Genomic DNA, 144,179 nt, shown 5'->3' on the forward strand with positions numbered 1-144,179 from the left:
TTAGTGTACAGGCACAATAATGATATGTATTAATTTTGATAAGATTTACGAGCTAAGTCATGGGCTTTACATAGCCTAGGTTTTACAGAGCGTGTGTACGGTGCCGCGGTAACACGACGCACTCTATACGCATGTCAGTTCATAGGTTATCACTTCCAAGAGGCTCGCTATGTAAAGTTCCAAACGCACTCTCGATTGTCATATTGAAAATTCACCGTCCGACGAATAATACACAATATTTCACAGTTATTATGGGATTATGGCGACTTGATATGCTTTACTGGTGAACAGCGTTTGTAAACAACCACTTAAAATGATTTTAAGCTTGGAAATTATAACACGGGAGTTGTTGAGAGTCTGTCAGCTTGCCGCCTAATACTCGAAGCTGTTTTCTTGTATTCTGCTTGTGTAAATTGCTTTAGTTTCTGGGTGTATTACTTCACAGTGATTTTCTAAGCGTGCCTGAAAATGTCAGAGCTGTCAAAGGAGACGCACATGCGCACATGCGCAGTAGGAGCGTCAGTGACAGGTTGTGAACACGGCAGCGTCGATAAAACAGAACCTTCGCAATATTCTTATAATAATAATTCACAAAAGTCGGGATAAATGTTTAATATAAACGTAAAATAATGTTATTTAACATATCGAGATTATTTTATTATATTGCGTTGTTGGTACAAATATTATTTTTAGTATACATCGCATGGTGGCACGTTAAAATAATTCACCGTAACTCCGAAGGAGTAGGCGTGGGATATTTCGCAATGTTAGGGTATTTTTGTCTTGTAATGTTATTTCATTTATAGATAATATTGAAACCGTATTAGGCATATACCGCACAAATTGCTTATGATAGAGCCTCTGTAGCCAATACTGCCTAGAGCGGGGAAGGTTAGGCCATTTCGTCATTTGCCGAATAAACCATTATAATTATACAAATGATATTTTTTCAAAAAGACTCAACAAAAAGTATTTTTGATCAGGAAATTAGAACATCAACCTGGTATTAGACAAGTAAAGACTTTATTTACGCATTGGGCCTCATCTCTAGGCGGTGGGCGGCTGTGATTCCAGAGCCAGCAATCCGCTCCCAGAACTGAAACAAATATGTGTAAAACAATCCCCATTCATGTACAATATATTTATTTTGTAGTTTAGTTATTCAACTGTGTAAACTTCATATTTCTAAAAACAGAACAATATAATTAGATTATAATAGCAGTTTATTAAAGTAAGTATTAAATCTAATTTACGGAAGATTCCTAAGGGTTTTTAATTTCCGGGTGTTTATAAGTTATATAACCAAAAGACCTCATAAAATTCTCCCATTTTTTTACAATTCTCTCCGTAATGCTTTCAAATATGCTGGTATTTGTAATTTGCATAAAAACAGTATCGAGGTTAATTTTATTTTTCCCAATTAAATACTAAGCACCAACATTATATTCATCAAAATAAACATTATACATATTATATTATTCTTCTCTCTATACTGTTTATCACGCAATTTTTATAAAAATGATTGAACACTTTTTATAATATAATATTACCTGATAACAACTTTTCTATTTCATAGTTTGCTATAAATTCCACTTGACCCATTTAAAAAAAGAATATTTATGTATACATAGCGTGCCAATTAATAACATTTCTTATATTTTAAATCGTTCTTTATTGGAACTAAGGAAAACGTAATAAAACAAATGCGACCGTTTCTAGTGAACGTCCTTACTTCACGCGACAAATATATTAATTTAAAAAATGTGTAATTTCATCGGATTGAAGTGGTTAACTATAATTATAATTATAAATACACGATAGTAATTCAACACGGTTTTTCGGCGCTACTAGGGCTGTTCAGGGCTTTTTTGAACAATATTACCATATATCAAATATATGTATCACTAAGTAAAATGTTAATATTTTATTTTATGTAGTATTAAAAGGTATTACATTACGTTACATAGTGGTGGCTATTGAGGTAACAAGTGAGAGCTTCAAGTGAGCTAGTTTCTTAGGAGTCCTCCTTCTCACTGTGCAAATAAGTAAGTGCTAATGTAGATGTTAGTTCACATTGGATTTGTATACGTAAATGTACCGGCCAAGCTGAGCCGCTCCATTCCTATGAACAAAGACACACACACACACACACATATAGCAGCTATTCAGCGCTGCTCTACCACTTTGGAAAAACAACAAACATGGTTATCACTATAGAAACGTTCTCTACAATCATTTGGCCAAACAGATTTTGCCAATGGGAACAGAACAATATACATAGCTAAATATGTTCTTGTTTACTTAGATTAAGGTACCGGGGAGACGTGGTCAATTTGTTACGAAGAAACACTTCACAACTATGAAACTGCTAGATGGTTCAGTAAATTCGGCAGCCATCAATTAAGAGTATTGTAGTATTATTCGATAACAACATGAAAACTTATATTTGACGCCTTAAATGAAACGCGTACACTTTTTAATATAAAAAAAATTAGCATCAAAATCATTGCTTTAACGAATATTCAACAATATTACCTCCCTAACTAGTAACTTTACATTGTCTCATACCTCATCCAAAAGTCGAACCTAAACCGGCACACATTGTAACCAACAATTTACGAGTTACCAACAAAACTTACCCATTACTCAGTAGTCACATGTTTCGATAAGTATTTAATGCTCGACGCAGTACCATGCATTGTTCGATGAACGCTATAAACTGTCTTCAAATTAATGGTTTATTGTTCTTTGTTAAAGGCCAATGGATCGGAACCTACAACGTTTTGTTACGATACACAGTTATCATAATGATCCGCGTTGCTTTATCGGGATTGGGAATTAGGTTACTTTAGTTTTACGACCTGCCTTATATGTAATAATGATGCATTACTTGTGCAGGAACGGTACAGATTTGACAGAGTTGAACGGTGTAAAGAAATGTAAGTTGAAGTGATCGTCTTCGTTTTGCTCATGTATATATTTATTCATGACCAGACAATTTTCCAAGATTAAATCAAGGAATTGAATTGAAGTTATGGTAGAACGTAGTATCTAATTGTATTGAAACCAAACTTAGTAGGTGAAAAATACATAATTCGAAAAAAATGCAACCCCTTACATTTTAAAACGGAAAATATAAAAGGCATTAAGCAAATAGAATTTGCAAGCTTATTATGAAAGCGAAGTAGAATACTTTAACATCAATACGTCTATTCTCTACGGGGTGAGCTATTTTCATATATAAAAATGCTCTAATGTTAATGCGAGGCATATAAAAACATCCCAGTATCCCTAAACAATTTACATTTTGTATAAATATTGAACGAGCTACGTACGTTCGACACAAATATGGATTTCTGTGAACCGCGCTCCGTGACCATTTTACAGTCGTGGAAAAATAAACTAGATTTTTGATAAGCCTATAGGAGGAGAATTTATTTAAAAAAATTGAAATCAATGCAAATAATACGATGTTTGTATATATGAACTGGGTAATTAAGCTAAGGTAAAAATAGTTTAAATACTATTTTTTTATTTTATTAAAATTAAGACGCAAAACAGATTAAAGCTACACACAATATTAAAGCTAATTATAAAATATACAAGCATAAAAACTAGATTGTATTCCTAAACATTGCGCCCTTATACTAGCTAATTACTTAAAGTGCGGACTAAAATAAATTAAGACTATTGACTACTGTGTATAGTTAAGAAAAAATTGAAACAAGGAAGTAGTATAAGTGTAACTTAAAAATGTATGACTAACTATTGCAAATATTAATTGTTTTAGACTTCTTGAGAATGATCCAAATCTGCCATTCATTAACGTCAAGGTGTTTGATATATACCACGTCCAGTTCGCGAAAATGAACATGTAACGCTGTATTGCTATCGATCTATTTTCACAGGACTATTGCTGCTAATAAGCTTGATATTGTCTAAGATCGATTGTCGCGCCAGGCAATTCTTGTTGACGTCGCCATTCTGCATGACAATAAACTTGTTAAGGTCGATAACGACAAAATGTTTAATATTTAGACTTGGCACACGAAGTTACTAACATGTGGGATGGAAACTCTATAATTCTAATGCCGATTTTCGTTTCTGTACATGAGTTGTTGCCAAAGAGCCAACATCTTCAGAAGATCTTAATTGGCCGTTGGGTCAGAGGTCACATGAGGAAGACAGTATTGGCGAACTCGGCTCACATTGTGAGAAGATTCCTCGCTCTCAATCCCTAAACGCCGCGCCGCGCCGGTGGCTTGGACTTTGAGGTTCACCATCAGCGGGTAATTATTTTTTTATACACATTATTATTTCTAAGATATGTATTAAAAGTAAAAAGAAAAAAATACTTTAAAAATAAAAGATACAAATTATTTAATTCTATGTATTAAAATAATCATTATGGTGGGTTCATTATTATTTCCTTATCATCTATAAAACTTTTAAAGCGACTCCAAGTATACTTAAACCCGTTAATAAGTGTTCAAAATAGTCCATTGAATGCACATTTGTGAATGTATTTAATATTTGTCGCATGCACATTAGAAACATATTTCTCATAAATATTGAATCGGCACGTTTTTGCTAGAATTGCAACTGTCGTACGTAATGATAGCAGAATCGATAGCAAATTACACAGCTCGGGTTTAATGGCACACCGCGGCGAATTACGGATAATACTATATCGCCAATATACATGAAATACTAAATAAATAAACCATAAGCAAACAAAGCTTTATGTTCATCGGATCTATTTTGTACATACTATGTGATACCTACTGAAATAAAGTTAAATACTTTATTTTATAGATAATAAAATAAAAGCTATTAACTTTTATTAAAAAAATAAGTCAATATTGCATAGTTAAAGATAACACAAGCAATTATTTCAAACAACACTTTAAAGCTTAATGGCATGTATTAACTGCAACCTTAGCTTTCAATCTAAAAGAGATAACAGATCCACTCTTCACACGAAGATAATCAGAACGATTAATATAATAAAATGTATACAGCGGCGGTTAAACGTTCTATTCAAATTAGAACAATAGCCGAAATATCTGATTCCAATGAAGGCCAATGCAATATTAATATCAATCTGTTGTTATTATCCATTGTTTATTGTGAATTACAAGAGCCTTGAGTTAGCGAAGCCGCTAAGAGAAACAATTAGAAACTGACTCAAACGCGTTTGCGTGATGCCGAAAACAATTAGAACTGCTAATATCTAGGCTGCTAGGCCGGGGGCCAATTAGCTGTATTATCGTTTCACTGCGATGCTTCATGGGAAATAAAAGATTCCGTTGCAATACTAGTGACAACACAACGGCTGGCTTCATTTGTGATTTTATATCGAAACAAAATTCATGATGAAATCGAAATAAAATTAACGTCGTTTTTGGCGATATCCGCGAGTAGGTTAAATAAAGTCTTGTGTGTCATTTGTTATACAGCAATAATCAATAAATAACCCATTAACTATTGTAGGCAAAGTGCCTGTAGCGAGTCGCGTATGCACGCTACGATCCACTATGTATTTTTTATAGATAGGGCAAATAAGCAAGTAGTTTAACTAGTTTTAATGGTCATTATGTCCATAAATATCGACGATACCAAAGTATCGATGCATGGTAGGTCTTTGCAAAAGAAATAAACTCTTCATTTTCTAATGAAATATAATTACAGTTTCTTAATATTCTCATTATTATTTTTATATCAAGCTTTACTATCACTTAATATTCAGGACTTAAGACACATATACAAATTTAAATATAGAGTTGATAATACGGTAGAAACAAGAATTGAAATAGACTTATTGTCTTTTGATAATATCTGATCTTGGAATCCCGTGCTGAGCATCTGCCACGGTGCCGTTTGCTCGAACACGCGAAATGCACCTGCTATCAACTGCCGTTAGAATTGTGTACGCTGCCTCGAACAACTGGCTCATAATTTATAGTACTTAGCTGAAACTTTTAATATTGATGTACAAAATAATCGGTTTCACTTAAAATTTGTAAGTAATTACTTACTATATATTTTTGATTGGAGATCTATGCAGGGTTAAGATTTCGAAATAGGTTGTATTTTTTAAACATTACATATTTTTTTCGTTTTCAAGGCTTTAGCTTCATGTCATTGGCTTTAGAATGAATCACGAGTCGTCGACATCATGTTAAACATTCTGATTGTAGACGAGATAGGTACCAAATGTATGGCTGTGTCAAACTACATTAATTAATTATTTTTGTTTTCATTTGTAAACTATGGTACAATCACTAATTATTAAGACTGATGAATTTAATTAAAAATGAAAGAGATTCACCCACGCTCCTTGGTTACCTTTAGTTATTCACGCATTCATTTTAAATTATTATGCAATTATTTTTTCTACCCCCAGTTTAAAGTGTTATGTAAATCATTTAAACATCCAACTTTTAACTTATATTCTTATTTAAATAAAACTGGTAAACATCCAGAATAATAGTTGTACGTTATTTTACCGTATCACGCTCTAATATTCTCGGCGTTTAACTGGCTTACAACAATGGCCGCAGTCACGCCCGTCGATTTCTCTACTGCGAACAATGTTTATGTAGAAAAAAATGTTCGCGCTCTACCGGCCAACCGCGACGGACATGGCGTGTGCGCTGTGCTCTATGCGCCATCTTGGATGTGCGGATTGTGTTGCGCACGCGCTGCCAACACATTATTTAGTTTTATATTGCCTGTGAAGTAATTTCCTTTAAAAGCATGGGGAAGAGAAGTTTTAACATACTCAGCTGCGTTGGCATAAGCCGTGTTAGTCTAGGTTGTCTTGCAATCAATGCAAGTGTCCCGGTACTGCGTATAGTGCGGTTAGGTAGATGAGCCGGTTTTCAGTTGACATGGCGCCGTAGCTAGGCCTGAAGCGATAGATAGTAGATAGCCTCAGTTCCATAAAAAAACGCTGTTCCATCGAGAAATACACGATAGAGTGTAGGACAGACGAGTTCATTTTATTTTTCACTAGCTTTTGCCCGCGGCTCCGCCCGCGTTATAAAGTTTTTCAGGCTAAAATTTTCCGTTATAAAAGTAGAAGTTTCTCGGGAGCCTATGTTCTTCCCAAACAAACTGTCTCCATACCAAATTTCATCTTAATACGTTGGGTAGTTTTTGAGTTTAACACGTTCAGATAGACAGATGCAGCGTGGGACTTTGTTTTATAATATATTTTTTAGAACTTTTTAAGTGGAACAATCCCGTCATACATCATTGTTGCATAACTTTGACCGTTTACGCAGCGCAGGCAACGGAAGCTCTCAAAACTAATAATTTTCCCCATTTTTGCAACATGTTTCATTACTGCTTTGCTCCTATTGGTCGTAGCGTGACGATATATAACCTATAGCACTCCAGGAACAAAGGGCTATCCAACACAAAAAGATTTTTTCAGTTCAAACCGGTAGTTCCTGAGATTAGCCATTACTGCTTCGCTCCTATTGGTCGTAGCGTGATGATATATAACCTATAGCACTCCAGGAACAAAGGGCTATCCAACACAAAAAGATTTTTTCAGTTCAAACCGGTAGTTCCTGAGATTAGCCATTACTGCTCCGCTCCTATTGGTCATAGCGTGATGATATATGACTTTGAGCACTCCACAAACAAAGGACCATTCAACACAAAAAGAATTTTTCAGTTCGAATCGGTAGTTCCTGAGATTAGCCATTACTGCTCCGCTCCTATTGAATATAGCGTGATGATATATAGCCTATAGCACTCCACGAACAAAGGGCTATCCAACGCAAAAAGATTTTTTCAGTTTGGATCGGTATTTCCTGAGATGAACCATTACTGCTCTGCTCCTATTGGGTATAGCGTGATGATATATAGCCTATAGCACTCCACGAACAAAGGGCTATCCAACGCAAAAAGATTTTTTCAGTTTGGACCGGTAGTTCCTGAGATTAGCTATTACTGCTCCGCTCCTATTGGGTATAGCGTGATGATATATAGCCTATAGCACTCCACGAACAAAGAGCTATCCAACGCAAAAATAATTTTTCAGTTTGAATCGGTAGTTCCTGAGATTAGCCATTACTGCTCCGCTCCTATTGGGTATAGCGTGATGATATATAGCCTATAGCACTCCACGAACAAAGGGCTATCCAACGCAAAAAGAATTTTTCGGTTTGGACCGGTAGTTCCTGAGATTAGCGCGTTCAAACAAACAAACAAACAAACAAACAAACAAACAAACAAACAAACAAACTCTTCAGCTTTATATAATAGTATAGATTTATTTCCGTATGTCATTTTACGTGTAACTAAATCTGACTGACAAATACCCATTTCAATTTTGTATTAAGGCAATGAAAAAGTCTCTACTTATAAGCTCTATCTAACATATAGGATAAGTACATTAGATTTGTCTTTATTTTTCTATTTTACTCTATTGTATTTCCCGGGGAAAACACGCGTTTCGCTCCCTTTATCTGGGGTTGAGTGGAACGGTTATGTTGTTTTCACCGGCTTACAAGCCAATGTCGACGTTCAGGAGCATAGCATCACCCGTGCGAGCATTGGACCGAGGCCCTAACAACAGTGTACATAGGTACCCTTAACCTGCATATTGACTAAACCCGCGCTGGCCTTCTTCAGCGCATACGAAACATCCCGGGATATCCGATTGCATTAAGCTAGCTGCACGGAGCTGACCCGTCTCACTAAGCAGAAGCTAAAGAAGCCCCCGAATTCCGAAAATCGCTCTTAACGTGTACAACAACGGGAGACTAACCAACTAGCATCTTTTCGTTGAAAATGGACTGATTTAGCATTAATAGTGTCACACTTTTACATAGGTAATCATTTATTTAACTTTATTTCATATCGAGGTTTTACAACAATAATTTAGTAAAGTGTTTTATCAAAAATCAATTTTAAATTATGAATCTGGATTTTAGACCATTTTAACAGGATTTGAATATTACAATGTTACATGTTCACATAACCAGTACATTTGAGAAATAGGTTAGCGGATGGCAGCAAACTGTTCAAGACTACGATGGTTGGCAGTTACATAGGATGGCTACGTTCACCAGTTAACAGTAATAGGCAAATTGATAAAAAAGGTAAATAGGAACTAAATAATAGGCCATAAGCTGGTAATAATAGTCTCTATAGACCTGATTTCTTGCATAACCCATAGAAATCCAAACATTAGGGTTCCTCACATGAGCACTTCCCAATCGATCACCTGTCTCTACGTAATATCGATAGTTACTAAGTATTTGATGGCTTCAAATTAAGTCCTACAACGAAAACTTCAAGGCTTTAGTATAGTTGTGATGTAGGTGGGGGTTCAATTTATTTATACATAATAGAAGGACGAATACTAGAAATTCAGACGGGTGTAGGCAAAACCAATAAGACTCATAATAACATCCTCTTTATGTAGTCTGGGGTCCTGTGTACAGCTGACAGAGTTACGAAATTATTACTGAACATCGACAATATGCTTAAGGGGTTTCTAATTATTTAATAAATTTAGTGTATCTACCTTTTTATAAATAATTATAATTATAGCTATTTTACTTTCCAATCCGAACGTTCACGTATAGATTGTAGATCTGTCTAAACTGAAAAATGATATACTTAAATGACTTCCAATACAAATTTATCAGAGCATATGAATTTATGCAACAATAGTACACGGTTACATTGGATGTGATGGCGTTTCCTTCAAAACTGGTTCGTTTATCGCTTCCTGTTGATTATCCTTTGTTCGGGACTGTTCAGGCGCATCTATTCAAATTAGCCGATAGTGATGCGCATACGCAATGAGCCCGCATAGCGTGCCGCGGCTCATTAACGACTGAAGACTAAGAAAAAGGGTTATTTGAAAGAAATACGCATGTTTAGAGCTCATTGACTTACACTATAATTGGTCTAGTGGCAATAAACTGTCACCCGTGTAGTCTTGTAGTGCAGCCACGCTGCAGTTACTGTATTTAGAAGTGTTTTAAAATGAAGTCACTTATAATCATTAATTTTGATTTGTTATAATCAAAGACATTAAACTGTATAGTTATCATGTTGCTCAGTAAATCTATGTAGCCGACAACCTAAATAATAACAAACCAAAATTTCCAAATGATATTGAAATTTCGTAACAAGTATTCCTATCGAGCTTCATAATTTAAGCTATCTTCTGAAGGTTCAATGTCAACAAAAGGTATTATAAGTTATGCAATATTTATATAACAGGTAGGACACAGAATTTAATAACACAATGTTTTATGTTTGAAAGACTTGAAAAGATTGCTCTGTAGAAAGTGAATTGAACGTAGAAAATTTACACATCAACAATCGTAGAAAATAATTTTAAAGAGGATAAAAATTGCAAATATGTATTTAATTACCTAAGATTTACTAAGTTACTTCATCACCTGCCGTTAGTACTCCTTCTATAATGAATTATAAAAACCACGCAAAAAAGATAATAACCTAAAAATGCCTAGTTTCTAGTTAACCATTTTATCTTGACGTCAGAACTACGAGTTATTCACGATCGATAGGCAACGAACAACTTTTATAGGCTCATATGTTCGACTTCCCACCATCGACAATCAATTGTTCATTAACAATTCAACTACCAAGTAAGTGTATCCTTGGACGTTTCTTTGAATACCTTTATAAAACATAGAAAAGAATTTTATTTCTCAAAGAAGTTATGGCTTGCCTGTTTCATTGTTTAGCCGTGTGAAATGTGTTTTAAATCCTTTTGTGCTAATAAACGCTGCGAAGTATATTATTTATTTTAAAAGATAAACATTATTACTTGTAACCAATTTGTCGGCAATATGAATCTGTAGCTTTATCTAGAATAGTGTGATAAGGTTACCAAAAAACAACATAAAATGGAAGCTTTCAAAACTGGCCCTAAGATAAACAATGCATCCCCGAATGCTCTAGTTTGCGAGTATTCATAGCCCATAGGAACCATCAAGTGACCCACGCAAGCTTACGTACATAGCTTTGATCACCCCACCTATACATATGATATGATTAAGTAAATAAATCCCTAGTGATCGAGAAGTACTACAAGTCTTATAAGTATGGGGCACATCATTTTCTCACTAAAGCAATATTTTGTCTTGTTTTATTCCATTCCATTATTATTTTCTGTAATATCGTCAGTCAGATCAAGCACACAGGGGATGTAAACTGAGTGGCTCTGAGTTCAATTCGTATGTCGAAAAATTAAAATTTGTGTGCGTTATATTTTTTGCTTAGCAAAAACACTTTTAAATTAAACATACTTAATTGGATTATGTATTCCAATTGTAAATTGAATAGGCCCTCGTCCGATATGGCAATAGACTCACCCCGATTACATCACAGGATAAAAATAAACTCAGCGAATTAGGGCTACACTATTGCGACTCTACTCATTTGGATGTAAAATACTTAGTTTATGTGTGCATATAATTCCAACATTAATTTACGCATTAAAAACTTCTAACTTATAACAATAATCTATGCAAATGTCGTCCTTTGCCACCTGCTTGTTCTAAATATAACAACGTTAGTCACGCTCACACCACAGAGTATGTAGATTTTTTTATTTAAATAATAATTAACAACGAACACGTATCACAATTACGCTCAGGTAAAAGGTGACTGTACCGACATTAAGCGCAAACGTTCGTTCTACTTTGATAACGCCTCTAACAATACTTTTCACTCGGTTGTTGTACTTTTTATTCCAGCTATGAACATTGAACACGCAAGAATATTTCTGTCACGAACGCGTACGGCCCGTCCAGTTTGAAAAAACTTACCGTTAAAAATTTACTTCTTTGGTAATGCAAAAACCAAAAACAGTTTTGCTTCCACACGTGTACCGTTCGCTATTGCCTTTATTTCTATGAATCGATAAGCTTTATCGGACAGGTAATTCGCCTATAAAATGATTAAAGTCAAGTTTAGCATAGACGAATCTGAGGTAAGTAAAAAGTTAACTTTATTAATAATCTACATTAGTTCAGTGCTAGGGTATTTGGCTAGTATGAAATGTGAATAATGTGACCGTAAGGATCTGAGTTTGTTTTCTTAGGGCAACTACAGTATAATTATGTACTTTACGATAAGAATAACACACGCAAAATGATCGGGGTTGGATCTATTTTCACTCCACTCCTGTCTACTTTTTTCTGTCTACACAATCGAGGAAAATACCTATGATTATTGTACATATTAATGGGATTACTATATATAAAGATATAAAACTTGTCAGAGACGTAGTTCGCCACGCTAACGCTTAAAGGAAAATTCATCGATGCCTATTACATGGACCTTCTGTACAAAGCATTTGTCTTGTTAAGTATATTTCTCACATGCACCTGCGGCTAAGTTTTGGCTTTAAACTTCCCTTCATATTGTTCTCTTGATGCTACGAGGAAAATATGACATTCTCGTTAAATGTAGGTACATTCAATGTATCCATGGTAGCAACTGCTTCGCTGTGGAGAAACAAGTCTATGCTCCTAATATAGCCGATGCCCACAACCACAATTATCATACACGGTAAGGTAGGCACTCATAACGTCTGCTTCAATAGCATATCACGTATCATAGTACGTAAATTATCTTTGCTGGTGGTATGAAATATAATATTATATCCGACCGGGTACCATCGTACACTAGATGTTAAGACCCACCATAATAGCCCACATAAGTGTGTCGCATTCCAAAATCAGCCTCTGTATTTGGTATCTGGTTCCAACAGGCTGGTATATTTGGGTCGACTGCCGAGGGGTTCATCTCTCGTCAGTCGACATTCTGTTGGACCCCACTCCACTTACCATGGTTATATAGTCATAGAGACGAGCCACTTTCCCGTGCTCGTATAAAAAAAATCTTTCAAGTGTTTTCTAAAAACTCACAGAGTTTAAAAACTTAACACACCTACGTCAAGTTTCACCACATAAATCATGTGGAGTGTACATTTCCCGCATACATACAATATTCAAATAATTTCACAATATATTTTTTCCCCTTCAGGAATATTATAATAAAATTAATGTACCGTTTCTCACCAACAAGTGGAGTCCGCGACAAAATGGCTGTAGAACGTCGATACCTTTGAATGTTTGATACGCTCGGCGCCGCAGTAACACGGCGCAAAGGGGCGATACGATACTACCGTCGCGTAGTACCTTCCGCGATAAATGTCTTGTAAAGGTATTTCTACGGAAGCGCATATTATTAATACTTCGCAACGGTACCTTCTGATTAATTGAGTAATAATGGCAAATTACAATCTATGTATTATATAGTGACCACTGCTGAGCATGGGCTTCCTCTACTTAGAGGGTTCTAGGTCTTACCACGCTGGTCTAGTACGAGATGGCACACTTCACATTCGCTCACAATCCTAATAAAAGACTTCTCAGTTATTACGTTAAAGCTAACGATACTTTACAAGTCTTGACTGCCTTGGTGGCGTAGTTGTAATGCGCATACGGTATGAGTACGACTATGTCGCTGTGGTACTGGGTTCGAATCCCGGGTCGAGCGAAAAATAAATGTGACTGGGATTTTCCATCTTAAAAATTACTCAGTCGCAATTCGTAGTAAATAAGTTTGCGGTGTTATGCCTCCATTCCTCGAATAAGGCCTACTTAATCGCTTTTAGTAATAGAGGAGGCCGTGCCTAGCAGTTTGATAGTATATAATACAAGGTTGATATTATTATTATTATGTATAGCATATACACAATATACATGTAAGTAAGTATATTGTGTAAATCAAAAACTTCTGATAACTTCAGAGACCACACTTAACACAATGTAACTTAATGTCTGTTTGGTTCAGTCATAGTTGCTGTCACTACCGTCTTAACTTACGTGTGGTTTAGACAAAATTGGCTTCAGCTGAAAATAATGCTTTATCTTTAAACTGTCTAAGTAGAGACTTCAGTATTATTTAAATCAATGTATAGGAATACATTGCCAAAATAGGTATTCGTATAATACTTATTTTTGTTGCTCTCATTTTTCATGGGACTCGAGTCTCGAAGGCCTTTTGGAAATGAAGCTGCCTCGAGTCCCTGGATTTTTTTGTTAAGGTTTGAAATACGATTGTTGAAATATAACGAGTTATCACGGAAAAGTAATGGTTTGCTCCATATGACCTTAAGGCTTAGCTATCTAGACAACAGGACTTACCAGTGGAAAGTAGGTACTCGCCAAGAATTACCATTCTAACCTCCATAGGGGTGAGTAAAATTTGGCCGAGCTGCTTATTACTATTGTAAGTATAGATATTTTGCCAGGCAAGAATGCTCCAGATCTAGATGTTCCAATTCCAATTCCATTTTTTTTTGTTTGGCTGGATCTAGATTTTAAGTCTTCATATTTTGAATTTCTTGCTACCTGTCCACAGACTGGTCACTTGTCAAAGTTTCTGAAGCGTAGTTCTTATTTAAGACGAAATCAATTATAGAATTGTTTAGCATTCAGGTTATAAGAAATCTGTTTAAATTTATAATATTTAATCAGTTTCCAATGATTCCTTTTTGGTATTGTTTACCACGGCGAAAGGCCTTTGAAAACTGCAATATTTAGGCAACCAAATGTCATTAAAAAAAATCTATTAAAATTTTGCTTTAGAGTTTTGAGCTATCCAAAGATCCGCCATTATAACTTTATTTGATCAAGCCATGTTAACGTATCACGAGCCACAACATTTTGTTGCAGCAAACTTTTCACCCGCTAGGCCGTGCTGGATTTTATTGCAATTGGATGATTGAAAGTGTATGTCTGATGGTAAAGCGACGCGACCGCCCATAAACAGTGACACCACACAAAAATTTTAATTACAAGGTACTGCGATCCACTCCTCTATGACTGTGATTATAATAATTAGATACTTTACGAGAGATATCACTTGAACAGATATACTCAACCAGCGCCCATTAAGCTTTTGTATACGGCCCATTGAGTATATGTAAATGACCCACATGACTTCAAATATTCCATTTAAAGTTAAAAAAAAAGTGCGCTCTAACTGTATACTAAACTTATTAGGATAAAAACATTCAGTCAATGTACAAATACTTTTATTAAAATAAATAAACCTTTATATTTTCGTTATCTACGTTTTAAAACTAAGACGTTAATGATCAAAACGTATTTTTTACCCGTAACAAAAATATTTAGTAAGGCTGCGGTAGAAAAATGAAAAGTGTCGAATATAATATCGGTAAATTCAGATTCAGCTTCACCATCATGGGCATACCCAGGTTTCATCTATCAGGCAATGTCGAATTTAAATCCAAGTGAGGCAAAGCGGAAGTTCCATATAGAAAGTCCTAACAATTCAACCCTTTACATCACCTACAAAAGTTGGCAATTACGTCGAATCAAATGAGCAATTATCCTCCCCTGCCCTCCTCCCCTTGGTACGCCAATAAGTACACCACCGAAATGACTACTTCTGCCGCTAAGCAACATAGCAGGCTCTGTTGTATTCCTGTTAGAAGTAATTATTGGACATTGATACTTTGGGTTTGTGGTGGCGGTGGACATGCTCAGTTTTAGGGTGATGAGCGCACTGCATGTGATTGATTTCGTATTTGTCATGTGTGTTATACTAAATGAATATGTGGCTTGGAAACGAGAAGATTTCATTATCTACAAAATCCGACATTTCGAGTAAGTTTTTCCAAGTTTGCCGAGGCGCACTATTATACAAAATATTGCGCTTACTAAAGAGTAGCAGACGGTTTTGTAGCAACAAAAAACACTTGCGACAATATGGAGCAAAATTTATTGAAATAGTTTTAACAACTTTATGAGATCCCCACTTCAGCACCGCTCGAACTTCGACTTAACCACACGCAAATTAAATCGACACAAAATTGATACTTCTTCAAATTTAAATAATTAAAACGCTGCGAATATCATATATTTATACATACAGATGCCTAAACACCGGTTATTATTTAATTAATTAATTTTTCTCACGTTTATTTGCATTATATTTAAAGACATTTATAAATATAAACACAGACTAGTTGACAAAAACGATACAGTCAATAACAATTATAGCTAAATGTTTATCTCCAACATAAACATAGAGAACATTTAATGTATACTTACTTATATAAATCACGGGCTTACTCTTTCTCACATATACATCATGTATGTCTGTGCTGTATGCGATAAAAACAGTGAAAACATTATTATACTTAAAATGGATAATCATGTACAATTAATGAATAGCTTATGCGGGCCTCCTAAGGGCCTGTTTCACAATTTTCAAGTATATGTTATAATATAACACATATATAACATATACTTGAACATTGTAAAATGCTAATTAACCTTTGAGGTTAATGCTGAAAGCATTTCTTTGGTTACCATTTATTTGGGAGCTTCAGTTTTGAATCACCCTATATTATAGGCGATGATTAACGTTTACTTGGATATGGTGTAACAGGCCCTTGAGTGCGTTTTCCCCAAAGATATACAAGGACTGTATAGATCCAAATCTGTGTGCTTAGAATGTTACAAAAAAACACATTACTCCGTGTCGTTTTATTGGGATTGGTTGAGAGAATACCACGTGACTGACGCATTGCTCTCTGGATTACAAAAATCTAATATAGATCGATTTACGAGTCGTGGTTTTTGAGTCATTAATAACAATAAGATATTTATTTCTCTATAGTTTATACCTCTGTGATAATTATATGGTGGCTGTTTCGCTCTCAATTGCGATGTCAACTTCAACGCTCTCAAGTTTAAGTCAACAGCTTAACATCGTCGCTTTTCTGTAAACACATTCCAATAGCTCTACTTGAGAGTCTGACCCTGGTGGCGGTTACGCCACATTTTTTAATTTAAGTTGATAAATGTATTCAACAGCGCCAATTTCACTGACCGCAGATGTTTAAATAACAGCAAATATTTTGTTTATTAAATAGATCAGTATTTTAAATCATTACTTAAGATCCTACTCAAAGGTGAGATTGGCCCTAAGATGTGCAAGATAGCTAAGATGTACAAAGTAGCTAAGTTATGCTATACATATATATATCTAATGAGGTTTTATATTATAAATTAATAATATTATAATTTATACTAGAATCCTTAATTTCCCTTGTTTTGTTATATGTAGAGTTGCAATTAGATAGCGAACCACAAATCACGTTCTAAGGGTTGATACGCATAACACAAAATAAATTTTACTTTGGGTACCATTGTTCAATACACCGACTATTACCGACTACTTACTTCTTTTTTATTTGCTATAATGCATTTTAAAACTGAAAATATTTACTGTAAGTTTGCTATCTGTAATGTAAGTTTTTGTTGAAAATAAATAAATTTATTTTAAAGAATGTGTAATGAATTATTAAACAGTGTAACGTTTTGCTTTTAGCCCTTCTTAATGAACCGCGCTACCTTCTTAATGGAGACTGGGGAAATGTAACGATACTATTGTGGACTTTAAGTACCTAGCGCGCCATTTTTGCTATCTCGCGCATCTGTAGTGGAGGCACCCTAAATGTAAATCATTGCAAATTACCGAGCCGCCAACATGTTCATGTCGCACTATTAAAATGATCTATCGGTTTTTTTTTTAAATCTATTGTATTTTATACAAATATATTAGCGTGGTGTGGGAGCAAAGAACTAGAAATGTAGCGTAAACTAACTTAATAGCAAGTTGTGAGTAAGGCAAGTTATTCCTCTCAGACCCATGCTCTCTGGCACTAAGTATTTATTTTTATTTTCACGAGGTAAGTGCAATTATCACTTCGCCCAGCCTCAGCGCTCTAACAAAATGCTAGGCTACATGTTAAACATAACTGTTTTATAACAGAAGAATCTTTTTATTTTAATTTCTATTTTGCTTTTTTATTTTTACTTCTATGTTGCTTCTGTCCCTTCTTATATTAACTGACGGTTTGGATATTTTTGCAATAATTAACATTTAAATCCATACATTATGTCTCATTATGTGTATAATTTTCCACCGCTGCGCGTCAGTGGTAACTCATTCTGCTCACGTATAAATAACAAAAGTAAATTTGTTGAGTTAAACCATATTCGTATCACTATTTATGTCGATTGTTGGTAATTAAAGTATGTTTGGACATATAAATAACTTACCCCAAAGAACATTCAATCGACGTCAATAAGTGATTGCGAATAAGGCATTAATATAAATTACAGGCATAAATAATATAACATGTATATACATTGTAAATATGTCATACATTACTAAAGTTTAATATTGCTTAATGTCATAAAAGCTACACACATTTGTACTTTTCATATCAACTATACTTTAATGGAACGTCACTATTTGGTTAAATGTACAACTGTGGTGACAGCCACATACACTTGATAAACTGTTTGTATTAAGCATCTGTTACAGTATGTTAAATATATTCGGCAATAAGAAGAAAAGCACCAGTAAACATGACAACAGCTGATGTGAAAGGTGGACATGGTGCATACCACGTTTTACAAATTTGGTGCTGTCTTGTATAAAAGACAATATGAGAGTTATAAATATAATATATTTGATTTCTGATTACGGAAATAAATATCAGATGGTCCTATTGCGTCTAAGGGGATAATTTCTGTCTTTTTGCAACTAAGGGCGTTCTAATAGGAGGTCAACTTTGAGCATTGTATAGGTAAAGACATGGATTCGCCCCTGTAACTTGAACACGGCCTCCAGAGCTTGCCTTAGGAAAAAGATTTAATTTAATACCATAATTTGGATATTCTCTTTTGGCTTCACGCCCTACGCCTTAAGCAATGATGAGTGGCAGTATAGGTGTTCCACAATACCGCACCTGACGACCGAGTTTCTGCGCGCTGTTGTAGTGTTAAAATGTACTAAATCTATATTATTTCGGTAGGATACAATCAGTACCGGCCGTAGAAGTAGCGGTAGAACGTTGACTATAAGCGCCTGGCGGTTAAAACACATCTCAGATCTTTTAGTGGCGCCACAGCTGTTTGGGTTAGATATATATATTCACTATGACAGATTAACAGAATCTAATATCAAAATAATTTCAAAGGTATTTTTAAAATTCAATATTGCGAGAAAATGCAAATACTGAAATTGTTTTCCGACCGAGGGCGCAGGGTTCCTAAGGCCAGCACTGGGTACAATATTTTGTGTTCGGATTTTTATAATTAATTTACCAAGCTACCCACGGGGGCTGATTCATTTTACTCATTGGTACATGCGTCATATTGATTGGAAAGTTGATGACTGCATGGCTTCTCTTCAAACTCTTCAAAGTACGAAGTATTGTATAACCACTCCGACCAAGTAGAAAAGCTGCTGGTATATTTACATCTAACTCCATCCTGTAAAGTATAATAAATGGTGTTTATAGCATATGGTGTTTATAGTTCTTAAGTTTATTCAGTGTTGCCATAACGAATTTAAGTTAAATGGAAACACTAAAGAAAACAAATTCATTGGAACTTTTCTATAACTTAGATTTTTTCTATACTGAAGGGTAGTATGTCGTTATTATGATTAATTCATTTGCGTCAGTTACCTGTCATCCACCATTTCTATGAGATGGTCTAAAGATTCATCCCATTTGTCAATTGATTCAGTTATAATCACAGCTCTTGCTCCAGCTTGCTGCGCTTTAGCAGTCTTAAACACAAATGAGCATTCCCTGTAATGCGAAAGGATATTAATTAATACAAAAATTCTGGAATAGTGCAAGTCGGTTTCGCTCAACAAAGCTTCTGTACCACCCAATCATCTTTATTGTTATTTATCAAGACATCTGCTACAGTTACATATTCTATATTTTCCCTTGTAAATTTCACAGCCAATGCAGAATACTATGCTGTATAAAACAAAAATAAATATACTTAAAAAAAACACATACCCTCTCTCCGAAAGTGCAATGTGCCCAAAAATTTCTTCTTGGTTTACAATATCTGAGCAACTGTGTAAAGGTATAGTTGGGACTAGGCGTGCATTTTCAAAAAACAGACTTTCATTCTGAAACAATAACAAACGCAACTTGTCTATACCAATATACAACACTGAAGAGTTTGTTTGTTTGAAAGTGATAATCTGAGGAACTACTAAACCGACTTTGACTTTTTTTCACTAATACGAAGCTACTTTACTCCTGAGTACTTCAAACTACTTTTTATCCTAGGAAAATATTTATCCTGGAAAAATCTTTTCATGCCAGCAGAGACGCAAATAGAAGCCAGTGTAATATGAGTATTATATATTCACTTTGCTTAAAGTTCTTAAGTTCTACACAGTTGTATGTCTCCACAAATGCTGCACTGCTGCACACACTGCTGACATCATAAGATATTTATACTTACTGAGGGTAGAAAATTTGACCAGGTTATTTAATAATGAGGATATTGTCACATACTACTCTGCCGTGCTAAGCACAAAAGCGGTATGTCAGGGAAACCTTATATCAAGATAATCGAAGTTTTGTGAATATAGTTTTGTATATAAACCTGAGATAGAGAAACTCTTTTAAGGTTTATTTTTACAAGTTCTAAACAAACTACAGTTATTTAGATAAGTTCATTGGAAGGGTATTTCTTTAAGGTATGTGACGACACAAAAATCAAGATTTTGATTTCTTTTGAGATACAGCTTTTGAGCTTACCGCGGCAGTATAGTCCTACAAAATAATTTTAATTATTGAATATTCATATTTGACATATTGTATGAAATGTATATCTTAAAGTGCTAGATAATTTTATAATGACAAGTGAATAGGTATGTTGTTGATTAAAGATAATAAATTTTTGTAGAAGTAGGTAGTACATGCATCGAACAATGTTATTAATACAAAATTATAATTATAAACTCAATGATGACATTTAATCAAGCAATTGTTAAAGTGTTGACTATACATTATATTATGTATGCAACTAGACTCTAAACAACTTTTTTAATTCATTTAACTAATGATTTCATTTGCATAAAAGAGAATTCCTAGAATAAAAACGAGCCTATATTAATTTAATCCAGGACATTCAAATTCAACCAAATTATTGGAATGTAGACATAAACCTTGTGGAACCAAACTTCATGCTATTGCCTGTCAAAATTTCTTCTTCCTTTGTAACTGTCTTTTTATATTATAACTAACAATTATTATTACAAATCGTATTTTATTTATTACAACAGGTTATGGGCCCAGAATGTCTCATAAAGTAATATAATAATAATAGTGATTCCGGTAGTAATCAGTTAAGTTAGTTCGCGAGTCATTTCTGATTTTTAGGTGTTACAAATAAAATTTTTGTAACAAAATGGCTACGTCTTTGTCTCATGTGCATATAGACAAACTGTTAGGAAGAGAAAAATTACAATACGTGGAAATTTGCAGTACAAACGTATTTGCAGCACGAAGACTTGTGGGATTGTATAGAACCTACCGAAAAATGCTCTGCAGTAAATCCGAAGACCGATCTTAAGGCAAAGTCGAAAATAATTTTGTTACTGGATCCAATAAATTATATCCACGTGCAAAATGCGACGACGGCTAAAGAGGTATGGCAAAATTTACAAAATGCATTTGAGGATTCAGGTTTGACACGAAAAGTTGGGTTACTTCGAGACTTGGTGAATACGACTTTAGAAAGTTGTGCAAGTATAGAAGAGTACGTAAATAAAATAGTAACCACCGCACACAAGTTACGTAATATTGGTTTTAGCGTAGATGACGAATGGCTGGGTACTTTAATGTTGGCGGGTTTGCCGGAGAAATACAAACCTATGATCATGGGGCTTGAGAGCTCGGGTGTAAAGATAAACACTGATTCTATCAAAACAAAGTTACTACAAGAAGTAAAGGATACTAACGTATCAGTTCTTTACACAAAGCAAAATAAATATATCCCCAAGACTTCGAAAAGTACCAAATCGCCTGGTCCCCGTTGCTATAACTGTAATCAATATGGTCATATCAGTAAATTCTGTAAACGAGAAAAAAGGAAAAGTAATGACGAGAAAGGTTTTGCAGCCGTATTTTCTGCAACTCAAGGTAAAATAAGCAAAACAACTTGGTTTGTGGACTCTGGTGCATCGCTGCACATGACAAATGTCTCTGTTGGAATGTATAATATCCGGGCACCTCCGATACAAAGTATAACGGTAGCCAATAATGCATCTATCACTGTACAGTATATGGGTAGTGTTGATCTGGAATTCGAGAGTAAAGATGGTAACATTAACCGTGTACAGGTCAAAGACATTTTTGTATGTCCCCCAATTAAATACTAATTTGTTGTCGGTAAGTCAGCTCGTAAATAATGGTTGTAAGGTTATATTTAACAAAACTGGCTGTGAAATATTCAGTAAACAACAGAAGTTAGTTGCTACTGCCAAGCTTGTAAACAACATGTATAAATTGAATACATATGATGGTAATGCATTTGTTGCAAGCTCTGAAGAAAATAGTTTGAATACTTGGCATAGAAGAATGGGACATTTAAATTATAATGATGTTAGGAGATTGCCATTATGTACTGAAGGGGTGAAGTTATTAGATAACAAAGACATAAATAAAAATTGTATTCCCTGTGTGAAAGGTAAGCAAACCAAATTTCCTTTCTGTAATGCCGGTTCAAGGGCAACTAAGGCACTGCAAATTGTACATTCAGATTTGTGTGGACCTATGGAAGTTCCTTCTATGGGTGGAGCTAGATATTGTATAACTTTCATTGATGATTTTTCAAGAAAGGTGAATGTTTATTTTCTGAAAAATAAAACAAATATATCAGAGGTTTTTTAAAGTATACAAAACAGAAATGGAAAATCAGTTAGATTGTAAAATAAAAGTTCTTAGAACTGATAATGGTTTAGAATACATGAATAATGAAATGTCAAAATTTTTATCAGGCTATGGTATCAAGCATCAGACTACAGCACCGTATACACCGGAACAGAATGGGCTGGCGGAACGAATGAACCGCACACTGGTCGAGCGTGCCAAATGTATGCTGGAGGATGCTGGATTATCTAAAAGTTTTGGGCAGAAGCGATGGAGACTGCTGCTCATGTAATTAACCGTTCACCGACTCGCGTCCTTAACTATGTGACACCACTGGAGAAATTGACAGGTTTGAAACCAAATATTTCTCATCTGAGATTTTTGGCTGTAAAGCCATGGTGCACGTGCCGAAGGAGAAAAGGCTGAAGTGGGATTCGAAATCCACCGAAATGATATTTCTTGGGTATTGTGAAAATACCAAAGGGTATAGATTAATGGATCCGCATACTCAGAGAGTTACCAAGAGCAGGAATGTCATATTCTTTGAAGATGGTCAGGAAGGTAACAAAGTATTATCACCTGAATTTAAGACTAATACTCCGTTACAAATACCTGTGCCATTAGATGTGACTGCTGAAATTACTGAAAACGCACTGACTCCTGGCACTCCCGCGAACTCGACTGAGGATGATTCTAATTCAATTTTGTGTGAAAGTTTTAATTCGGTGGATCATGACCCAACATATGAACCAAGCACCGATTGCTCATTTGATTCTCCAGAGAAATTTGTAAATCTAAGGCCCAGGACAGGACGCTTAAGGTATAATAATGAAGAGGATGAAGAAGACGATGAAACAAGATATGCAAGTATGGCATCGAATTCAGATCCATTGACAGTGGATGAAGCCTTATCTAGTCCAGAATCCAATCAATGGAAAAAGGCCATGGAGGAAGAATTCAAATCATTAGAGAAAAATAACACTTGGGTTTTATGTGATTTACCACCTGGAAAGAAAGCAATATCATGTAAGTGGGTTTTCAAAACAAAAAGGAATGAGATTGGTGAAATAGCAAAGTATAAAGCCAGATTGGTAATTAAAGGTTGTTCCCAAAGAAAAGGATATGATTACAATGAGGTATACTCACCGGTAATTAGATACTCATCCTTGAGATACCTGCTATCATTAGCAGTGAAATATAATTTAGATATAGATCAAATGGATGCCGTATCTGCCTTCCTACAGGGTGATATAGAAGAAAATATATACATGGTTCAACCTCCGAACTTCGAAGTAAATAATAAACAGGTATGTTTGTTGAAAAAATCACTTTACGGGCTGAAGCAAGCCAGCAGACAATGGAACCAAAAATTAGATAAAACTCTAAAAGAAATTGGTCTGAAACAATCACTACTTGATCCTTGTATTTACTACAAAATAAGAAATGAAGATATAACTTTCGTAGCAGTTTATGTAGATGATATAATTTTGTTAACAAGTCGCCTGGAGACTAAAAATTATATCAAGAATCATTTATCTTCAAAGTTTGAGATGAAAGACTTGGGTGAACTGAAGTATTGTCTTGGTTTGCATATACATAGAGATAGAACTAATGGAATTTTATGTGTAGATCAGAAAAGGTATATAGAGGATATATTGAGTAAATATGGAATGTCAAATTGTAAAACTGTTAGAACACCAATTGATCCCAAAACAAAGTTTAGCAACGATGATGAGAATGGGGATTCAATTGTGGATTCACATCTATATCAGGAGCTTATTGGGTCTCTGTTATATCTATCACAGAGTACACGACCTGACATATCCTATTCTGTAAATATACTCAGCAAATTTAATTCAAAGCCAAAGATGCAGCATTGGATGGCGTTGAAAAGAATATTGCGATATTTGAAGTTGACAGTGAATTATACATTAACCTATAAGAAAGATGATAAAGGAATACATGGTTTTGCGACGCAGACTGGTGTAGCGACGAAATACAGCGAAGATCATGTACCGGCTATATTTTTATTCATCAAGGTGCCGCAATCACATGGAACTCACGTCGTCAACCGACGGTAGCGCTGTCTACGACCGAAGCTGAATATATGTCTCTTTCAAGCTGCACTCAAGAGGCAATGTGGCTTAAACAGATGCAAGAAGAATTTTGGCCACAATTAGTCAGTGAACCTATAACTATATTGTGTGATAATCAAAGTGCCATTAATCTTGCAGGTACAGTCAACTATCGTTCCAGGACCAAGCATATAGACATACGGCATCACTTTGTTCGTGATAAAGTGCGTTTGAAGAAGATTGTTATTAAGTATGTCCAAACGAGCGAGATGGTCGCTGATGCACTGACCAAAGGCACTCCGCAGCTGAAGCTTGATTATTGTTCTTCAAAAATGGGATTATGTCTAAGGGAGGATATTGGAATGTAGACATAAACCTTGTGGAACCAAACTTCATGCTATTGCCTGTCAAAATTTCTTCTTCCTTTGTAACTGTCTTTTTATATTATAACTAACAATTATTATTACAAATCGTATTTTATTTATTACAACACAAATCCATTCAGCCATATCCATTTTCGGTTGTAAGAAACATACAAAAATGTTCAACTTTTGCATTGCTAATTGTTATGGACATATATATTAAAAATCTATTGACAACAATATTTCTTATATTAGACTTGACTTACGAAGGGAGCTCCAAAATCTTTTGCAGGTCTTATTCTATATGAATATCTGAGTTCTGGGGGATCTAATATCTCAAAAAACACATCACCAGCTATAATGTCAGCTGGGGAAGCACCATCATAAAAATGTAGATCATTAGCTGAAAATAAAAAAGGTATAAAAAATTTATAAACTGGCTACAACAATTTAATAGTTATTATAAGCAATACACATGCTTGCATATCTATTGTAATCAACATTTAATTATGTGTGGGAAACGGTTAACAAAAAAATGGCAATACAAATACAAAAGGTTTCGTTGAAAATAATTATATTCCAACATCAGTTATTAAGACATGCAACATCAAAATGTGACAAATAGTAGAAAATACATATAAAATATTCATGTATAATAATATATAAACCCTTCATATGTTATTTTGGCTTCTTACAATACAAAAAGGATCAAAATAATATTTGATTTATTAAAAGATTGGTCATTAACCCAGGTTTAGATTAGCCAGAAAACTTGCAAAACAATTCTCGCCTTTACTAATATCTTTGTTTAAATATGGTATTTTCTAAGCATTATTTTTACAAAGGTATCTACTGTCTGTACAGAGCTACACCCAGTACTATATTATCATTTAGGACGGAAACTCAAAGACAGCACCTCGGATTGCTAATTCACATTCCGCAACAATGACTGGCAAGTGGCAGAAATAAATTATTAATGTTAAACTTTGTAAACATTTTACAATTTGGGGTTCGATTTCTTTAAATTATTTCCTATAAATTACGTTAGCACTCAATTACAGTAACGAAATTGTAATCGAAAACCATACCGAACCAATTAGAATCATATCTAGTCTGACAAATGAGGTGCAACCAAATAAATGTTATAAAAAATTCATTGCAAATCCAAGGGTACTTAGAGAGATTTGGCGCAACTATAGACATAAAGCTGACTTTAGACAAATAAAATAAAACTTTAAAACGCATGTTTACACCTAACAACAGAGTTTGATAGAAAATACTTACCTCCAGGTGATACCGGAGATATCAAAACAAATATAAAGCACAAATATAATTTTATCATATTATTTTCAATACAAGCTAACCTCATGGTAAAATATTAGATAATAGTTTTAAGCTTTCATACACATTCGCGAACTCAGAGAATAGTTTTTCTAACAATTATATTTTGACAGTGTGTCATTATTCCTCAGATCCAAAGACTCAGATCAAACCTCAGATTCATTATCCGAATTCTAATTATCAACTGTCAAAATTAGTATCAGTATTACCAGATGTACAGAAAGGCAACCCTTAAATGGTGTAAACGGTCAAGTAAGAGAGAATCTATATGAAATGAAATTATTTAGTTGAACCCGCAAAATGCTAAGTATAAATTATTTTGATTCCATCAATATTGAAAATGTTTGAAACTATAGACCGATACTTTACAAATGTTGCCAATTAACTCCGCAGTTTCAGAACTATATTAGTTTATTATCGATAGCATTGGTCTATCCACATTAAAATTTGATCGACAAAAGAGAACGGTCTTACAATATTTTGTAGGGATTCTAAAATCTACTAATTAATATTACATAAAAAAACCTTGTGCCCCATTTTTAAATGCATTGTGCACTTGGGAGAAAGGGAGATTTGCCTTAAAGTTCATAATAGTCGTCTAAGAATCCTGGGGGCCTAGACAAAAACTCTTTGCCGTTGGCATTCACGCCTACGTCCAATAAAATGGATACTACAAATTTTATCGCGAGGTTTTAGAGACCACTGCTACCGACGATCCATCAACAATTAAATAATTTAATTTTTTATTTATTTATGTTTTATATAACGCTGTAAGAAAAACATAAAATATAGACAGACTTTTATCGTTACTTTTGCAATTCATAACACAACAATAATTATGATGGTTGTTCAAAAACAAAACAAATTGTACGAATATGTGAAATCATTTTGATAGACTATCATACTTATAAATTGAAACAAATATGTTGTAAATTTCTGTTAGAGCTTGCTCTGCGATCGCTTTGCGAATTTCAGCCACGGCGGCCAATCTCAACGGAGATCCGCCAGGTACGCAGGATATATTATAGTGTACAAGTGTGTGCGCAATACACAGGTGCACTCTCTGTTCCTTCACTTCCATAGTTCGGTGAGACGGCAATCCGACATGACCGGAGAGAGATCAGGCACAGGACCAACGGCTTTACGTGCTTTCCGAGGCACGGAGGTATCACACCGCCAACTTCCTGACTCCGAGCTGCGACTGAGTAATTATTAAAATGGAAAAACCCAGTCACAGTTATTTTGGCCCGAACCCGGGATTCGAACGCAGGACCTCAGCGCGGCAGTCGTACTTGTACCGTGTACACTTACAACTACGCCACCGAGTCAGTCATACTGACACATCATACACTGAAACGCCACTATGTAAGCTTAACTATACCCCTAACACGCACTTTGCACATAGCTCATAATGTCAATATTCCCAGATTGGACCATAGCGTAATCGATAGGCTTCACGCAACCGTTGTGTCCGAGGCTTAACATCGAGTCGTTATACTTCCGAACGCAACGCATGAATTCGTCCGATCGTAATCATAAAGACTGAATGAATGATAAGAAGTAGTTACTTATAAAGTATATGCGGAGACATCATAAATGTCATTTCAAAAGGAACCCATTGCGCCGTAAATAAAAAATTCTGCAATTTATTTTCGATATTAAAAAGTTTTTTATTTCAAGTATATAGCTTAATAGTCGTCCTAAAGATTCAGATACTTGCTAAATCGTGACCTAATTGCATTAATTTTGTTTATGGTCTGGATTATTTGCTATTTCGTATTGTTATTTCAAGTCACGTACAATGATCCTTATTTCTGGTCGCGGAATTTACCTTAAAAACTCATGAACGGAATGTGCATTGAGTATGAAATAAGTTAAAGAAATATCATTTTATAATTTACACATAGATTAAATTAGTGGCGCCTGCACCAATGAATAAAAAGAAATTTGTAAATCATCAGGATTAATTTTATTTTGGGCTCCGTAGCTTTAAGATTAACTTAAAAAAATATTTATTTTAAAAGTAACTGCGTACAACGAACCATAGATGTCAGGACGTTTTTTTTATAAACACAAGTGTGGTAAAGTAATAAAATTCCCCAACAATTAACGGAAATTTGGGAGATACGTATTAATAAAATATTATATTTTACATACTAATCACAACAGAATTATAAGTTAAAATCAATGATATCACATATTAAATAATATAGTCTCTAATAAGTATATAATTAAAGCTATAATTTGTACTTTCAACAGATCAAGTTTAGGGTACATTATATGTGAAAATATTTTTATTCCATGACATCCCAAAACAAGACTTCTAGTACTTGCTAGTGCTCGGAAATAGAACAGTGGTACTCAGTAGTTTATTGGTCTCTGGTGGTACTGATTGATAATTATAAGTGTATTGTTCTGTCGATTTACAGCAGTAGTGCTTGTATTGTCTTGACACATAGTTGTCACTATCGCTATTTGATGCGAAATTTGTTGAATTTGCAAAGAAACTTGTGGTAACTTGTCGAGACCGGTCGTGAATCTCGAAGTTATCAAATAATCATTTTATGTATTTTAGTGTAGTTTAGGCACTTGTTATTCAATAATAATATAGATTGATTCCAAAAAAAATTCATGGGTAAGCTATTTTCGTATTTTTCTTAACAGTATAGTGTTATTGGTATTCTATACCTACTATTTGATATAATTAAAGTATCTGTAAAATATTTTTAAAAGAACACAAGAAAATACCGATAAGTAAGTTGATGCAATAAATTGAAATTCTATAATAGTCCATATAAATGTGTATTTAGGCAAATAAGGCAGTAAATAGCATGCAAATAGCTTCAAATATTGCCTTATGTATGTTTGAAAAATAAGTCCACACATGTATTGTTAAAATAATTCAACAACTACTGGATGCAATGAATTTTCTTTCTCAGATGCTCATACACAATGAAGGCGAGACCATATCAAGTATTGTTGCACGATATTGCAACAAAGAAGAACACCATAATACATTTGCCTACAGGTTTGAATACATTTATTATTTTTTTGTGTCATGTATGTTTATAAACATTAATATGCAGACTAATAGTTCAAATCTCATACATTGCTTTGTTGTTGATAAAATTAAAAAAAATTACACATTATTTCAAATGTAGTCAACTTTAAAAACATGTATTAATTATGTGAATAATTTCTTCAAGTTAAAATCTATTTAATGTAAGACTAGAGCATCTTGAATCTGACGCATTGGTTGTGCAAGATTGATGTCTAGAGTAAGTAGAATGGTAGTCCAATATATAATAGTCATATTTCTTATTCATTAAATCTCAAGAGACAGTTGTAGAAATTATAAATGATTAAGAAAAGCTTGGAACTGTGTGTTGTTAACAACGGCGATCATTACCTAATGTTAAAAAATACACTATAAATAATCAGAATATTTTAACAAAATTATTATTTTCAGGGTCTGGGAAAACATTCATAGCATGTGAACTTATAAAGAAATTTCGAGATGATTTACAGAAGCCTTGGGGTAAGGGTGGAAAGCGGACATTTTTTATTGTCAACACAGTCCCGCTGGTCATACAACAGGTAAGACAACAAGAAAAAAAAGTTTGGCAGTATACTTTACTCTTTTTATCATGCATTTGTTTTTTCTGCCTCTGTTGGTTTAGTGTTATTAAGCTTAATTTTTAGGATAGACATATATTAGGATTTAAACTAATACTTGAAACACAAGATAAGAAAAGGTGTGGATTGTTGTTGAATAAAATCATTGTATTTATTAAAAAAAAAATTGTGTTGTTGCCCTGGTTAGCTACCTCTTAGTTAATATGGTAATTCCAGTTAATAAAAAAGTATGTATTTTATATGTAACATGGTGACAATATAAATTAATCATAAATATAATTTATTTTTGAAACAAAATATAAACAATCGCACTTTAAAAAAAAACTAAACCCTTTCCATGAAGTTAGCAATTCCTTTTTAAAATTGTGTATTGGGGTTGAGCACGTAGTAGGAATATCTCGCTATCTCGTTCTTACGCTTGCATCGTTGTCGTATAACGTCGCGCCTAAGTGGCGCATCCCTTTCTTGGTACATTACAAAATGTATTTTGGGATTACAATCAGAAATTACTCGCTAAAACTAATCCCAAAATTCGATTGACGATTACAATACAATTTGTAATTTGTAATTGGATTAAAAATTACATTTGTGATCCTAATTGGTAATCGATTACTTTTTTGATTACAATTACATTTGATGATCTAATTACAAAAGCAATCAATTACGCCACTACATTGACCGGAATAAATATCTATGTAAATGATTGTTTTTTTTTTGTTCGAAATCCGAATGGTTATTTGTATTGGAAAAGATCGTTTTGTTCTTTAGCCGGATGTTTCTAATCGTTGTATTACAAAATAGAACACCTAATTTTCTAGTGGCACACTGTAATAAATACTACAAAGTAGTATCGAATAATAGTTATCTAAAGAGTTAAGGTCCTAAATATTGATTAAAATCATCGTAGTATGCCAAAATGTGCACTTAAAGAACTCTATATGGACCTCACAATATAAATCCGTATCTTCAAAATTGTTCAAAATCCTAAAAATATGCCTTAAAACCATGCCATCTAAATATACCTAAAAACATAAATAACTAAACAAACGTATGTATACATTAAGTTCACCGTATAATGAGCGCTCCCGTGTACAATGAATCACGAAGCGATAGCGGCTACCGTTGTTATTGCATGAGAGAAAAAGACAGAGATACTTAACACTTGTTTATGATAACAAGTTTGTACTAGTGTCACTGTTACATCTACCTTCAATGTTTACGGCCGTCCTGAACGTTACTGCAAGTCTGCACGTCACTAACTGTAGGTTAGTTAAGAGTAGCACCTCACCTATTGTTTTTATTGACTAAAGGATGGACACGTGGTGTAGACTGTAATGAGGCGAGTGAGTGATGCGACTGACACTGTATTCTTTTTCGAGCATAGGTTCGGCACCATCGGCATATCGGCACTGAAACATCTCCAGTGTTAAGTAAATGTAGATATCAATTCAATACATCCAAGAATCATATTTGTACACAAACATAATATTTCGTCTCAGATTTGGAATAGAACCCACGGCTAGCCTATGCCGCCTGGCATCGCCTGCTCATTACTCCTGCGCCACGTTTAGTGAAAATGGACTCAGTGACGTTTCCCTTGAACATAATAAGTATAGGATGTTTTCTCACTAACCAAAATTCTTGGAAATAATGTTTGCGAGAATATTCACAACAATAGATAGTACAAAATTGGCGCGGAAGCCACTTAGGGAGGTCGTCCACTTCGACTTTTTGCAGCAATGGAATAGCAATTGAACAATACACATTATACAACATACAATAACAGATACTACCTTATGTACTTTCCTGTATGTACATGATGAAAATGTGATACTCCTGATAATATCGTAATAAATATCTACTGTACTCTTCTGCGTAAGGCACTAGTCATCAAATCTTTCCAATGAAAAATGCTGTAACACAAATTATTTTTGTAGAAAAAGTTTATTGAAAACTTGTGTCCCGTTGGCGAAGTTGGGTCCTATAGCAGTGAAAATAACGTCGACTATTGGAATAAAGCGAAATGGGAAGAGGAATTAATTTCACACCAGGTAATGATAGAGGACGCTGTGACATCAGTTGCGTTTACGTAAAATAATTATGTAGAAAGTACTTCATATATAAATAATGCAATTAAACTAAAATTTATTTTTGTAGGTGCTTGTTATGACGTGTCAAATCTTACTCGACATGCTCACACATGTGTATATAAAAATTGAAGATATAAACCTTTTGATTTTTGATGAATGTCACCACGCCGTTGAAGATCATCCGATGAGGCTGGTGATGAAGCATTTTGAGGATTGTCCAACGGACAAGCAACCTCGAGTTTTGGGTATTTTTTTAATTTATTTAAAATTTTGTTTGTCTTTAACTTTATGATAGGTGTTAAGTGCCGTGCTAAAACAATTAATCACTATTCATGTGTGTTCTGTCCCGCTCTCATGTCCGAATGAAGTCCGAATACCAATTCAGCTTCACTCGCCGACTGCGTCAAAATGAGCGCTACGAGCGTGCGGTTAACACGACAGGTGTTCGCGCATCGGCTATATAAAACACGTATTAAGTGTTATGCCGCACTATTCTATCGCTACTTTTAACAGAATAAGTTTTTCCAAGCCCATATCGACATTCTTTTACAACACGCTTGGATTTGGGTTGCAATCGATATATTAACATCTTAAGTACCATTTATTCATAAAATAAATCAGACTCAAAATCATCTCGTGTCTCACTTCATCTTGCCATAAACTTATGGAAAAGTGGTGATCCCGACGTGCCTTTGAGAAATTCCGCCAAAGCATTCTCGAGGCCACGACGCTTACGCACCCAATCTCGCCGAGCTGTTAATTTATCTACTCTCGCACTACAATTTACTTTGTAACAAGAAAATAGAGAACAAGGCACAGTCAACTTGCAAGTCAACCAGCAGCCAGTAAGAAACTTTGGAGATAGCAGCTAAGCACCACCATTTTATCCCGTATTCCGAAGTTTTGGAGGGATCAACCCAGATTATGGTTTACGCAACTAGAAGCTATAGTTGCACCACAGAAACAAGGGGACGACTACAAGTAATATACCGTTATAGCTAAACTAGCAAAAGAAGAAATACTGCAGGTTAGTGACCTCGTTACCTGCCCGTCGTCAACAGAGAAGTATAAGGCCATCAAAGAACCCCTAATCGATTGCTACGAGGAATCAGATCCACGTCAACTTCAAAAAATATTGTCTGAAATGGACCTCGGCGATCAAATGCCGTCACATCTTCTACGCAAATGCAAGTCTTGAGTAAAGGAAAAATCGGCAATGAAACCATCAGACTTCTGTGGTTGAGGCTTTTACCACCATCAGTGACTACAGTCCTAGCAGTGACAGAGGACATAGATACCAACAAGATGAGTCAGATCGCTGACAAGATATTGACAAATTTGAAAATTACGGAGGTGTCAGCTGTAAGCGAAAACGAAAACAAAACAGACAATGGCACAATGCAATGCATATTAGCACAGTTAGTAGAAATGCAGTTGGAACTAAGTACAATTCAACGAGATCGCAGAAACTATCGACGCAGCACTCAAAGTTGTTATAATCATCAGCATTCCCCATCGGGGTCACCACTTTGCCATAAGTTTATGGCAAGATGAAATGAGACACGAGATGATTTTTGGTCTGATGTATTTCTAATTATACGTGAAATTATGTGCGTCATGGTCGCTACATATTGATATATGTCTTTATGAATTATGATTTTTAGGGTTGACAGCAACATTATTGAATGCGAATGTATCAATAGGCAAAGTGGAGACCACACTTCGCGTACTTGAAACTACATTTCATGCTTCTATTGCAACTGTCAACGAACTCGGCGAAGTTTTAAGGTAACTAAATTATCTACATTATATGTATTATTTTATTTTCAAATTTAGTTTGCGTTAATCTACCCGCAAAGTGTAGTTTCACATCTCGAGATGTATCTGATTTGTAATTTAGATATCGCATAAGTACGGAGCGAGGTCGGTATGCGCTGCTAAATTGCCAAGGGTTAAAAATTATTATGGTGACAGAACCCTTAAGAAGCGTATTCCATACCTCCTAAATAAGTTGCCAATGCTTATTAGGACTGAGTCGAATGAAGGCAAGTTTGACAGATTATTAAAAATGTATTTTTTCAATAACTTACATAGCATTTATTAGGTACTATTATTGTACGTACATTGATTTGAAAGCATGATAATGTTAGTAATAAGTTAGAGGCCCGTTATGTTCCTGCAGAGAAACTACGCAAGTAGTTTTATAGGGCATTGTACTAGTACATAAGAACCTAAAATTGTATTTACTTATAACAATAAATAAATAATTAGTAAAAAAAATGTGCAAATCCATAATTCCATTACGTAAGAAGGATATAACATGCATTCAACGTGTAAGTTGTATGCTGTTAGTTTTATTTTGAAAGCATAAGTGATGTCACATAATATGCATATAACTGCATTCAAGTATTTACACAATAGTAGCAGATTTCTATTTTAAGATAATTTTAATATGTTACTCATAATAATACTTCGGAACAGGGGCCTTATTCTCTATCCCGCACGTTATTTTAACCGTGCGTAACAAGCACGTAACACAACGCGTCATGTTTAGGACTATAGAAATTTTGCTTACAGAATAACATTCCACGCTCATTTCTCGAAGATAACATGACACGGCCACGTTACGCGTTTACACTATCATACAGAATAAGGGCTCAGTGCTGTACCACTGCCTCAATACAACTACTTTTCTATGTAAACGCCCTCTATACTTGAGGTTAAAATGCCTTCCTAGTTCATTGTTGCTCACCCGCTTTGTTATGGAGGGAAATGGACAAATAGTTCCAACTCCACCCCATCTTTCTATTTGATTAATTTCTTTGCGGGATAAAGACAAGTTCCTTGAGATTCGGCGAGCTTCACCGCTCGGTGTCATTAAATGCGTGCCGCTACTGATCTTGCCTGCCTCGGTGGCGAAGTTGTATTGCATGTCCGGTACAATAGCGCTCTGAGGTCCTGGGTTCGAATCCCGGGTCGGGCAACGTGATATTTGGATTTTTCTGCTCAGTATCAGCCCGGAGTCTGGAATTTGTGCCCGATATGGCGATAGGCTCGCCGTCTATCACACGGAACGGGACGGAACATACTTGGCGAAAAGTGGGTGCCCTAGTTGCGCCTCTGCATACCCCTTCGGGGATAAATGCGTGATGTTATATTATGTATGCTACTGATCTTGGTTTACAGGTGTTGTAGTGGTGGGTGTGAGAGCGGGAAGGTCCCAATACAACTACCAAGGCAGTCATTATTACAATGTAATATCAATGTACTAATCATATTCCAGTTACTCAACAAATCCAACAGAACAATTGCAGTATTACAACAAACCGGTGTTGACCGCCGCCGCCATCGACGCTATAACAAAACTACAGAAGTTGATAGACATGGTAATGTCTGTTAAACTACCACGCACTAAACCCAATTTAAAACTACAACCAGGGCAGGAGGATATTACGTCAGATCCAAAAAAGGCAAGTTATAAATTATTTTTTACTTTTACATATCTCGCAATAAACAAGAGTTTTAACCGTATTATTTGGAAATGTCGTTTATATATTTTTTTTATTCTAAATAATAAAATCAGACGATAATCTGCGAACGCCTGTTATAAGGGAAAAATCTATCTTATTTTATTAAACTAAATGAAACATATTGAATATTAACCACAAAGAAATTAATACAAATTACTTAACACGTAACCAAAAATGTTACCAACATCTAAATGATTAACTAACGTATTTTTTTAGACGGTGAAAGCCGTAAAAAACATGATAACTTCAATGATAATGTTCATACAAGAGCTAGGGGCGTACGGTGGGTCTGTTGGTATACTCGCCTATGTGATCTTACTAGAAAGACTCAAAAGGAAGGTGTCCGTTAAGGAGGAGGAGCTTTTTTACAAAATCGTCATCACACATTCAAATGAGTGAGTTATGAGTCATTTATTTATGCGTAGTTCTTGGGCTAAGGTTTGATAATATACTTAAATGCTTCGCTTATTAAAAATTGGCGGCCCCCCTCGCCTCTGCTGGATTCAACGCGAATACATACTACCTATGAAATTTATGCTTTCCCAATGACCAATATTTGCGATTTGGTCAACCTCTCCACCCCTAAGTTAGAAGCTGGCTACGTCCATGGTACTGTGTAGTAATTTCGTTCCGTGAAATTTTCTACGTACAATGTATAATATATTATTACTATTTGCAATTGGGATTTGTTCAAATATAAAATTTTCTATCTTTTATTTTATACAGAGCACGAATGATACTATTAAAACACATGGAAAATGAAACAGGCTATGAAAAAATTGAGAAGCATTCATCTCAAAAGTTTTTACAATTACTCAGGATTTTGAAAGAATATAACCCCGATGTCATAAATCAACCTGGAGGTAAATAGTTGTTTTGTGTCATTCACAATCTTTCAACACATTACAGAAACACTCATAAAGCAACAAATACCTAATATTTATTGTAAATATCTACGTATTGGATACTTCCATGATTATATTATAGTAATTGCTTGCGGTTCTGCCCGCGTGAAAAATTATTCCGGGATACATATTTTCAATATAGATAAAAAGAAACCCGTAGCACTCGGGAGTAATGTCCTATGAAAAAAAAATCCAAATTCGGTTTAGTAATTACTAAGGTTAACGTGTTCAAACAAACAAATAAAATTTTCAGCTTTATGTATTAGGGTAAATATACGCATTATAAAACTTCAAAATAGGGCCTCTTTTAGTCTTGCCTTTTTCTAGATTGCAACATATTTTTTAGCATAACCTTTCTTCCTGTTCGTCCATCTTCCCAACTGCAATTTAAACAGTACACTTTATTGAATGAATCGTTCCTAGCCAAATTTCTGCCACGGCGGCCATTTTCAACAGAGATCAGCCAGATACGCAGGAGATATAGTGCACAAGTGTGTGCGCAATACACAACGCACTCTCTGTTCCTTCACCCTCATAGTCGGTATAACAGCAATCCGGCATAACCGGAGAGAGATCAGGCGCAGGACCAACGGCTTTACGTGCTTACCGAGGCATGAGGGTATCTCACTGCTTACTTCCTGACTCCAAACTGCGACTGAGTAATTTTTCAGATGGAAAATGTTTCCAAATATTTGTTGCTGTGGTTGTGACAAGTTCATTTTGCTTTCACCTTGCGTATTAATCTTCCCAAGTTATAATTTAACTTTCACGCAATAAGAGATAATCATTTTTATTACATTGGCGGCGTTATGTCGACGTGGGCTGATATTGACATATAATTTTCTTTGTTACTTATAGCCTATTTAACTATTACTTTTGTTTTTTGTTTATCCTTTGTGCCCGCATTTAATAACTTATTATATTAATCCAAAGATCAAGAAGAAAGAAGATATTTAAATTAACTTTATTACTATACAGAAAACTTCCCAGTTTTCTTTAATTGTTTTTATATATCGCTGGCTCACTATTACTATGTACCATGTTATTTTTTATTGATGTTGGAACAAAGCAATTTAAAATTTTCATGTTGAAAAATTAGAAACAATTATTCATGGCTCCCTCTCTATTTATCTTTCGGGTTTATTGAAAACTTTGATTGAAAGACATAGAATAATCCTTTATATATTATAAACTGAAGTTATATTTAAAAACATTTGTCTGTATGTCTGTCTGAACGCGATAAACTCAAAAACTACGAAACGGATTATAAGGGAACAGATGATAACCCACAAATGCTATATTTATCGCTCAATGTCTTTTGCGAGTGCTTGTTTAACTCCTTTTGTGTAATAGCTTAACAATATGTTTCAGTATTGCTGAAAATAAACCAATCTAAGAAGCCGCTTAGTGCGATAATTTTCGCCCAACAGAGGTTTACCGCCAAAATCTTATTCAACCTACTGAAGGACGTAAAAGAAGCGAATCCAAAGGATTTTGGGTTTTTGAAACACGACTTTATTGTTGGTTTCAATATTGACCCTACTAAGAGCACTCGAGAGCAGCATTACCTTAAGAAATCCAGTGAAAAGGCGCTTCTGATGTTTGGAAATAAGTAAGTTTATTGTTTGCCAAATAAATTTAAATTTATTTTCATAATTTGTTTTATAATTAGAGAACGGGATGCTTAATCGATCCGTTTTTATCTATGTAAATAGAGGTTATTCGAAGATTTCCGTTTTTTATGACTTAAAGTTATATTTAACCCTATTTTTAGAGAACTTAACTGTGTGATATCGACAAGCGTGCTAGAAGAAGGTGTGGACATACAACAATGCTTATTGGTGGTGAGATATGACGTACCAGTGGAATATCGATCCTACATACAGAGCAAAGGTAAGAGAATAGCATGATCATTTAAGAAGTTCTGTATATTGACACTATTTGCCGTTATCAATTGAGATTTGTCAATATTTAGTTTTCCAACATAATTCGACGCCAAAAAGTATATGTCCAAAAACTATATATAATTATTGAAGTGTTCAAAATTCCTACATACCGTTTATAAATTTTTAAACAAATTCACCCACTATTTAAAAAAGAAACACAGCTTTACAAATTTTGCATTATTTTTCCCAGTTGCATAAAACAGTTTATTAACCCACTAGATTCATTAAATAACCCCCAACCTATAAATTATAAATGTTTTCAGGACGATGCAGAAGCAGTGATTCCAATTATGTTTTATTAGTCGACGCGGAGAATAAGGACCAGTTTTTAAAGAATTATTGTAACTTCCAACGCATCGAACATCACATTTGTAAAGTAAGCTTACAAATATATTATATATTATATAGATAGATATTTCTGTGTGTTGCTGCTAATATAGAAAATATTATCACCGAGCAGCTTGTTTACGTAATTATTTCCACAATGCAATCATATTATTTATGTCTTGTAAAATATATATTTAATATTTCTGATTAAATATTTGATTTTTTTTTCAGTTATTAGTTGGCAACACTGATGAACGAGAAGCACCGTCAGTGGATGAAATACAGGAGAATTTCTATGATGATGACGAAATACCGCCGTACGTCACCGCGAATGGCAGTAAGTAATATTTATAAATATTTATTATATTTCCTTAATATTGTTATATAACTTATAGTGTAGATATTACTGCAAGTTTGTGTGCACCACAAGTAGACTGACTGACACTGACCGGAAGTACATAGATTTAATTCCAAAGTCAACAATTATTTTGTAAAGGTTTTCTAACACAATTTTTCTGAAATTTGGAATTCCAAATGAAAATAAAGTCAGGCAACACAATACACAATGTACTTTATACAATCCCGTTATTGAACATTGGAGCTAGATGAGTGTAGGTAGTCATCCATCTTTAATTTATTGTAGATATTTATAGCGATGGTCACTTTCCATCAGGTGAACCACCAATGAATAATGGTTGATTCCTATTTAAACGATCTTGAATATTAGATACGTAGCGAAAGTGGACCAATAAAATTACGAGTTAGAGATGGTTACAAATGAGTTATTTTAATTGGTTTATGCTTACCGTTAACGAGTATTTGGCGGTTGAGTTAGTGTTTAGGAATGTTTTGTTGTGTTGGGTTGGAATGGGTTACTTTTCCTCATAAAAAAAACATAATTTCTTTTAAGACCGGCTGTCGTCCGTATCCGCTATAAGTCTGTTGCACCGCTACTGTAACAACTTACCCCACGATTACTTCACATCGATCTCCCCGATGTGGTACCAGGAGAACGTTAAAGACCAGAAAGGCATCGTCATGCCCGTAGTCACGGTCATCATGCCTATTGGATGTCCCATTAAAGAAGAAATAAAGGTAAGACTATAATTAGTTTTTTTTATCCTATCTTATTTATTCATAGACAGGGTAACCGCGGAATGCGAGTGTTTTTTTCTTGTGTACCGGACACCACAGTCAATATCGGGGGATACCTGCGAATGGGATACAGGAATTACAGGCTTAGCGACTGTATGGACCTCGAGGAGCGTTGGGAGGGGATATCTATGGGAAGAGAAGGGACCCTCTTAGGATGGGCGGAAAGAGGCCAGAAAATGTTCGCGAGCTCTCATAGGCCCCACTGTGTAGTTACTACCATGAAGTATACACACTAGACTGCGTGTCTAGGGCTGCGGCAAATGCCCCCCGTGCATCGGCGTTCATTCCGCGTGGCGACCAAGAATTGCCTCGATTTAGGGGGTTGAATGCGACTGTTTGGTATGAATCAGTACGCAAATGTCTTCCCTGGGGACCATAGCTGCTTTTCAGTCAAATAAATATACTTGCTGTGCCAGGCAAAAAAAAATGTATTAAAATTTCTACATATTTTATTGTAATGAAAATCTACTAGCTTGCTATTAAATATAAGTTGAGTTTGGAGTGAGGTTGATCTTTGATTGATGAAACAAACTTTTTCTTGACAAATTTTTCATCTACAAGTTATGTCTAAAATCAGACTTACAAGAGACTCGACGAATTTCATTGCTCGGTGTCGTAAAATGCGTGCTACTACGCACGTTTCGCACGTAACATTTACATACGTTTTCAATAAACGATCCCAATCTCTGTCTTTCATCCGATTCCGAACACGAACCAATCAAAATAACTCATTTGTAAGCATGTCAAAAAAAGCTTTATTCTGATTGGTCCATTTTTGAGATAGATCGAAAAAAAGGATTGGGATCGTTTATTGAAAATTGTTGTTAGTGAATAAATTATATATTATGTAATCCCGGATTTTGGCTGCCGTGCTGAAAATCGATGCCTGGTAAAGTTTAATGATATTGGGATTTGTTGCTCAATATCAGCTCGGAGTTATAATTGAACGTATATACGCAAAAAGGATTCAGCCCACAAAATGACACTTTTAAAGTTGTGAAGATTGAAGTTTAAAACGTGATTTTTCTCATTGATATTCTATTTTATATTTTGTTAATAAAAAGTTCAAATTAACATTAACTAAGATGTTTTTATTAATGGAAAATATAGATCTTATAGACTAGAACTCGTTTGGCATACTCGGCTCATTTTCGACCATACTGTGGGTTGGATTGTTTTTGCGTATCTACTTCCAATTGATTAATAATAATAAACTCACCCACCTTTACATGGGATCGGAAGTAGCTGACGGAAAATGTGTATGATACCACCTTCGCCTACCCTTGAAATGGATAAAGACGTGATGCTATGGATGCATGTATAACTTTCAGGGCGATCCGTTGCCGAATAAAGAATTAGCGAAGCGATCTGCAGCGCTGAACGCTTGCATCAAGCTTCATAAGGCGGGCGAATTAGATTATGCGACACTATTGCCTCATGAATATGCGTAAGTATACATTTATGGTCAACAACTTGCTTTAACTTTCAGCTTTTATATGTCACACGGAGATGGAGACATACCATCACAGTTATGATAGATAGCGCCATATAAAGCCTCCAGGATTGTGTAGTCTCAGCCAGATCCTTTTACGATATAAGTTTAGGTTTATTGTAATGAATAAAAAACAGGTTGCTTCATCCCTACAGTCTACATCGGGGGAATATGCGAATGGGACACTGGAATCTCCCGGCTTAGCAACTGCAGGGGCCCGAATATTTTTGGGAGGAAAGTGAGGGGAAGGATAGGAACTCTAACTCTCTGAACTCTAATAAGGCGGAAGGAGGGGAAATTTTCGCGGGAGCCCGTATAGGCTTCAATGTGAATTACCAACTATCTTGTACACATACTGTGTCTAGGGCCACGACAAATGTCCTCCGTGCGTAGACGTGTATTCGGTGTGGACACAGAGCGTACAAGAATTGCCTCGGGGGGGTTGTGCCTCGGCTTGATGCTAATTCCACATATATGAATTTACAAACTACGTATTGAATACTATGAGTTATGGAGGCTTCGTGCCAAGAGAGCTGGTTATGTTAGATTACGACATAGATATTCCTCAACATAATTTTGCTGTAATTTCAACGTAATAAACAGTGGGAATTGATGATACTCATTCCTTTTTTTTCCAGCTCCGTTAATTATGACAGTGAAGATATAAGCTTTTGTTTCCCTAACTGGCCGGCAGATGGCGGTGACAAAACTAGTGAATCACTTATTGCTGGTACAAAAAAATACACAAGAAAATATAAAATTCAGGTAAAAAAAAAATTGGCGAACTTTGGCGGACACACTGCCGTATATAAACATAAACATTTTGTGTAGCACTACATATAATACTTAAACAAAAAAAACTTCCAGTTTCCATCATGCCTTAACGCAGTTTCCGAGCCGTGCTATTATTTGCACATTATAGAGACGGCCACTATGTTTGAGAAACCAAAGGAGTCGCGCGACCGCGCTTTGTACGACTTCCTACAAAGCGATGATGGTTTCGGCATTCTAACGCAGAGTAAGTTGCCGAAACTATGCAATTTTCCGGCTTTCACGAAGGTCGGCGAAGCAAAAATATCCGTGGACGTTAATTATGCTGTCATAAAACTGGACAAGAAGTTATTCGACATCGTAAAACGGTACGTATAATAATAGAATAATATAGTTAAAGAAAATAAAAGGTACGTATAACAATTTGGTTAACGAAAAAAAAGAAAACACCTCTACAAAATAAAATTTTTAATTTTGTGAAATGATTGTGTTTTTCCTCTTGCAGATTCCACTACTTCATCTTTGATCAGGTACTCGCTGTGGCGAAGAAGTTTCTGGTGTTTGAGGGCATCCAAAACTGCATGTACGTGGTACCAGTCAAACGCAACGACGGATATGACATCGACTGGGCCACCATGCGGGAGCACAAAACCATACGACCCGTCAAACCGCCGCCAGACACGGTATTATCACAGATATTTGTTGTAATATATTTAACGCTAGCTTTTGCTCGCGGGTCCGCCCGCGTTATCGCATATTCCAGGGACAGAGAGACTTTGACACTGAGGGGTAATATCTTCTTATATAATAATAATAATAATATCAGCCCTGTATTATATACTTGCCTACTGCTGAGCACGGACCTCCTCTACTACTGAGAGGGATTAGGCCTTAGTCCACCACGCTGGCCTAGTGCGGATTGGTAGACTTCACACACCTTCGTAATTCCTATAGAGAACTTCTCAGATGTGCAGGTTTCCTCACGATGTTTTCCTTCACCGTTAAAGCGAACGATAAATTCACAAAGAATACACACATGATTTTTTAGAAAAGTCAGAGGTGTGTGCCCTTGGGATTTGAACCTGCGGACATTCGTCTTGGCAGTCCGTTCCACACCCAACTAGGCTATCGCCGCTTATTTATATCTTCTTATAAGTGAAAGTTTTTTAAAATCTTTTTTGTATAGTTAGTTTAAATCATGTTCTTTATGAATTGTTCACAGGAACGGATGTCTTTTTCGAGTCTAACCGTGGCGAAGCAAAAGTATCTAAATAGTGTGGTAACGCCGTGGTATCGCGGATCGATTCTTCCAGAAAGGTAAGATGTATTTTCAATCAGAATTCGTATTATATTGTACGTAATAAGTAAAAATAACGCTTCCTATTTATTCATTGCTTTAATTATGTCGTTTCCCGGTGATATATGAAAAAAATAAAATCTATAAAATATTTTTCCTATTAAAAGTTCTTTAATATGCGGGGTCATGGTGGCGTCTAATAACATTCATAAATTTAAGTATCGGCAAGTGTTGCCAGGAATTTTCGTGGCTGTAAATAGTTATATTCATTGGCACTCATTTACGACAGTCAGTTATATATTCTATTATCAGTACAGTATTGTAGTCACCATTACACGCGAAATTTTTGGCAATATTCTTAATTTTCATAATGAGCGTTATACATTAACATCAATGGTACACCTGAGACATAAGTTGCAATAATTATTAATATAATATTATGACAATAATGCCCTCCCTGAGCAAACGGCTTTGAGTATTCGTTCCTTGAAAACTTACACCTCTTCTAAAATAGATTCATGACTTTTTATACCATTTATTTTAACATAAAATAGGTATAATATTATTATGTGCAATTTGCATTCTTATTTACAGATACATAGTGTCAAATGTCCTCGAATATAAAACACCAGAGTCGCAGTTTGATTCAGAAGCTTTTTATACTTATGCCGATTACTATTTGGCCAAATACAACTTGAGTGTTTTAGGACAGAAGGACCAGCCCTTACTCGAGGTAATATTTTTATCGCTATAAAACTTCTTTTTAAAGCAAATTTATACAAAAAAAGTAATCAATCAAAGCTTTAATCGTTCTTTTCATAGTTGCTTACACTCATGCCCTTAATATTTGTTTTTTCTATCTATCCCTATTCTTTAGGACAAATTTGCTAACCTCACTATAATAATATCCGTTTTGACTGTGTAATATGAAAATTAAAATATTGACACTTCCTCATTAAAGTCTAACTCATGTACGTTTTAATTTAGATACTATATTGACTATAATATAAAACCTTGCTATAGGTACGCAACATTAGTACTAGAATGAACTGCCTGCTGCCGCGCGCCGCCACCATCAACACATTCACCGACAAACAACAAAGGCTGGTGTCCGCTTCGCAAGGAGACGAGAAACCGAAAGGATTCCCCGAGTTGTTTGTGCCGGAGTTCTGTATTAAATACGATTTCCCCGGCGTGCTGTGGTACAAGGCAAAGTTATTACCGTCCATTATTCACAGGTCAGCTTGCTACTATAATATATATAACGATTTGGGGCTAATTGCTTTACATATGTACAGTTAAATATAGCGTTTAATTCATTTTTTTTTGTTAACACGGTTTTTAACAGTTGCCTATACGCACGTATGTACATTGTACACTTCACGTGAAATAAATGGCCCTTAATGTGTTAATGGTATTTATACTCCAGCTTAAACATGCATTTAATTTTAGGTTGCACATGTTGTTGGTGGCCCACGAGTTGCTAACGGAAATATCGAATGATACCAAGTACGGACAACCGCTTCTACGAAAAGGTTATTAAATTTATTTATTTTTTCATTGGAAAATATAGAGCGGGACTTTTATTTATTTATTTATTATAATTCAATGAAAGTTTACAGCACTTAGCCAAAACACTTACATCTAACAATATAATCTAACTCTAAATCTAACAATATTATGACAGCGATAACAATAAAATAAAATTCAAACAAATAACAAAATAACTAAAATTATTTCCAACACTTAACTTACTAAGGAACATTTTGAAGCGTTTCTAAATATAACTTAATACTATTGTAAACATGACAAGGTTTGTTATAAAATATATCCAGATCTGTGTGATGAGCGTGCACGGCATTGAGAAGTGCGACCGCCCGGGGGTAGGTGCTGAGTGCTGGCGCGGCGTGTGCGCACTCCCCGCGGCAATGCAAACAGGTTCCTGCGCCGACGCGGGCCCTCCACTCTCTCATCACTAACTAAAAACCGAGCCGGTGTGCACGCAATTCCAATCCGCTCAAGGGCTGTAGGGTTGTCTACTTTGTTGATAAAAATATGATAATAGTGTATCAAGAGCAAAAGGTTGCGTCTGTACTCCAAAGTGTTCAACCCTACCATACCCGTGACATACATAGAAGGGTATAAATATGGGTAATATCCATACACCCGTTTGAATAAATATCGAGCGAATTTTCTCTGAATTCGCTCAATTAACAAGATATACATGCTTTGGTACGGGTTCCACACTATAGCGTTGTATTCAAGTCTACTACGGACATAGGCTTTGTATAGCGTTATTACTGCTCTGGAGCCCTTAAAAGTAGAACAAACCCTCATTACAAAGCCTAGAATTTTGTTGGCCCCTTCACAGGTGGTCAAAATATGTTGTTGGAAGGACAACCGAGAGTCTAATATTACTCCCAAATCTTTATCCCGGAAAAACTTTTTCACGCTGGCGGAGCTGCGATCAATTGTCAGATAAAATGTATCTATCAAGTAAATAAGAAATCGGCCCTAAAATATATATACAGAATGGGAAATTAATCGGTGACGGTACAAAATAGACAATGTTACTATTAAATTATTTTGTTTCAGACGAAGAATGGCAACCACTAAAAGTTGAAATTGAAATTGTAAAACAGTCTTTATTATCGCAAATTGAAGGACCTACCCCCGTCAATACAGTCGACAGGTATAATAATTGTAATTTTTTTTAATGAAATTTTATAGTCTTCAATCACATCAGAAACTCATAAATATTTTCGATGCCTTTAATACGTGTGTTGAAATTTTATTTTGTCGAACTTATTCTTAACCTTTAACTGTGGACGCGCGGTCTCACAGGCCGCTCCCAGTTTGAAAATTTCGTGTTTACATCTTTCCACTTGCTCCCCGTGTATAAGGCGCTCAGTAGCTTCAGTTTTAGTGGCGTAACGTATGTTAAAATGAGAGACTGGCGGCGGCTGCAAATAAGGCCAGTTATTTTTCTTTAAACTTTGACCGCGGTCTGTGAGACCGCACGTCCACGTTTCCGATACAAATTTTTACGCCTATTTTGTTTTTTTTTTACGTTATTTTCATTTTAAATGTTAACAAATATTAATGAAAGTACATCTACGTCAATACAAACGCCTACGTCACAGCTGGAACATATTTATGATCTACTTTTAGAGTCAGGCCAGTCTAATAACGAGGAAACTATTGAGGATTGCTTTTTATCAGAAGCTTATTTTATTCGAAAATATATAAGTGACTATGAAGATAAAACCGATGTCTCTAGCATAGACGATAACATTATAAGGAGTATCAGCCCCAAGCGGGGGTCCGCGAAAATGTATCTAGTTTGTTAGTACAGTACTAAAATTGACGTCACCTATCAATACAGGCTGGCTTGACGTCACCCATTAATACAGGCAGAAAATATTGATAGGAGTCGTAAAAGGCACGATGACCACAACAAAGCACCCCGCGATGTATGAGAAATATAAATTTGGGAACCTCTGCTCTAGACGAACCCCCTAGTCAGGATACTGACTCGTCAAAGCGCACATATTTGAATTTGAGAATACGTTTTTTTGATTTTATATTACAAATATGCCTTAGATTTATAGATAAAAATTTTATTTTTTAAAAAAGTTTAATTTATTTAAGTTTTCAGCCCTAAAACCGATCTCAAGTAAATTTATGCCAAATAGTGCCTTTAACTGTTAATATGATTTAATTACGCGAGAAATAAAAAAAGATTGATTAAAAGCTTCTAAATTATTTCATTTTAATATACATAGAAAATAATAAATATAATAGCGTAAAAATAAAACTAATATTTACGTTGTATTTTAACTCAAAACATAGAGCGGTCCGTGAGACCGCGCGTCCATGGTAGTGTAACAAAAAAATGACGTCCATAGTTAAGGGTTAATACTTTAAAATATATAGTCGACACACCTGTTTTTACTTTTCAAATGCGATTCACGAAAGTTGTGTTATAAAAACCTCTTCAATAGGACTACACGCGTATGAGAGCTATGTCCAGTGTGGCAAGACTAAAAAAACTGTGTGTTTTACGTAGCCAATAAGTATGTGAAATTTTGTGTGGGTCGCACTGGCGTAGCACTCATTTTAACACGCTAGGTGTGTGGAGCCGCACTTGGTTTTGAGTCTACACGAGTGCGGAACAAGTGACAACACACCTAGTGTGATGGTGTGTCATACAGGTGGTAATTAATTGTTCTGGCGCTGAAAACAAGCTTTAATATAACTTATATTATTAGTATTAGTATTAGTATATGATGTAACGTGTCATTAACTTCTGGAGTCTGAAGTGAAAGGTATTATTTTTCCATAGAATAAATCACGCGGCGGGAGAAGGCACCTCGAATAGCCCCAAAATGTCTTCCCTAAAAGACAGTTTGTATCAACTACAGATGAAGAAAATCAACAAAGAATATCCTTGGGATGTAAGTTATTTTATACATTATACGTCTGTTTATTATTAACGTTGTTACCTAAGCGTGGTATAATAATATTACCTGTTTTAATGGTCTAAAGTAAGCCCGATTTCCTATACATTTAATTTTTTTTTTTTAAATAAAACCTTATGAATTCATACAATTTGTATTGATTCCCCCTTTCGCGAGTTACGCATATTGTACGGGCATACAATATGACGTAATATTCGTCACAGCGACTAGAAACGATCGTTTATCATGAACGCTTTCACGCAGCGTTCGGACTACTCGTTAATTATTACTGAATGTATTTTATATTACTGTATCTATTATTCATATGATTATTGATTTTTAAACTCCTCGGGGTTTTTGGGCTGTATATTTTATGGAGGAAATTGTATTTTGTAAGCATAGGAGAAAATGGAGCCTGTGGACATAGAGCGCAACCTGTCGTCGGTGACGGCGATGGACGTGGCGTGCTACGACGAGTTCGCGTCCGCGCCGCTGCTGGCGCCGCTGTCGCCGCCGCGCGCCGCGCACGCGCACCCTCACGCGCCGCCGCCCGCGCACGCGCCGCGCCTCCGCGCGCACGCGCTGCAGCCGCCCGCGCACAAGTAACTCTTCTTTCTTGCTCACATTCGAGACTGAGACATGAGACGATGAGGCCTAGGAAAACTTGTTTAGCACACATGTGCCATAATATTTATATTTAAATAGTTTTCTATTGGTGTAATTTTTATCTTTTATTCGTATCGGTGTTTGTCTTTCCTCTGGTTTTGCTGTCTCTACACTTCTAAGCTGTTGATGAATAGCCGATACTTATTAAGGGTCGTATAAATAGATTCGACTCAGTCTCTGAAGTGTGATATTACCAGAGTTGGTGTTAAATTAAGGGCAGCATCTTAAGATAGTCATATCGACTATAATAATAATTAATAAATCCATCATCAATCCATATCAACATCAGTTCAAATAATATCTCCAGTCATAATAAGTGAAGGATTTTGACAACTGAGTTTTGTTTATTAACGCGCCGACACGGTTGAGAACAAGCACTTAAATTACGGGTTAAGCTTAGTTAATTAAATAGTTCAATACATTAAACATCTACTTGAGATGTTACTCAAACATAGGAATGATGTATTAATACGTCCCTGTGTACTTCTTAAATATAGATATGAAGATAAATTAAAAATATTGGAGAAAACTGCGACCGGCCGCGGTCCCGAACTCCGCGACATTCTCTCCGCTCTCACCACGACAAAGTGTCACGACACCTTCAACCTGGAGACAGCGGAGACTCTCGGCGACTCGTTCTTGAAGTTCGCGGCCAGTTTATACTTGTATCACAAGTTCCCTAAACTGAGTGAAGGACAACTAACCAATATCAAATGTCGTCTTATAAGCAACAGGTTAGTGCAGTGTTTAAAAGTTATAATGTAGAGTTTACATGATTTTAAGATATTACGAAAAGTTGAGTGCCGAACACAATCTTGTAGGATGATGAGTGCGTTAAAACTTTTTTGTAAAAAAATATGAATGACTGTCAAAGGTCAAAATGTCAAAGATTTCAGCAAACCTATTGTTTCGATAAAAAAAATATAAAATATTTTTTTCTAGGAATTTATTCTACGCTGGACAAAAAATCAACCTCGGCGGACGAATGAAAGTGGAGCAGTTTAGTCCGCGGAAAGACTTTTTGGTGCCCGGCTTCTTTGCTCCTGCTGAAGCAGAGCAATTAATCGAGGCCAAGAAGGTAAGTTACATTCATTTATGTATTACTAACCTTAATTTGCCAGATATCCAAAACAATTGGTCAATGTTGTATTTCATTATTTTTTTTTATTCAATTGGTCTCAAATGTATGTCTTGTGTACTTTTTAACGATTGTGTTTGAACTAACATAAATATTTGTTCATGTATGTGAGCTCATTGAAATAAAGATATCCGCAATGTGTTTAAGCTAACTTAAAATGACCACAACATTAAATTCGTGTTGCATCCCTCACGTTCAATTATTGTATTATTAAGTACGTGTACCAAAAAAGCTTTATATTAATGCTTTATTTTATACTGGAATCCGTTATGAAGTTCAGTTACAACGCTATTGCGAGGGATATAAAATAAATAATTACTCTGCCAGTCTCAACTTTAAGCTAAAATCAATCTTGTCTCCGTCTAAATAAAACTGTAAAATCTCCGTCAATGCTATCAAATATGTGGGTCGAATAACATAGTAGCATGCGTCACTTTACCCGGAGTCTGGTGTTAACCACCATCAGACTAGCTTCCATGGTCGGAAATCGTATATTTGCTAGTGGTAGGAAACTTGTAGTCGCCGATACCGACCACCGTATATAATAATAATAATATCAGCCCTGTATTATATACTTGCCCACTGCTGAGCACGGGCCTCCTCTACTACTGAGAGGGATTAGGCCTTAGTCCACCACGCTAGCCTAGTGCGGATTGGTAGACTTCACACACCTTCGAAATTCCTATAGAGAACTTCTCAGATGTGCAGGTTTACTCACGATGTTTTCCTTCACCGTTACACACGATTTTTTAGAAAAGTCAGAGGTGTGTGCCCTTTGGATTTGAACTTGCGGACATTCGTCTTGGCAGTCCGTTCCACACCCAACTAGGCTATCGCCACTTTAAACCACCGTATACAAGATGTAAATCAAGGCGTAGTGGCTTGTGAGCCACTAAGATTGTCGCGTTCCGGGATCAGCCTGTGTATGTCCGGTTTCAAACACATCGGCATAATTGAGTCGACTGGTAAAGGATAAAAATATTTCGTCAGCTGATATGTTATCTGAACCGCACTTCACTTACCATCAGATGCAGTGGTATAAGTTAGGCGTGAACGTATAAAAGTCGTAGTTTTCTATATTTGCTTATCGCCTGATATTTAAAATACAAATATAAATAAAAAACAATAAGTATTTAACTTGTTTTATTTCGTCATATCTTGCGCAGACCCTTCTCACAAGAGAACAATACAGGGTGTTGCTAATTATGTTTTATTTTTTTACGTTCCGCCTGTTTTGTTCTCACATGAATAGGTTCTCGTTGAGGTATATTTAATTTAAAATTACGCTATTATTTTATACAAGTAAGCATCATTCAGCTTACTTATCGTCAATGTAAGTAAATACCTAGTAACCTGCTATCATATCATAATAAGAACATGTGTAGTAATGTAGTTATCCAGCCTGCAGGCGCAATGGATTTCCAATAGACAAATAGGTTACTGACTTGTAAGTAGTAGATTAACTTAACAAATTTGTCATCTTCAATTATAAAATATTTCGCCTGCTGAAAAATAGAGTTGTTTTTAACCAGAAAACTACACAACTAATGAATTAAATACTAGAAACGTCCATCATGATTCAATCCAAGTTGAAATGATACCTCATGTTACAATCTTACATTTAAATACTATGAATCATTTATTAGTTCAATTAAGTAGTTTCAGTGGTATAAAAAAGACCTAAACTTCAACCAGTCTCAATAATACTACATAAAATAACAATGTTACAAGTTACACATAAAATTACATAAGTCTCATTGTTCACTGTAGGTACGTCTTGATATTAATCTACAACTACGGCCTCTAAACGCTCTTTAAATCATATTACCTAAATCTACACTACATTAATTGTTCAAGTCGTTCAGATAAATATTTTTTTAGCATTATAAATGTATTTTATTATTTATCTTTTTCATTAATTCATCGACAAGAATAAAAATTAACACATAATCTATGGTCCAGTCCCAGTTCTTATGGTAATTTTTGCTATAAAAGTATGCGTAAAGTGGATGCACGCTAGGTTTACGTAAGTAAGTGTTTGATATAATTATTAATTTTTCTCTGTGCTTCTTACATTAAACTAACTTGCATCTACTTTAACCGAAAACGTTGGACATTTATTTTCTTTCATTAAAAAATACACGGGCTTCATAACATAAACATAACTTATTCAAATCATTGAATATCAACGATTTAACAATTGAGTCTTTCGTCATTTTCTACGTTTGATGGAATGCTTTAAAATTTATTGATGTAAAACACTGAATAGTTAAAACATTGTTATTCAAGTTAACGAATAAGCGACATACTCTTCTCAGGTATAAGAACGTTAATTCGGCCGAACAAAATATAAAATATAGATCAGCTGGATTTTTGGTTTCTCTTTCTATCATGGAACTTTAAAAATTGTACGGCTGAAGCGAATATGTCGTCGGCAAGCGCTTGAGGCGTGTGTAGTGCGGCGAAGTGACCACCAAAGTCGAGAACTGTAGACCTTACCAGGTTCGGGAATTTGTCTCGCAGTATCCAGTCCGGTTGGTACAGCACTTCGTATTTGAAATTGATTCCAGCTGTCGGCACCATTGATGGTATTCTGTAAGGAAAAATACAATGAAAGCGCTACTTAACATGTCGAATTTGGTCGGTCGTAACTTTGCTACCATGAAACTAACAGGTCGATGTTTCTAAATAATAATTTAAATTGGAAATAGATAACTTTAATACGGAAGATCCACGTGTAGAGCGTCAAAGACCTTTCATAATTCCATTTTATCTAATACTACGCATGTCTTAAGAAATCTCAATAAAACTGGTTAACACGAGTCTTCGACTAGTTGGATGTTTGATAGAGAATTTATTACTTTAATATTTATAAAGGACCAACTATCGTAGGTGAGTGGTGACGGGTGAAAACCTTGTAAATATTTTTTATTAGTTTCGATAAGGCATTCATTAATTCGCACACATTTGTTATATTAACATTTAGTAGCTTTTCACTAGTCACCAACGTTATGTGAAAGATAACACACATTCAAGCCTTTTATCCTAGAAGTAGGCATAGGTGTAACTAATACACCCAGTTTTCCCCATATTTATTCCGACCCACGCTGTACGAGCCTATCTCTATATTAGGTAAAAGTTCCATTCGGGGTACTGAGCAGAAAACACCCAACATATCCTCGCACGGCCCGAAATTCGAATCCGAGACCTCAATACGGTATCCGGACTTCAATATAACAACCGAGACAGTCTAGTCTTTTAGCTGTATAAAAAAGAACATACCTATGTACTATAAGAACTTCGGGCCATGAGAAGCCCTCGGCGTACAGGCGCGTTGACGTCACTATGCAGTTGTTGATCCAGTTTATAGTGACGGTGTCTAACACATCGTCCAAGTTGAGATTCTCCAGGCCACCGTGAGGTGTATCAAGCTGGTCTCTGTTGCTGCAAATTGCCATCTTTTCGATCAAGTAGCCAGCCAGGCCCGCGGGGGAATCGGTCAACGCTACACCTGAAATTATTGAAAGCGTTCAATTATATGTTATTTTGACCTTATTTGCACACTCACACACACATATATAACACCACGAATTTATCCCCGAAGGGGTTTGAAGAGGCGCAATCAGGACACCCACTTTCCGCCAAGTGTGTTCCATCTCATGATGCGATGGGGAGCGAGTCTATCGCCATATCGGGTACAAATTCTAGACTCCGGGCTGATTCTAAGCAGAAAATCCCAAATAATAAGTAACCTTATTTGCCCATATGAAAACGGTTGTAGGTTAGGTCCTATAGGTTATCTATATGTATTAGTATTATATTTGCTTACCAATTGTGTCAGGCTTCGTAGCTTGTATGTGGAAATAGCCAGTTTCTCTTAGAATATATGAAAAAAGATTTTTCAGTGGATAAATCCTGTCCATGTACTTAGCGTCCACAATCAAACTAGGGAATAAAGCTCCGATGAACAATTTTACTGTACTCAACGGTCTTGATGATAAAGGCATGTTCGTATGTAACCTGTAAACAAAGATTCAAAGCTTAGTTTAGACTAGCAAGTTCCTGCACCAATATATTAGCAACCAGTTTTAAATTGCAGTATAATGACACTAACTTAAGTGTTTATATTTTTATACATATACAGATATATGGTTAGGAATCGAATTTGATATATTGTACATATTATAATGTTCGATTTAGTCCATTTAGGTCAGATTTTCATGGTCTTCGTCAGTCTATTTAAGTCGGATATAATTTAATGCACATTGCTAGCAACCATAAATAATCGAGAACTGCGTGAATGCTCAAATGCACAATAACAGGTAATCGTTTATAACATAATAATTAATTATGTCCAGCGCATAGTTACAGGACGGCACAACTTAAGTACACTATATATTTAAAATTATATTTATTTACTACTTGAGATAATATGCAAATCTAAACCGAGATAAGATAAATATGACATACCTATTTAAATCTGATATAAATTAACTAAATAAAAAATGGATTCAGCCCAGATTAAACAATGAAATGTTATGTTCGAATTATATTTATTTCTCTAATAGCTTTTGCTCGCGACTTTACCCGTATGAAGTATTTCCCGTTTTATATTTTTCTGGTTTAAAAAGAAGGCTATGTATTTGCCAGGGGTTCAAACTATCTCTATACCAAACTTCATAGAAATCGGTTTAAGCGTGAAGAGGTAACAAGACAGAAATACTTTAGCTTTTATAGATATGAATTGTTGCATAATAGTCATGTAGTAACATAATTCAAGAATAACCTTGTACTATACAAATTACCGTTATACGTAATTCTCACTTACCCTAACACCTGGTCGGGGAATAAAGTGGCCATGTGAGTGGCGCATTGTGAGCCCCAGTCGCCCGCTTGTATGTAGAACTTCTCGAAGCCCAGTCTCAACATTAGATTTCTCATCATAACACCTATCTGAACCGGATTCAGTCCTGGTTTGTTCGTACCCTGGAATAATAACGTATTAATTGAAGTGTTATAAAGATTGTCTTCCTTCATGGCGTAGTAGTATTGCTTACGCGGTACGGCACCGCACTTGTGATATTAGGTTTTTGTGCTCAGTGTCAAACCAAAGTTTGGTATTTGAACCTGATATGGCGATAGGCTCACCCCCTATCACATCATAGAACGGAACAGATAGGCGAAAAGTGGGTGCCTTGGTTGCACCTTTGCCTACCCCTAAGGAGGTAACGGTGTGATATGTTTGTTATAAAATTTATGAGGAAATCAGTAAAGCAGTGGCTAAAACCCTGGTTAAATTCAGGTTAAAAGGAAACAATATAGTTTTTATTTTGAATAAGTTTAATAATTATTATAACGTCCATTATTATTTATGTAACATATAACGGATACGATAACGTAAATTGTATGTTACAACCACATAGAAATACTTAATAAAAAAAAAACAAAGACATCCTATTTCTTCTCTGTGTAATGACTATAGTAAGATACGGAAGGATTACCTACGCGTTTCGCCGACCCCACATCCGACTGGCAATAAGGATATGATGCGAGATAATTATAATAGCGTGAACTTGGCACTTGATAAAAATGTGGCACGTGTAACTCACTGACCCCTGTCGGCCAATATTATTCGGGTCACCGCGATTTATGAATAAACTAGGACGTTCTACGAAGAGACGCGTGAATAACTAACTTGATAACATTTTCAGAAATATGATTATGGACACAATATGAATAATCTATAACATGTATGACATAGTTAGATTGGAATCGTCACCAATAAAAATAATGCGCACATTACATAGGTATTAATAGTGTTGGTTACAAAATTTATTTGCGGGTCATGATGACCTGTTTCAATAGAATTTTATGATTTTATTCATACTGAGATTACGATAAGGTAAAGGTTATAAGTAATAGAATTGATTTTCACTCACCTCCGAAAAACCATATCCAGGCAAATCGACCGCCACTACTTCGAATACTATGTTGTACTCGTGTTTAGGTGTTGTTAAGATTGGAATGACCTTATCAAACTCTTTGGAAGAGCTTGGCCATCCGTGCATCATCAAGAGCGGCAGAACTTGCACGCCTTCCTTGATTTCGGGTTTCACTCTGATAAAATGTAAATCGAGCCCTTGTATTCTAGTTTTGTAGTGTGGAAATTTGTTTAATAGTTCAGCTCTCTTCTTAAAATTATATTCATTCAACCAATATTCTAAAACGGTTTCTAAATATTCTGTATTCATTCCGTATTCTGAATTAATTCCTTCGAGCGGTTTTGTAAATGGTCGTCTATTTTTTAACCTCTCCTTTAGGTCTAGGATCACCTGTAATAGTTAAAATAAAAAATGTTACATACGAATTGATTTCATTTTGTTAAACTAAATAATAATTAAATACTAGGCAAAAATACCTAATCATAATATAACATAATACCCTTTATTTACTATAAAACCTGCTTTGGGTTAATAATAATATTTTATTGAAGTACTATAACCAAAATAACATACCAACGTAATAATCATGATTGCAAAAGTGGGCATGTAGTGGGGTTATTAAACTATGTCTTACTCACGCATGTAGCGTTATGCCCGGCGACAGTCGGTGACGACACAATTTGGCTATTACTGTTATTTGGTAGCTACCCCTTCCACGGAATTTCAAAGCTTTTGATTGTGCGGAATTTGAAAATTCTGTTTCCATAAAATCTTGGATCATATAAGTTTTGATAAATATATTTAAAAAAAGAATTAGTCAACTGCCCTTTTGTTCCCCGTGTCGAATTTGCATTTAGGAGATTACTAAATACATATATTTATGCAATTAGATAAAACAATCACTATACATTACACACAAATAAACGCGTCATAGCTGCGGTTCGTAACTTTAATAAAACATGGCGAACGCCGAAATTTTCAATACATCTGGACCCCTAAATCATGTTTGGACTCAAGGCTCCATTTCACATTCCCTCAGTCGCAATGTAGTCACAGAATCGCGTGACAATAAAAAATAATTGCAACGGGTTAAAAGTTTCCCGTCCATTTATTACTTTTGCCCGTATCAGTGTTATAAGTTACACCGGTCATAGCTTCTTTTAAACTAATGTGTGGACATATTATGCATACACGTGTAATATTTTATGGTCACCATCTTAACTCAAGGAAAACAATGTTTACATTAATTATGTTTCATCTTTCGTTAAGCCCAATGTCGACGACTTTTTATCATTTGTGTGATATGAATGTGGGAACTAGAGTTTTGATTGCATAATAATAATTGTACCTAGTTCATTGAACTTGTAAGGTATTGTGAGGAATAAAAAATGATATAGATTACACGTTGCCATAACCACCTGAGAGTTTAAGGTTTCAATCAGTCTAATGTTCAAATATACTTTACCGTATCATTAAAGTCTATACTAAATGGTCTGATTGATTTGTCTTCTTCTGTGGGCCTGGTGCCGATGCCCCACCATCTCTGCAAGTCCAGTTCAGGAGGCTCGGGAACATTGTACAGAACATATGTGATTACCAAACCGGATCCGATAGCGACGGCCGCTACGAATGACGATAGTATTTTGTACATCTGAAACATTACAATAAACGCTTTCACTTAGGTTCGCCTGTTAGAGGTTATGAAACGTCCAGACATGTGCTTTATTTTTTTTTAAGTACCTACAAAAAACATTTTTTTGACAAGACGTTGTAATATACCTATTATTGTGCAGCACAATAATTTTTCTATTTTTTTATCACATTCGCTTATCGTTCGTTTCTCTAATCGCCGTATTGAAAAGTATATTTTGTTTTATATGTTACCGGCCAAAACCCGATTTCAGGACAAACTAGTTTTTCATAGGCCGAATCGGTTCATCCTGATCCTGTCACCGAAGGAGTTTCTGGGTGATAATAAAAATATTCTCAATGGTTTGCGCAAGGGATAAGAAAGATCTTAACATCTCTACAAACTTCACGTGTTAATTGCATTAGCAGGATTACGTTCTGTTCATTATAGTGTATCTCATTGATTAGCAGTTAATCATTTCTGACGTCTTTTCTATTGACTGAAACCCACCTACAGACTATGTGTTAATCACCTGTATCACGTAAGTAACTGTACAGCGATTAACGGCCTAATAGCTTGCCAAAGACGAGCTGAATACGCCTACACTAATTGTCATGTACAAAGTAATTATTATATTTATTTAAATAATTTACGATATTGTGATACGACTTTGTTTCGCGGATAAAACGCTTATGCTCTGCCGGTTCAAGGAGCTGGGGCGGGAATATCAGGGTTACCTCACATCTATTGTAAGCCATACACGCTACGGTCTACCGGAGAGGTCATCTGTGCAGGTATGCCTGCGCAGGTATCAGTTGAAAGAATTGATTTTCGATCCTGCGCCAGTCGCCTGCACAGGCTCAAAAATCTGCACAGGTCTATTCCCACACACATTTCGGTCTACCGGCGCAGGCATACCTGCACCGGTGGACCTTTCCGATGGACCGTAGCATGTATGGCAGCCATATGACAACGCTGTCATAACTCTTTGTAACGTATCCAATAGCGGAAACTCGACCCCCCCGCCCTCCTCAGCCTATGAAAAACACTAGACCCCTTTCTTGACTTAGAAATCAAAACTATGTGATTCATTTGGAAAAATAAATATCGGTACATTTTAAACTTTCATTGAGTAAGTTATGGCCCATGAGAAAAAGTTGTGAGTTTAAATAAACAATCTATGTTTCGCGATTTATATGTTAACCACCTAATTATCTGATCTTTACAATGTTTATCTAAAACCGAAATGTATTGCAATCCAAAGCTACTCTAGCCTGGCGTACACGCTAAAAAGGTAACACCTCCGGGACAGTCCTGTTCGATGGACAACGGCTCCGAGGTATCGTGAGGCAATACCTCCTATTGCTATCGGGACCACCAGTCATATGAATATACACACAGAACTAGTTATCCGTTACATACGTATTTTATCAAAATGATTTTATAAAAATGAATCCCTATTTTACTTGGTCACGCTATCATGCGTGAACGGCTGGACCGATTTCACTTTTTTTTTTGTTGTGTTTGTTGCTGTCTGGAGAAGGTTCTTACGAAAGAAAAAATTCAAAAAATTGCGAGGAAAATTAGAAATTTATAAAAACCTAACGAAAATATTAATTTTAATAACTGTCAATTGTTTGAAATAACTGTCAACGATTGACAGGATGCGCGCTGCAAATTCATAGTTAAGACGGGACAACGTCTGTCGGGTCAACTAGTAATAACATAAATCATAAAAAGCGAATACTTATGGTGTTTTTGTGCCACAGTCATCTGTTTGACTGACGGTGATTTGATTTGATGACTCGACCATTACATACAAGATGCAACAACCTTTACTTTATGTAGTAAACATTAATGAAAAATAAATAGTCAACTACACAAACTATCAAGTAAGGTGAGGTAACTTGGCCGGTTTTGATACTTTGTTATTATGATATTAAACTGAGTTCACAGTTTTTTACCGTGTGCGTGGTAGTACATATAATTTTAGATTACACTTATGTTATACATTTTTGTTTGTACGTACTCTTGTTACATGTTCATTACTCTGCAATATGATTTCCTACATTATTTTTAAGTCAACTACACAAACTATCAAGTAAGGTGAGGTAACTTGGCCGGTTTTGATACTTTGTTATTATGATATTAAACTGAGTTCACAGTTTTTTACCGTGTGCGTGGTAGTACATATAATTTTAGATTACACTTATGTTATACATTTTTGTTTGTACGTACTCTTGTTACATGTTCATTACTCTGCAATATGATTTCCTACATTATTTTTATTGTATTACAAATACTTTTATCAACATAGTTTCAATACTGTTGAAACCACGAGTCTGCGAGTCTTTGAATAGTAAATTAAAATAATATATATACCTTTGAGCCTTGATTTAAATACGCTTTAATGTTGTAAAATGTTTTAAATTCTATAGTGAGTAGCAATATGGGTCAACCTTGACAATATCGAAAATATTATCGGCATGTTGGAAAGGGCAATGCTTATCCAATTTAGAGCAATAAATTTTTAAGATTTCAAGCCGATAGAATTTAGAAACCATAAAAAATATCTGCAGTGGCTCGTAGTTAGCTTTTGTTTTGTGTTCATTACGTCATAATGTATTTGTTGGTTATTGATAGCTGTAAGCCACCCAAGAAAATAAAATTTTAAAAAATCTGAGAACAATCGAGTTATGAGGTTTCATGAATCTAAGTGAATTAAAGTAATCCTTGTTGGTACAAGCACCGGTCGGTGTAGTCCTGTAGTATATCTACTAAAAATTGTATAATTCGTTAATTATACACTAGGCTCTAAATAACGACATAATAAAATCAATGTGTAGGTAATTGAAAATTTGTTTTTTTTTTAATAATACAATATACTTTTCAATTAAAATTTGATGAATATTAATTTTGATGAATTTGATATACTTTTAAATTAAAATTTAAAGGGTATCAGTCCTACAATTAATAGGGTAATTAATTACTTATTTCAAATTTGTATATATCCCTAAATTGTGATTAACTGTAAATATACATTACAGTAGTCGCAAAAGCAATTATCAATGTATTTTAGCCGATCACAATGGCATTGTAATATTGTACTGACTTGCATTTAAAAAGTGGGTCATTTTTTGTTGATGATGCACTGAGGTCACTTTCACTGAATATTTTCGAAGAAAATGACACACTGTTTTATAACTTATATAAATATAATATATATCCCACTAAGTTTTATAACTTATATTGAATTTATCGATTTTAAACGGAATTAAATTTTTTGTTAAATATTACGCGTTTTTATGTAGGTAGTCTAGTCTTGTTACAAGCGGGAATATCACAAAAATATATAAAATAAATGTTTTTGGATAAACAAGAATATAAAAAACAAATTAAATACCTTATCATACGCGGAGAGATCACCACAAAACAAATATTACACGAATACGTGATTTCGCGGAAGGTACACTGATTTTTGTAGAATGTTATATAGCACGTGCATTTGGTGCCGCGACGAGCGCCGAAATCGTTTTTGTCGGTTGTATTACGTAGTACGATGGATTTGCTGTCACTGTTTGCATAGGTAGATAATATATAATCCTCGGCCTCGACCTTAAAGCTTGCGCACATCGCTCAGCTACGCTACGTTTTATTCGTACTTATGCCATTTATTATTTTCATAACCACGATAGTAATTAATTATACATATATTTTTTAATAATGACATGGGTAGTGAAAATAAAAATCTGTTGTAAATTAAAAAAAATCACTTTGTTTCTTCAATTAGTTTTGGAGTCTGCAAAGAAAACTGATAGCAACCTAGGAAGCAAGCCCAGGACCTATTGGCTTACAGCAGATATTAGTCGCGACTAGATCACGGTTGCGACATATATTAAGGACATCGTTTATAAACAATTATATTTTTAACATTTATAATAATTACAGCAGTATAGACTGCATAGTATTACTGTATTGAAATTATATATATTTTTTAGGGTTCCGTACCTCAAAAGGAAAAACGGAACCCTTATAGGATCACTTTGTTGTCCGTCCATCCGTCTGTCAAGGCCCTTTTTCTCAGAAACGCGTGAAGGTATTAAGCTGAAATTTATATCACATACCCAGGTCTACTGTCCCTTGGAGCTGTGAAAAAATCAAACTTGTAAGCCAAAGCAATCAAAAGATACAGCCGTTTATGTCGCAAGTTTTCGAAACTTGCAAGGGAATCAAAACCTAAACGGTACTTCCAGTCGACCTAGAATCTTGAAATTTGGCATGAAGCAAGGTTTTATAGCACATATAAAGGAACAATTTCGAGAACCTTAAATTTTTAGAACTATAATTTATCTTCCAACAGCTTTACATGTTGTAATGTTATGGATTTCAATTTGCAATAAAAATACCATAACTATGACTTGATTGTCGCGATTCGTGCGTTTTACTTACCTATAGGTTTGTACGGAACACTCAGTGCGCGAGTCCGACTCGCACTTGGCCGGTTTTTATATAAATAAATAAATTGTATGTTTAACTACTGGAGAAACTAAATGAATAACATCATAGAATATTACCGTACATAACGCTTTTCAATTATCTGTGTTCTATTTGTTGAAACAGGCATGAAAGTATAATATTATGTTATATCTTTAGTTTTTCCCATTATTGCATATCTTATAATTTTAGGAAAGCCTTGCATTTATTGTGTTTTGAAGCTAATCAGTGTAAGGAACTGTGCGCGAGCAGCATTCATGCTAATACAATAGCAAAATATAGCCGAGGAGATACTAAAGTTTTATTGGACGCATGACTTAACAACTAATGCGAAACAAAACTTTTAATGTCGTTATGATCACCCTATTTTGAATTTTGAAAATATTTCATTCCACCTTCACTTTATACATTAAAATAGATATTAATGTTATATAAATATACATCACTTTGAAAAATTATGATCGTAAAAGAGAATTTTTATATTTCCGGCATCTAATGAATGGAGTAATTTTAGATAATAAGCAAAGTGCTCTTATTGATTTAATTTTGGTTACTCGAGACACGAGTCCTGTCTCACGGATTGTAAAATGGCTATTTGCGCAGCGGTCGTTCACCTCTGCCGTGTTTAGTGGAAATTTTGCCTTTTCCGCTCGCAACAGTTATTGTTTGCTTATAAGTATATTTTTCTTTATCTACCCGGCTAAATAAAATTTACATTCTACATTTACTTTCTTTAATTTTCGTGTACTTTTTTAATAAAGGTTTATTATAAGTGGGATAATATTGATTACCTATATTCGTTTTGAAAAATTATAGTTCATTGAGTAATAAAGAATTTCAGAAGGTCAGAGGCTTGTAATAGGTGTTCGAAATTGAATGAACGCGTCATGAATATTAATAATATAAACATACTTTAATTTTAAAATCTTATCGAAAAAAATATAACACATGTTATGTGCCTCCCATTCATTTATACATATATCGCATAACACGAGGATTCATGCAAACTACATACGTCACAATCGTTTGGTATGTGATATGTATTTCATTTATTTTTCTCTTTTAAAATACACAGTTTGATGTATTCATATTAATATTAGTTATACGCTTTTGCAACTGTAGTTTGCAATAGTCAGATTTGAAAATCGGTATACTTTTTTCAAAATACCGCCGAATTTTTTGTAATAATATTATGTTGATACGTAATCAAATTTCTGCTGAAGACTACATTAGCGAAGGGTGAAATTTGCCGAAAGGGAACCAGACAACTTATTGGCACTAATTAGTATGATTTTTTTTCTAAATAACGATGGCCAAGCCCACATACAAAAGGAATACCTGACCGTTATGAATAGCATTCGTCGATGCAGTATGGAAAAAAATCTTTTCTGTTATTGTAATTATTCGTGGGAATATTTGTATTGCAATTGTGCTAGTCAACTACAATGCCGGCAGGCATTTGAGTATTATATCAATAAAATTCTTTCTTGTTTTAACTGAATAGTAAGGAGAGCAGAAAAAGTGGCGTGCTTGCCTATTTGTTTAATGTAGAAACACAATTCAGAACTTTTAATTATTATGTACCTACTTACTAGACACCGCGTTCGCATCCTGGCGTCAATTGTGAGTCTCATAATGCCCTCATTACGCTGGTTATAATTTCCTTCGCACCTAAATGATATTTTGAAACAAATTCCTTGATAGTCAAACTATTGTGATTAAAATGTTTTTAACGGATTTAATTGAGTGTCCGTCTTTGAGGCGGCTATGGAGGAACCTTGCACAAATATATCCTCTATTCCATCCTTGAATTTGATGAATGAATCTTGTCGTAGGACTACGTATTTATTAATTATTATCGATTCATGAAATCATCATTATAAATTAAAATTCTATTAGCTAGGATATTCATGGATGCTATGAATAAAAGCTTGTCATCGTTGCGATGATAAATCATCGGATCTATTTCGTGACACGTGTAACATCACGGAGCTAACGCTACCTTACTCGAACCGAGTAACCGATTCATTCACCACGTAAGCTGAACATGACACGGCTATAAAAACTTAATTATTATCATGAACGTGCATCGGTTAATTAAGTAGCTTGGCATTGGTACGGATTTTCCCTAGTAAGGACAGCTGGCCAAACCTTAACCCCCTCTCTACATTCATGGCGTCTGATGGTAATCCTCATATTAGACATTTCATCTAACAGGCATGAGTTGTAGGGTTATAAACAATCTGTGCTAATAACTTTATCTGCATGGAATCATATGTAACTCAGTCAGTTATACCCTCACCCGATACACTTCCCAGTAACATAGAATACGCGCGACACGTGTGGCCCGTCTCCCCATGTGGCCATCTGTCCTTGATAAAACTCAACATTTTTCAACGAACGTTTGAGTAAACCGACAAACAACCAAAATTAAAAGTTGTTTTACGTTCTGTTTCCTGTTACTCGCGTCTTCTAGGCATTTTTTCCAGAAATGTTCAATGTGTAGACAGAAAATCTATGAATTTATTACATTATGTAAGTATAGATAGATATCATGACTCACACTTTATCACACCTTGCATCTAGGATAGTAGGAAAAGATAAATATCGCGAAATGTATAGAAAAACTTTTTTATTTATTAAATCATTTTATTTCGACCTTACTTGATGGGATTGTCATCATTATCATCAACCACATAAAATCCATTGCCGAAAATAGGCTTCTATGATTTCCAGACGAAGCTAACAAAATCGGTCTGCATGAGCCTGATTGAAAATTCATTCCACACTGTTACTTTTTACTATTAATAGTATTTAAAAAGACACAATACTTTGAAAAATAATAATATTATATATTCTATAGTGTACACCGACTTCTGAAATGTAATTTGGTCAATTTTCTAAACTCAAGAATGGAATGGATATGTTATTTTTTTTTATTCTCGGTGCATAGGCTTACCCTGAAATTATCTCTAGACACTACAATAGTAATAATTTGTATGGTAGATGGAAAATCACATGCAAAACATTTTCCTAAATAAATGATGTACCATAAACTGCACCGCTATGTTTCTTTTGCGATTATGCAACTGAACATTTAATTATTTGATAAGAATTTAAATGTACCTCTCCTGCCTCTGGGGACTAATATCCATTTGAGTAAAAACACTTCAACAACACTTATTTCAGCACTCACCTCGAGACACAATATATTTTTAAACCTGTGAATGTTCAACACATATTGATTTTGTTCTATTTAATTGTTTACTCTGCAAACACGATCCAAAGGAGGCAATCAGTTACACGTGTAAGATTGTTATTACAACGATTAGATAAACAAAATCTTTGATAAAATAGATACTTGGTGCTATACGATACTTAAATCGATGTTTTTTCTGAAGCTACCAAAGTTCGACTCCACTTTGTGGTAGATTTTTACTTGATTCAATGCAGCTGGAACAACACTATCTTATTAATTATACTTAGCAGTGGAGACCGGATCATATCATGTACATATTTTGGCTATTCGAAGAGCTTTTTAAGGTCACCACTCTGTTAAACCAAAAGCCATGTAACGCGTATGAATTGATTGCAATCGGCTCCCTCAAACGGTATGCAGCATTTAAAGAAATATTTTATTAATGGATATTGCAAATTTTGACGTTTTTCATGTCAGCCCTTTTTTATGTACATCTTCAAGCATATGTCGGGTTTCTTAAGTTGCATATAATCCGGTCTCTACTTATGTTCCATCCAGTTATCATGCCCTACTTGAACTTCATTTTTGGTATTATCACTAGGTGCATGTATCCAAAGTTTATAGAAGATGGCTTGGAAGCATTCGGCCGAATATTATATATTAATTTTTTTTTTATTTGGATAGAATTTTCATCTCAGGTAACTTCGTCAAGTCTTAATAAATAATAATAATATCAGCCCTGTATTATATACTTGCCCACTGCTGAGCACGGGCCTCCTCTACTACTGAGAGGGAGTCAAGTCTTACTTCTTACAAATAATATAAATGTGGAAGTTTGTGAAAATGTTTGGACGTTCGTTATAAGTAAACGCTGATATCTTTGAACTGATTTGAATAAGGTTCGATATAAAAATAGACCGGGGTCCTGGGCTAATATACAGGTTAATTTTTATTCCAGAAAAGTGCACAGTGGCATTATTACCCTTGCAATTGTATATCACGAGGTTTAAGCCGCGAGCCACATGAAGTATATTGTTAAAATCACTTACATCTCTTACAAATATACGATCAAATTCTTAATAAGCCGTAAATTTATAATTTTACGACGATATAATTTACCGTAAGCTTTATAACTAATTAAGTGATGTGTACTTTGCACCTACTGTTTTTACGATATGCCGTCAGTCTAGGTAATTATGTACCGGTCTTCAAGGTATACACTTGTAGCGGTATAAGTTGATTTATGTCACTTACCCACTACCACTTTTTTTATAATCTGAAAAAGTAAGAGTTAAAGTAAAAACAACATTTGCCACTAGGAATCGTCGCTAAAATAAAAACCATAAGAGTTGTCTGCACCCATTTTTCGCCGTGCGTATTCCGTCTCATGATGTGATGGGTACCCGATATGTCGAGCCTCTCGCTATATCGGGCACAAATTCCAGACTCCGGGCTGATTCTGAGACCTCAGTACTGCAGTCTTACCATTATACAACTACATACATACGAAACGTCATTATTTAAGCAAAAGTAACCGTCAATGAACAAATTGGCCTTCGATCTTGAGTTTGGAGTAAAATACATTATGTAGATATAAGGAGCTTTATAGGATCCAGCATCGTTTAAAATATTAATAAAAACAACTGATCCAAGTATCAAGACCAATGCATATGAAAAGTCGAAATCAAGCTAGTAGCTTGACTTTCATAAGTTATAAACTTATAAAAAAAAACCCTAATTCTTTTGAAAATGTCATCAGATAAGGCGTGATGCGTATCTAGATGACATATTTTTCAATGATCACTAAACAAGAACAACCGTGGCGGTCTACGAAGTGATTTGTAAAGAGGATTTCACTTCTGTGCCAAAAATGGTCAATCAAGATTAAAGATAATTATAAAATATCTGTCTGTGTACAGGACGGTTAGTTACATTTAAGGACATGTAATCCTGATATATATAAAATATAACATTGAACAAAATTTTAAAAAAATCAGATATATTTGTAATTTACTAGTACAATGTAGGGTGATCACAACCACCAAAACACTTTTTCGGACATGTCACAGACAATATTTAATTAAGCTTTTACCGTTCATTTGCCTGACGTCATTCCTTGGGAGATCCGGGACTTCGAATAGTGTTAGAAAAATAAAAGTGACAGTGAAAAACAGTGAAAAACATCCTGACGCACAGACCACAAAAGCTTGCACTCGAATAAAGAACAGCGATCGATCCTTTTTTTTTGTTTCGCGGAGAAAGTACTACCGCCCAGCCTTCATGGGGGGCGACTGAGCGGTTATGTTGGGGTAACCGTGCCTTACGGCCCGGCGTTGAGCTGCCCGGATTTGATGGTGGTCTTCGGGTGACCGCCATGCCGGGCCGAGTCCCTAGCACTATATACACCGTACGCACGGCCTACCAACTAAAACTCCGCGATGGCCCTCTTCGGCGCATTTGGAACGGCTGTGGGCTTCATCCGACGGAAGTGGCTAAGTCTTCGTCCGCAGTCTTCCTTGCGGGAACATAATACAGCATAAAATATACTGGTTTCGTTTATGACTAGATTATAATATCAGCCCTGGATTATATACTTGCCCACTGCTGAGCACGGGCCTCCTCTACTACTGAGAGGGATTAGGCCTTAGTCCACCACGCTGGCCTATTGCGGATTGGTAGACTTCACACACCTTCGAAATTCCTATAGAGAACTTCTCAGATGTGCAGGTTTCCTCACGATGTTTTCCTTCACCGTTAAAGCGAACGATAAATTCACAAAGAATACACACATGATTTGTTTAGAAAAGTCAGAGGTGTGCGCCCTTGGAATTTGAACCTGCGGACATTCGTCTCGGCAGTTCGTTCCACACCCAACTAGGCTATCGCCGCTTTATGACTAGATTATTAAATGCTAATTTAATATTCACTTTCAGATCCGCCCAACGTTGTTAATAGGCATGTCCTTCCCCGAGGATGAAGTGCTCTCTGGAGTGATGTCGGGCGACAGTCTCAGAGCGATTATGGAGCGTTATAACGACAGTGACGGTGCCACCGAACCAGAACCGGAGAGGGGCGCGCAGAACTCCATGCAATGTTACGTGCATTCCCAAGCTGTTGCTGATAAGGTATTTATTAACTTCTAAGTTGGGATGGAGTTTTCTTCACAATGGAGTTCAGAGTTGTGCTCGGTTGATTTTTTATTTTATTATACGTGCGCGCCAAAGTGACCCCACAGCACCCGATGGTAAGTGGAGTGGCGTGATTTTTTAGTCACTGACTCCAAAAGTAGTAACCTGTATAGTATCTGTTATGTCAAGTTATGTTTTCAGTGATTTTTGAAGGCGGTTAAATTTTTGTTAAAAAGGTTTTTTTTGTGTCAGTAATACGCGGTACGACTGTCGTGCTGAGGTATTACACCTGTCTACCCCTGAAAAGGGAAATATAGATATAGAGAATGAAAGATATAAAGAAACGGGCCCAATAAAATCCGACACGAAACCGCCACTGAAAAAGTGTCTTGAAAGCTAAATTTACTATGTACACGTCGAATTGAGAATTTCCTCCTTTTGAAGTCTGTTAATAATGCTGACTAGAAGATTGCACCTTGCCAATTGCGCGAGCAATGTGCTTTAATATCGGTTCCTTAGTATCTATTAGATTCAAAATTGAGGTACCTACCTTAATTGTAAATTTTATCTAACAAAGAAAGTTCAAGCATCAACCAATTTTATAATTAATTTGGACCAGTTTCGTAGATTTAATAAAATCAGTGTCCACCTTAGAGGTGTTTGATTATGTTTAATATCTAACTATCCCCCGGTATGTTAATAATTCCACAAACTTTAACGTGATTAGTATAATTTTGTAAAAGCTTTTATAGAATTAATATGACGTCAAACAACGCAAAACAAGTTTCGTCTTACGAATGCCTATGAGAAAAAAAATGACAGTTACACTGCACGTGCCGGTTTCCATTTACGGAGCAATGTACTTACTTAATCAGGCGACAGTACCTACAAATTGTTGTTTTCCCTTGTTACAGTATAAGCTATAATGATGTAATCGTTGTAAACTAATTGGGTGTAGCTCGCGGTTCCTCTCGACTTAAACACCATTTCCGAACATTTTACTTTTGCATAAAATGTGATCTAAATGTCAATCCAGAATTTGGTTTGTGTACCAAAGTCCACCGAAATCGGTTTATGCGGTTTTTTCAAACAAATATTCAAATATCATCACAAGCTTTCTTGTTTTTAATATCACTAATATAAATAATTTCATGACCGCCTCGGTGGCGTAATTGTATTACGGTTCGACTGCAGTGCTGTGATCTCGGGTTCGATTCCCGGGTCGGGCAAAGTGATATTGGGTTTTTATACTGAGCATCAGCCTGAAATCAGGAATTTATGCCCGATATAGCGGTAGGCACGCCTCCTATCAAATTATTGGACGGAGCACACACGGCGGAAATTGTGTGAGCCAGTAGTGGCTTCTGCCCACCCCTTCGGATAAAAAAAGCGTGAAAGAGTGTGAGTGTGTGCAATTAATTTCATATTTTTTTAAATACTACAAATAGTAATTAATAAACCTGAAAAAAAAACTATTTTTAAGGGCCCGTAAAAATATTTTAATACTTTTCTTAACATATTTCGGAATACCATGGCATTTCCTTGGCTCTCAGCGTCAAACAGATTTCTCATAGCACACAATCGAGGTCCATCTGCAAATCTATAACGCATTGTACAATCGAGAATTTACCGCCCTGTAAGCAATGGAAGGATGAAAATATTGCTATATAAAAATACTGTTATTTATTTTATAATTGACAGCAATGAAACATCGCAATTTTAATCTAATTTTATTCAATCCTCTTACAAGTCTTTATGGGTCGCCAATTTTTTTGTATTGATCTAAGTTTTATTGTATCTTATATTAGGGTTATTTCTGATATCTTTATAATAGGACTTGTCATTGTGTGGGGTTACCGGAAGGAATTTTACACACAAACACACCTTTTACTTTCGAAGGAGTAGGCAGAGGCGCAACTGGTGCACCCACTTTTTGCCATGTGTTTCCGTCTTATGATGTAGGGCAGGGGTGGCCAACTTGGTAAGACCAAGATCTACTTTTCACTGATAATACTCTGTGCGATCTACCAAGCTACATACATCTTGAAATCTTAAATGAAACAACATAGTTCAGTACACAATTTATATAATTATTTTGGATAAAAAATGATATAAGACGATGCGTGCAGCAGTTAGTGATTAGGTATGTTGCGCGGTCTGTTCTACATATTTATATTTTTGCCATGCCACGATCGACTGGTCGATCGCGATCGACCGGTTGGCCACCCCTGATGTAGGGGTTAGTCTATCTCTCTATCGATCACAAATTCCGAATTCTGGGCTTCCAATTAGTGAAAGAAATATCAAAACCGGTTCAGTAGTTCCAGAGATTAGCCCCTACAATTTTTTCCACTTTATAAAATTAGTATAGATATAGATTATTTGAATGTTTTTTCAGTCCGTGGCGGACTGTGTGGAAGCGATCGTTGGCACGTACCTGGCTAGCGGTGGAGTGTTGGCCGCAGTGAAAGTACTCGAATGGTTGAAGGTTTTGCCTCCTCAGGTAAGAATAATTAATGAAATATGCTCCACACGTCATATTATACTTATAGTATGGGACTTTAAACAGCATATTATCGATAACATTTCTATGAAACACGTTGGCATTCCTATCAAAAAACTGCTTTATTATTTTTGTTATACTTTCTTTCAGGATAAATTCGCCACATTTCTGCACAAACGAGTGTCTACCGTCATAAATGAAAATCAAGCTACGGTTGGGGACGTCGAATTTCTTCTAAATGGCTACAGGACGGATATAGAAAACATTTTAGGCTACAGATTCAACGACCCGTCATTTTTACTACACGTTAGTACAAATACGCATTTATTACTACGCATGGGGAATTAATTTTCATAAGTATTCGTTTAGTTTATAATGTTATCCATTTGATATTATTTTTCTAGTTATAAAACTTAGCTAACCCCTCGCATCTAATTGTTTGTTGTTAATATTTTTGTTTTATAATTATTTTAAAATGCATATGTAGAAACTATCGTTATCGTTAATATATTTCGTTTTAGGCAATGTCCCATGCTTCCTACATCCGCAACAGGCTGACGGGATCCTACGAGCGTCTCGAGTTTCTCGGCGACGCCATTTTGGATTTCCTCGTGACGTCACACATATATGAAAACAGCGACAAACTCAAACCAGGCGAGATAACCGACTTGAGGTCGGCTCTTGTCAACAATGTCACTTTTGCCGCGTTCACAGTCAGACTGGGACTACACAAGTGAGGATATTTTTTTCCTATTTTTACTTTTTTATAGTATTCTACATACATTCACGCTTGACCCTGTCGTCTCCTGATGGATAGGCAGAAATACAACCGGTGCATTCACTTCGACGAGCTAATCTTCCGCAGGGTCATAGTCGCGAGCTTGTCGCCATACCGAACACTCATGATATCTTGTGGTGTAGTGAAATCTAATAAACTTTAGATGGGGTATGACTTAATTTTACATTTTGCATTATAGTTAATAGTTAGCAAATAATGGTGTAGTTTATACCTAATTATATATAAAAAAAAATCACTTGTTAAAGCAGTTTCTATCAAGAATGAACAAATTTCAGATACCTTTGTTCGGAACTGAATCCAACCTTGTCCAAGGCCATACTGAACTTCGTAGAGCATCAGAGGGAGAACAATCACAACATCATCGTGGACGTGTTATATTTGATCGACGAGGAGGATTGTCAAGTCGCCGAGTATGTGGACGTGCCTAAAGTACGTTTTTGCTATTGTCTCTATGTATTTACTAGATTTTGCTTGCGGCTCTGTCCGCGTGAAAAAAAAATCCCGGGATAAAAAGTAGTCTATAGCACTCTGGAGTAATGTGGCTTCCTATTATTAAAAACAAACAATATCTTAGTTAGTTCCTGATAGTTTAGCGTATACAAACAAACTCTTCAATTTGATATTTTACTATATTTTTCGAAATATCATCGGGTTATAATGTCGAGATCAATTTCCGCAGGTTCGAATCCCAAGGGCACACATCTCTGACTTTTCGCGAATTATCGCTTGCTTTAACGGTGAAGGAAAACATCGTGGGGAAACCTGCATACCTGAGAAATTCTCTAAAGGAATTTTAAAGGTGTGTGAAGTCTACCAACCCGCACTGGGCCAGTGTGGTGGACTAAGGCCTAATTCCTCTCAGTAGGAGAGGAGTCCCTTGCCCAGCAGTGGGACAATATATAATACAGGGCTGATATTATTATTATTATCAGGTTATAATACACACCATTGTGTCTGGGTGGCGTAGGGTCCATATAACCCGATTCCTGCCGGCTTCCCTCTTTGTCCAATTCTTGTATAATCTAATTATCATCAGAACGATTTGCAGACCGCATTTATGCATATAAGTACCTATGTGTTGTGTCGGGTTATCTATCGAAAAAATTCACCATTCGCCACTGGGCCTCACTGGAAATTACTAGCGTGATATATTAATATCATGTCATCAGGTGTTGAGCGACATTTTCGAAGCTTTAGTCGGCGCGATATATCTGGACAGCGGCGGCGACCTCCAGACTGTGTGGTCGATTGTGTACAAGATCATGCACAAAGAAATCTACGAGTTCTCCATGTGCGTCCCAAAGCAGCCCGTCCGAATTCTCTATGAGAACATTCACGCCTGTCCTTCGTTTGGGTGAGTATATATGAGTAATAAACCTTTCACTTTAAACGCCTGTCGTGATTTTATTAGCAATTATCAAGAGAACAAACAGGTTATGCTATATGAACTTATGAATTCCCCGTTTCATTTTAAAAGATTTTTGGAATCTTTATAAGCTTCTAATCTGTATGAATTTAGCTTATAAACGTTTTAGAAGAATTCATAGAACACATGATCACTGACGCTAGAAAAGGACAAATGTTGCGACAGTCCAAGCGACATCTGGTGAGCGAGACTGATTGAACTTTGTTCCACAGCGATCCGACCGTAATTGACCCGGACATTCCGAGGGTAATGGTGCCGGTCTCGTTTACGAAGAAGGACCGTATCACAGTGTATGGCATCGGCCGGAACAAGTCGCAAGCAAAACGGGCTGCGGCTAAAGTCGCGTTGAAAGTGTTGTGTTTGTAAACGATAACGTCGGCCGACAATGCTCTGCGCGTCACGTCTCAACTACAAATCTTGCAGCATATTATCGGAACAAAGTGCATCGATTGAGTTATAAAATGAATTTTATAACATGCGGTAATTTATGCAACACACAAACATTTAAAGGACTTTCCACTGCATTACAATATTTGATAATACACTGCAAGATGTCCCTACCACTTCCTTTAGTTATTCAATTTTTTTTATTTGCTTAGTTTTTAAATTGATATCCAATATGCTTACGGGATGTTATACAAATGTATTTACAGAGTAATTTAATGACATACCGTATCATATAAAACATATTATTTAATCATCCACCATTATTTCTTTTTAGTTTCTCTCTTTTATATTAATCTTAATGTATGTATACATATATTATCTACTTATATAATATCTACTAGTATCTGACAGTTTTATAACTGTTGAACATAACTATTGAACACAAACGAGATACAAATTGCCTAAGTTATATGAATGGAGAAATAATACATGATTTGGAAAAAATTACACGCGTGTGGCATGGCGCAGAGAGCATTGCTTTGCGCCTCATTGCATTACATCATTATAGTTTTACTGTGTTATAAAAAGGAAGACTGAATATAGGCTATGGTTGATTAGTTTTTGAATATAAATGAAAACAATAAAAAATATAATTTAAGTTCCGAAATCAATTTATTTTTATGTATTTAATTTTTCATATTATAACGACGAAAATTAATAAATAATCGCGATCGCTGTCTTCAGATTGATCTCGAAAATAAAACGATAACACCCCTCCCGTGTGCTTTGTAGTGAAACTTTATTCTGATTGGCCCATTCCACGATATATCCTATAATGTTGATGAATTTTGTTTTACTCATTTCCAGTAGACGTACTATATTTTTTTACAGTTGATAATTGAATTATTGTTATACATTTATTTATTCATATTGTATTATGTTACCATTAAAATAGCAACAATAACAATAAATTATTGAATATGAAATTAAGTCAAAATAAATGTATGTGTTTGATCGAGTGACCAATGCATTCGTCACGTGGTAGTCTCTCAACCAATTACAGCACGACAAGGAGTCGTGTCGTTTTTTGTCACATTCTAAACGGACTAGGTTATTAATTTTATGAACATTGAAAAATAATGAGAATTATAATATATTTTGCGCGAATTGAAATGCAAAGTCAAAGGTAAGTGTAAATACAACTGTCATAAGATTCTTCTACAACTTAGTTATTCAAAAACATATCAATCATTTACGGACCATAGTTTGGTTGAAGAATTCAGTAAAACTAGCAGTTTAATAGATGTGGCATGGCTCTCGCATTTATATTTCATAATAATAATTTTGACATGCGCTCTTTAAAGTTTTCGGTAATATTTATTATGTATTTTTAGACTGACTGCCTCGGTAGCGTAGTTGTATTGCATGCCCGGTACAATAGCGCTCTGAGGTCCTGGGTTCGAATCCCGGGTCGGGCAAAGTGATATTTGGGTTTTTCTGCTCAGTATCAGCCCGGAGTCTGGAATTTGTGCCCGATATGGCGATAGGCTCGCCCTCTATCCCATCATGGGACGGAACATACTTGGCGAAAAGTGGGTGCCCTAATTGCGCCTCTGCATACCCCTTCGGGGATAAAATGCGTGATGTTATGTATGTATGTATGTATTTTTAGATTTTTTATTTACAACTGGATGTTAGCGACGACTCCAAGATGCAATTAATTGATACAGGTATTCTATATTATTGGAGAAATGAGATTAATGTCTTGTGTATTGTGTATAACAGGAACACTGAAATGGAATGTGAAATGACATTGTATGTATCAGATTGGTAACAACGTAGATAGCAACTTGCAACTTTTTAATACAGAACAACATTCAGATATTCTCTAAATTATAATAGAAATTGATATTTTTATCGTAATGCATGGTAATGCATTACAAATTTTACATTATTTAGATAATAGGAATTATTTTATAGAAAAAAAATAGTTGATGTTAACGTGTTATTGATTCGTGATTGTTCTATGTTCATTTTTATAGAGAATAATATTTTATATATAATTTGTGCGTAAGAAGTTAATAGATGTTGGAATAGGATATTTTACTATTAACTATTTTCGATGGTGTTCATATTAAATTGGAATGAAACAAATGGTGTTGCTGAAACAAATTTGGAAATAGTATAAGAAATATTGACATTATGGGGAAGCGTGGGAACGTAGGCGGCATATATCGCTATTTCTCATGCACATCGCACACACCATCAGTGTGCATTCTACTATCATAGGTATGATATTATTCCCAATCATTAAAAGGTTCATTTCAATTTGGATTGATTTATCAAATTATTTTTATTTTAGATTTTGGACAAATATATGAAGATAAAAAAAAATCAAAAATAGTAATATACCCTATTTCGCAGAAATTGGCTTCTTTACGTGTCGTACGTATAGAATGCAGTATAAAGTTTCATGCAGCATTTAATTGGTTTTGATCTTGGATAAGAACCAATATAATTTAAGGCTCCTCCCCGAGCAAACGGCCATTTATAGCCCACGAGTTCTCACCATAAGTAAACATTTACTAATGATTGTTGTTAAAAAAATATTTTATACTACCAAAATATTCCATGTTTTCCAAATTTAGTGGCATTTATATTATCAAAGTAATGTAACAATAGCAAAAATTTAAGTAATAATATTATATTACAGAAATATGTTTAATTTTATTTTTTGTATGTATTGTAAATTTCAAATAGATAGCTTCATAAAGATATGGTTAGCGCGCCGTTTTGCTGGGGAAGCACCTTCGAAGTCGAAGTAGTCTTCGTTAGTATGTCTACGTAAACAGATTTTTATATACTTCACTACTATGCATGCGATTGTTTTCTAAAGTGCTTAAAACCTACCTACTGTTTATGTAAAATAAAAATACTTAGATGGTTTAATTTTTATGTATAGTCAGCAGATTTGAAAGTAGTAACTAAAATTAACAAATCATCAGAAAACTCGGTTATTTTTTTATTCATTCATACATTTGTCATAGTATTCCTAAATAAACTTTATAGTCAGAACAGTAATTGTAGCTACAACTATAGTTTAGATACTTAGTCATATTGACTGCTACATTCTATAATTCGCTGGCTGTACTACAGGTTCTAAGCACCTTAGATATAATATATATAAAAGACGCGACTTGTATAATCTTTCTTTTCTGTTTAAAGTATAATATGAAATGCTCACGCACTTGTTGTATTTTGAAGACTAGTGTGCGTAAAACAGATAAGCGTATGTGTATATTAATATATGTGTTTCACTTTCTATGTAGTAGTTACATTGAAGGTGATAGAATTTTTTGTTCGCGGCAATAAGCACATGGCGCGTCTTTATTAAATGGTGTAATCTAAGTACTTGTTTCTTTTTCTATGCATTAAAAACAGTGTAATATTCTAAAAGAATACTACAGAACTTTAAAAAATCAAGATTCTAATTATGTTTATCTCATTTGGATACATATTCATAATTGATTGTACGATTCTTTCGCCGTAATTTTTGGAAACATAATCTTGGTTTTTTAATGTTATAAAGTTTGTTTTATGTTAAATTTTTATTATTTAAAAAAAAGTATAACGAAAATATATCTCTATTTTAAAATAATGTTTTGTTTTATTTCTTTGGATAATGTTAGCTATTATTGTATAATGTTGGTAATGCACATCTTACTAAATGCGAAAGTTTGTGATTTCTTTTAGATATTTCTGAGAAGGAAAGTAAAGGCAGATACAGGATTGGGTTAAGTGAAGGCTGATAACTGTGATTGGGTTGAATGAGAATAAACTTATAGTTTGGTAAAAATTGAAAATAATTATAAGTAATAGTAATGCTGGAATTTAAACCAATATTTATTGATTGCTTTATTGTCTAGTTTTCGAGTCGTTTCATTTAGGACTACAGACTAGTTGTTTTAACAAAAAACATCGAAGTGAAAAATATAATTTAAAAGTACACAGAATAATAAATTTTAATATTGCCATAATTAGCATATATACATACCTGTTTATTTCCTTCACGCATTCCAAAATCATGTGAAGCACAAAAAATGAGGACAGATAGCTTTCTTTGCCACCAGCTTAGCGCCTCGTAATTATGGGAAAAGATTCAGGAGTCAATCCAATCGGTTACTACTTTTATTTTGAGTAGCTGAGACAACAATAAGTCAAATCAGAGACAAAGTCGAAATATTATACTAGCTTATGTTCACGGCATCGCACGCAAGGAAGTTTTCCGGGATAAAAGTGCAGCTATATATTTTCCTTGGATAGAAAGTAGCTTATGTCCTTCCTAGGGACTCAAACTATCTCCATACCAACATTCGCTGGGTAGTTTTCTGATGTGTCAAATAGCCAGACAGATGCGACGGGGACTTTGTTTTATGTTGTTTAGAACTCTTTATGAGGAACAATTCCGTCATACATGGTTATTGCGCAACTTTACCAGTTTACGCAGTGCACGCAACGAAAGCTCTAAAAAATAATCTATTTTTCCGTATTTGTACTCAAATTAGAAACTGAATTTCGGCTGCGGTCGCAAAACCTAGTTTCGGTAGGTGTGAACGTTCATATGGATTAAGTAAATGACTAAAATTTGTGAGTGAAAGGCGTCACCGTAGCTACAGGGGTCGAGTGTTACGCCCACACAGGCTTGGGTGCCCACACCCCTAGAATGTTTAGAGAGCCTACTACAACAAATTTAATCACCACAAAATTATAAAATTAAAATTTTATGGGTACGGAAGCTTATTTAGTCTGGAACAAAGTCCCCCATAGTTGTTGATAAAAATGGATTATGAGACAATAAAAGACAACAATGTTTTCCATATTAAATGGATATTAATATTAAAGTCACATACAATAAAATTACAAGAAGTAAGTGCTTGGTCTCTTGTATGCGAAGGTGTTGAGCCGCTTGTAGTGATGCACGCGCTTGGGCAGCGGGAATCTGATCGTGCTGTTGTGGAACTGTTTCACCTGCGGCCGGCGGCACGCGGCAGCCTTGATTACCTCCACTTTGATGATCTGGAAAAGAAAATTTATTGTTAATCATTGATATTACCAAGAAAAATAATAATATTAAAGCAGACCATTAGCAAATGATGTATATTCTAACTTAACTTCACCAGCTGTAATAATTGTGGTATAATTACAAGCATAATATTATATTTTTATGTTCAGGCTGGATTTAGTTTTGCCACATTGCATTAATTATTTATTAAGTCCTTACAGATCTTGAAAGCAACTAAGAAATTCAAGCTAGCCAACAATATTAACAGTAGCTGAACATTTACAGGAGATATATTGTAACCTTGGTCTTGTTGAAAAATGTTGATGGTAAATTAATACACAATAAACCAATTGTTACTCATTCGCCAGAACACTAAGAAAAAATATTTTTGTAATATGCTGCACCAGTCCCATAATTTACAAAAGCAGTTTTTACCAATGCTAAAGATGTCAGCCAAATTATCTTATTTTAACAATCTATCTTTCATATTCTTGTGTTCCATAATCCTTACAATTCATTTAGATTATATCCACTAACAATATGTTATTAGCACAAAATTTAGATACAAGTCAACCTGTAGCATAATATACCCACAAAAAACCAAAGATTGTCATAATAACATGGTGAATGTTTAATTATTAACAGGTAACGCATTGGAAAAAAATATTTCAACTAAAGGCTAAGGCTGTCTTTACTATGCTGTCGAAAAATAAGTTACAAAGATTGTAGGTCAATGATAAGTGAATTGTGGTTCCTTACGTGTATAGAGTGAGCGCGCGCTCTGTGCCTGGCTCCCATGTCCCTGTAGCACTGAGTGACCGCGCCGCCGACGGACAGGTCACGGTACTCGCGGTACATGTTGTGCACGCCCGAACGGGACTCGTAACGCAGCCAAATACCAAAGTTCTTGATCTTGATGGGGCTCTTCTCTGGAATTTCCTGTAACATTCAATGTACAATTCAATCATTTGAATTTTAACAAAATAATGTTTTTGAAACATGTGAACACAATTGTACACCTTTACCAGTATAAAAGTCCCACTGTGCACATTGCCAGAATAAAAAATACCCTGTGTTAACACAGATCTTGATCTATCCATGAACCTAATGTCCTGTAAATTCATTAAGTTATTCCTTTATTTACTTCAAACAAACATCCAATTATCTTCATTTTCCATAATGTACATTTATATTAGTAATAAGTAAGATATCATCATAGGACTGAATTAAGTATTTAAATATTGTAACAATTTTTCCAGACATTAAGCGCATAGTATTGCAATACATATGGAAAAAATACTGCAATTCTGCATCCTTCATTTCACAATGTCTAATAAAAATATTACTAAGTAAATGGCATGCTTTATGTAAAGTACAGTTTTATTACTTAATCTTATTAAGTACCTAATTAAATTTGTCAAACAATATAAAGGGACTGAAATTCATTCAATATGAAACAAAGATTTTGTTTTACATTTTGTTAGGCTTTAGTTTAATCCATTCTACAAACCAATTATATGCACATTTTTATGTGTAGTTAAAAGGAACTAATACATATCATTTCTACACAAGGAATATAAAACAATGACTAAATACATATCAATATATCAGCAGTGTAGTTGTATTGTGTATGCGGAACAACCACCCTTTTCAGATACCAGGTTCAAATCCTACATTGAGCAGTGTTATTTTGTTTTCTGCTCAGTATCAGCCAGTCGGGAATTAGTTCAGATATTGCAAAATATTAACCCCTTATCATATCATGTGGCAGAAAACACATAGCTAAAAGTGAGTGCCTTGGATGCAGTTTTGCCTACACCCTTAGATACAAGATGTGATGTGTTTGTTTTAGTTTATTATCCACATAACAAACTTTACTTAAGATAATACTGTATCCTATGGAGGGATCAGAGAACTGTTAACAGGTTGGTAATATAATAAACAGCTCTCATGGAATTTAGCTTGTCAAGATGTTGATTAACCCGTGGCGTAGCTGGAATGTTTGCCGGCAAACATTGACAGCTACATAACACTACGCGCGTCACGGAAAAATAACCTTATTATGTAGTATATAAGGTTATAATCCCGTGACACACGCAAATGTCATGTAGCTGTCTTGGCTCGCCGGCGAGCCACGAGACCAACAGTTAAAAGATGTTTATCTGATTTCCAACACATTCTTCCCTCAAAACTTGTAATTTAATTATCATGTAAATTACAAGTTAAAGAAATATTTTTTCATAAAAGGTGTATCTTAAATCAAATTTGTGTTCCTTATTATTGTTTAGCATAAGTTTCACATCAAAAAGACTGCTTCATACAATAAATACACCCAAATATAATAAAGAAATTGCATAAATTAAAGAAAAGAAAAAACTACTAGGCAATCTTTAAGGCTGAGTGGAACTATGAGCATGAATAAAAGAATATAAATATTGGCCTAACTGCTTGTCTGTCTGAAAATGTGTTCACATGAACTTTGGCGGCTTGGAATAATATATATCTGTTCAGTATGAAACTCAATTTCACCTCCAGCTAGTCTTATTTAATGAATTCCTTGTCCAGTCAGGTTAATTAAAGTATGTCAATACAAAACTCACCCTGATGGAGACAATTTCACCAGTAGTCTTCTTGAACTTCTTCAACTGTCTCAAGAAATACCAGAAACGGGACTTAGCTACAATAGGATCCGGAGAGAAGATTCTCATTTTGTATAGCGGCGGCTTTGGCTCGCTGCCGGATGGCAGCTTGCGCCCGATGACTTCATATTCCTTCAACTGAAAATTGATATTTTTTAAGTACACCTATGGATTAAGTACATTACCGAGGACTAGGGTTAAAATACAATACACGTGATGACAGGTCAATAATCTCATACTCATTGTTGCCATTTTCATCCCATAATGTAATTAAAGTATTGTAACTGTTGACTATTATAAGATTCTCAAATTCATATTACGGATCAAAAAGGCCGAGTGTACTGCATCACAACATGACATAACCTAAAAAAATAAGCATTCGTATTTATTTTGTTTTATGTGAATATTAGGATAGAGAATAACTCCTGGATCCATTTCAGTAGAAACCAAAATTAATAAACGATTTTCATCTAGATTTTTAACAAATCTATGAGGTAAAACGTTAGTGCATCGCGGCAACGTGTACGGTACACACCACCCATCAACACTCGTGTTAGCACTTTTATACACCATTCGATCCAGTTTTGTATCTTCTTTCATTTTGGCACATACAAGTTCGCTAATTTCACTGATAAATCACAAATATCACGAAGCTTACCTCTCCTTTAGCCTTCATTTTGGGGAATTTTGGACCGAAAGGTCTGTCAACGGAAACGGAACACAGACGCGAAAGAGAGATGACATTTCCAGTGTTGCAGTCATCAAAAATATGTTTATAAACGGTGTTGCTAAACTGAAAAAAGCGTTGAATAAGGTAAAAGGTTGTATTGAGTTGTACTGTATTTATTGTTCCGAATTCCGTGCTGTGAATTCTACTTCGAAAAACGAATGTTGAATCGTCGGTCCGAAAGGAAGAAATGACAAACTTCGAATTTAATTCTACTACCAACTTACTTCAGATCCGACACCGTCCTTTTATTTTAGTGGTAGGATTAATTCCCGTTATTTTATCTTTGGAAAAAGCAGTCGAACTTTATCCTCGCAGATTGTTTTAAAAAGTATAACTCTAAATTCTTACAAATTCCATGTCTGAAATATTGCGATGAACCCATCGGATCCGTCATCGAATCCGTCATCGCTGTAACACTTCGTAGTAACAAAACGTGCGATCCGTCATACGAAATGAAAGATTTTATCTGAGGATTTTATAACGTATGTGTCGTTATGCATTTTTCGTATATCACAATGATGTTTTATATTCGATATTTAGGTCCACCCGAAGTTTAATTATGGCAAGTTTTGGCCCGAAATTAAAATTAAAAATAAAACTATTTCCATTGACGTATATTCTACGGACAGACATGAATGTCCATATAATATGTTCAAAGGCTGGAATTAGAACTACAGCCGGCCTAGCATGCGCATCACGAGATATCTCGAGAACGAGAGTAGACAAATTGTCGATGTCGATAAATATCTCGTTTTCTCTAACATGCGCACCACGATCGACAAATTCCTCGTTGAAGACATAAGTTTACTCGTGAAGACAAACCGATGTTGCCCATTGAAATATATATTCTAAACATTTTATTTTCTAATATAGCTACAATGGTTTTAGTTCATTCAATTTTTATAGATCTATGATCCAATTAGGTTTTTTTGACGTTTTATGTGACAGTTTATGTCATAACAAAGAGCATAATATAAATAAAAACGTAAATAAGTAAACAAATTCAAAATTAATAATAATATTGTACAATATAATAAGGATTCTAACACAAAATAACAGCTCCGCCCTATTTTGGAGTACGAAGTAACAAGACACAAATCAAATAAAATCTAATAAGACAATTATTTGTACGAGTATATGGTGCCCAAGCCGGACTTTACCTCGGGTGACTACGCCCCGCCGTGAGAACGATGTATCATAATGCCTAATGGAATCAGTAGTCCAATCGGGAAGGAGATGGCTGTGGCTTTGGGCCTCACAAAATACCCAATTGATGTAAGTATAGTGAAACAATAACCTTATTAGCAAAACACCAATGTTGTAAGTTGAACTTTGCAGCCACAAAGCTCAAGTTTGTTCTTATTCGATGGTAATTGATGTTTTTTAGTATTCGTGTTTATTAAAATATGAAGTAAGTATATATTTTCTTTTTGTTTTAGTTCCGTGAATCAAGTGCCTCTACATTCATTGGAATGTCCCCAGCCCAGCAGTCAACACCATGTTGAAGAGCTTACCAAATACTACTCCCAAAAAGTTTTTTAGTTGCTCGGTTTGAACTTAATACTTTAATGAAAATATGTATTTTTATAACCAGTTTTTTTAAGAAAAACTACATTTTTTAAATACTTAATATCATGTATATATATTTCGTTAGGTATCTTTATTTATACACTAGATAAAACATCTGTATGTTAGGAAATTTGGTTCTGTTCTGTTGTGTTCTTGTTCTGTTGGTTTAGGAAATTAATAATATAAGTAAACTGCAGCAATTACTTGAAAGTGCAATTTCTGTTTTTTGTAAGTGTTCATAGTATTTCATTACAGTAATTGTAGGAAATTTGTTGTATAACAAGTTATTATGAAATATTCTATTGTTGCCTAAATTTGTGTAGAAGATTTTGTTGTAATAATGAAAACTATCTTGATATTTAAAATGTGAATATAATAAAATATACATTATTTACATAGGAAAATATCTATTTATTATAATTGAGGTCATCCTGCTTGTGAGACACTTGCAGGTACTGATAATTGTACAGGTTCTTCTCACATATGATGGTCATTTATAATAGTTTCCTCCATTGGAACACTGTAACATAAAATACTGCATTACCTACAGTTACTTAACAATAGTAATATAATGTGAAGTTGTACCAGTGGTAAAATAATATAGTCAAACAACTATTTGAAACAGTGTATAACCATATATCCATTATTGTTAAGTCCATCAGTATACAATCAGTGTAAATGAAGTTTTTAATAAAGAAATAAAGCAAGATATTGTTTTTTCATATTGTTAAGTTGCATAGTAATAGTATCTTCTCCGATACCTGGCATTCACATTAAGAGTTTTGCTGTTTGAATCCATAATGTGACATTTTTGGTAACATATAGGTACTAGTTTTGCAAAACATTATGGTAAAACAAGTTACTCATTTGTATTTGTAGTATTAAAATAAACAAAATTAAAACTGCAATTAATCTGATTAAATAGCTCTTATTACCTCATTAGTTGGCACACTAATTTCATTTTTATGAAAGGTAACACGCTATGTATTAATTGTGAAGATATTTCTCAAAGTACATTCATTTTTTATTTCTATTAACTCTAATAATTAATTAATAGTACATTACCAGTTGAACCTTGGTGTCGCAGGCATCCTTCCTCATTTTTTGATATTGTGCACTTTGTGGCTCATTAGGAGGTAATATTTTTATATGGGTACAATCTAAGAGCCCTAACATACCTTGCACGTAAAATTCACGAGTCTCACCTAAAAAAATAAAAATGATTCCATTATCTATAAATCAAAAATACTTCCAATTGATATTAAACTCAGCTACTTATGTAATTAAGTATGTAATAAATATATTCAATTACCTTTAAACGGACGGCTATGCCTTTGGCTTGAGACTCCAAATCGGGAGCAAACTTTTCTTTAATATACAATGCCATTCGTTTTGTAGCAAAGGGATATCATAAATCAATTAAGTATAATATGTCTTCTTTCCACTTTACACGCCTCTCGTTTGTCGTATATCGATATTATTTTACTATAGTAAGATACCACCATCGCGTTTTAACGAATAAATTAAATTGATAATTTTCTCGGTTTATCTCTTCGTACAATATCAAATATCTCGTTTACATGTGTCAAAAAACGATAAAATTATTTGCTCATGTTAGGGTTTGTAGACAAAAATACCACAGATTAATAAAACATTAATTTTTCTCTACTTTTCTCGTGACAAGTCGAGAAAATGAGCGCGCATGTTAGTATCGGTAGACATATAGAGATAAACGACAAAATCACGAGAAAAAGTGTCGACAAAATTTTGTCGTCGTGCGCATGCTAGGCCGGCAGTTCGCTGTAGCGCTAAAACATCAGTCCTCGTCTAACCAAACTTAAAAACATGAAGTGTTAAAGCGCTCTTGTCACTTGTCGTTATAGTAATTGGATCGCTATGTGATATTCGTATAACGTTTTATGCGTTATAACCTGAGGTTATAACGATCAGTCAATATAAATTTAGCCTAATATTTTTGACATTGACATTACATGTCCGATGTCGTGTATCATTTGCGTGCGATTTTAAATATAATGTTTAGAAAGATTATGTGATAATTAGGTGCCTGTACTAGTTATTTAAAATGTTCTCGAGGAAAATATCGCGTGTAGTTAAATACGGACTGTACGGTAGCGTTGCTATCGGGGGTACAGTAGCCGCTTTGAAGCTTCACGATGAAGACTACAATTCCTTGGCTATTGTGAGACTTACGAGGACAGCATACACAGCAGTGGACATTGGAAGAACGTATCAAAGTATGCTTTATAGTAAGGAATGGGACAAAACGTCAGACGAGTATTTAGAGGTTAAAAGTCAAGCTCATCAAATTGGGGCAGAGAAATTGCTTGACCTGTGTAGAGCAAACAAAGGTGTGTATATCAAAGTTGGCCAACACGTCGGAGCGCTAGACTATTTGTTGCCTAACGAGTATGTGACGACGATGCGAATATTACATAAAAATGCGCCGAAGAACACAGTTGAAGAACTTTATTCTGTCATCAAAGAGGATTTGAAAAAGGATGTGAGTAAAAGTCACCATATATTTAAAAATCTTTCAGCAAATTAATGTATAAAAATAATTTTAGATGAATAAATGTTTCATTTTGTTTTATATTCATCAATTTAGGCTCTTTTAATCTAACCCACTTAGTTATTGCATCATGTTTGAATGATTAAATATTCAAGTCATGTGTTGACAACATGCCTTCTGAGAATTGCTTGAATTAAAATGAGTCCTATTCATTATAACAATGAATGTTTCATGTACTTAAGTATTTTTCATACACATCATTTAAAAAATATATTTTATGTTATATTGAATGATTTTAGCCAAATGAATTGTTTGATGAATTTTCACCTGAACCACTGGGTACTGCATCATTAGCTCAAGTTCACAAAGCAAAATTAAAAGATGGTACTGAAGTTGCTGTTAAAGTCCAACACCATTTTGTAAGAAAAAACATTAAAATTGATTTAAAATGGATGGAATTTATAATCAATACAATGTCAAAAGTATTTCCTGATTTTCAAATGCAATGGTTAGTCGAAGAAACTAAGAAGAATATTGCTAAAGAACTGGATTTCTTACAAGAAGGTCACAATGCAGAGAAAGTTGCGGCACTGTTTAGCAATTACAAGTGGTTGAAAGTTCCTAAGGTATTTTGGGACTACAGTTCAGAGAGAGTGCTTGTCATGGAATATGTTTATGGAGGACAAGTTAATGATGTCAATTATATAAATGTAAGTTTATAATATTTTGCTTTTTTATACCTGCTACTAGTTATATAACAATAATTTTAGATATCCTAAACATTTAAAGCTAGAAGCTGATAGTGAGTGAATTTACCAAATAGGTCATTTATAAAAATTGGCTTCACTATTGATGCTTTTAATGAGTTAAAAGTGATTAAAACTCAGTTTATTATAATACTCTTGACATAATTGTTCTGTACACATTATTATACAATGGGGATGTGGAATTTCTTAGTCCAATATAGTATCGGCTCAGTACTTATGTGTTAACACACCTGTTATGTTATGAATTGTGCGATGTAAGTCTAACACTACATGCCAAATGTGTTATAAAAGATCTATAGAAGAATGTTAGACCATAGGCTAGGCATGTTAAATTGAGAGTGAGAGTTGTTATTTATGTAACCAAAGTCAAAGATACCTTTACTAGTGGTAGGATATATTTTATATCCGCTTGGATAGTGACCACCATACACAAGATGTTAAAACCTGTTGTAGTGGCCCATATAAGTGTGACGCATTCCAGAATCAGCCTGTTTATGTCAGGTTTTAACATGCTGGCATAATTGTGATTACTATCGAAAAAAAAAACAATCATCTCTCATCAGTCGACATTCTATTGGCCCCAACTTCACTTACCATCAGGTGTAGTGGGGTCACTGCCATGCCTGTATAAAAAAATAATAAAAATCTTTGTGTTACCTGCATGGTCTTAGTGTTTATTTTCATATGCTAGGCGTAGTCTGCCGCACTGTCATGGCATGACATGAGGCATGACAGGCTTGTGAGCCATATTCAAAGTGTTAAAGAATAATAATAATTACTACACTGACTTCTTAAGCTCTCTTATGATAATGAGTGTCAAAATGAAAACATTCTCTTTACACTTTTTAAAACACCATATAAATTCACTTAACCCAAAGGGACTAGAGAATAAATTTTTCTCTTTCAACATGCAGTTTTGGTATTGATATGTCTGGAATTACATGTTTGAATTTATTTTATAAAACTGAACCAACCGATTAAAAATCTTATATTATATTTGTTCATAAAACTCTTCCAAATTTTAATAAACCATTGACACAGGAGCATGTCCATATTCATACAATGTATGAAGTTTGATCACAATTCATCACACAAAATACTTCTTCATTTTAGAAAAGCAAAATCAACAGATATGATTTGTGTAGAAAGCTTGGTGATCTGTACTCGCACATGATCTTTATAAGTGGCTTTGTGCACAGTGACCCTCACCCTGGCAATATCCTGGTGCGACAAGACCCAGGGGATAAGGATGTCACTGTCTTTCTGCTGGATCACGGTTTGTATGCTGTAAGTTATTAAGTTTATGAGGTTTGAGTTTCATATTTGTAAATATTTATTTACTTAATTTTTTTTATTCAATAGTGACTATCTTATCAAAATAAGCCCATAAAATATCTTTCCATAATAATTTGTATACCTTTTCAAATTATAAAGCAAAATGTACAAACAGCCAAAATGCCTCACAAATTTACAGTAAATCATGATAGCAAGAAACCATTTTAATTTGAGAACAAAAAAAATTGCATTTAATATATTAAAAGTATTTTGTTATCATAACAGTATTTGGGTATCCCTGGAAAAACCAATGTTAAGGATCCTTTAGTTTTATAATTATTTATTTTAAGTAGAGTTGTCCCATTTCATAATGTTTTCCTTTTTTAGCAACTCACAGATAAGTTTAGATATCATTATTCTAAACTGTGGTTGTCGATAATCGATAGAAATCGGGAAGCAATGAAAGTGCATGCTGAAGCATTGGGCATAAGGCAGGAATTGTATGGTTTATTTGCATGCATGGTCACTGGAAGGCCGTGGGATTCCATTATGAGGGGAATCAGTAAAACAAAGCCATCATCTGCAGAGGTATGTTATTTGTATGAGGAGTTGATTAAAATATATCACTTTTAAATACACTAGAAAGAAATCTTGGAATATAATAACACAACCTAGAACTCAATAATATTATATATTATGTAAAGTTGTAGATTTGTCTCAATGTGGATGCTTTTTAAATCATAGCATTTATGTATTAACTTCTTTGTTTGCAGAAATCGACATTCCAAAACGAATTACCGAATATATTGCACTATGTGACTCAATGTTTAGAACATGTTGATCGCCAAGCCCTATTAGTATTGAAGACTAATGACCTGATAAGGAGTATCGAGTATGCACTGGGCACTCATGAAAGAATGTGTGGCTTTGTTGTCATGAGTCAGTGTTGTATACAGAGTGCGTATATGCAGGAATACAGGGTGAGTACACTATGATTTGTTTTTAAATGAGTTATATAAAGTAACATTGTATATAATGAACTAGAACAGTTTTTCTAACTCTGTACATACATACTTATACACAATGCTATCTCCTGCATACTTGGCTTAATCATTTCTGCTCAGATTGGCCGCTATGATCGAAATTTGGGCCGAAGTTCATAAATTTATTTTTTTCATTTTTAAAATATCACTGTTTACGAGCAGGATTGTGTATTTTTTTTCAAAATAACATTTAATTAATTAGGGATTTATTTTTTTCAGAATGAAAAATCAATATTCAAAAGACAGTTTATGACAATGAAATACACCTGGACAATGCTCGTGTTATATCTGTATAGCGTTTATTTAAAGATAATGGATACAATGATATTATAATCATTGTGTAAGTACACATAAATGGAGTATTGCAGTTTTATGGACGCTGTAGCAGCTGCTTGTTTAAATTCGAGCTACAATTTGTATATAGTTTAGGTAAGCGTGTACCAAGGAACTTTTTTACTATCTGAAAACAAGGTCGATATTTAAGAAAATACATTTACAATTTAGTTTTTTCTAACAAGAACAAATTCTGTGAAGATTTTAGTTAGTTATCTAAGATAGCTACCATAAAAATACCTCAATATTAATTGTATATTTGTAAAGGTGTTGACGATAGGTATACAATATACAGTCGTTTTGAAACGACATCACGTGTATTCGAGTATTTTACTATTTTATCGAGTTTTTTTAGTTGGGTAAATTGGTATGCATTAAAAAAAAAAAAAAGAATTGGCTATGTTTTTTTTAATACAGTCTGGTTACACCAAAGTTTGGCTTTCTAAATAAGAAAAATAATCATTTGTCAAAAAATAATGTTTACCATTATATCTTGGCCAAATACTAGTCTAATAAATATACCTCTTCCTACCTACATAACATTTGTTATGAAATATTGTAAATAGTACCTAATCATAGCTTAGTTTTGTTGTAATACAAGTATTTATGCAATCATAATTGTAATAAAGTATAAAATGTTAAGTTGAAATTATTTTGAAATATATTTATTTTTTATGCAATTTTATTGTATTTCATTTTCTTAAAAATCTTATGTCTTACAATTTGGTTGTACAAAATGTATTAATTATTTCAAAGATTTTAATTGGGAGATTTTAACCTTAGGGGCTTTGGTTATGACCAGTAATTCACTAAAAACACCATTAATTTAATTATTCTTAATTCTATAATTAAAAAAAACATGAGTAGTGTCCAAACCAAACCCTTTATTAATCAAACAAAATACTATTTAATTTGGTATTCGCGTTTCCAGGTGCGATAGCTTGTTGCTTAAAGTACACAAATCACTTTGAATTTTTAACAACACGTTAATAAAGTTGTCTCGGCTCTTCCTTCCGTTGAGTTTGAACAAGGAGGTGCTTGAAATCCTACATGAGACATCAGATTTTTTGAAATTTTCATAACTTAAATTTATTCGTTGAGTTTCAGTAAGGTGTTTATTTATTTCTAGTGTTTCGTTTATTTCTTCCATTGTTGGTAAAGCTGCAAAAAATATAGTATTATGGATGCATTTTTTCCACTTGTCTCTTATACCAGTAGGGTAGCTAGGAATAGAATAGGGAATCGATTTCTTCTGGGCAAGCGTGCTTCACCTTAGGTCGCATCATCGCTCAAACATTACGCGGATAGTGGTCAAACGCGAGCCCATTTTAACATTAAAAATAACGAAACACAATTTTTGATCCCCCACCCCTTCATGTAACGCGCCGTCAAATTTTCCTGTACGCGCCTGCCCCCCTTCAAAAGTATGTAACTCTAAAGTTATTTTTTTTTCTAATATTCACAAATATTTTACGCAAAATACCGGGAAGTCGCTAAATTTTTGTTACTTATTGTTTTAAATAAAAAAAACAATGTTACTTAACGCTTTGTACGAAACCCCCTTCCCGCCGCTGTAAGGCATCGTAACGTTTACAAGAACCCCCCTTCCCCCTAAATTGCGTTACGTAATATTCGAATGGCCCCTATCCGAGGCAGCAATTCCAAAATTAAAAAATGGTTCCCGCTGGTTTAATGTGTGTAACACGCTTTACTGATAAGAGGACTTGGCCGGGACCAAAAACAAAGGTCCACAATTTAACTTTATAAGAATCTAGTCCCTGGCATATAATATAAAAAAACCAAGTCTTATCCAACTAGTTGTCGAACCTACAACTTTTCAGTGTAGGTACAGTACAAATAGTACGTTATCATCAGATCAAGAAGGAAAGAAAACCTAAAGGCAAATGAATGTAAATAAGTTCTATGAAGACAACGATAAACAAGTAATGATGTGAATGACGTAATAAGTCGAGATGATGACAGCCTCGATTATTTGCCATAATAATTATTACGTACCTCTGTTCAATATTACTGCGAGTTAAACTTCCGGTTGTTCGTCACAATAAATGCTTAGCAACTTGTTGTTATTTTTCTATTTGTTGGTCCATAAAATAGACAATGGAATATTTCTAATAATCTATGAATACAGCTTTGTTCAATTGTCTTCTATATTTTAACGAAATTCCTAATACCGATTCATAGACAACGCACTAATGAAACCAGCGGCTCTGGAAATACTACCTACCTAAAATTTTATTCATAGGTTTTCCATAAAAACTGGTGCACAAAGACATGTATTTGAACTCATTTGGGTAAACTGATAGTATGATCATCAAAATTTAAAGTAATATTGTTTTATACACAATATTATTTCTGGTATTCTAAAACGTTCCAAGAAATGATGGGGAAATATTTTTGGACGTATCAATAAGGTAAATATGTACCACGATTCTTACCAATAGAGTTGAATTTGGATTTGCTTGGTTCTTCAGCAACGTTGTCGGTGTTTATTTTACTCAGCGTGTGATTTACCATGTCGCCCATAGTTAGCATATTATTATGTACTGTTGTTGTGGCTGTAAATATAAATTTTATTTAAATAGAATAAGTGTATCATTAACTACGATATCCAGGCTAGTCACTAGCTATTGTAATTAAAAACCATAGGAAGACAGGACCTCGATTGATGTAGCTTAATTGTACGTAGGTAGGTGATTAAAAATGTGACGTCTGGTCACGTTATAATTAATATTTCGACGCGAATGCGTCCTAAAACAATTTTAGTGGATACCTAGTTTTCTAAATTATCTATTGCCGCATGCTGCATGTGTAAACCTGAGCGCTAAGATCTAATTGGTTTATTTGAAATATTTCTGTTATTTGGTACTAATCAAAACAACGCAAGTGACTTTCAGCTCTATATTGTAGCGCTCATATTTACACGCGTCTACTGCAAGTAATTCATAATTCCCGCAACACCAGTCCTATGGAACCAATATTTCTAGACTGTACTTCGTAGTTTGGTTAGACTTATGAGGATGACCAACACGTTCAACATAAAAGTATAATATTCATTTTCATTGAATCTTATTAAGTTGACTTCTTACACTGCATCCTATTAGAAGGCAGCCATACTTCTAAAACATACGGGTGCTGCGGATCGTTCCCTTTCCGTAGGTCAGTAAGCGGCACTTCCACATCGTTGGGTGATTTTAGAACGATCACTTCTTCACAATAATCGGGCAAGTCCAACAGGATCCATACTTTGTGACGCAGAACAGATATCGACGAAGAGGGCTTCACGGCTATGTACCGAAGTTTTTCTTCTATAACTAAAATGTTGATATTACTATTCGTATTTTACGATCTTCACTAATTAGTATGTTTGTCTCGCTTAACGGCTTGTCAAAGTTATGGATAGGCATGCTTTATGAGAACAGCCAGCGGAATTCGGAATTAGCGAGACAGTAGTAAAGCAAATTGGTATGTTTTGTGACTTAAGTAATCGTTATGATACATTCGCTATGAAAAGTACAAGCTACAAGATTTATCTATTATAAAGACTCAAGTAAGCAGCTAAGTACTTATCTGTTTTTACAATCCACATGCTTAATCGATATTTATGTTCCGTATTATAACATTACTCTAGGTAATAATTAGTTATGACGTCTGATTCAAGTTAATTAAGTCTTAAAGGCCGACAAATAAATAGATACTTACTTCCCAAGTCATATCTCCGAATTATTACGAAGGTTATTATGTCCTTCCTGAACAATTTTATAGGTGCTTTTAAGAGCTTAGTTAAGGACATATTATCCCCACAAGCTCTGAAAAACACTGAAACTTTAAACAAATTAAAACATCGTTTTTAATTTTCTTCGAAACATTATAGTGCAATGACTTTAGTACATCTTTGTCTGAAATATGGTCTGAAAGATTACTTGTCATTTTTTTACAAAACAATTGAGGAGGTTAAATGGAGAATAGTATTTACGCGCTCTCAAAATAATGTACGGCATAGAGAAAGACCCCTGAATGCACACGTAGATAATGGACTTTGTCTATAATTAGGAATTTTAATTATTATCACGACGTATTCTGTAATAAATAAAACAACAAATTCATTTTTAGAGAACCTTATAATGTACCGTAACACTATCCTATGGTGATCCTTACCTACAACAATTTCACGAGCATATTTAAAGCGTATTTGTTTGTATTGTACCTACTAGTAGACTCATATTTTCATCTATTTTGGTTATTTTTTAAGTGAATGACATTTAATTTGTTTACATCATAGTGTCAAAACTGTATACAAACAGTAAAAAAAAAACAGGACAAATAACATCATTGCATTGCGTTCATCCCTGCAGACATTAATCAAACGATGTCTCTTGTATTATTATTAAACGTTTTAGAAGTTTTCTAAGTAAATTTGATCATGGGATTTACGGCAAATGTTATTAAAGTAAACCCGTTAACCATTAACCGTTTTTTTTATCAGCCAATTTCGATACGAATGAATGCACAAGTTAATTTAATTTGACGGCCTGCATCGCGTACATTAATGATTGTGCACGGACGAATTCCCAACTGTTTGCCAGAAAGTGATATAGGATGCCGTAGACTGATTCCACGTGACAGTTATCTGTAAGTAAAAAAAAATATATAAACACCTGCACGCTGCAGCGTGACCCGACTGACCGTAAATAAAAAAATAAAGATAACTCTACACGACTTTGAAATATACAACACGTAAAGATATTATGTAAGACTCGTAGTGGCTATACTGCCGTGCTATGCGCAAAAGCGGTATGTCAGAGAAATCTTATTTCGAGATAATCGAAGTTTTGTATCTATAGTTTTATAGTTTTGTATGTAAAACTGAGATAGAGAAACTCTTTTCAAGGTTTTTTTTAACAAGTTCTAAAGAAAATAGCTCTAAATAAATTATTTATGTAAGTTTCTTGTATGGGTATTTCTTTAAGCTATCTGAAGACATAAAAAATCAATATTTTGATTCTTTTTGAGATATCGCTTTTGAGTTTAGGACGGCAGTATATAGCTAAAATGTTTTTCAAACTAAAACATGATGCTTTGTTCTTTCGATTTACGCAGATTCTAGCCATTTTTAAATAAAAAAGATTTCTTTTTATTTGTGTGCATGTGCATCGTGTATGTTCTTTTCTATCTTTCAACGTACGTTTCTGATATTTTTTCAATACCGTAATTTTAAAAACTACAATAAATACAAAAGCCTATTGGAACTTACTTCTTTCCAACAAAAACGTGAGTTCATTCGGCGTTATAAACTTTTCGTACTGATGTGATCCTTTCTCCAGCAATTTCAATACATTCTCCGCTAAGTATATTACGAGAAGTTGGGACAATCTGGTACGGTTCGGAGTTGTGAAGAATATTCGACCGCCGGGTTTGAGAGCCTGCACGCAGCTCTTCACAAATAGCTCTTGATTGTTCACATGTTCTATCACTTCTGAAGCTACTACTGCGTCATAATAGTTGCTATATTTAGATACGTGATCCTAAATATGAAAATATAAATACAATTAAGCTGTACATTTAAAAAATAATTACATTGGTTTTATACGGGCATCGATAGCCTAGTTGGGTGGGGAACGGACTGCCAAGACGAATGTCCGCAGGTTCAAATCCCAAGGGCACACACCTCTGACGTTTCTAAAATCATGTGTGTATTCTTTGTGAATTTATCGTTCGCTTCAACGGTGAAGGAAAACATCGTGTGGAAACCTGCACATCTGAGCAGTTCTCTATAGGAATTTCGAAGGTGTGTGAAGTCTACCAATCCGCACTAGGCTAGCGTGGTGGACTAAGGTCTAATCCCTCTCAGTAGTAGAGGAGGCCCGTGCTCAGCAGTGGGCAAGTATATAATACAGGGCTGATATTATTATTATACGGGCACGGCAAATTGACCCCACAGCATCTGATGGTAAGTGGAGTGGGGTCCAATAGAATAGCGACTAACGAGAGACGATTACCCCTTGATGATGATGTGATGGCAATTAATGCTATTTAGAGTTAATTTCATTAGAATGCTAATTCTCATGTCTTAGCATGCTAAATAACCATGCTAATGCTAAAACCGCGCTGAAGTCTTGGGTTCAAATTCTGGGTCGGGCCAAAAATTATTGTGTCTAGGTTTGCCATATTAAAAGTTACTTGGAGTCAGGAAGTTGGGGATGTTATACACCTGTGCGTGGCAAAGCATGTAAAGCCGTTGGTCCTGCGCCTGATCTCTCTCCGGTCGTGTTGGATTACCGTCTCACCAGACTGTGAGAGGGAAGGAACAGAGAGTGCGTTGTGTATTGCGCATACACTTGTGCACTATATTTTCTGCGTACTTGGCTGATCTCTGTTGAGATTGGCGGGCGTGGCCAAATTTAGGCTAGAAGGGACTAATTGATAACTGATACTGATACTTACATTACTTTCTGATATTATACGTTACTGACATAAACCGTCAAAATTGGGAAAAGTTTCTAATTCCAAGGTGCTAGGAAATAATTACCTCTATTGTTATGTTATAGTAAGTAGGCTTATTATTCTCTATCCTGGGGTCTAAGACCTTGTGTGCCTCGGCGACAGCTATCAGATCTTTACTCGCGTCAATACCAGTTACTGTTGCGCCCAACCTTGCTAAACCCTGAAAAGTTTATGAAAATATTTTTGATTTTTATTCTTATTTTTTATTATCAAGTACCGGATGACGGACCTTTGTGTGTGTGTAATGTGTTTTTCTTACTAATTCTTTCAATTTGTTTGTAGTGAGTGTACATAATAATTATTATTAAGCAGACACATTTAAATGTACGAAATGCCTATTGCTCACTTTTAGGTCTCGCATACGATGTTCCATTTGGTATAATATAATTTCTACTGCCAAAAAGCGATGTGTACTTATGCACTATTGTGTTCCGATTTAAAGGACTTTGAAAACCAGTGTAATTACTGGTCATTATGAGACTTAACATCTTATGACACAGGGTGTCGAGCGCAGTGGAATTCCACGCAGTACATTGTAATTAATGTATTGGGCGGTGTTGCTACTGTTCATGGGCGGTTGTATCCCTTTCAATGAGGCGAAAGGCATACTCATCTAGTCATACTGCAACAGGATATATTGAGGAAGTGGTCGATGAATGTTATTGCAATGAGAGCTTGTTTCACAAGTTTCAAATAAATTTGATTTTACAGTTATCGTAATAAACGGGTACTGCAGGTAGTGCTTATTTAATTAAAATTTATTTGGAACATTGATTACACTGTCACTTTTATATTGGTTAGCTTATACATTTATTTGATGAGTACCATAAACTCAGATGTGAAACAGAGTCTAACGCCCAGTTTCTGAAAGGCTGATCAAAGTTTTGTTCAACTAATACCTCTGTTAATTTATCAACGCTGTCAAATCAGTTTAGGTTTCTGAAACGTTATTCAGTGAATAATTTACTAATCCATGATCAATTTATCATTAATTTAGTTCATTATCAACTGTCAAAAGGTGTTAAATGCCTATATAATGATAGTAAAAAAAATTGCTGTTATCATCGCTGCCAATTCTGCGAATTTCAAATTGTTTATATTTAAAATAATAAAAAAAAAAAATAGGTACAAGCATTCTTGTGCCAATCATAACAAATTGTAATTGGATTGGAAGCATTCTTGGGATTATTAATTAATTCTAGTGATTAAGTGTATCGTCACAGATTACAAAACATTATACAATAATAAACAACAGCTACCTCAGATAAAATGCCACCGCCGCAGCCGACGTCCAATATTTTCTTATCTTTCAGTGGACTGAGATTTCTTTCAGCTGGTGAGCACTGTACAAGACCATCTCTGACAAAGGGAATTCTGAAACCACCACATATTTTACTTTAAAGATGCCTGGTATCAATAGAATTATCACTTTTTGGCACTTGGTGTGTTTAAACTCGAAATAAACTTAATCCACATGACTCTTTCCTTTTGCGCAAAAACTGAACAAATTTGCATTATTTAAACATAGCTCTTTACAAAAAGATAAAATAATCCCGATAGCTAACTCTAAATGGATCTCGAAAATAAGTAATACGAAAGTTTTTTTTTTTTAAACCAAATTCGCCCGCGATGTCGCCCGCGTTTACGCTTATTACTGGGACGAAGTATTAGTGAATGAATTTTCAAAATCAGTTAGGTTAGGTTAGGTGAGTTAGTTTTTCGGTTTATTCGTTACAAACAAATGTGCAAAAGCATTTTTTTCTCTTATTAGTTTAGATGCCTATATTGGCGCGATTGTTCATACCGTAGTTAATTAATTAATTAATTTATTAAATAACTCACCAGTGACACATGCATCTAACAATCACAAATAATTATACATAATATGATTATTAAAGGTGTGCACAGCATTCTCATACAAATAACATCTAAATAAAATTACAAAATTAAATAAAATAAGACCAGAAAATACTATGACAAACATAACAGACTCTTGTTTCGAGATTAAAATGAATGGGTACAAAACAATAAAATTTAAAAACAGTAACCTTAAAATTTAACTCATAGTAACCTTGAATTACAATAAAAAAATATCACAACGTTAAACTAAAAATAACAAATACTTACAAGTGTAAAAAAAAATACATTAAATAATGAACTTTAATCTACTTTGTCGAGCAAATGTATCAGCGCTTTACTTCTGAATTTCGACCGTGTATCTATAAGATCTATAAAAGAACATAGGCTGCGACCCAAAGGAACTACAATATTCTACTTTCCACAAAGACACGTTTTAAGCAATCACTTGAATGTAACAAAATGTGTAAAATATTTTAAAAATATGTAAATAGTAACAATTACATGGATCATGAAACCTGGCTATTATTAATTACTAGCACATAACGTTCTCGTCCAAACAATTTGTATTTTTAACATAACATACATTTTGAATATTCTGTCTTGATTTGAATATCGTACGTATTTAATAAAAAGAAAAAAAATAGTCATCTACTTAATTTTCTTGTTATTGCGCATGTTTGCAAAGCATCAAAGATCGACTTAATTTTGTTTCACTTTGCTAAAAACCGTATATGCTCAGCGCTAAAATATGAATGTATATACATATAATATTTTGCTTACTGGTTTGCAATAGCACCACTTGCTATGTACTAATACTTAGTTCCGCTATTTTTTATATGACCATTGAATTTAAGGTCAGTTTCTGACCGATCTAGAGGACGAGATCACTCTGGCCATTCACCATAAAAATGAGTTCCTTTAACTCACACAGTTCACGTCCTCGCGCGTGTTACCGCCCACCCGACCCTTCTAATAGTTGCGGCCCGCGTTCTGACGAATACGGTAATAGATGATTTGTTCGTACGCTCAGACCTAAACGCTGATGTCTCCATCCTCTCCCAGTGGCCGTCCTGAGCCTCAGCATGGTCACTTAGTTTTAAAGCGTTGCGAGCGCAACCCACCTTGTGCGCTCACCCAAGTCACAGTATGTTTGTGTAAGCCAACCCTTATCAGGCTAACAAACGTGTCATGTTAAAAAAAATCCAGTCAGTGATCTACACATTATGTTCTTAGTTGGTTTTTTAGATTGTATAGCATTATTAAAACGGAAAAATCGTACGCACTGCCAACCTTAAAAATACAAGGCTTAAACAATCATAATATAGTTATCGACATTACGAAACAAGAGGGCAAGGTCGACCTCTTGAACATTTCTTAACTCAACTCTACAATAGTACCAAACCGGTAGAACTTTTACCCAACCAGAATAGTTAGTTTACGTAAGTATATTAAAAACGAAACTTACCGAATCAAATTCATCGAATGCAGCGCCTTCAGGGGTCCATCTAATTCCCACCAGTGATTCATTTGATTCGAAAAGAATTCTACATCTGACTTATCCACTGTAGTGATTGTTTGAACATCATCTTTCTTTACTGCATTGACAGAACTCAGTAATCGTGTTTGCGATGCACTGGAAATGGGAAATAAAACAAAATATTATTCGATATTATATGGAGACTAGATGTTTCTCATCATATGCTACGAGAGTTGGCATGGCCTGCTCAGGATATTGCATCTGCTGTCAAAATGCAGTAGACATCATTGTGCTTTGTGATAATGACCATTAGATGGCATTATCACAAAGCACAACGATTTGGATAGCCTGTCATCTTGGTGTGTATCCAATAAGATGCATCTAAATCCAGCCAAGTGTTTCCACATCAAATTTACTCTTAAGCATAAAACAAACGACACTACATATACAATTTCTAATGTACCCATAAAAGAGGTCGCTGAGATCCATGATTTAGGAATAACACTAGATACTAAACTAAAATTCACGTTTCACATTGATAAAGTACTTAATTCTGCATATAAGTCACTTGGTTTTATTCTCAGAAATGGTAAAGAATTCAAAAAATCCTCTACAACTTTATTGTTATATAATAGCTATGTTAGAAGTAAATTGGATTACTGTAGTGCTGTCTGGTCACCACTATATAAAATACACATTAATAGAATAGAGAAGGTTAAAAAAAAACTACTCTACCATTTGTCATACAGATTTAGACCACCCGCCCATATTAAATCTTATAAAGAAAAGCTTATACATTTTAATTTACAGTCTCTAAGTGATAGAAGAGATTTTTTGAATTTACTCTTCCTACATAAGATTATGAATGGTGTAATAGATGCCCCTTATTTACTTAACAAGTTTTTATTAAAGGCACCAAATAGACCGCCTCGAAAACCTGGACCCTTATTTCATGTTCGGTTCAATAGAACTAATAAAGGGAAGCAAGCTCCTGTTCCTCGCCTGTCTAGTCTGTACAACCAAACAGTTGGTTTCCGTAATGACGTCGACATTTTTGGTGATAAATTATTACAATTTAGACGTAAATTATTGAGTAACGCTGAATGTTAACTATGTATGTTTGGTTTTTTCTCTTTTGTTATAAATAGTATATAAAATTTTACTTAATTTTATTGCTGTTGTACTAAACATTATTAGAGTAATTATTGTTTTAGGTTGAAAATATATATTGTGGCTCATGCTGTGACTGCTTGTAACTAGAGTTACAATTACATAAGAGACTGTTACTATATACATGTGTGGATTTAAATTGAATTGTAAACTCCGTTAGCAGTCCGTTAATAATAAATAAATAAATAAATTATGAGACTCAATAGCTAATTTCTTGTTCAATATTTTTTTGTAGTAAACTTCACTTCTCGTTTTATCCATTTCTATAAAGATTTATGTTATGTAGGTGTTTGTGTTTTTATTTTGTGTTGGATACCCTTTGTTTGTGGAAGGCTATAGGTCGTATATCATCACGCTACGGCCAATAGGAGCGGAGCAGTAATAAAAAATGTTGCAAAAACCGGGAAAATTGGTTCCTCTTGAGAGCTTCCGTTGCATGCGCTCAGTAAACGGTTAAAGTTTCTATCCTTGGAAATTATATAGCGTGATTTTTATAACGTAAAGCTTTATCCCGGAAAAACTGTCTCAGGTGGGCGGAGCTGCGGGCAAAAGCTAATTTTAGATAAAACCAGATGTAACGTTTCTCAAAAACTACTGAATGGCTTCTTGTATGGTTGTTACTAAAAGATAGTACAATTCTTGAGGTAGGTTTAGATTAGGTTCGGTTAGTATATAATAGTACATTACAGCATATAACAATCGTACTTTGACTTCATTTGAAATAGTTTTAACTGAATGTTTTCGATAAAACTTTTTTTGTATAGTTAGAACTACTTTTTTTTTATTTATTTATTTATTATTATACACAGGAACATCAACAGTTTACACATACAATTAATATTAGTTCAGTTTTCTTAGTATAGTATTATTCTTATGTGCTTACCAAATAAAGATGTACCAACATTCACAAATACACTTATTACGAACAGACATAATAGTATGACACTGAAAATTTCTGCTTATGTAATCAAGGTAATATGGTTAACAAATTTAAAAATTAATATAAACTATAAAAGAAACAACATATATAAGTAATTCAAGAACTTGGTTAGCATAAAGCAATAAACACACCAAATACCATTTCAATAACATCTCTAAATATTATTTATAACAAAATGTATACTTAGTCCACATCGGCTATGGTTTGAGAAAAAAACAATTTCAGCATTTTATTTTTGCATATTTTTAAGGAATCGGAGAATATGTCAAGATCAGATAATTTAGTGCACATCATACTATAACTATCGCATATCCGGTTAACCGGTGAATGGAGCCCCTAGTTTTCACATATAGTCATTTTTAGCAGCAGTTAATTCTAATTTTAACAAATACATTTAGTGAAAACTAGTTTAGTTTAGGGAAAATGCGTTGTAACTGAGAACAGGTTTTGATTTAAACATTAACGTTACAATTAGTGACACCTTGCAGACATATGGAAAAAGCAAAATGCACCAGAACCTCATTTAATTTTTAATAAATAAATGATAGCACATTTAAATAAATTTTCTTGAGGACTGGGAGTCCAGGGGCGACATTTAAGCCGACAATATATTTTGATTTACTTTAAATTATAATAAGTATACTATTTATATCTAAAAGGATTAATAAAATTATAAAATAACATTTTGTTTTATTGTTGAATGTAGAAACATTTTTGTAAGATAACATTATTTAGGTTTTTAAATCAGATCATCTTAAATCATTAAATTTGTTTATATTTTTGTTTTATAGAAACCAAATAATTATACCTATTCTAAATAAATGCTTAAAAATTTTACTTGTAATAAATAATATGCAAGTATGTACCACTTTTAACAATAATATAATGAAACAATAACTATTCAGATTAAATTAGAATGTGTCTAATACCTAATATTATGTTCAGAGCCACCAAGTAAAATTTTGAATATAATAATATTATGTATTTCTGCCTATTGATGCTTGTAAGGCGATTGCCGTATATTTGTCACTTAGATATGATTATATCTAAGCGACAAGTATACTTTAGATGAATTATATAAATATTTTGAATCACAATTTTTTTGGCATCATTTGATCTAGGTTCTGTATGTCTAGGACAATTTTAATAACATTAGACTATATCTTTTTAAAATAAAAAGTTTAATTGTTATGGATTTTCTTATTAAAATCAAGTCTTTAAAAGACTACTCAAAAATTTACTGATTATTGCTTAGATATTTAGCGCCTTTCAAGCGCCGATATTATTTATACATATTTATGCACAATTGTAAAACAATTAGTTATGGTACATCATCATTTTTGGAAAATATTTAGCAGTTTCACTATTGTGATAAAGTATTGAACAAGTTTGCAGTACAAAATTGTCAGTAGTCACTCGATTATATGCAACTTAAGGAGTAAAAAAAAATGAAGATATGCACGAAAATGCTAAAAATCTGCATGAACATTGCAAAAATATGGAAAACCAATTCCATAAAGGAATTAGTTTCTAGCCTTTTTTAACATAAAATCAGCTTACAATAGCAACATATCAACATATAACATAATATTTATATTAAATAAATGAACAATTATTTTTTTATTTATGTTTATGTTCACAATCGGTCTAGATTGATATATTAACTTTCACGTAAAGATTAGGTACACTTCATGCTACCTTTTAGTAGAAAGTAATATATAAATAAATTAAGATACATTAATATATGTACTTACATGGTTTTGTTGAATATTTTCTGGTAAGCCAGCCAGGGCATCCGCAATACTGCACTGCTCATAGTATAGGTTATAGAAACCACAGTAAATATAAAGGTCTCTAAAAAAGAAAAAATAGAAACTAATTTAATCATTTTTATAGACAACTTGCTCACGAAAAGTGTAAACTTAGTTTTGAATTAGATTTTACCGACCGCCCGAAGAAACCTCGTATCAGTTATCCATGTCACTTTGCACGTCACTGTCAAGTAAATGTCAACTGTCACTTAAACGTCATCTGTCAAACAGTGTAAAGGTTTTTAATTTTTTTGCATTTTAAAAGTCTATTTGTTTCGTATCTGCTATTATTACTCGACATTTGTAAAAATAAAATTTTGTTAAACTAATATAAATCACCGATAAATAAAAGGTGGTAGCCATAATATAAAAAAAGACGAAGAAAATTTTAGCAAGGCGTGATTTGCGTCTTAGCCAGTGGAATACAAGTAAGTTGTATCCGATTAATGTTTACGACAATATTTATTCCTTCTCGAAAAGTATAGGTACCCTCGAAGGACCTTGCCATCTCTTTCTAGTAGGGTATACATTATATTGTCAGGACATTCTTTTTTATATTAGAATATTGCGTTTAATATTCACATTTATGAATAATAATGTATAAATACCATCGATATAAGTATAATATGTATTACGTACTAGATCTGGCGTTCCGAATATTCACTGTGTTCAACTGAATTGAACTGCAATCCATTCAAATTGGCTAGTGTGGTAAATATTGACAGCTTATGGTTGTGTACGGAGTGGCCCTCATAATATAAGAACTGGAGTCTAAGTGTAAACCTGGATTTGAATAAAAAATATTAGTCAAATAAGTAAAATTATCTGTTGTTCCCGTGAATAAATAGATTATAACAGTGACGTTTTAGTTGCTATTTTAGTTCATATTTTGAACAAATAGTTTATACGGACGTTGGTGTCGACATGGATTGTTTTGAAATGTGGATTTTTGTTTGATTTTTCTCCCAGAGGTCGGCGTCAGTAGGCGGCCAGGCGTTAAAACGAAACTTAATTCTTTCGTGGTGGCCTCACACTGAGTTAAGGGCAGGTGGAGTACAGGATGAGGCTTACCATCTTATATCATAAACTTGGTGAAAACTGGAGTATAGTTTTGTTTCTGCCTACCAATTTAGGCATAAACAGCCTAAGTGTGTGTGTTCTTCAGGGGCGTAGCTACTGCCGTATCAGTAATACAAGGCCCACGAGCTACATTAAACAAAGCAGGCGCCCAAAAGTTCGCACTGCCCTGAAGGGGCCCCAAAAAATTAGATATAGGGCTTATATATATGGCAAGCTACGCTACGGGTGTTTTTAGACACTTACGGTGAGCAAGTTAGTCGCTTGATGGCGAGCGCTACGAGTATCCCGAAACAATGGTCCACTATCACTCACAACATTTTATAAGTCGTGCATGGACATGGTACTGAACTGCCTTCTTCACCTCAACGTATTAAATGATGAGCTTAATACTTCCTAGTAATTACATTAGTTACAATATTTAAAAAATAAGAACAATGCTTGCACATCGATGGTTCGTGGACGAATTTGACCATGTAACCGATCCCATAATGTGATGGGCACAAGGCACGTTCTCATCACTTCAGAAGGAAGTTTTATCTGATATTAAAAGAAGAAATAATGCAAATACGAATTGATAACAATCATAATATGCTTTCTGAGGCTTTACAGCTTCGGCCATATTGTTAGTAGAAACGTTATTTTTTAATTACCATGTAAAATTATTAAACCTCGTCTAATTCCTACCATAAAGAAAATATAAATTAATTGTAAAGTAATTATGTATCATTTATAACTACTGTGACGGACGTCGTGTTATTGTTTGATAATTAATTACCTATTACGTATGAAATACTTAAAAATAACCAAGGTAACTGCAGTAGAACCAAGGTAAAATAAGCACTATCGTATTGTAAATTTTTGATATGTTACTCACAAGAAAGAGAGAGCTCCCTTTAAAAGCCCTCTCGCTCGGAACGGAATTTCAACTACATGATATAATGTATGCAAATATAAACCCTAAAGTTAAGATAATAAGGTTCACTTTATTTTGTTTAAAAATATTCGTAATCAATCCATTTTGGGTACCTATAAGACCTTTGGTGTAATATTGATGAAATTATCTTTATACCTCTGTGTATATACTATATAAGTAAATAATACATCTTCTCTAACTTGCCTATAAGTATTTATTTTACAGTTTGTAAGTAGTTGATTAATTTTGTAGATTCCGTTATTTAGAAATCAGGTACTTATTTGAAATTTTTAATAATAAAGTAGATTGTTAAAATAAATTTAACAAATGCAGCTAAGACTTAGACATAATTATTACTTGTCTTTGGGCCCTTACATCTTTTTATTTTTGTGCACTTTTTGAGCAAAGGTCCTTTTGTAATATGGTAATAGGGTGTTTGACTGGTGTAACCAAAAAATATAAAACTGCTCCAGGTAAAGAATAGTAGGCAACAATATTTATCTAATACATTTTTTTTGTTTTAAATATAATGTGAATACTTTATTTTCGACATTAAAATTTTTATGTTTTAATATATTGTAACAAAAAAAGCGGCGATAGCCTAGTTGGTTGTGGAACGGATTGCCGAGACGAATGTCCGCAGGATCAAATCCCAAGCGCAAACACCTCTGACTTTTCTAAAAAATATGTGTGTATTCTTTGTGAATTGTCGGTTGCTTAACGGTGAAGGAAAAACATCGTGAGGAAACCTGCATAACTGTGAAGTTCTCTATAGGAATTTCGATGGTGTGTGAAGTCTATCAACCGCACTAGGCCAGCGCTGTGGACTAAGGCCTAATCCCTCTCAGTAGTAGAGGAGGCCCGTGCCCAACAGTGGGACAGTATATAATACAGGGCTGATGATGATGAATATGTAACAGGGCAAATAACAGGTAAAAAAAGACGATATTTGAACTGTAAATAGTGACAACTGTCACGAATATTTGTATGTGTGTGATGACGTCACACAGAGATATTGTCACATGATGACGCGTTTTTGCGCAATTATAAATGAAAAACGAAAGTCACGGTTTTTTTTTATAAATTGAGCATAATATTTCAACAATAATCATAATATAATGGACGCTATAAGAAAATAGTCCTCTATCGTTGTACATTATTACTTTGGCAACGGAATAATAACGTTTAGTTTAGTCTTAACCCAGATTAACGTAGTGGTTATATTCGCTTTGTTTTATTGCATACTCCTTTCTCTTTGTAGGCTACGAATGACAGTGAAAAAATAAATGGATTTAGTAAAAAGTGTCTAATAGTGCCTACCTCTACCCTACTTATTGTAATTTTAAGGATAATAATAAATACTTACAAAGTAAGTAGATATTTACATAATACCACATGCACAGTCGAATTTTTAATTAATAATTATAATAAATTAGAACGGTTAGAACGTTTCAATTATCTTTAGTCGTATGACGTCATCTTGTTTAAAACTCAGGGTTAAAACCTATATCAAAGAGCATTAAAATTAATATGTCAGAATCAAAGGACAGAATATACGTCAATGTATGACCTACAAACGTACATTGTGCTCAGAAGTGATTTTATTCTCTTTGCTACATAATATATTTATAGACAACACAGATAGCAATTATCATAATATTTACAACAAGAAAAAACAAAAAAATATATTATGTTGAAGATTTTATTTTTCGTAATTAAGTATAATACTTTTTGAGATTTCTTATGATGAGTAAGACAGTTAAGTCGACGAATAATGCTGATTTAACTAAACTATGTAAAAGTTCATTTACGCTGACCTTCGCTGTGGAAGTTGTAGGTTTAGATGTATGGCACGATTGCAATGAAGGATGGTTGGATCTGGGACCGTGTACACAGGGAATTAAAATACAATACCAATTATATCCTGGACTTGCATTTGACGTTGATATACTCATATGGCCTCATGCAGCCAAGGTAGTCTTTGTAAACATTTTGCAGCTTTGGGTAATTAGGGATTTGCATTTGGGACTTTGGTATTTTTTAATTTTAATTGTATTTTTTTTATAAGTTTTCAATAAAATTCCTTTATGTTCCTTGTGGTCCTACAACGATTTCTATTTAGTTGTGGTCACGAATAGATAGCCCTTTTTTTCTATAACGGTATATAATATATATTTATATAATATATATTATTATATATATTGATTTAGTTCGGTCCGTTTTCCAATAGATTTGGTCCGGAGCTCAGTACGGATGGGTCCGGACCTGGCAGTTTTTGGAACGGAGATGGTTGACCTTTACAATTCGTCACCTTCTTCCCGTGAGAGTAGCAGATCTACGATTTCATATTGTTACAGTGGTACCAACTGCCGGCATGGGCTCTCTTGGTGCTAAGTATGCAATATTAATACTATCAAAAACGTTATTGATGGAATGTTTAACGTTTCTCATTGATCCAGTAAGCTGTAAGAATTTGTATTTTTCAAAATAGCTCAATGAGGTATTCAAAAAAAAAAACAAACACACATCACCCTTTATCCTTGAAGGGGTGGGTGGAGGGCGTTCACTTTTCGCCATGCGTATTCTATCCTATGATGTGATAGAGGAGGAGCCTGAATCAGGCATCAATTCCAGACTCCGGGCTGAAATTAGGTATGAGAATTAGATCATGTCTTTTTGAAAATAATATTGTACCTATCGTGGGGGTTTCCTGGATTTGATAATTTAACATAAATTAAAATTGAATAGTTTCATCTCATTGTGTGATGGTAGTAGTAAACGTAGCTATTTATGCTTTGTAATGATGTACTTTATAAGTGACAAATTTTCTTTTTGATTCATTAGTGCAAAAAACGACAGAAACGTAGAAGTATATTTGCCACCGCTTAAATTTGGAGAGCGACGATACTTTGGGTCGGTGATGGATTCTGAAGAAGCGATGTTAGATTTTATTCAAGGTTTAATATGGAGCGCTGTAGTTGACTTTATTCCACTCTCTTATTCAGACGGCACTTTTGATGTCCCTCAACCCGTGACTGGTTTGTAAATATTAGTAAATATTTTATATAATAACTGTTCTGAGTCTCGAGTCTGTTTGCACTTCAGAAAATACTTTAAGTTTGGTCACTTTTTTTCAATGATATTTCAAGTAACTCTAGAGATTTATATTTATAGATGGCTTGAAAATTTTAGGTAATAAATAATTGGCGTCTAACCCCTCGAAGCGAATTAAATTCAATTGCAGATATAAGACACCAGGACGCTATTTTGTATCATGTACGTGAGACAATTCTAAGTAGGAATGTATCTGAAGATATTGAGGAGACCTTTGAGCCCGAAGAAAAATCAAAAGACACAAGTCAAAAGTCCAAAGAAAGGAAGAAGCCCGTGGAAATACCGAAAGTGAAATATGAAATCAAACTTTCGGGAAATGCTATTTTAGCTGGTCCGTAAAATTTAATTCATATTGATTACTGTTTAAGAAATGTAGATATTTGCCCAGCACTGTTGTGAAAAATAATTGATTTGTAAACAAGATGGGACGGTGTTTAAGCAAAAAGTCGGAGAACTGTTGTATATTAAACTTTAAAAGAATTTACGGTTGCCCTAAAATTATAATATAGTTAAATATATTGAGTTATTTAACGTTATATTATAGTCGTTATTGCCTCTATATGCACAGATTTAAAAATAATGATTTGTTTAAAGTGGACGTAAGGAGCAACATAGTCGCGAAATAACGACCAAGCTCCTTAAATAAGATTAAAAAAAAATAAAAAAATAATGTTTTTAACGGGAACTTGTATACTCGGTCTTAGTTGAATTTCCCTTATAAAAAAAATCATACTACTAATGCATATTAAAAATGTTGAGATTTCTTGAAAATTCGAAGTTATAGTGGCCATTTTGGGTGGACCACTCAATAGGTATATCAGTCTTTTAATAACCTTTTCAAAGACCCGATATACGATTTCCGAATCTATAACCATTCGGTGCTTCATCAGGATAAAATCCATCTGAGACAAGCATTAATTTAACGAACATCTTTTCTAGAGAGATTTATAAGATTATTATTTAGTCTGAATGAAAGAAAGTGGACTTAGATCGCTTACTTTACATAATATATTTGTTTGTTTACAATAAACTATTCCAAGTAATATAGCAATTATTGACATGGCAGGGGCTGGAAGAGTGATTCCTTTTGAGGTGGTCGGCGACAAACCACCTGAAGTTGGTGAAACTATAGTTTTGATTAGCACCAATAACTTGCCGGCTCAAGATGATCAGCCAATAGTTTTCGTGAACATTGAAAAGCTATGCGATGCGCCAGTAAGAGAGCTAAGGAAACTAGGGTAAACTGTTGCATACTGCATGTATAATTACTATTTTTTATTGAATTTAAATATGCTAAGTTTAATTGAATATTTATAATAGGTATCAACTGTTTTCTATTACCAAATACAAGTGCATAATATAATTATAATGTGCAATAATTTGAATGCCCTTTTTTTATTATTATTTACAGTATAACACAATTATACACTAGGTGGAGGTTGGGCGATGAAGTGCATGATTGTTTACCACAAACAATAAAGTCCAGGAATGTTTATTTTAACGATCATCACGTGTTACCTCTAGCAAATGATAATGCTTCTGCAATTTGTGCTTCATTTTTAGATACTCCATATGAAATTGAGGTATGTAATAAAGTAATATGTTACACGGTGTCCAGTATCAAACACAAGTAGTATATTAATATGAAACTTATTTTTAGCTCAGAGGAATCAGAGTACTACCATCAGCCGGATCAAAACCGAAGTTCTTCGGTTATGAGAAGAAAGATCGTGACTTTGGAATGACTATGCCACCCAAATTAAATGTAAATACGGACATCGATATGTTAATAGCAGTTGTTAAAATTGATTCGAAGATATTGGCTAAAGGAACCAATGGATTTATCAGCGGAGAGTATCCTATATTTCCACCCAGAACTGGTGTTGTCCCTTTGAGTCGCGAAGGTGTTTGCACTAATGATATTAATTATATAAGAGCCCCTGTCAGACCACAATTGGTCGTGCCTCCAAGTGTTATACTAGAAGCTCAAATGACTTTAGAAGTATCAATTGGGTTAGTCGGTTGCAAGCCGCCGAGATTAACTCCATGTTTCTCAAGATTATACAGTCTTATATCTGTTTCTAACGCCATTATAGCAGTATTGAAACAAATTGCTGAAATAAACGAACATATCTTGTTAGACGGCAAAAGAGAAGATTTATTAACGGGTTTTGCACTAGATTCCGGCGATGTTGTTGTGTTATTTTTGGAAGGACCTAAAGATGGTAAAATTTTGCAAGTATGGGACATGATGGCAGACTTTTATCCAAAAGTGAAGCCCATCTTTTCTAGTTCCGCGAGATATCCTACAAGAATATATCCCGGTTAGTATATAAATGACTTTATTACTTTTAGCTGTAGAGTATCGACAGCATTCTTCGTAGAGAAGATGGTATATAAGAATTCCAAAATGACTGTGCTCTGGATAGTATAAATTACTATATGTTAAGCCAAGGCTTTTAGAGTTACGCCTGCAAGGATACAAAGTCAACTCTATTACTAAGCCTTCGTCAAAGCTTAGCTTTGTGGATAAGTATTAAGTTGTTACTACTACTGTAATTAATAATACCATAAATGTTTAGAATTGTTGCTGGCTGCTATGATGCCGTTTAATGTTTTGAAAATGTACGTGCCTTTAGCAGCGCTGTTGGCTTGTCCGCCGGTGTATGCTCGTCCTGCATTACCTTTGCCCACTAGATCGGTAAGTTTTATATGGACTACTAAACTAATTTGCTTCGTCAACTCCTTGCGTTTACGTTGCATGTATGTTACGCAAGTAATTATTGTTTATTCATATTAAAATATGTCGTTCAAATCTTCTCTCACTGAGTAGAGTACTGTCAAATCGCAAGCGACTGAGGTGTCGACATCAGCATAAATTGTGAATCGCCAAATGCCAAAATATATCAGCACTATTAATTTATTTCAATAATTAAATAGGCAGTTTTGAAAGTCGGCCGGCTCATAACCAACAAATTGAACACGGCACCGACCCGAGAGGAGCTGCCAACTGCCGCGGAGCTCAAAAGTTTCAGGTTGGAATTATGCGTGGCTCCGCGGCCCACGCCTGTGACCATCACGGACAATCCTACTACTAAAATTGGTAATTTTTTCCTTATCGTCAATATAGACGTAGATATATTGAACGTCTTATTTGTTTTTGTGATGTGTTGTCATATTTCATAGATAGAATAATAAATAATAGGAATACATTTTAAAAAAAAGTGTGTGTGTAATTATGTAGGTACGTAAGAAGTTATACTTCTTTGGCGTAACAAGATAAAAATCTTTCTAAAAATTTTATTCTTCGCGTTATCCTACGTCCGTAGAGAAAATGACACTAATAATGGATTTTTTAATGTATATTTATATATTATATTTTATTCGGACTGATACAAAACACATGTTGTAGGTTCAAAAATACTTGAATAAATGTTGTGCATACAGTTGCCAGTTCTCACGCAAACATACGTACATTGATGTCCTTTCTTTTACTCTGTTGGTAATTTTTTTTGAAAAACTAATATGTTGGCTAGCATATTTCATGGTGTCGGTTTTTCGTTACAGCATGCGCGCGCATCGTAAATATTTACTCTCATAATTTTTTCCCTAACGCGACAAAAGAAGTATAACTTTAACAATGTTTGATTTATTATTCGGCTTGTTTATTACATCGATTTTGTTATTGCTGTGATACAGTTTGTAAAATGATTTTTCATTATAAGTTTTTTTAATAACATTACATTTCTTTCCATTTCCGACCACACAAGAACAACAATGGACCTCATTGCAGAGCGCTACACGTATAAACTGGGACAAATAATATTACTTTTGATATAAAATGTTTTGAATAAAGACGAAGTACGTAAAAATTCTTAATAAATAATATTTTCGCACACATTGTATATTTAATGTCTAACGCTCGCGTAAATATACGAAAACATTTTATCTTTATTAAGTAGGTAACAACGAAAATTATATTGCGGAATTTTTCAGCAATTGAGTCTTAAAAACAATCACGTCAGTCAATATGGCGGTTTTCTAATGTAACTTTGGATAGCATAGCATAGTCATCGTTAGTAGGTAATATTAATATTTGACACTACCTTTAATTCTTTGAATTCCTTAAAAGAAATATCTAAGACTACTATATCTTTAAGTTTATTGCAATATTTCAGTTTAAATACAACTAGGAACGTTTACGTTTTATACATTTTGCATTTAACTGAGCGAACAGGTTGTTTAACTCAAAGTTCACGTGTCTTGCGTGTGGTTTCACGGCTTTTCACTTAGCAAAGCGAAGGAAATCGTGTTATTCATAGTGCGTTCGCTTTGAGTTGGTTTTTACATATATTTTTTAAATTATAATATTATTTTGAACAGGTTTGGGATAATAAAAATGAGAGTACGTTTTTCTAGTCTATGATAATATTTCTATTGAAGAGAAAAATATTTGAAAATATATTTTGCTTTGCCAAAGTTTAGTGAATTTAAAATAAATATATTTTTGTTTGTAAGATATTTCAAAAGTAAATTTTCTTAGATTTTGTTTTACGAAGATAGTGGCCACGCTTATATTGAAAAATCTTTAAATTACTACGTACCTAATATTTTATATACATACTACAATTTGTATTATCTACTACCTACATTCTTATTTATACATTTATATTGTTAAATATGTGTGTAAAATTTTTCTAACGTATATTGGGTACTATCCTAAGATGTTTTTATTGTAATTGATTGTAAAACTTCATTGTTAATATCAGGCAAATTTTGGCAATTATCACATGTTCTGAACACATCGGCTAAATAGTAACAATGTGTGAGTATTTTGCGGTAAGTTGGTTTCCTTTTAAAGATTTAACCAAAAATATTTTATAGCGTGAGTAAAAATGCGGGTAGACATGAGCATTTAGATATGTTGTGTTGAGACAATAAATTAAAATGATCTGTGACAGGCGCAAAACACCCGACCGGCCCTATTAAAATTTGATCTCGCTATCATAAAAATGAAATAAGCGGGCATTCCCCAGGAGCGATAAATTTTGTTGCCATAAAAGAAAATGGCGTTGCAATAAAATCTGTCGTCTTAAGTAATGCCGTCATGTTTTAGGCTTATCTGTTAAGAGAGACAGAAATCTTCGCCTCTGTGAAATTGGTAAGATGGTCGGGTGGAATTTATTGTTTTTGGCTTTGAAAAGAAGTCATCTATACTTCTTGCTTAATTAAACCTTTCCACATTTCGCTAGCTTTGGCTAATGGGTTGGATTTAAATTGTCGGCTGCTATTCTGCAATATATTCTAAGATTAGAATCTGAATCATGGGATGTTTCGTCAATTAAAAGCGAAATATATTTTATCCATAATAACGTAAGAGCTGAAAGCTTACGCCTGTATAACTTTTTAATTATATAAGTACATGCAACTGTACACTAATAAGTACAAAGAATTGTGGACTTATGGATAAAAGAGAGATCTATTTCTCTTAAAATTTAATTAAGGAGAAGAATAAACAATTTAAGTGCAGTATTTTAAAGAATTTACGAAATTTTATAATTAAATCCACGCGGTAACAAGTAATGATCGTTGTTTACCCGAACAAACTCATTAAACTCATGGTAAGTTAGTTAACATTTCGCACACGTTGTACCCGAAATGGAGTTAATAATTACACATAATTTTCTTATAACTTTGTAAAAGTTGACGGGATACCAGCTGGTAGAGACTCTGTCTTTCGTTCGAAACTTAGGTTTATTTAATTAGTTCCACGTGTTTAAAACATGTTTGTAACTTACGCTCACTTTGAGACAACACTTGTAAAATACTCTTGTTTATGTTCCTGTAAGATTTGTGTACTTTATTGCTTTTGTACTGAACTTTGTGAAATTTAATGAAGAAAGAAAGAATGAAGCAGGGAGCTCTTTCGTCGTTAGCTTTTGCTAGTAGCTCCGGCTGTGAGGTTCGAATAAATTTACCTAATTATAAAGTAATATATTATAATGTTCTTACTCTAGGACTTAGTTGTTTTGTGCGTACAATTTAATTAAAATATACGTTTTAATATTTTTTAGTTCTGAGATTAACATAGCCTATTTCCACAGACTTTCACATCTATAACAGTATCTATAGTAGGATATTAAGTCGTATACAGACGTAGTATATTGCTTACTCTATGATTACCATTATTAGTAAATATTGGAGTATTTCCCCGAAATAAACGAATCGTTTAATCGGAGGTAACGCTACATGCGAAACTTTTAATGAGTCATTGTTTACAAAATATTAAACGAAGCGCGTTCGTGTTTACAACGATTACCGTTAATCGTTCGATTTCATTTTATAAACATTGATCAAAACGTGACTGCAAACTTGTAGACTGATAGCTAAACATCCTCTACTAAGATTAATTTGAGTTTTTCGAAGTAGATTTATGAGGAAGGTTCGAAAACAGCGATCGTACGGCGCGTTCGTCGACCGTTCAATTCGGACGATCATTTGTCAGTGTCCCCGGTTTATCTGATGCGAAAACTGAATGATTTTCGGCAAGTTCCTTAGCTTTATTTAAATAGAAAAAATATTTGTCATGTTCGGCTTGAACATTAGCCGGGTAAATGTCCTCGACATTCTTTGTTTATAAACCAGTTATTTTTTTAATGTAGATAAATAATCAAAGGTTTTTTTTATTAACCATTGATTTTAATCAATTATTTTTATTATGCGAACGTGGTAAAGTGACTCCACTGCACTAGATGGTAAGTGGAGTGGGGTCTAATAGAATGTCGACTGAAGATTATCCTTGGGCAGTCGGCATAATTATGTCGGCGTGTTGGAACCAGATATACACAGGCTGATCCCGCAATGCGACACACTTACTTTAGCCATTATGGCGGGTTTTAACACTTTGTGTACATTGGTGGCTATCCGGGCGGATATAAAATATATCCTACTACCAGCAAATTATATTGATATTGAAATATTCATGATATTTGAACAATTATGATTGTGTTTATGAGTAAGTAACTCAATCAGTTCTTCGATTCAACGTATGTTTAATAGAGGCATATTTTTTCAAAGTCACTGCTGCATTATGGATTTGTGTAGGTAAGCAATTGGAAGGTGGATTTCGTAAAGAAGGCGTATGAGATTAACGGGGAAGATATGTTGCGAAAATAAGTTGATACTGGTAATATCGTCCAAGAACGTCAAAGGTTCACATATCGTAATAATTTCTTACGGTTGACGACTTTTTGAAAAAGGGCCAAATAGAGATTTCGCAGCTGACAAGAGGTATATTGAGCGTAGTGCTAAGCGTTTTATAGTAATTGCCTAAAAATATACTATTGCTTTTATATTAGGTACATATATTGTATCTATGCGATTAATGGAACGTAAGCCGCTCATTTTTTTATGAAGCCAAATAAAAATAAACTTCACACATACTTATGTATCACGGTTCTTTCTTTTTAGGATGGGGTTAACATACTCATATGTCGCCACATTTGTAGGTTCATTTTTTTTTTATCAAAAGGATAATTGTAAAATAATATATTTATCTTTTATTAGAAGTAGTTTATTGAGGCAAATACCATTTTCAATCGTTTTCGTGAAGCGCATACGTATTAGTTCATTGCTGTCACAATTAATTCCGTTTTACGACCAAACTGTGCCTGGTTTTAATTTTATTCTAATTGGTTTAGATGCCATTTCCTGGGGTTAGTTTTTGAAGCTATAATCAATATGAACCGCTTTGATGATGGGGAAAATCAGTTATGTTGTTAAAATTTATCTTACGTCAATATTAGATGGTAGGTTTTTTCTATCTGGGAGATTACTATTTAGAATTTACCACGTATCGTCGCTGGGTACATTGACAATAATATGCAAGCACTCCAGTAGAAGACATTGTAGTCGGTATATTATAACTAGGCATTATGAGTATTTTTTAGTTATTATACATTCGAAGTGCTAACAGCACTTTTGTAGAGTGGATAGCTCTTATATAATATCCGGTCAGTCGTTGTGTTTATTATTAGACAAGAATCCAAATTTCAATAGTATAAAGAACATCCTCATCGATTTATTATTATGTATCTATAATAATTGCATACATGCAATTGACATTTATTTTTAAAACATTCGTGCTCTCTTTACAAACTTAGTTGATGATAGTTTTTAGTTGAAAGTTACGATTAATTTCAATGTTTTTTCAGACAACTGTCATTCCTTGGTAATGTTTTGCCTTACGTAGTGACGTAGACATAAATATTCCTTATTTTTTTGGTATTTTTAAACTTCTTAATACACTGATTTTCGATCGTATCAGTTGGTCCTTCGAGCCGGATAAACTTCCCAAACCAAATTTCGGGCCACACACCGATGTACTCGATGTAGATTTTGTACTGATATAGACATAGGATAAGCGTTTATAGTTAAAACCTGTTTAAAACGAACACAAAGCAATTCTAGAGACATGATATAGTTAGAAATGGCTATCAACCTACATTTTCATTGGGGGAAACGGCTTATAAATATAAGCCGATCATAAAATCAATAATTATGTTGATAGTTAACTGTGGGAATTTGTATTTAATGGAATAATAAACTTTTTTGTTGGATGTTTATAAGCTTATGTAGGATTAGTTTCAATTTTAGAATGCATCAAAGTTAACGAGCGAATAAAATTGTAATAATGTTGCGCACAGGGTTCGTTAGTAGAGGATTAGTTTTGCTTTTGATATTTCGCTGAACATGTTTGCTGTTCCATTAACGCAAAGAGAATTTAAAAGTTAAATATAGACTAGTAAGTTCCCGCAGCGATAATATTGTATCGTGTTTCCACGAGCGATAATATTTCAATAATTCTATACACAAGCAACTTAATTGCTTAAACGAAAAAAAGTGCTTGTTGAAGTCTACTTGCTATACTAACCTCGCTTAACTGATATTATGTCACTGTGTAAGTCTAATTTTTTGAGATATTATTTAATCTATATTAGTATTTTAAGCCAGGACAAACTTTATGTTTATTTCTAAGAAATATCAAACATTAACATACTTTCGCATTTTTAATTTTAGCAAGATGACCTAAGCTAGCTTCGAAATATCGTATTAGCTATTGTTTTTTTTTAATAAATACACTATTTGAAAATGTTCTTATGATGAAAATTATTTCGATTAACGAGGTCAATTTGAATAAGGCACAAGTGTTGTCTATTGAAGCAAATAATTTATTTCCTTCATAAAATCGGGAGCGCGCAAATTGGCGCACAAATTATTTCGAATGAATACTTATTTATATTTTACTATGACATTATAAGTCATGTTCGACACGATGAAAATAATACCGTATTGTAAGTATTTTTCCGTAGTTCATTGTATAAAAGAAATAATATGATACACACACAGATTCACGCCTTTTATCCTCGGAGGGGTGAGCAGCGGCGCAACTGGTACATCTACTTTCCGCTGTGTGTATTCCGTCCCATGATGGGATACGGGACGACCCTATCGCTATATCAGGCACAAATTCCCGACTTCAGGCTAATGCTGGATGGAAAACCCAACGACACTGCCCCACCCACGATTCTTTCTTACTTCAGTACTGCAGTCACACCGTAATACAATGACGCCTCTGAAGCAGTAAATAAACGGCAATTATGTGCTGTGAAAACGAATGATGGACTAACACCCCATTATTATAAACTACTAAGAATGAATTGAAAACGGTTAAAAAATAATAATAGATACCTAGGTACATTTTCATTTATTTAATTTAGTGACATTTGCGCATAAATAAATTGGTCATAGTATTTCGTAAAACGTTGACTATAATATATTTCACGAAGCGTAGCTATCCGTTGGTAAGGAGCTGCCTGTGAAAAGAGGTCACGGGTTCGAAATAACGTGAAAAAATATTCGTGTAATGCGGAAATATTTTCTTGCGGGTTGGATGTTGTATGATCAAAATTCCTGTTCGTTGTTCATTCGCCTTTTAAGCTATCTTTAAGTTAATTGTATAGTCGAGCATATTATTATCTTAATGTGAATCGTGGGGCCGAGACTATGGGTATGCTGTTGATCTATTTTTTAACCTTAGTGTGCAACTGACTATAATTTTCAGTCTTTTAACTCAAAAGTCTCAACGTATAGACGAACCAGAGCAAAATATAGCTCGTAATTGAAGTCCCCACACCACGTTTGTAGGTACGCTTGCCTTTCTTCGCCAATAATACTCCATCCTTCCTAGCATTGCTTACAGGGCTGTCTACGCGCCAAGAAACACGCATAAATAGACTTAAATACATATTTAAAAATTTAATAATAATAAGCTATGTAGTTTTGGTTCTTTTAAATGCATACTGCAATTGACAGTTTTTTTTAGTAACACAATTACATTTACTTTTAATGTTGCCTATAATATAACATGTTATAATACAAATCGTGGCAGCGGTTACGCCTTTTACTTTGACTCATGAAGATTCTGCCTGAAAAAGTGCCGTCCGTTACCCTTGTAAAAGATGAAAATATTTCGAAAAGGTGTATTATGAGTAACACTTAAATGCAGGGAATATATAAATAATTGGAAATTAAACTGTTACTGCTGAAAATAACTTCTGAGAGTTAAAATATTTAAAAAATAATATATAGATTTTATAGGATTTCTTACGTGACAATTTGGCAACCCTAAGCACTAGTGCTGTCACGTGTTCTAATGAAAGGTCTATATCGACAGTTTGTATGACCGAAACCGTGCCGGCATGCGAACATCGAACGACTTTTTTCGACTAGTCATTTTCGAAATAGGAACTTTGTGTGTATGTATAAAGGTTCGTACACATTATATTGTGCCAACATTACTCGTCTTTTATATGCATGATTCTTTTGAAATTCATAAATGCAGGAGTAATTTCGTTTGTTTGTTCCTCCTTTTTACGGCTAAATAACTGAACTGATTTTGATGCCAATTGGTATTAAGCTAAGACTTTTCAAGTTCACACCAATTAGCAAGGCAAATTCAATCTATGTTGTTCAATCAAATTTGAAGTATCGCGGTCAATTCTAGCTCTTACCTTTGTAATAGAACGTAGGAACTTCATAGGAACGAATTGCCTATGAACTTTATAATAAGTGTTACATATTGTTAGTAAGATTATTCACGTGATTCAGTTTATCGACCTGCCCAGAGGGGATTTACTATTAGCATGTCAAGATCAAGACATTCGGTATTTAATTAGGAAATCAATACAAATTAATTGCTAGTTATTTTTTTCATAAAGGTTCGTCAAACATCCAAGTTTTTTAAGTTGGATGTTTGGCAAACGAACATGTGGGTCATTTTACGGTAAATGATCGCTACCAGTAACAATAAATAAATGGATAAAAGAGCAGATATCATAATGTTAGTCTGATTAAATAATTAATTATGTAACGGTTGATGTATTTTAAGCTGCGGTATTTTATCGCACATAATCCAACAACAATTCTGTGAAAGATGAAAGTTAATAATAATGAAAGTCCAATTCCTATGAAAAAGAGTCATCACAATGGTTGAGTCGCCTTTTTCTTTATATAAAACTTTAAAAAAAACCTGCGGATCAATTTCGCAGTATCCAAGATACTAAAACAATAAGAAATTGAATCTGGGCCTTTATTCTCATATATCGTTATTGTTGGAAGCAACGTCCCTAGTACTGCAAACTGACTACGGACCATTCGTTTGATTAACGCCATATCAGATGCCATTATTCATATTCACAACTTTGTACGTCCAAATGTCAGGAAGCAATTTGCGCGAGTTGTTATATGCATGGTGATGCGCCCTCTAGTGGTCAGAAGGCGGGATTTATGGGACTGGCAGTTTCAAACTGCACGTTAAAAACCATCGGACTATTTATGTCATACTAATTTGAAGCCTTCGTTTTTCGTCTTAAGGTAGCTTTTGGAATGAAAGTTGTAATTCAGGCAAAATACCGCGAGGTGAGTAACGGTTCTGTAGACTACGATTTATGCCCGGCAAAATCTGGTATTGGGATCTCGTATAATATAATAGCCCCTTTATTACTTTCTAAGTAGGTTGTTGCATTCAATGTCTTACATACATTTATCTTTATAAGTAAAGGTTAGGTACACATTTATCGTTATTAAAATATAATGGATATAAATAAAATGGATATTTTGAGATATTTAAAATAATATTATAGTTTTTCAAATTAAGTAAGTAAAAATATAGCAGTCCCAATAATTTTATTATAAAACCAATAGAGCTATAATTTAAAAACCTTTTTCATTGTCTGTTATATTATATTTTTCACACCCTTTGCTGTTTAGCAGTTTATAGAATAATTTACCTAAGTACTGTTTAAAGATATACCCATATATTTTTTTCCTATTGATGTAATTGAAGAATATGTAATTTCTTTATATTGAAATTTTAATAATAAAAAAGCGTGCTTACTATCCTCTCCTGTCTTTTGAAACATAACCTCCAACGTGTCACGCAATCCAATAAAATAGAAACAGTAGTTCAATATTTAAATCGATCCACTTCCAATATAGCTATCACAAACCGTTTTGTCTATTCATCCGTGCAAGGTATATGGTGCGTAGTGGCGCGTCAACGGAGAATACCGCTTCCGATATATGAAACTTGCAAGTCTATCACGCACAGTCTGAGTAACTTGAATGTGGTGCAGTCAAGCGATTTGGCATTTACTATTTGCATAGATTCATATTATACAAAATACTAGTACACTTCTACTACTACTACTAAACTTAGCCGGTTAACGTTTGCTACGAGTGAACGTACCATCGAACGTTAGATATCTTATAACTGGCTAAACCGGTTTAAATATTTTATTTCAATAATTATATTTTCTCTACAAGTGATTTTTTGTAAACTATTAAGAAAATAAATGTCTATAAACAAATAGTTATGCGATCAGCAAATTATGTAATGGTTAAGGCGCAGTATTGTCCTATAAGTAGTGCCGAATTTACACTTTCCTTAAGTATAAGTTTGTGCTGCCTCGCATGTCCTGGTGCCCACTTTCAGGAGCATAAATAATGGTCTCCGATTATAACTCTGATGCCCTTTAGGCGGATTAGCCTATACGGCCTATTGACAAATCCAGCGCTGCTTTCTAGTTCTTTCGAGCTCGTTTCAGAATATATTATACAAAGCAGATGTTGAATATGAAGCATGCAGTATATTTTATATATGTATATTGTTGATAATTACCTTGATGCTGAGCCTCCAGCAAACCCAGCAATCTACGTCAAATTGCAGGCGGAAAACGCAAAAGCAAGTGCCGGTAGAGCAGTCGCATTCTTGTTACGGATAAAACAGTTCACAGAGTACTTGTTTTACTTATATTTTATTCACCATCATCATCATCAACAGTCTACTGTTGAATATAGGCTTCACCTAAAGATTTCCAGAAGTTAGACAGTATCCGACATAAATAACCAGTCTCCTATTTTACACCTATTAAGCATAAGCATAGCTTATTGTATATACCTAAAGGTAGAAGACTATTTAGAAACTAGTTTCAACTTGCTATTATAACTTAAACAACTATTAAATTTAATACGTTAATATAAATTTATTTATAATATTTTGAATAGCATTGTCAAAACTTTTATTACGATTCAGTTCAAACTGTATTTAATTTAAGTGGTTTTGGGCGGCAAGAAGTTTTTTTAGTTGGGTTAATAATTTTATTTAAACATTATTTAGTTGGGATCCTTACTTACAGTATACCCGTAACTAGTTTACAGCGCAAAGGATTTTGTCATCATTTTAAATTAAAACTTTCCTCTAAAGAGTTTTGATAGTGTTTATTGCTATTGACCTATTTATAAGTATGTATTTTTTAATATTTTCAAAATACTGGGGCATTTGACTTCTGCGCCGATGCCCGATTACAGCTGAGATTTTATTTAGCTAGCTGCGGACATGCTTAAAACGTAAATCACGTTTCAACCTACCGGCAGGAGCCACTCTAACGAAATGCTAAAACGTGTGTTGCCGGATCTGTCGCAGGAGTTGGCAGCTAAGTCTGTGCCTCAAGGGACGAGATTTCCCCCTACCCATTTATGATACTAAGACTTTATTGCTACGGATTTATAATTAATATTCACACACCTAAAGACTTCTCTCAATCTAACACATGTTCCAGTCTAATGTTATAAAGTACTATTCGATGATCGATTTAACGCGCTTGCGCACACGCAATGTAAACAGTTCGTGGATGACTTTGTTGTATAGTTGTTTGATGTGAAAGTATCATGACTACTCCGCACTGTACATACAGCGATCAGATAATTGTATTTTAACATTCATAATAGTGAAAAAAAACCGGACAGCTAGCTTGATGGATCTTGTCATAACCCATTACTGGTACCTTATGTCGCTAATACGCTGTGGACATTCACAAGGACAAGCCCTTAGGCTTTTAGGTCATTTAAGATAGTTTTCTAGCTGCACGCTTATCACTTTTACCCTTCCACAGTTCTGTTCAAAATATACTGATAAGATATTATTAAAGCGCAATAGTTGTATTATTACTCATGTGGCTTGCATGAATATTTATTTAACTACTTAGTGCTAACTCTACACATATTGGTGAATTTGTGATACGTAGCAGTAAGGGCAGCTACCTTAACCGTTGTAGCTACAAGAAAACTTTCTTTGAAGAATGCCTATCATTTTTGTAGACATTAAGATCTGTAGTAACATATTTTAAAAAAAATGTACAGTCAGTAAGTATAGAATAGGCTATTTATGCAATCATTTTTTTATGTCAATCGATTCTGTTGCTAATAAGAATAAAAAGACTTTACGGGTCTATTAGTTTTGAGTACTTTTAAGGTCAGAGGTAACAAAATGTATTCAGGGTCTATTATAATCTACAAAAATAATAGGAGCTGAAAAGTTCACAAACAATTATTACGTATCTTCTTCTTCTTTTTGGCTATTATCCAGGACTAGGTGCCAGGGTCTGCCTTCCTACTGCGATCCTTCCATGTCACGCGGTCTTTTGGATCCTGTTCAGTGATTATGTATATCATAAATTAACATTTTTGAGTATCAAGATGACGAGCCATATTGGGCGACTGGGATGTAGAGGCTTATGCTTTAGAGCAGCCTTAATCTATTAATTTTTATATCGGTCACAAATGGCAATATCTACTGTTTCAGGCTATCAGCGATAGCGTTATACCTTTAATAATTCTGTAATTAAAATTGACTTTTATTACCCATCCTATCTAGAGACTTCCGGGTATACCTGGCGTACCATTTTGGAACATAAATTCTCAGTTCAAACGGTAGTTGCGCGCGCCATTCAGCGAGCGTTCATAAATTCAGCCTGCGGTACCATAGCATTTGCAGCACCGGTGCTAGCCCGCGTCCACATAAGCGTTTCTGCGGTCACAAAGTTGCGACCAACTGGTGGCTTTTTGAATAAACATGTTAATTTTTTTTATTTAGCAAATGTTCCGAATTTGAAAAGTACGGTCGTGTTTCCGATAGTAGGTACCTACTAGCGTAAAGTGGAAGGTAAACTATGGAATTTTTCAATCATGGATTGAGATGGGCTTAAAAGTCGAATGACAGATCATCTTAGTTTTAGTGAATATGTAACTGAATTCTATTATTTCTAAGTAAATAAAATTAATGAAAAATTTCAAACATTATTTAAACCATTTGTTTTAGATTAATTTGCTACGTACACAGACTGGCCGAAATATAACACGCGGCATAGACAATATATTCCATACCAAACTCGCTTTTGAGACGTCGATGTGGAACAGCTCCGTATGACATGAACCATCACGCTAAGCCGTGCCGCACTCAGCGTGTTTGTGATACTCTCGTAGATTCAATCAAAACAGATTTGCTTCGTGTACCCGCCGCACATACTGAATGTGCAAGAAAATATTCTCCGGCGTAATAATGTGCTCGTGTTAATTACATGCGAGAAACTTCTTGTTTACGATTTTGTACAATAGAGATATAGGTGTTATGTATAGTTAGACAAAGTTTATATTGCGATACCAATTTATTTATCCATAGGCAGTGATTTCCCAAATACCATTCGGCATTAGACTTCGCAGTATATGACCATAGTTATTGCAGGGCACGCAGAGCGAGTCAAGGACTTCGCATCTCCCAATCGTTCTAAAGAGTGTAACAGGTTCGGCCTTAAATAACAAAATTGAAGTTCCTAATTTATATATATATATATATATATATATATATATATATATATATATATATATAACTCTTTTATATAAATGTATCTAATAAAATTGTAATAGGCCGATGTCTGTACCTTATAGATATTGATGGGAAACTAATATGGGGGTCTTTGTTAGTGCAATAGAAGCCAAAAATCAGTTAGAATTTCTGTCTGTGTGGTTTCAAGCATCACGCATAAACTTCTGCATTGGATTGAATGCAGCTGTCACCGCTGTATTCCTAGAGGTCTAACTTAAAGTATCATCATCATCATCATCATCTCAGCCACAGGAAGTCCACTGCTGAACATAGGCCTCCCCCTAGGATCTCCACGTCGACCTGTTGGTAGCGGCCTGCATCCAGCGACCTCCCTTCGACATTAGCCAGGTCGTCCGTCCACCTTGTCCGTCAACTTAAAGTATATCGTAGGAAAATATAAAGCGGGACTTTTATTCTGTAAAAGCATTTCACACGGGCGAAGCCGTGAGCAAAACCTAGTATACAATATAGTAGCACTTTATTATCAATTCCAGAAATCCACGTTGAGTTCACGTAGTAAGAAATTATGAACACGCCTTGCCGAAACTACGTCGTGACTTGAATTAATTCCGTCAAGGAATCAAGGAAGTCACGAATCAAGGAATAGTTCGGAATTACTAATGAATTTATTAGGACTTCGTGCATCCGTTTACACAAGAAATGGTATTGTGGACTTTGAAAATTATATTCAAAAAATGTTATTGGAATTCTTACCTTTTTGCACAAGAATTTTAAGTTATAATGTAGACAATCATAACATTTAACAATGAGTTCTTGATGATGTAACCTTGAAATCTATAGAAGAGGATTTTTATACAATTATTTTTACTTTATATTTCTCTTGAACTCTTAGTTTTGAAATTCCTTACATTTTTAGTTACTTCGGTTTATATATGTATTCCTATTTTTAAACAGCGATTTCCATAGGATTACCTCTCCATTCTTAATCAAAAGAAAAATACATTCGCAAATACAAGGAATCACAATAATTGAACAAAAATAAAGAATGTTCTCTTTGTTTTCTTGAGACAAGGCATGATAAATTTGAAACAAATGCTCATTTATCCACCTACGTTATTTTCCCTAAAAGTTTATTCAGCGTTTGTTCCGGATTTATTTGCTGTTTTTTTGAGGGTCTACGTTTTATGCGGGTCGAACAAAGCACGCTTACTTTGCACAAGGGAAAGGTATAATTTTTTAAATGAGTTCATTTACTTATTTCCACGGGCAAAGTTTGATCTAATGTATGGCAATAAGGTCTGTTGTTTTCTTTTTGTTAGCATGTAATTGTTTTCATGACAGACATAGTGATATCATATTTACAAGATCTGTATTTGTTCTGGAATCAATGATTATATTGTTTCGTTGTTAACCGGCTTCAACAAAAGAGGAGGTAGTCAATTCCACATGCATTTTTTTATTGATTTTTTTACCTTATTTATTATTCGTAATGATAGTTTTTACTATTTATAAAGGTATCACATTAAATCTTGTTTTAAAATTTAAAAATATACAAATATCCTTTATTATTTAGATATTTGTAAAATAATCTAATGTCTGTTAGATATAAACATTGAAAACCGATGTCCCAATTTTAATGTAATTTAACAAACAGATTCATCATGTATTTACATGTAATTTTTTTTATCCTGGGAAACTCTCTTCGCAACGGCGGAGCCGCGAGCAAAACTCAGTGTAATATTTATGCCAAAGAAGTTCATGTCATACGTAACACTTCATAGAAAGTGTTATATTTATGTTCTATTCAAACTTTCAAAATTGTGCGCAAATTATTTAATTGCAAGACTTAGGCAATATTTTAAGCGAAACAGGACGTGAAATATGGAAGGACCAAGATATTTCACGTTCAAAGTATAGTCACAATATATTATACTTTAAGTCGTATATTCATGCCTAAAGTGACGTAGGTATTTGAATAAAAGTGTTGTGATATTAATAGGAAACAATTAAATGGGAAGTACGTTTCTAGTGCGCGAGGGTCCGTCCGCGTGGGTACCACCGCAATGTCTATTTCTACCGCCAAACAGCAATGTGCTTGCACTATTGTTTTCCGGTTTGAAGGACATTGTAGTCAGCGTAATCACTGGGTATTATGAGACTTAACGTCTTATGTCTCAGGATGACGAGCGCAGTGGAGTGTTACGCAGTATTTTGTATTTCGGAGTTCTGAATGGTTAAGCTACTGTTTATGAGCCGTTGTATCGCTTACCATTAAGCTTGCGATATGCTTGTTTCGTCATTCAAGTGAAATAAAAAAAAGTCAAATATCTGTAAAACTCAAAAGGCGGGAACAATGAAAATTTAAAATGGAATACTCAATACTGAAACGCATACTGCGCGGGGCGATTTACATCTCCTCTTGCTCTTCACATGAAGGAGTTCTGATGATAGATATACGAATAATAATTATTCGTGTTTACTGCAAAATAAAAAAGGAAAATTCCCACATCTCCTCTCTTACTCCAGGATATGACTCCAAAGCGAAGTCACGAACTAAAACTGATTATACAAATCTACCACAAAGATATAAAAAAAGTGTTCGAAGTAACCGGACTCGAACTGAAGACAAACTGTCGTAGATATTGTAAATATTGATACTAACGCAGCTATCCATACGTTCTTCCAGTCAAACTTGAAATTTGAATCGCTACATGGAATTTATTGAAAAGAAAAATAAATACGGTCAATATAAATCAATGAATTCAGGCAAATAATAGAGGCATAGTTTTCAAATAATTTGCCATTTTACCATAGTTATTGATTGATAAATAAATTATTGAATGAATTATAATCACAAGGAAAGATGTAAGATTTGTACTAAAATACCCAATAAAAAAAAAACTTTATTACGACCCTAATAATGTTAAAATGATGAAAAATATATTTACGATCATCGAAAATTACAATAGCTACTTACAATGGTCGTATATTTTTATGCCGCAGTGGTACACTCGCTTTTTCATGGCCGTAATCAAGGCCTTAAAACTGGCTGGTGCTTAACGGAAGGAATGTTCTTAAGAATAAATTTGATTTAGTTATCAGACCCTAACCTGGTTTTCTGGGAACGTGACCTGCATACATTAGAAGCCCTTCTTTGCGCGCTATATAATTTTTACGTGCTAAAAGAGCAATACGCAATCTGTGGGAATGAGCGCTCTGATTTATTCTTATTGCTTGGGGATGGAGCACGTATTTGGACAATTTATTGGAAGTAATTGAGTTAACAAGACTAACAGCCAAGTAAATAAGTGGATGAGTGACAGTTAGTTAATAATTGTAGATTTTATCAAATATAAATTAGTGAAGATGAAGGTTCCAGTTTAAATCCAGCGTCTGGCACACCGTACCTGGCAATTGTGCTGAACTGCAATCTATTCAACAGTATCGTGCGATGCATTTTGCCTGAACCCTTGTCTTCTTTTTTATTTTAGTACCTCGTTTATAAATGTTTCTGTAGGTCTCAGTATATTTTCAAATAATTCATGTTTTTTTTCATTATTTTTTGTTACGGTAGAAAATAACAGAACAATTAATGTACAAAGTTTAGATATGAATTATTATCATTAAATACTTTTAATAGTTGTAAATTGTAGAATAAGTGTTAAATATATTTTTAGATATAATGATTGTTCATTTAATTTCGATATAGTACACAATATATTTAACACTATGATATTAGTAGGTACAAAACAAGCATGAACTTAAATCGACAATTGTTACTCATTATTAAGAAACGAAGACGAAGTTTTGTTCTAACTAAAAATCCCGCGAAGATAAATAAAATCCTTAACGGGTTTGAATGAATGCATTCACTTTATTTAAAATTTTAAATCAACCAAATAGCGAGATGAAACTTGGAGCTATCCAACAAACTAACAGGTGTCATTTTGGTCAGGATTATCCTGCAAACTACGATGACGTATACTTATATTTCTTTTAACGCAAAAAACAAAATTTTACACTCGGGATAAAATCTAAAAGCTTTACATTACTTTTATGAACTCATTTTTTACATTGTTAGGTTAATTCATTCTTTAACTATAAATTACAAAGAATAAACTGTGTATAATGTTACGTAGAAAACTTCCAATATTCAGCTTTGCTTTAGGTATATGTTAATGGAAAGATCGTTGAAGGAATAGACCGGTCATACCATCTTGAACTTTATTTATTGGTTACTGCTATTGTTGTTGTTCTATTTACTCAGAAATACAAATAAGTAATGTTAAAGTCTGTACATTTGATTTACTAACCCAATATAAGCTATTTGCATAGTTATGAGATTAAATGGACCTTGTCTAGACTAGACAAATTATATGAAATACTGTCATAAAGGTCCTTCTAAAGGTCCGGTATATGGTAACAGCAACAAGCTGCGAAAATCCAATTCATGTTTCTATGTAGGTCAAAGAAATCTTCTGGGAAGCGTAAAATTAAACCATTATTTTATCTAGATTAATGAGTGCTCCCTACGAAGTTGGAATTTCTAATTGTTTAATTTTGCTTTCGTTAATGCCTGATACGCATATTATTTTCTGTTATTTATTAAAAACAGGGCCATATTATATTAATCTTACTCAATATTAATTCTAACACCATTTATTTAATTCTCCAAGTCACATGTATTATTTACAATCACTTTAAAAAAATATTAAGTAATTAGGCATACCTAATTAAATATTCCAGCAAGAATTGATATTTTATTTTTGTTGTATTATATTAAGTACTAGCTTTTGCTCGCGGCTCCGCCCGCGTTATAAAGTTTTTCAGGCTAAAGTTTTCCATTATAAAAGTAGTAGTTTCCCGGGAGCCTATGTTCTTCCCAGGGTTTCAAACTGTCTCCATACCAAATTTTATCTTAATACGTTGGGTAGTTTTTGAGTTTAAGACGTTCAGGCAAACGGATGCAGCGGGGGACTTTGTTTTATAATATATTTTTTTAGAACTTTTTAAGTGGAATAATCCCGACATACATCGTTGTTGCATAACTTTAACCGTTTACGCAGCGCATGCAACGGAAGCTCTCAAAACTAATAAATTGTCCCCGTATTTGTAACATGTTTCATTACTGCTCCGCTCCTATTGGTCATAGCGTGATGATATACAGCCTATAGCACCCCACAAATAAAGGGCTATCCAACACAAAACGAATTTTTCAGTTCAAACTGGTAGTTCCTAAGATTAGCCATTACTGCTCCGCTCCTATTAGTCATAGCGTGATGATATATACCTTAGAGCACTCCACGAACAAAGGGCTATCCAACGCAAAAATATTTTTTCAGTTTGGACCGGTTGTTCCAGAGATTAGCCATTGCTGCTCCGCTCCTATTGGGTATAGCGTGATGATATATAGCCTATAGCAATTCACAAATAAAGGGCTATCCAACGCAAAAAGAATTTTTCAGTTTGGACCGATAGTTCCTAAGATTAGTAAACAAATATAATGAGAAAGCTTCGAACTGCTAAGCTATCGGGAGTTACACGTGTCATTGTGAGTCAACCATAAAAGATAGACATATGCTGTCGTGGGATATATTTTACATAATTTTAAGGAGAACATTTCCGTCATACATGATATCTGCGTAGCTTTAACCATTAAGGTTGCACACGCGACGGAAGCTTAAAAATGGAGTAACTTCTCCCGTTTTCCCAACATTTCCCTTCACTGCTCTGCTCCTATTAATTGTAGCGTGATGAAAAGTATACTATAACCAGCGCAGGAGTATGACAAATAATTGTACCAAGTTTCGTTAAAATCCGTCGAGTAGTTTTTGTTTCTATAACGGTTATACAGACAGACAGACAGACAGACAGACAGACAAAAATTTTACTAATTGCATTTTTGGCATCAGTATCGATCCCTAATCACCCCCTGATAGTTATTTTGGAAATATATTTCATGTACAGAATTGACCTCTCTACAGATTTATTATAAGTATAGATTTCAATCTTTTGTGACATTCCATATTTGATTGCGATCGAGAGGATGGCCGCCTGAAATTCTGTGTCAAAGGAAAATATTTGTCATACACCGGATAATAGACCATTGTGGATATGGACTTATAGCGAAGTTCTGATGATACTAAATCGGAGACTTCGAGTACAGCTTATATTTATAAAAGTAAAGTTTATGTTCATGAAAGTTTGGAAAAACGGACGACATTTACACCCTTTTCAAGATTTTATTACACGCGAAATAATTATGTAAATATTAACATCATAGCACTTTATTTCAAATAAAAAGGAATATAGATTTTAAGACAAAATCTTGTAATTAGTATGCAAATATTATTCATGAACGTCATAGCACTCTATTTCAAACCAAAAAGAAATATAGATGTTAAGACGAAATCTTGTAATTAAAAAGGGAATGTAATTAGAATAAATGTACACAGACTAGTTCTGTGTCTTTTGTAACACGCAAACAAGTTGTTACTAAGAATTTGCATTCACTTATGATAACAATAGTCTTCGATTTATTTGTAACTAGCTGTTGCCTTCGGCTACGGCCCTGTTAAAAGTTTTCACGCGGGCGCGCTGTTGTTCACATACACATTGTTGATATTGATATGTTGTTAATGAGATAATGACGTATTTAAATCACTAACTAACAAAAAAGACGGCTACTAGATATTTATCATTTATATGCAATTGGGACAATTTGGAGTCTTTAGATTGCGCGTTCTAATGGCATACTTACCTACTTCTTAATTAATCAAAATTACGCTTTCTTATGCCATATCTACCACTTAATTAATCTAAAATGACATTGGTGGTAATTCTTTTTCTGTTCCCTTCATTGTCTTTCTTCTTATAACTACATGTATAATATTAGCTATGTATTACATACTATCCCACTGCTGAGCCCGGGCCTCCTCTTTAATTTTCTTCTTTAACGGGATTTGGCCTTAGTCCACCACGCTGGCCAAGTGCAGATTGGTAGACTTCACAAACCCTCAGAATTCCTGTACAGAACTTCTTAGGTATATGTCTATGTCTCCTTATGATGTTTTCTTTCACCGATAATTAGAAAACATCACACATATTTGAGAAAAGTCAGAAGTGTCTGCCCTTGGGATTTGAACCTGCGGACATTCGTCTCGACAGTCCGTTCCACACCCAACTAGGCTATCGCCGCAATTATATAATTCAGCTATAATTGGACTGTATTTTATCGTGGGAACAGATCAGCAGGATGTTATAAACAAAGAGTATTGTTAATGATTTATGAACATAACAAAATTATAAATAAATAAATGAATGCATATATTTATTTTATTTAAAACTTTATTGTACAGTGTAAATATAAGAAACAAGATAAATTTGTATATAATGAATGTTTGGATGATAAGACAGTTTTGCTCGAAGTAATCACAAGACCGGTTGATAAATCAGGATGAAATTTGGCACATAAATTGGCCAAGTCCTAGATCATCATAACATTTTACCCCAGAAAAGTGGAATTGTTATCTCTAGAAAGGACGTATGGGTGAAGTCACAAGCATACTTCAGTTGTAGATAAAATATAATCCTTCTAACAGATCGGTCTCGAAATCTTCTGAAGAGGATGTTCAGCTGTAGAAAACCTGTGGCCATCTTATCTGAAATTCTCTTAGTAAACTTAATATCCTTCGGGATAATTCGAGATTAATGAATAAACTCAACAATATTTCAGTTCTAGTTACTGTCCCATACCTTTGATAATATGAGTAATAAAAATGGGAAATAATAAATTTTCAAATCGGTTTAAATTAATAAATTGACAGTTAAGTTGGTTCAGTACTTCAGTAGTAATCGGTTTTCCGACTTGGTTGGTGTGACATCGCTTTCTAAACATATAAACTTGTGGATAAAAGTATAATATTCTAAGATGAGTAAGGTTGAACTAAGAAATTCTAATAATTTTATTCGCTTTAGAGAAATCTAAGATTATTAAGATTCGCAGATAATTATAAGTCGGACGAGCTGCCAGACTTTCTTATGGTAAATGTTCAGCATATAATATTATCGCGATGCAAGGACAATGCTAACGCAATTTCTCGCACAAATAATTACCTGTAATTGTATTGTTGTCTAACAATTCCTTATGTTTACGCTAATAAACATAAGAAATTGTTAGACAACAATAATGTTAGACATCAAAATTAAAACTATTTTTCGAATTTTATCGCGATTTTTATAAAATAATTTTCTCCTGACGTTTAGATGGTTTTGCAGCTTTTGGGAAGTAAATATAATAAAAAAACACCGCTATAAAATTAAAAAATATAGTTTCATTTCGATGGACGGTTGTCATTTCCCATGAATACTGAGCTCTATAGCGTTATATCCTCGTCTGACCCGATTTTTTATCGTGTTCCTCTTTGTATTTATTTTACAATAAAAAAGCCCACAAAAGGCAGGGAGAAAGTAAATACTGCGGCAATGGCAATATTTTATTTACACTCGAAAACACAAGGGGCGGCGAGCCATTTCATTAGCTCTTTTTCCGGGTTTCGTAACAGATTATTGTTAAGTTGTTGAGATTGCTAAAGTACGTGTTTACATATGTAGTTATAGTAAATATACATCGACCTTTACAATTCGTATTCACACGGGCTAGTCTAATATGAGATAAGTTTTTACTGGGCGTAAAAGGTACACAGTTCCTTACTGGTTGGCAGGGAACGGATAAAACCAAAAGTCTAAAGATCTATTCTTAAAAAATATGACTCCGTGCTAATAATTACTTCAGATTGGACTTGTGTTCAGAGTAGGGGCAAGTACTGAATTTATTACAAGATAGCATGAAGTCCCATGGCGAGATGCTTTACATTTCACCTCTGTTACTTAAAATACTGTCGTGAGCCAATGTTAACAGAAATTTACTACTATTAACATATTGTAATCTGTTTTAAACGCTAGTACTAGAGTAGTCTTTTATTTTACGAATAACTCAGTATGATATAGTAAGATATATTAATCCCTTATCTCTAAGTTATTTATTCAGGTCGCAACGTTGAACATTGTGTGTTTAAGTTTAGCAGGAAATAAGATAGATCTTTGAAGTTTTACTTTGCGTATTGGGGTATTGTATTTTCTGGATAATTTTATGAATATATCGTGTTGTTACAGCTACTTTTTGAGTTGTTTTCTTAACATGAATAAATGTGAAAGTTAGTGTAGACGTTGACATGTAGACGTTGGTAAAATAAATGCTGATATCGATAAACAGAATAAAAAAATATACAAAAATTCTTTGTGAATTATTGCTTTCTTTAACGGTGAAGGAAAATATCGTGAAGAAACTTGCATATCTGAGAAATTCTGTATAGGAATTTAAAGGGTGTGTTAAGTCTACCAATCCGCACTAGGCCAGCGTGGTGGACTAAGGCCTAATCCCTCTCAGTAGTAGAGGAGGCCCGTGCCCAGCAGTGGGACAGTATATAATACAGGTCTAATATTATTATTATTTATTTATACAAATCTTAAAGTTTGGAAGTAGGGGGTTGACTTAATAACGTTTCATACAGGTAGTCCCTATAATTCGACACAAGCATATACAAAGGGACTTGTATTGAATTTAGGAGGACAGCTGGCCTCTTATTCTTTAAGGCTTCATAAATGCATTTCACTTTTAAAAATAAAGTGGTAAGTATTTTAAAAGCGGGATAATTGAATCACACCGATTAACGTCAGTTTTGCTCGTTTAGCTTTAAGATAAAAATCCTTTCTGACCCCATAAGGCAAGGTTTAACACCCTAACAATCCCTTTTACCTCGTTATTTATACGTAATATGTACGTTTTAATTTATCCAATCCCGTTAAGTTGTTCCCCTACTACGAAATCGAGATTTATTTTAACGTACATTAATTAATTCAAAATTCATAAAGAGCGGAATTCTGCAAGTCTGTAAGATTTTTCTCGTCGACGATTTTAATTACACGAACACAGATTTCTTTTAGTCAGAAGTCATAATAGAAAATGTTTTCACATTAAGCATGAATGTTATTACTTGGTACTTACTAGTTTTTTAATGTAAACACAGAGCCTGTATTCTGAACCAAAGTTGAGAATTGGATCTGTCAAATCCTATCTTTAAAAACATTGTATCTATATTTTTTCTTATACATGTACGGCAAGTGACCCCTCTACAATTGATTGTAAGTGGAGTGGGGTTCCAATAGGATGTCGCCTGACGAGAGATGATTACCCCTGGGCAGTCAACACAATTATGACGGCCTGTTGGAACTGGATATATCTCCAAAGAGAAAAGAAGCTTCTAGAAGAAAATCCGAGTGTAGTAAGTAATGAGCGACAAATGGTAGGCTTCAGGGGTGACTAACTATAAACGTCACGACGCCGGAGCCCCCGCTGCTCGTTGAAACGTTTTACGGTCTATAAATCGAAGCGCAGTGCCACGTTAAGCCCTTGCTTGGTCAGATGTTGAAATGTTTTATTTCGAACATTAAGGTTCAAAATGTTTGTAATTATGTAATTAAGTTTATTTTAGGGGTTACTTCTGGATGGAAATGGATTTTTTATAATACTTTGTTGTCCGTTTGACTCGTGTTAAGGTTCTTTTTGTAGGTACCTATATCATATAAACTGTGGTATAGAGTTCAAATTACTATCGAATAGGTTTATGATAGAAATATACACACACTCACGCTTTTTATCCCCGAAGGGGTAGGCAGAGGTGGAATTGTTGCACTAATTTTCCGCCAAGTGTGTTCTGTCGCATTATGTGAGCGGAGGCGACCAATATCACCATATATTATATCATTATTGTGCACAAAGTCCAGGCTCTGAGCTGATACTCAGTATAAAATCTCAATATCGTATTTCCCAACTCGGAGCTCCAACCACCAAGAGACCTCAGCACCGTCAGCCGTACCGAAAACAACTAGGCCACTGAGTCAGTCAAGTATATTTTGGGTAACAGTTTAATACAAAATCACTAAAATGAAGAAAACCAGCAAGAGCGAGATCATCCAGTTCCGCCTCATATATAAAGGACAGTTAAAGTCAGGTGAAGCTGCCAAGCACCGCCCAATATTTTATCGTTGTCTATATTGCGTGCGATATTTATTTCGATTTCCTCCGCAAGATATAAATTATCGTAGAAGAGAATAGCGGCGGTGTCGCCCAATAATGTTTTATCCCCATTAAACCATAGATAAATGATTTTACTGGTGGAATTATGTGCCATGAAAAAATCTAGAGTAGGTATTTATTATTTAGTATAAGTTATCTATTAGAAACTAGGTTGGCATGGGTAACAGAATATATATAGTTCTGTTGTACAAATATTTTGTGATTAATGAATTATACACTTAAACTTCCGTTTTGAATCACTCTGTCTATTAATGAAAACCCTATAGCGAACGTTCGGTAGTTTTTAAGTTTATCGTGTTCAGGCAGACAGACAGATGTAGCGGGAGACTATGTTTCACCATATATTATTCGTAACATAAATACGCTGTTGGAAGTTTTTTAAATAACAAACATTTTTTAATAATTGATAGCAATTTTTCGTAGTGGAATGCAAAATTGGTGCGAGAAACTTAAACTTTACTCCAACACAAACTTTTGTATATAAATCTATACGACTACTTAATTTTCCGTGTCAGATGTTCGAAATTCGAATATTCATCGTAAAGGAATTACGATTTTTCAGGTTACCATTTAAACGGTTCAAATGGAAGTGGGCAATTACAGCTTCGATGTAGCATTACCACGTTAAATATGCACACATTTTAATTAACCAATCAGGACGGTGTCTACACGATTTTGAGCATTCAATGCTTATCCGCTGAACGGAAAATCTAATTAGAATTACGTTGCAGCCAACTGAGTGTTTTCATTCGTTAGCGGTTGCTGCGCGAGGTATACTTGTCGCTTGATTGTTCAAATTGTATAATTGTATTATCAAACACACGGTGTAACTGTATGCAATAGAATTTTTTATATCTGTAGATGGTATTTGTTTAATTTGTGTCCAATTATAATATAGTTGTTGCGTAATTAGGCTCTGAAACTATTAAAGTCTAAGGGCTGTATTAATAGATGCGAGTCAGTTTCGCTCTCAAGCTCGATATTAGCTGAGACGCTGTCAAATTAAGGCCAGCATCTTAAGATTTTTAAAGACATTTAAAGTCTCTAAGTAACTAGCGCGGTGTATGGTTGGGTTGCTAAATTATCTAAATACAAGGCGAACGGCTTCAAAAATATTATTTATAGTGTCCATATAATGTCCATAAGGCAAACGGTGAGCAACAAAAGTATAAAAGAAAACTTGTACAAGTTGACTTCGGCATGTGAAACAATCACGTCAAGTTGACAGATGACTTCTGCTTCTTTTGGAGCTTGCGGCTTGTGTGTAGAATTATTGAAGTGTTGGCACTAATGCAAACGCAATTGGAAGTTCTCGAGGAATATATTATTGTGAGAACTTGCTGATCTAAACATAGATTTTGAATGTCACGAAATTATCTTTAGATCTTACATATTATAAAATAAAGTCCTCCGCCGCTTCTGTCTGTCTGAAATTAGAAAACTATCAAACGAATTTCAATAAAATTTGCTATGGTTTGAGGCCTTAGAAAGCACAAAGGGTACTTTTATCTCGGGAAATATATAGCAGGATTTTTATCACGGAAAAACTGTTTCTCGCAAGCGAAGCCGTGAGCAAATACTAGTTAATTAATCATTTGAAATAATGAAAACGGCATTGTGTTATTTAATTTCGCTAATCTTAATTCCGTTCCAGTGGCCGGATGGTGTGTTACTGGAAGGGAATAATTGATGCGACCGCAACGCGTATTTTGAGAGCGGTAGCCTGTGCTCAATTCGACGCACTAATTGCTTCAAACTCACTTTTATATGTTGGGTACTGTGTAAAGGATTTTTGGGTGGATTACATTGAGAAAGAGATTAAGGCACCGCACAGATGTTATCACAATGTTGCCAAAAACACTACATTACTATAGAACTGACAGTTGCTTCAGCAACTTTAATAAGTATATACACATAGTACTTAATAGTGTAGTGTTCCTTGGTTACAAGTTGAAAGCGTATGTGCGGTGCCTAAACGAAATTCCGGATACACATACATATTTATAAACGCAACTCAATTTCTTTCTGAAGTGCGATATCAACTGAGACATGGTTATATCAAATTCGACATCTTAAGTCCGCCGCTATTTATCAAACAGATATCAACAACATCTCAAATAATATCTTACAGCATAATATGATGGAGTTTGATAACTAAGATTTGTTTTTATACAGCGCCAATGCAGCTAATAACTGGCACATTGACAGTTTATGTATTGTTTATTAAATAGTTCAATATCTTAAATGTCTACCAACGATCCTACTGAAAAGTAAGGTTACTTTATCAACACGGCCCTTAATATTGAGGGTGAAACAATAACTCATCAATTTACAATACTGTTGAAAATTCTATCTACGAAACATCCTTCACAGCGCTTTCGATCACATATTTATATTTGATCCGTCACTTAAAGTAACAGAGCGTAAATCGATGAACTCTTGCCGCGAACTTGCCTTTTCGCGTAACATATCAGATGCTCATACAATAGACGAACCCTACCTTATCTATTTTTATGCGAGCGTATGACTGAAGCGTAAAATACGGTTTGTACGTATAAGGTTTTGTTTAGGCCGTAAACAACCCACATAAAAGTTATTGTGGACTTATAATGAACCGAGATTTGGCCTTGCCTTAATTATGAACTAACGAAATTTTGGTATGTACTGTGAAATTACTGGGAAACTATGTGCGCTTTATGACTAAAATTTTGGTTGAATATTGCATAGAGTTTTCGCAATTACCGCATGTTAACATTGCATTATCTTATCTCAATTCTTTTTTTTTATTAATATTATAAACGTGGAAATTTGTGAATATTTTTTGATGTTTGTTAGAAGTAAGCGCAAAAACTGGTGAACGGATTTAGATGAAATTCCTAAATGAATGCACAGGCTAGCTTCTATCCCGGTAATTTGCTCTCATGGAAAATAATAGAATTTTTAATCTGATTTCTTAGGAAGAAGGAACACTACGTGACGTTATAAAGTTAGTATAATTTTAAAGTCATCTTTAAAGATGTTGCCTTCATGCATATCGTCACTAAGTGACACGTAAATTTATTTTAAGTTAAATACGTTTTGCACCTGTCATTCGATATCGACTCGAAAGACTTTGACCAATCCAACATGACGATTTGAACCAATAGAAAACAAATTTATTCAAATTTAGAATTAACTTTACTACAAACGGCAGTTTATTACAAAATACAAGAGTTAACTTTGTCTTTTGAAAAGGTTGCTAATTTTGTTATCTGCAGTGTCAAAACTTAAGTACCGATATAAAAGTTATTTAGAGTTAAATATGTTATTATGCTTATTAAATAATAGAAGCGTTACAAAATCACGGTCATATCACTGTCCGGTTATATGCTGGTTATAATATACAGGCACATTAATCATTATGACATCTTGTTGAATGAATCCATCATCGCCTTTGCTATCAATTTCCAAAAAATATATGTAAATTTCGAAAATTACTATAAATATCAGTACTGTTTTTTGATCAATTTAAATGATTGTGTCTATTAAAATAAACAGTATAAAAGTAATTATAATCGTCGTAGTTAACTGTACAACTAATGCACTTTGCAGGAATCATCATTTATGTTTAAATAAGTGTGTTTATAAATTTTTGGGGTACCAAAAATTTATTTATTTTTCTGTAAAAATAACCAACGAATGCAATAAAAGGCGTTAAATTTATTACAATCAAATTGTAACCGCGGTTTGCCCTCGAGCTGAAATTGGCCTTTAGGGAAACTTTTATTTTTCGCCGAAATAGAAAGTTTCATTAAGTTGAAAATACAAACAACACTTTTGCCACAGATTTAGAATAGTTGCAGAAAAGTAAGTATTTGGTTTTTGAAAAAGCAAAAAACGAACAGTGTTTTACCTATGTAGGCATAGTCAAAGGCCTAACTTTGTTGTATGTGTTTCGACTTTTGACTCATGATTTGATTAAGGGCGATTATATCGCCGTATCAGGTACAAATTCCAGATCCCAGGCTGATGATGAGAAAGGAAACCTAATATCACGTTGGCCAATCCGGGATAAGAAGCCAAGACACAAAAGTTTTACCGCGCACGCAATACAACTACGCCACCGAGGCAGTTTCACAGTACGTTTAGACTAAAAAGACAGAATTTGCAGAATCTGTCACGTATTCACATCCACACGATGTCTATGCTTACTAACGATGAAACTCGCCTTGTACAATAAATCTAAAAAGAGAAAAAAATATTCAAGATAAAAGGCCGCAGTTATCTTACATTTTGTAATGTTGAATAGTTTCCGATATGCTAAGTCGCTCCGAAGCTTAAGCTTTGGCTTAAACATAGTCTCTTGTGTCATGTCCATAAATCTACGATACGCTACGCTTAGTTATATTATTAAAATATTAATGTACTAACTATGTATACGCTATTCTACTTTCTTACAAATATTAAAATACATAAGTGTTGGTTTGTTTGTTCTTCTGCTATACGTAACAAAAAGTTAATAGAATCTATATGTTTTTTTCCATCAATTTATTTAAGACCCGAAGATTAACATAATATCCGGAAAGAATGCACCATTTCTATAGGAATTTATTGCGGTACAAAACCTAATACAGTTGGAGTCGAGCAAAAGTCAGTACGCAATAATAAATAGGCTTAATTTAAATGATTTATCCAAACCAACGCAGGGTTCTATATAATATATCTCGAAAACCGCGTTGACTATTGATCGTATCGTTATCTTTGACGGGAAGTTACGCAATATATCGTAGCCAGTTGGGCCACTGGCGTGAAACTTTTAATCGATGCACAAGTAATTAATTGTATTTTGCGTCTGCTCGGCGCAGTGGTAGCGAAAACTCGACTCGAATTAATTATGGCTTTTTACTGACTTAATTTTAAGCTTGTATTAAAACATTCGCTTTATTAAGTTGACAGTTATGCTACTAAGGACTTATTGCAATAGTACTCTTTAGTAAAAATATTTGATCACGTTACAAGGATCATAATAATTGAGAATGCGGAAATGCGAGTTCCTTGCACCGATTATTAAAGAAGGATTTTTAAAACCCTTCCTCTGTTATTTACAGGATGTGTCCAAAAATGAATTACATTAGAAATTCTATTTTTTTAGATTTATTGTCTCAAAGAATGACTACGTAAATAATGAAGAGAATGCCCTAGTTTCCTTATGAAGTTATAGATACCTACTCTGTTTCTTTACGTGTATGTTAAAAGCAGTATTGCGGAAGTTAAAAGGGCTATACAAAACCAAAACGAAATTTCTAAACCCATGACTAGAAGCTTTGAGTTTGATGCAGGGTTGTGTATTGAAGACGTAATTGGACTAGACAGTGGTTTATAGTAATTAGTGTACCGTGAGATCTGAGTACCACTGTTAATATCTTTATGATTATTTACCTTAGTAATATTTGTATATCTATTTCAATATTTGTATTACCTGATGCGAATTTTACTAATGTCATAAAATTTGTTAAAGTGTTTCAATGTTTGTTAGATGTAAACTCATAAACAGCTAAAAAGATTTGGATGAAGTTATAATACATGTCCTTGAATTAACACATAGGGTACTTTTTATTCCAGTGATTTGCTCCCGTGGGAGATAATAGATCTTTTTATTAAGATTATTTAAATAGATGGCCTTGGTATATAGATGGCGCTATGGATCGCTACAATGTCTTAGGGACTTCTATTGCGGGAACGGCGTTTCACAGAGGCGAAGCCGCAAGCAATAACTTGTATAACATATTAGATACAAAAGTAAACGTATATTCTCTCAGTAATCGAAATATTTGAGATTCATAAAATAGTATACAATCAAAAGGGTTATACATTTTTAAAGTCAAGCCATGTAACGAACGGTAATCCCATAGATAATACGCTACATATACCTACCAAGAGGTAATCCGATGTTTTCAAGAGCTCCAGTATATTAGGTACTAGCATTTTCATAATCCACAAAGACTGAATGTTCTAGGCGTCATTTTAAATTTTAAAATGTATTATCTTCAAGTGAAATTGGCACTGAATACTTTTTAGTGTTGTGCCGTTTTTATTGAGCATCGCCTGCATACAGATTATTCACAATACAGCTAAAACAGGTTATTTATATGTGAACAAGTATTTATATTCAAAATTCTTGTATCTCACATTTCTTGAGAATAGATAGTGGCTACTTATTTTGTAGAGGTTTCTTACCGATTGTGTATTCGTTATTAAATCACGATATTAGACGAATAGTATTTGGCAGTCGGTGCCTTGTACTACTTCTTTTTTCTTGCTTGAAGCGAAAATTATTTCATTTTCATTAATATCCCATAACGCGTCCGGTGAATTTGGAACCTTAAATGCATAAAAACGCATCACTTAATTTAGGTGATGAACCAAGAACCCCACCAATAATAATATCAGCCCTGTATTATAGACTGTCCCACTGCTGAGCATGGGCCTCCTCTACTACTGAGAGGGATTAGGCCTTAGTCCACCACGCTGGCCTAGTGCGGATTGGTAGACTTCACAATTTACCGCCAATTACAATATTAAAATAAAAAAACTAATCACAAATACAGACAGCATAATATACAAGTAAGACGAATCACGCTTTACATACCTCTCACGCTTTACATTCTATGTAGTCGCAACCCTTCCCTTTCAGTTTGCTAAATCTAAATAACGGTTTTCGATTAATTCCCAATCATGGAATAATAATAGGATGAGGTCCAGCCGTTGACAAATTGGCGTAAATTACGTCCATTCAACAATGTCACCGCGGCTTTAGTTCGCTCGTTTTCACTTGTTTTTGTTAACGTACTTGGAAATAAGTGTATTAGGTATTTTGAAGTGGTTTTTGCAATAACCTTAACATTTACTATTAGTATAGTAGGAGGTATATAGATGTACAGATATAATAGCAATAAACTTATGAGTTAGATTGTTTGATGTTGCGGGTATTTTTATGAATCTTAAATCCAAGTTTTTTAGAATATAATATTTACTAAGAAGTAATTTAATTATTAAGAACGTGATCACGATAAGAGTTTGTTTCAGAACTTCTGAGTAAATGCCATTTGTCACATAAATTCATAAGCGGATGAAATGCAAAAGGCATACTAATCTACGCTCCCGAATAAAATGAGTACTGTCTAAATTAGTTATTTAATACGATAAATATCAATTATAATTTTAGTATTCATTTGAAACTTGTGCAACGGGCCCCTATTATGTTATATTTTTTCAAAATAAACTTGGATATTTAAATTTTCTTTCCAATTATTATTCCTCCCCTTTCGACATCATTCGACGGTTGACCGCTTCCTAATTAATCGAAAGGATCTATATTGAGATATATTCTCTTATGATGTTGATTTTAAAATTACGGGTCGTTTAAATTAATATTTATTTTAATTTACCTGATATTTTAGGTATTTAAATTTTATTTTACGAAAGGTTAAAACTAGCAATACTATAATCAATCGAAACTGAATAATTAAAGGACAATGCCCAAAACCAGGCTATCTTTGCGTCAGTTTTATCATCTTAACCAAATAACCATGTAAAATCATAACTTTAATTATTACTTCATTTGTATTTATTTAAGTAAGTCATGAGCAAATAGGGGTTTTAAAGATTTGAAAAAAAAAGTTGTTTAATTGCTGCAAATCAAAAACCGGATAATTTACTGCCAATATGGCGAATTGATACCAATTTATAACAAATTCCCCTTTTAAATGGAATATAAAAGTTAATATGCACAATAAATGTGCTTGTACTTGAATCTATATGGATTAAATACATTATTCATTAATCAAAAATATTGTTATAAACAATATATTTTACTTAATAATTAATACCAAAACTTCAAATAGCTGGTAAAAAAGATAAAATATTAATCCTTCTAAAAACAAACATATGGCGACTTGTACTTGCATTGACAGAAATACTAAAGTCAGCTAAAACATGTCTGGACTTTATTTTTGTATTTTAATGTTGGAAATGTGGGAAAAATCTTGCAAAAACTAAAGAAAACAGTTTAACAATAATAATAATCTGAACATGTTTACTCAACTTCTTCATTATATTTTAGGTTTCAAGGCTGGAATGAATTTGTGCTGCCTGCTGAAGATCAGTTAATAGAGAGGTTCACAGACAAAAACGACATGACATGACCCGACCAGCACTGCAAGAAGTCATTCATTCACTTCAGCAGTATTATAAGCGTGCTGCAGCCACATCAAGTTCTTGTCTGTTTTCTGGGGAGCCATATCTATCAAAAATACACATCTATATAAAAATATACATCGGATTTCGTATTTCTTGTTTTATTTTTCTTTTCCTATGATAAGTAACTATTATTCTAATCTGGCTGTGAAGTTAGTTCCTGGGTTCCTGTTCGATTTCCAGGCCAAGCAACATTTTATCT

At 34.3% G+C, this 144,179-nt stretch overlaps 9 protein-coding genes across 18 annotated transcripts in view; 3 read left to right on the top strand and 6 right to left on the bottom strand.

Moving 5' to 3' along the window:
* The window catches only part of LOC115442665 (protein couch potato), a 208,867-nt gene extending 208,373 nt beyond the window's left edge, over positions 1–494 (bottom strand). Inside the window, exon 1 of the mRNA XM_037440320.1 lies at positions 1–494. This exon is cut by the window's left edge and continues 163 nt beyond it. The gene's annotated coding sequence lies outside the window, so the exon portion shown is untranslated.
* Positions 495–15,804: 15,310 nt separating this feature from the next.
* Positions 15,805–26,775, bottom strand: LOC115442668 (PRADC1-like protein). The gene is made up of 5 exons (XM_030167787.2): positions 26,529–26,775; positions 25,511–25,647; positions 19,937–20,052; positions 19,592–19,717; positions 15,805–19,394 (listed from the first exon to the last, which is right to left on the bottom strand). Exons 1-5 carry the CDS (start codon positions 26,611–26,613, stop codon positions 19,223–19,225), a joined length of 636 nt encoding a protein of 211 aa, XP_030023647.2. The 5' UTR covers positions 26,614–26,775; the 3' UTR covers positions 15,805–19,222.
* A 2,127-nt stretch (positions 26,776–28,902) lies between these two features.
* On the top strand, positions 28,903–76,496 carry LOC115442691 (endoribonuclease Dicer). The gene is made up of 34 exons (XM_037440382.1): positions 28,903–29,220; positions 29,525–29,613; positions 30,055–30,182; positions 32,159–32,272; positions 32,379–32,556; positions 33,976–34,099; positions 35,595–35,781; positions 36,058–36,236; positions 36,568–36,704; positions 38,118–38,358; positions 38,521–38,639; positions 38,956–39,068; positions 39,251–39,356; positions 39,930–40,114; positions 41,506–41,621; positions 42,305–42,431; positions 42,534–42,805; positions 42,943–43,120; positions 43,660–43,754; positions 44,329–44,467; positions 44,758–44,972; positions 45,187–45,269; positions 46,330–46,426; positions 48,080–48,191; positions 48,597–48,796; positions 49,358–49,594; positions 49,803–49,938; positions 68,197–68,388; positions 70,790–70,894; positions 71,045–71,200; positions 71,416–71,627; positions 71,969–72,122; positions 72,863–73,047; positions 73,332–76,496. Exons 2-34 carry the CDS (start codon positions 29,538–29,540, stop codon positions 73,483–73,485), a joined length of 5,052 nt encoding a protein of 1,683 aa, XP_037296279.1. The 5' UTR covers positions 28,903–29,220; positions 29,525–29,537; the 3' UTR covers positions 73,486–76,496.
* Positions 51,127–65,376, bottom strand: LOC115442692 (juvenile hormone epoxide hydrolase-like). 3 transcript variants are annotated; one of them, XM_030167821.2, is made up of 7 exons: positions 60,974–61,118; positions 57,406–57,591; positions 55,938–56,330; positions 54,827–54,984; positions 53,828–54,018; positions 53,281–53,509; positions 51,127–52,591 (listed from the first exon to the last, which is right to left on the bottom strand). In XM_030167821.2, exons 2-7 carry the CDS (start codon positions 57,589–57,591, stop codon positions 52,360–52,362), a joined length of 1,389 nt encoding a protein of 462 aa, XP_030023681.1. In that variant the 5' UTR covers positions 60,974–61,118; the 3' UTR covers positions 51,127–52,359. The 3 variants fall into 3 exon arrangements, with proteins under 3 accessions (XP_030023681.1, XP_030023683.1, XP_030023682.1); XM_030167823.2 differs by lacking the exon at positions 60,974–61,118 and adding an exon at positions 65,261–65,376 and having other exon boundaries at positions 52,360–52,591; XM_030167822.2 differs by lacking the exon at positions 60,974–61,118 and adding an exon at positions 65,191–65,324 and having other exon boundaries at positions 52,360–52,591.
* A 1,878-nt stretch (positions 76,497–78,374) lies between the features above and the next one.
* LOC115442678 (60S ribosomal protein L18a) lies at positions 78,375–82,010 on the bottom strand. Its single transcript, XM_030167802.2, has 4 exons — positions 81,866–82,010; positions 81,169–81,345; positions 79,328–79,507; positions 78,375–78,582 (listed from the first exon to the last, which is right to left on the bottom strand). The coding sequence occupies exons 1-4, from the start codon at positions 81,881–81,883 to the stop codon at positions 78,424–78,426; spliced, it is 534 nt and encodes a 177-aa protein (XP_030023662.1). The 5' UTR covers positions 81,884–82,010; the 3' UTR covers positions 78,375–78,423.
* Positions 82,011–85,470: 3,460 nt separating this feature from the next.
* LOC115442660 (aarF domain-containing kinase 1) lies at positions 85,471–89,739 on the top strand. Its single transcript, XM_030167775.2, has 6 exons — positions 85,471–86,027; positions 86,336–86,746; positions 87,917–88,090; positions 88,466–88,666; positions 88,852–89,058; positions 89,341–89,739. Exons 1-6 carry the CDS (start codon positions 85,590–85,592, stop codon positions 89,452–89,454), a joined length of 1,545 nt encoding a protein of 514 aa, XP_030023635.2. The 5' UTR covers positions 85,471–85,589; the 3' UTR covers positions 89,455–89,739.
* Positions 89,740–90,316: 577 nt separating this feature from the next.
* Positions 90,317–93,386, bottom strand: LOC115442663. Its single transcript, XM_030167781.2, has 4 exons — positions 93,175–93,386; positions 92,562–92,786; positions 91,911–92,030; positions 90,317–90,615 (listed from the first exon to the last, which is right to left on the bottom strand). The coding sequence occupies exons 1-4, from the start codon at positions 93,263–93,265 to the stop codon at positions 90,362–90,364; spliced, it is 690 nt and encodes a 229-aa protein (XP_030023641.2). The 5' UTR covers positions 93,266–93,386; the 3' UTR covers positions 90,317–90,361.
* A 188-nt stretch (positions 93,387–93,574) lies between these two features.
* On the bottom strand, positions 93,575–103,462 carry LOC115442662 (ubiquinone biosynthesis O-methyltransferase, mitochondrial). Of its 4 annotated transcripts, none has more exons than XM_030167777.2 (7): positions 103,368–103,462; positions 103,178–103,277; positions 99,302–99,469; positions 97,236–97,350; positions 96,002–96,136; positions 94,727–94,997; positions 93,575–94,102 (listed from the first exon to the last, which is right to left on the bottom strand). In XM_030167777.2, the coding sequence occupies exons 2-7, from the start codon at positions 103,237–103,239 to the stop codon at positions 93,987–93,989; spliced, it is 867 nt and encodes a 288-aa protein (XP_030023637.2). In that variant the 5' UTR covers positions 103,240–103,277; positions 103,368–103,462; the 3' UTR covers positions 93,575–93,986. The 4 variants fall into 4 exon arrangements, with proteins under 4 accessions (XP_030023637.2, XP_030023636.2, XP_030023639.2 ...); XM_030167776.2 differs by having other exon boundaries at positions 103,178–103,298; positions 103,372–103,459; XM_030167779.2 differs by having other exon boundaries at positions 103,372–103,436.
* A 94-nt stretch (positions 103,463–103,556) lies between these two features.
* Positions 103,557–112,235, top strand: LOC115442659. Of its 5 annotated transcripts, none has more exons than XM_030167773.2 (10): positions 103,557–103,662; positions 107,458–107,621; positions 108,072–108,265; positions 108,472–108,672; positions 109,408–109,579; positions 109,753–109,924; positions 110,002–110,665; positions 110,924–111,042; positions 111,282–111,444; positions 112,112–112,235. In XM_030167773.2, the coding sequence occupies exons 2-10, from the start codon at positions 107,602–107,604 to the stop codon at positions 112,162–112,164; spliced, it is 1,758 nt and encodes a 585-aa protein (XP_030023633.1). In that variant the 5' UTR covers positions 103,557–103,662; positions 107,458–107,601; the 3' UTR covers positions 112,165–112,235. The 5 variants fall into 5 exon arrangements, with proteins under 5 accessions (XP_030023633.1, XP_037296233.1, XP_037296232.1 ...); XM_037440336.1 differs by lacking the exon at positions 103,557–103,662 and adding an exon at positions 106,335–106,596; XM_037440335.1 differs by lacking the exon at positions 103,557–103,662 and adding an exon at positions 106,764–107,201 and having other exon boundaries at positions 110,981–111,042.
* Positions 112,236–144,179: the final 31,944 nt, after the last annotated feature.

This window comes from Manduca sexta, chromosome 19 (assembly GCF_014839805.1).
Source record: "Manduca sexta isolate Smith_Timp_Sample1 chromosome 19, JHU_Msex_v1.0, whole genome shotgun sequence".
Classification (NCBI taxonomy): Eukaryota; Metazoa; Arthropoda; class Insecta; order Lepidoptera; family Sphingidae; genus Manduca; species Manduca sexta.

Bases quoted from the DNA above. Each gene is read 5' to 3' on its own strand.
- LOC115442668 (XM_030167787.2), bottom strand. From the start codon at position 26,613: ATGAGGTTAGCTTGTATTGAAAATAATATGATAAAATTATATTTGTGC. The intron at 25,648-26,528 runs GTAAGTATTTTC...TTTTATTTTCAG, and splicing joins ATCTCCGGTATCACCTGGAG to CTAATGATCTACATTTTTAT. The intron at 19,718-19,936 runs GTATGTGTTTTT...TTCGCATTACAG, and splicing joins ATTGCACTTTCGGAGAGAGG to GGAATGCTCATTTGTGTTTA.
- LOC115442691 (XM_037440382.1), top strand. From the start codon at position 29,538: ATGAAGGCGAGACCATATCAAGTATTGTTGCACGATATTGCAACAAAG. The intron at 39,357-39,929 runs GTAAGTAATATT...ATTTCTTTTAAG, and splicing joins GTACGTCACCGCGAATGGCA to ACCGGCTGTCGTCCGTATCC. The intron at 71,628-71,968 runs GTGAGGATATTT...AACAAATTTCAG, and splicing joins GTCAGACTGGGACTACACAA to ATACCTTTGTTCGGAACTGA.
- LOC115442692 (XM_030167821.2), bottom strand. From the start codon at position 57,591: ATGTACAAAATACTATCGTCATTCGTAGCGGCCGTCGCTATCGGATCC. The intron at 54,019-54,826 runs GTAAGTGAGAAT...CTTTGTTTACAG, and splicing joins TTCCCCGACCAGGTGTTAGG to GTTACATACGAACATGCCTT. The intron at 53,510-53,827 runs GTAAGCAAATAT...CAATAATTTCAG, and splicing joins TACGAAGCCTGACACAATTG to GTGTAGCGTTGACCGATTCC.
- LOC115442678 (XM_030167802.2), bottom strand. The intron at 79,508-81,168 runs GTGAGTTTTGTA...TGAATGTTACAG, and splicing joins GTGAAATTGTCTCCATCAGG to GAAATTCCAGAGAAGAGCCC. The intron at 78,583-79,327 runs GTAAGGAACCAC...TTTCTTTTCCAG, and splicing joins CGCGCGCTCACTCTATACAC to ATCATCAAAGTGGAGGTAAT.
- LOC115442660 (XM_030167775.2), top strand. From the start codon at position 85,590: ATGTTCTCGAGGAAAATATCGCGTGTAGTTAAATACGGACTGTACGGT. The intron at 86,747-87,916 runs GTAAGTTTATAA...TCTTCATTTTAG, and splicing joins ATGATGTCAATTATATAAAT to AAAAGCAAAATCAACAGATA. The intron at 88,667-88,851 runs GTATGTTATTTG...CTTTGTTTGCAG, and splicing joins CAAAGCCATCATCTGCAGAG to AAATCGACATTCCAAAACGA.
- LOC115442663 (XM_030167781.2), bottom strand. From the start codon at position 93,265: ATGTCCTTAACTAAGCTCTTAAAAGCACCTATAAAATTGTTCAGGAAG. The intron at 92,787-93,174 runs GTAAGTATCTAT...TCAACATTTTAG, and splicing joins TCGGAGATATGACTTGGGAA to TTATAGAAGAAAAACTTCGG. The intron at 92,031-92,561 runs GTAAGAAGTCAA...TTATATTTACAG, and splicing joins GCCTTCTAATAGGATGCAGT to CCACAACAACAGTACATAAT.
- LOC115442662 (XM_030167777.2), bottom strand. From the start codon at position 103,239: ATGAGCAGTGCAGTATTGCGGATGCCCTGGCTGGCTTACCAGAAAATA. The intron at 99,470-103,177 runs GTAAGTACATAT...TCCCATTTCCAG, and splicing joins AAAATATTCAACAAAACCAT to TGCATCGCAAACACGATTAC. The intron at 96,137-97,235 runs GTAGCTGTTGTT...TAAACTTTTCAG, and splicing joins GCGGTGGCATTTTATCTGAG to GGTTTAGCAAGGTTGGGCGC.
- LOC115442659 (XM_030167768.2), top strand. From the start codon at position 106,971: ATGATGAGTAAGACAGTTAAGTCGACGAATAATGCTGATTTAACTAAA. The intron at 108,266-108,471 runs GTTTGTAAATAT...ATTCAATTGCAG, and splicing joins TGTCCCTCAACCCGTGACTG to ATATAAGACACCAGGACGCT. The intron at 109,925-110,001 runs GTATGTAATAAA...ACTTATTTTTAG, and splicing joins ATACTCCATATGAAATTGAG to CTCAGAGGAATCAGAGTACT.